This window comes from Solanum dulcamara, chromosome 9 (assembly GCF_947179165.1).
Source record: "Solanum dulcamara chromosome 9, daSolDulc1.2, whole genome shotgun sequence".
NCBI lineage: Eukaryota > Viridiplantae > Streptophyta > Magnoliopsida > Solanales > Solanaceae > Solanum > Solanum dulcamara.
This window is the reverse complement of record NC_077245.1, coordinates 11246836-11369446: the sequence shown is the minus strand read 5'-3', so window position 1 is coordinate 11369446 and position 122611 is coordinate 11246836. Positions and strand designations below refer to the sequence as shown.

The 122611-nt window shown below is 34.4% G+C and overlaps 11 protein-coding genes and 1 pseudogene across 12 annotated transcripts; 5 read left to right on the top strand and 7 right to left on the bottom strand.

The window, feature by feature from the left end:
- Positions 1 to 2874: 2874 nt before the first annotated feature.
- Positions 2875 to 6356, bottom strand: LOC129904504 (embryogenesis-like protein). Its single transcript, XM_055980070.1, has 2 exons — positions 5760 to 6356; positions 2875 to 3361 (listed from the first exon to the last, which is right to left on the bottom strand). Exon 1 carries the CDS (start codon positions 6238 to 6240, stop codon positions 5767 to 5769), a length of 474 nt encoding a protein of 157 aa, XP_055836045.1. The 5' UTR covers positions 6241 to 6356; the 3' UTR covers positions 2875 to 3361; positions 5760 to 5766.
- Positions 6357 to 8196: 1840 nt separating this feature from the next.
- LOC129903532 (uncharacterized) lies at positions 8197 to 8589 on the top strand. The gene has a single exon (XM_055979089.1). The coding sequence runs from the start codon at positions 8197 to 8199 to the stop codon at positions 8587 to 8589; it is 393 nt and encodes a 130-aa protein (XP_055835064.1).
- Positions 8590 to 9114: 525 nt separating this feature from the next.
- Positions 9115 to 11915, bottom strand: LOC129902758 (uncharacterized). Its single transcript, XM_055978143.1, has 3 exons — positions 11495 to 11915; positions 10173 to 10337; positions 9115 to 9526 (listed from the first exon to the last, which is right to left on the bottom strand). Exons 1-3 carry the CDS (start codon positions 11831 to 11833, stop codon positions 9428 to 9430), a joined length of 603 nt encoding a protein of 200 aa, XP_055834118.1. The 5' UTR covers positions 11834 to 11915; the 3' UTR covers positions 9115 to 9427.
- Positions 11916 to 47042: 35127 nt separating this feature from the next.
- On the top strand, positions 47043 to 51616 carry LOC129903445 (polyadenylate-binding protein 3-like). Its single transcript, XM_055979001.1, has 7 exons — positions 47043 to 47370; positions 48620 to 49395; positions 49487 to 49564; positions 49659 to 49748; positions 50111 to 50392; positions 50791 to 50997; positions 51100 to 51616. The coding sequence occupies exons 1-7, from the start codon at positions 47115 to 47117 to the stop codon at positions 51316 to 51318; spliced, it is 1908 nt and encodes a 635-aa protein (XP_055834976.1). The 5' UTR covers positions 47043 to 47114; the 3' UTR covers positions 51319 to 51616.
- A 509-nt stretch (positions 51617 to 52125) lies between these two features.
- LOC129903090 (uncharacterized) lies at positions 52126 to 54176 on the bottom strand. Its single transcript, XM_055978576.1, has 4 exons — positions 54053 to 54176; positions 53693 to 53978; positions 53425 to 53592; positions 52126 to 52841 (listed from the first exon to the last, which is right to left on the bottom strand). The coding sequence occupies exons 1-4, from the start codon at positions 54101 to 54103 to the stop codon at positions 52321 to 52323; spliced, it is 1026 nt and encodes a 341-aa protein (XP_055834551.1). The 5' UTR covers positions 54104 to 54176; the 3' UTR covers positions 52126 to 52320.
- A 3834-nt stretch (positions 54177 to 58010) lies between these two features.
- On the top strand, positions 58011 to 59779 carry LOC129902490 (sugar transport protein 1-like; annotated as a pseudogene).
- Positions 59780 to 60178: 399 nt separating this feature from the next.
- LOC129902491 (probable ATP synthase 24 kDa subunit, mitochondrial) lies at positions 60179 to 64748 on the bottom strand. Its single transcript, XM_055977752.1, has 7 exons — positions 64582 to 64748; positions 63691 to 63787; positions 62414 to 62558; positions 61698 to 61808; positions 61085 to 61231; positions 60665 to 60787; positions 60179 to 60563 (listed from the first exon to the last, which is right to left on the bottom strand). The coding sequence occupies exons 1-7, from the start codon at positions 64621 to 64623 to the stop codon at positions 60500 to 60502; spliced, it is 729 nt and encodes a 242-aa protein (XP_055833727.1). The 5' UTR covers positions 64624 to 64748; the 3' UTR covers positions 60179 to 60499.
- A 7758-nt stretch (positions 64749 to 72506) lies between these two features.
- Positions 72507 to 73625, top strand: LOC129904195 (NAC domain-containing protein 78-like). The gene has a single exon (XM_055979735.1). The coding sequence runs from the start codon at positions 72553 to 72555 to the stop codon at positions 73519 to 73521; it is 969 nt and encodes a 322-aa protein (XP_055835710.1). The 5' UTR covers positions 72507 to 72552; the 3' UTR covers positions 73522 to 73625.
- A 1897-nt stretch (positions 73626 to 75522) lies between these two features.
- Positions 75523 to 77712, top strand: LOC129904661 (uncharacterized). The gene is made up of 2 exons (XM_055980236.1): positions 75523 to 76391; positions 76858 to 77712. Exons 1-2 carry the CDS (start codon positions 75541 to 75543, stop codon positions 77495 to 77497), a joined length of 1491 nt encoding a protein of 496 aa, XP_055836211.1. The 5' UTR covers positions 75523 to 75540; the 3' UTR covers positions 77498 to 77712.
- Positions 77713 to 85951: 8239 nt separating this feature from the next.
- On the bottom strand, positions 85952 to 86986 carry LOC129904089 (NAC domain-containing protein 41-like). Its single transcript, XM_055979618.1, has one exon. It carries the CDS (start codon positions 86955 to 86957, stop codon positions 86076 to 86078), a length of 882 nt encoding a protein of 293 aa, XP_055835593.1. The 5' UTR covers positions 86958 to 86986; the 3' UTR covers positions 85952 to 86075.
- Positions 86987 to 88748: 1762 nt separating this feature from the next.
- On the bottom strand, positions 88749 to 102706 carry LOC129902798 (uncharacterized). Of its 2 annotated transcripts, none has more exons than XM_055978204.1 (9): positions 102495 to 102706; positions 101545 to 101596; positions 100890 to 100963; positions 99405 to 99506; positions 92571 to 92711; positions 91370 to 91421; positions 90863 to 90936; positions 89298 to 89387; positions 88749 to 88949 (listed from the first exon to the last, which is right to left on the bottom strand). In XM_055978204.1, exons 1-9 carry the CDS (start codon positions 102653 to 102655, stop codon positions 88871 to 88873), a joined length of 825 nt encoding a protein of 274 aa, XP_055834179.1. In that variant the 5' UTR covers positions 102656 to 102706; the 3' UTR covers positions 88749 to 88870. The 2 variants fall into 2 exon arrangements, with proteins under 2 accessions (XP_055834179.1, XP_055834180.1); XM_055978205.1 differs by having other exon boundaries at positions 88749 to 88944.
- A 6985-nt stretch (positions 102707 to 109691) lies between these two features.
- On the bottom strand, positions 109692 to 120546 carry LOC129903247 (ras-related protein Rab7). The gene is made up of 7 exons (XM_055978755.1): positions 120316 to 120546; positions 120151 to 120177; positions 119867 to 119966; positions 119593 to 119739; positions 119141 to 119221; positions 118844 to 118986; positions 109692 to 110106 (listed from the first exon to the last, which is right to left on the bottom strand). Exons 1-7 carry the CDS (start codon positions 120366 to 120368, stop codon positions 110043 to 110045), a joined length of 615 nt encoding a protein of 204 aa, XP_055834730.1. The 5' UTR covers positions 120369 to 120546; the 3' UTR covers positions 109692 to 110042.
- Positions 120547 to 122611: the final 2065 nt, after the last annotated feature.

Below are 122611 nucleotides of genomic sequence, written 5' to 3'. Positions count from 1 at the left end.
AAAAGAGAAATATAGAAAGAAGAAATCAAGGGGAGTTTTGGAACAACGATAAATTTGTTTCATAGATTCAAACTGTGTAAGCAGTCACTATTGCATTAGATTAAATTGTCTGCATCATATTCTTTGAAGTGTTGCATTTCTTTGAATTGTGCTAACACATGATGCTTTGCGCACTAGTGGTAAAGAAAACTGATAACTCTGGAAAATCAAATATAATACTCATGTAATGCATTAGTGACTTTTACCACTAGCACCAGACTTTGGTCTAGTGGTAAAAGTGTAGCGCGTAATGCATGGGTTAGTTGTGTCTCATGGGTTTGAATTCAGTCGTAGACAAAAGTCTGGTATTTAGTTGCTGAATGATGGAGAGGAAGGAAAGATAAGCTCATATATTGATATAATTTTGGAGTGGTTTATTCCTCTGCATGATAATTATTCTTTTCTTTTTGGGAAATAGATGAAAAAGATAATGCATGCATAATTATTATTTTTTCAAGTTTTTTCTCTATACAACAAGAAATCTTAAAGATAGAGCCATGTGGTACCTTAGCTCACCCATCTTTTGCTTTTGTTGAAATTTTAAGGCAGGATTTATGGCAGGTATTCAAAGTCAAAGATTCACATTTTCTGAATTTCTGTAAACGGAGGAACACTCCATCATTTGGACACATACTAAACTGTCTGATAGTTGTCAATATAGAGACAAAAAAAGGGGAACAAAAAAGCCATGTTCTGTGAAGGAAAAAGTGGAGGGAGCATTTAGACCACTCCACCATTTGGACCTTGCCATTCTGTGAGTTTTTTCTTTTTGCGTATGACATTGTCACTCCCTTTGGCAGCATTCATTAATAGTTTCAATACAAAACTCAACATAGTTTTCCAATGATTTTTTCCAAGCAAATAGTTTGCTAAGTCCCAAGAAGTGAATCATGCCAAATATAATGTATAGCAATTTTTTCTTTATGGGTGCATGAACATGATACCATCAAAGAAAGAAGCTAAAAATTGGACAAATTTAAGCATGTGAATGTAGCCAAGAAGAGATATTTGATGACTTTTCTTTATTGTTTCCCCCCTCAAGATTCGTCATTTGGAACCAGTATAACTAGTATGTGAATCAAAAAACGTCAATTAATAGAACATAATTGATTTGAGAATTAGTGTAACTAGTATCTGAATCAAATGACGCCTTCTGATATAATTGAGTTTTAAAAACTAAATATAACTAGTATGTGAATCAAATGCCGTCTTCTAATAGAACATAATTGAGTTTTAGAGAAACAATATAACTAGTATGTGAACCAAATAACACCTACTAATAGAACATAATAGTGTTTTAGGAAATCAGTATAACTAAAATGTGAACCAAACGACAACTATTAATAGGACATAATTGAGTTTTAGGAAGTCAGTATAACTAGTATGTGAACCAAATGACGCCTACTAATAGAACATAATTGAATGAATATAACTAGTCTGTGAATCAAATGACATCCAGGAAATAATTAAATTTTAGGGAATTATCATAACTAGTTTGTAAATCAAATGACACCTGCTACAATAGAACATAATTAACACAAATGATTCTTATACCGGACCACAACTAATTTGCATCTGGAGTTTAGTTAGTTATTAATGTGAAATTAAATTAAGTAGGACCAAGTGCAAATAAGGGGGGAACAAACAGATGTAGACCATGCCTTCATCTCCATTATCCACAGGACTTGAAGGATAGGATACGTATATGTGGTAACTTCTCGTGAAAATATTAAAAATTTTGGTCAAAACCAAATCAAAAAAGATCCTGGAATTTAGTTTTAGCTTTTTTTGTCAGCTTCAACCCCCATCACTTCCATCACCTCTTTCATAATGACACTTTCCATATGCAATGTATATACTTTTGGAAACATAAATGTGTGACAATAATTAGAAGAACAAGAAGTAGCTATTCTCACTTTTAAAGAATCCCTAAATTGCAATGAAGGTTCAAAAAATATTAAAGATAATTACAGTCCAATATCTTTAAGTAATCTTGTTTATAAATAATACATATACTCTCTCCGTTCCATTTTAGTTGTCATGTTGTGCTTTTCTAAAGTCAATTTAACTAATTTTCAAAGTTAAATTATAATACTTTAACTCAATATTGTAAAGTAAAAAATAGATATTCAAAAACTATATGAAAAATACTATAAGTTACAATTTTTTCATATCAATATGAAAAAAAAATATATCTTAAAATGTTAGTTAAAGTTCATATAGTTTGACTCTCAAAAAGGAAACTATGACAATTAAAATGGGGCGAAGGGAGTAATACAGGTTCACACAAGTAGCAAGAAACTGAACTTGCGTTCTCATGTTTTATACGAATTCAAGCTAGGAAACTTGCAAGTCATATCATATTATAGGCATACATGAATTTAAATTAATTGAATTAATGAACTTCGAGGTAATCAGACTAAGCTTCCCGTCGTCTCACTTACTTAGCTAATGATGAAGTAAATCTCTCAGGTCAAAGTAGTCCATGAAAGCATCTTTCTTCCTGGTGTAAATATTGCTTAGGTAAAGATAGGTTGAGCCTCATAAAGATATTCTTTTATTCTATCAGTTAGCTTGAATTGAGAAAACTCCGCATAATGACACTTAGCCATAATGAAGCCAGTCAACAACAATTTTCAACAGTGGGAAGATTTTCCCATACCAACATTAACCCTGAGAAAAATGATTATCAATTATCAACTCATCTATATATGACATTGCACAAACACATCTAACAGACTTTTGCAGTTCTATATAATTCATGTCAGGTGGTTTTGCTAGTTTTAAATTCCAGGATACCTAACAAGAATCAGCAAATCTAACAAAGGACTCAAGTTAAAACGATTCCAGCTACCATTTATAATGAATATATATCGATCCCAACAACCTCAGTACAGCAGCGATTATAAGATTGGCGCTGCCTAAATTGAATTTACCAAAATCAGTTCATATGTATACAATAATACAAATAGGTGGCACAACATTGTTCATATAATTTTAGCACTTGGGAAACACGCTTCAGATGTCGATCACAACTTTGAGATATTCTGAAAGGAGAACATCCATTTTCATTGACGGCATCATTCACACAAATTCGCTTGCTCAATTCAGCAAAGAACGGAAGAAGTTCAAACATCTAGATCAATGAACGACATTTCTAGGACTACTTAAAGTATAACAAGCAAGCTGAATGTAATTATTAAGATCTTGACAGACAGAAGACAAGTGCCTTGGCCCAAAGTAGCTTGTAGACTTGAGACAGTTGCAAGCTCATATGGTTATGGTGAAGGTTCTTCCCTTATTTAGCACGCTAACACTAATCCTGCAAAGAAAATAATCGTCATTTATCAACTCATCCAAATTACCTTGCAAAATTTGTAAGACCTTTGCTGCCTCTGATTTTCCCAGAACGAACAAACCAGTCAGGCTTTTGCAGTTCATACTAGAAATAGATAGTTCATGCCAAGTAGCTTTGCTAGTTTCAATGCCAAGATGCCTATCAAGAACTGGTGAATCAGACACTAATAAGGATACCAGTTAAAGCGGCTCAGGTATTCATTTAAAAAGAATATATGTCTCAAGATGCAAGCATAGCTTCTATCAGAAGTAATGAGCGATGGAAGTTCAATTTCAAGAGGAATCAGAATAACAGGGAGATGAGGGAATGTCGCTGAACTTTCACTGATTCTGGAACCCTCCAAGGTTTGACTCAATACCAGGATAAGCCAACTTGGAAAATCAATAGCAAGTTCAAGAACAGAAGTATGCCCCATGTATTCTTAAAGGGCTTCTGACAGATCTATCACTTCTTCAGTATCACCATTGAAATTCTGTTTACCCCCAAAAATAAAACAAAAGTAAACAGTTCATCTTAATCTACTGAATAGTGAATAGAGCTTCCGTTGTCTTCAAAACATCTGACAAGCCTTCTCTCCCGATTATCCACCATGTGTCCTACCATTTCTTTTGCTGCTTATTTCTTCCCATTATGTTCCAGCACCTTAAGTCTCCAGTTTCATTTGGATAGAGTGATGTGTTTACCATGGTTGGTGGCTAAAAGAGCTTTCTTAACACAGGAGAATTTGCAGAGAAGAGAATTTCAATTATGCTCTAGATGTTTTTTATGTGTTGCCAAGCCAGAAAGTGTGAATCATTTGTTTTTGCATTGTTGTATCACTGATCAGTTATGACAATTGTTTCTTAATATGGTGGGACTCAAAAGGTGCATCTTGATGCTAAGTTAATTTAAAAACTTACCTTTTCTGAAAAACCTCAGTAAAGTAGTGAATAACAGTAGCCTACTATAGACTGCCAGAGGCCAAGGAGAAGGAGAATATGGTGAATTTTGCTCCTACTAACTCATAATCACTTACGCCAAGATAGAGAAGAAGAATGTATCACATTCGAGATAAAAACAGCATGCCTGTACAGATTGCTTTAGCATTCATTTTCTAGTTTTTTTATAGTTCTGTATTACATACAACTAATATTAATGTCCAATAAGTGCATGATCAATAAACGGTCAGGTACTGTCTGTCGTGTTGCCTGCCAGGGTGTTGTTCTTTTTTGGATGAAGTGTCAGGATGTTATTCTGTACAACTAATGCTTTCTTTGACAAGTCTGGAGAAATAAATTGAAGCCCTAGCCCTGCAAGAAAGTTTCTGACTAAAGGGACACAACATGACTACTTCCGTCGGACTATCTTGTTCAACTTAGAGCCCGTTTGGATGGGCTTAAAAAAAGTAACTTTTATGTATGAAGTGCTTTTAGAACTTTGAAGTGCTGAAAGTTATTTTTATAAATAAGCAGTTGGGTGTTTGGATAAAAGTGCTTATGATGTGAATTTTAGGGTTAAAAGAATAAAAAAAGGTAGTTTGAGAATTTAGTTAAAATATAAGGGATATAAAAGTAATTTCCATGGTCAAAGAAAATGACTTTAAGCACTTTGGAAAAAAAAGTTAGGAATCTAACTTTTCATTTTTGACTGACTTTAAGAACTTTATGGCTTAAAGTCAGCATTAGGCAAACACGTCCAAAAGCTAAAAAGGGGCTTTAAGTTGATTTTGACCAACTTAAAGCCAATCCAAACGGGCTCTTAAAGAAGCAAGTAGATACCCCAACTTCAACTGGTATAGCAAGACTGTGATATCAATCCAGTACCACATACAATAAACATCTTCTAACCGGTGTTTTCACAAAACATTAACAGAAGTACAATGAATCAGATGATTGTCTTCCTGTGATTCTACATATTTGGTAGGAAAACCCAAAGTTTAAGTTGCAGTCCATATTATTGTCAATTACGTTCATTAATGAAATATTTACACATGCAACTGGGTATGAGCTTCAGCTGAGAGTACATCATACTCTTTTCAAAATTGACAACCAAAGAAAACGTTACATGAATATCAATCCAGACATGTATGGGAACTCATAACAGCATTGCAAAACTACTCTGTCAGATTCATTTTGAATAAAAATAGGGCAGGCAAATTTATCCACTTTGAAAAAGTTCTTCAGAAACACACATCTTACAAGAATTAAAAAAAAAGTTTTATTTCATACTGACAAGTCATAGACAATTATCCAGTTACACCCGATTCCGATTATAAGCATTTGCATCGTTCATTGACAATCATGGAAGTTATTGTATTCATACATTGATCAAATGAATTAACATTAAGAAAAAATAAGCCATAACCAAACTAAACACTGCTCACCTATCATTCATTCATTCAATTGCTCAAGCTCAGCCTTCAATTGCTCAATCTTAAGCCCCATAGACCTTTGAATCACCCCCTTTTCACTCTCTGAAAGCTTCCCCAACAACCCTTGATACAAATCAAGAACTTCCTTAACAGCAGCACGAGCACATTCAGCTTCTTCATTAAAATACACAGTTTCTTTAGATTCCATGGCTGATTCTATCTCCTCTCTTGCCTCTGCAAACTTGAGGTTGATTTTATCAACTTCTCTGTCACTGTCAACACTATATCGCCTTATATTCTGGAAATTTACGAGCTGGTTTGATGAATTTGAACTCGTTGGACCAAGAAAATGTCGGGTCTTCGTGAGGTTTAAGGATGAATTTGAGAGAGATGTAAGAGTTCTTAAGGAAAAATAAGATTTGGGTATTGTTGATTTCTCAAAAGGGTGTCTGAGAAGCGATTTACAGAGAGAGATTGATGAACGTCGATGCATTTTGATTGACCCAAAGAAATGGTGCTGCCAGAAAATGCAAAACCCTTTTGCTGTTCTTGGTGGTTAAACCCCAATCTAGTGATTTTTGATGGGGTGTTCAACTTGTTTGGGCCCAAGGAAAGCCCAATTCACTTGCATAGCTGCAGTTTGGAAAGGGTCATTCACAATAAATAAGGTGTTCCTTAATTTTTGTCCCCCAAAATTATTGATCCCTTCGGAGCTTTATGTAACAAAAAAAAAAAAAAATTAAAAATATCTTTGACAGCAAAAATAAATAAATATCTCAAGGCAAAACAAATTTGGCAAGACATAACTTCAGTTAAAGTTTTATTCTACGCATAAGTTCAATGACATAAGTTATGTCTAGAGCATAAATTTAGTGACAAATTATGTTCAAGGTAGAAGTTATGCTTTAAGGCATAAATACATTGTCACAAGTTATATCTAAAGGCAAAAAAAATTAAATGCAAGGTACAAATTATATCTCAAGAAGAAGTTTAGTTGCCCAAATTGTGCCTCCAAAATCTTTGTTCTATGGCACAAGTTCAATCAGAGAAGTTATGCGCAAGACAGTAGTTCTCTAAAATATTTGTTGTTAATAAGATATTACAAAACTTATACCACAACGCAAACTCTAAAAAAATTATTTTGCAAAATTAGTTGAGTCTAGAAAATTTAAGTTATAATTACGGGTATTTTGACCCACATTTTTTCAATAAATAAGTACTAAAAATATAAATTAAAGACACAAAATTTGAGGGGTAAAAATTAAAAAACCACCCCAAAATAGGGGTAGTCTATGAAAAAACTTTGGTTTGGAAATAATGTTATAATCTAACTGTTTCGACAAATAAAATTTGTCTATTATGAAAAACAAATATTTAATGTTAGAAGTATTTTCTGCAAAAGGACTATTGAGAGGATCCTTTTAAATTTAGTTAATTAATTTGTAAAATACTTTAATTAATATTAGAGCAGCATTTGTGTTTTTCCAAGGTTTCAAAAAGTGTTTTTCGGGTAGAAATTACTTTTTTAGCTTCTAAAAGTTAGCTTTTGTTTATTACTTAAGAACACCCTTTTTTTTTTTAAAAAAAAATAATAAAAATTGCCCAGACATCTAAACTCTATAAAATAAGCACCTTTTTCTTCCTAAAAATTTTGGCCAAACATGCTATTTATTAGATGTTCGAACAATACTTAGTTAAAGTTAAAAAAATTGACATCAAAATTGAAAAAAAAATGTATTTGAAAGAAAAATAGGTCCGAAAATGAATTTAAAATGAAAAAAAAAAGTTTATGAGTGAAATTCATTATTAAATTGAAAGAAACGTTAAATTTTGATAATAAAAACAAAGTATAAATAAATAAGGGCTAAACGGGATAGGACAGGATTTCTAAACAAGCAGACAATTAAATGGGGGTGGGGGCAAAATTTTAGCTGCGTAAAATGTAACTCGTCATGTTCCGTCCGCCAAACTTTATAATACTTGGCTTGTATTGAACATGCGATATGAAGTTATGATTTTAAATTTTAAATTTTAAAAATAAATTAAAAAATCTAAGTTAAAATTCAAATCATGATTTTAATTTCTTTAAACTATAAAACTACCCATGTTTATATTTATATCTATCAACTGTATTTAAACATTTGACTTTTGACATCACTTTAGCGGAAGTTGACGATTGGGACTATCTCTGTTATCTATTATGAGAAATTGGATAAGTTTAACTGAACCCACAACTAAAGTAATCATAACTAATGAGTCACCAAAACCACTACACTTAATCAACTATTGCAACAAATTACTACTTCATATCTTGGACCAAACTACAGATGATGCAATTAATCTCCAAATTACTCAACAAACCCATCTTAACCTGCAATATATATCGCATCCATTTAGAGAATACAACAAAGAAAAATCCCATCAAGATAGACTTAATTATACATTTTCCATGGCTCGTGCATTACTACTCATGCAAAACAAGTTGTCTAGTCTATCTCAAGTAGGTTTTGCCACAGGAACGTTGTTCCTGTGTGTGCTGGCGCTCTTTATGTGCGCCAGCCATTCAAGGAAATGGAAGCGCAAGTGGAGAGCCTGTTATGGCTATGGTGATCAACATGACCCTGTTATTCAACTCAATCATGAAGAGATTGATCAGAATTACCAATTTGGAGGTGTTGATCCAAGCACATGTAGTGGTGAAGTCTCATTATGGAAGAAGAATATAATCATGGGAGGAAAATGCCAACTTCCTGAATTTTCTGGTGTCATAATATATGATACTGCTGGGAATTTAGTTAATCCCCAAACTCCAAGACCTCTTGCTCTTACATGGAAAGAATAGTGTTATTTACTTCTGTTTATTATTCTTCTAATCTTTCGAGAACGAAGTGGGCAGTAAATAATGATACAGTCTATCAATTTTTTTTTAAGTCATCTGGTATTCGAGAATTCACTGGTTCGATTAATTCAAATTCACGACATGCAAACCCACTAAAAGGGGATATCCTTCCTACCAGGAATTTCTTCAATTTTAAGTTTTAAAATACGAGACCTCTAGTTAAGCGGGATCTGACAATCTTACTACAAAATGAATGGGAAGATTTACGTCAAAAAGGTATTTGTGTCTCCATTACCTACTTGACCAAAGTGAACAAGCTTTTATGTTTTATCAGTAAATCAATTGTCTTGTCAATACTATCTAAGAGGTACATCAAATTTCATGTCTTGTTATCTTGCATGTTCATCAAGTGTATGTCAGTTAGAATAGACTTATAGTCCATGTCAGTCAAACACAATTTTAGAAACCTGAGAATCTTTTTAACTCAACCTAAAAGAATGAAATACACATCCCAACCATATAAATCCAAAAAAAAAACATAAAGACAGGAAAAATGATGGACAATGTTTAGGGAAACAGTTCGATTCTTAGGTATTCGAGAGTAGCCACAGGCTGAATATGCAGCTGTAAGTATATCACAATAATAGCTGGTGCATGCCATCGAAGGGTGCGGAAAGGGGAGGAGGAGGAGCAGGGGTTCGGGTAAAGAAAAAAAAAATGCTATCATTTGCCGCTGATTCACGAAATAAGGTAATTGCACCTCTTAATCAGCAAAAGGTTGACTGTATCCAAGAAAATCAAGAGCTTTCCTTGTATGGAATAATTATTTGCGCCAAAGAGATCAACTGTACATCTCAGGTTTCAAGATCCCCACATAGGGCAAGTTCCTATAAACCTCCGCGAAATCTAACCCATAGCCAACCACAAAATAATCTGGACACTGCAGGCAAATTAAAACAAGAATAAATAAAAGGTTACTTATACACACGAAAATTCCCAGCGCAAAATAGAAAATTATAAGTTAAACTTTACAAAGAGAATTTAAGAGTTTCAATAATCTTTTTCTGCTTGAGGAAAAGGGGAGGGGGGGTGCAGGAGCTATCGAAATACAAGGTACAACATTTTTCTTTCTTGACGTGTTGTTATTTATTATAAGATGGCTATGCATCAAAACTAGTAACGGACCATCTCTAATCTATCGTAATGCAGTATCTCAAAATTGGATTTGCCAATAGTATCTTTCCCTGAAGTCGATTAGTGCAAATGTGGAGAAATCTCATATTCTCAATTCATTTATGGGGCAAGAAAGCTAAAATGTTGCGATCAATTTACAAAACCAATGCTTGGTTTGCCTTTATTGCATAAATGATCACTAACCAATGTACTAAAGGGAGCTGACCTCTTTGTCATGAGCAATTAGCTGAAGGGACAAATTTAAAAAGCACAAAATCCGAGAGGCATATATGAGGCAGTGAATTATATAACTACAATGCTTTGAAATCATTAGATGAATGATACTTATCATGATCCCGAATGCAGCCAGAATGAAGGACTTTCCTTAAAGCAAAGAGAATGTTAGAGATTACCTCAAAACCACAGTAGTACTTCCCCTCTCCCACAAGTTCGAAATTAACCTTCCTCTTTGATGGTTTATCAAGGAGAGTACACACTGATATGGAGGATGCTCCTTTAGATTTCAAGTGTTCAAAGAGGCAGGCCAACGTGTTTCCTGTATCCACAACATCCTCAACCTGTGGAAACGTCAGAAGCGCCATGAATATCAGCTCCGATTGAACACATTTCAGAACAATAATTAGTCAAATAAAATGTCAGTATGCTGATACGCAGGTTAATTATAGACATGGTCACTGATATAATTATACAACTTAAACACAGGATTCACGACTTCAACCCATAGGATAAGGTTAAGCTGAAACAATCTGCATTCTCCAAGCACGTAATTAAAATTACACGCACAATACAAATTAATGGTTCACATTATAAATTTGAATATTGGAGAAAGGAAGTAGGAGACTAAGACAACCATTTGGAAGCAGTTATGACGGCAATAGATGGGTTAACAACAATTTAAACCAGTCAAGATATTTAGAGAATGAAAGCCAGATTAGCAGGATCCTATTACACTAGGGCAGGTTCTCCCCTGAATCCTAAAATATTCTACTGGAGAACTTGTCGTTTACGTTGAACCTACCGAAATCATGAGGCATAAATAGAAGATTTACGCATGATCTCTAGTCAAGTCGTATATGTTACATCTCAATTGCTGATGAACTATTAAAATTTAATCACCAAACGAGCAATTCTCTTGCTCTCCCACTAGTTAAAAACAATCTTTCTGTATGTGCACTCATAACTGGACATGCTCATTTTTCTCTCTTTTCTCAAGACAAAATAGTGCACACAAAGAAATGCTGAGTTTTACAAACAGGAGCTTAGCTACAGCTTCTGTCTAAGGGTTCGAGAAAATCCACCCGTTAGTATTGGCTCAAACTTTATATTCGTGATAAAAAAATCCACTTACTACTAGTACGACAACAACAACATACCTAGTGAAATCCACTAGGTGGGGTCTGAACAGATAGGATGTCCATAGATCTTACCACTATCTCATCGAGGTGACAGAGATAGGTGACAGAGATGTTGTTTTCGATAGAACCTTAGCCCCACTGAATACGTATAATAATTAATTAATCAAGAACCCAATAAGTTAAGTTTTAACTCACAACCCTAGCTTAGGTGTACAAAATCTCAGTTGACAGACAGAATACCAACCATTTACTAAATAAAGATTGCATTTTTAATCAACTGAATAGCATATTCTACCTGGAATGTGTAACACGCATCAAAAAGGGAATTCTCCCCAAAACACTAACAAAAATATTCATACCAAAATGACATGCTTTCCAGTAACATCAATTTTCAAGTCGCAAGAAATCTTGGGTTTGCCACTGGATACAGTACCCGACCCGTAAGATTCGACCCGAATAAAATCAACGGAAATGGGAAGGTTGATTTTGCGAACAAGGTCAGCTAGGAATAGAAAAGCACCAGTAGCAACACCGACAATGACCGGAGCAGATGAAGAAGAAGAAGAAAGTAAATGCCCTCCATTGTTGGTAGATGGAGAAAAGTTGAGGGTAATTTGGGAAGCAAGTTCGGAAACTCGTTGAGAAATTTGCTGCTCAGTGAATAGAATCTTTTCGATACGATTCTCCATAGCAGCCATAGATACCTTTTGGGACAGAATCAGTAGCAAGAATATAAATTGTCTGCAACTCTCTTCTGTTGCTTGGGAATAGGGCTTCAAGGATTTTTTAAAGGAACAATTTCAAATATATAACCATGTTTTATTTATATTATTTATATATGAGTTATATACTTAATATATATTATGATACATTCAAAAATTAAATATAGCTTAATTATATATAAGATATACATTAATTATAAATATCTATACATCAACTGATTCTTTTTTTTGATAATTAATAAACATGTGGCATAATTATCCCCTTTTTAAATTGAGAAAATTACATAAAATATTCATGTTTAATGACTGTTTTGTTCAAATTTTTAAAATCAATTTATTTTAAAAATATTTTTTTAAAAGTAATTTTGGTGAAAATTAATTTATTTTGAACTAAATTTCTAAAAATAGTTCTAAAAATATTTTTCAAATTGAGAAAAAATAATTATTTTTTAAGTTTTAAAAAATAACTTTTGTTATTTTTCAAAAATATTTATTTTCTCTCAAAATCTGACAAAACACTTTAATATTTTAAAATAAGCACTTTTAAAAGTAAAAATAAACACTTTTGGGAAGTCTCAAAAGTTTGGCCAAAAATAGTGCTTATTAGTTATTATTTTAGTTCATTTTTATTTATTTACTATTCTAAAAATAATTTCTATTTTTATTTAATAAAAGAGTCATGATACCGCAACCTGTAGCTTCCCTCAGGCAGTGAGTGGTATGAATATGGTAGGTGTCCAACAAAATCTTGATCATATCAACAAAAAATAATTTTAAAATTTTATTCTTAATATTAATTAGTTCTTCTCAAATTATTTTTAAGACTTAATTAATTAAATATGCATATTACTATGTATTATAATAAAATATTCATATCAATTATTCTCTCTGTTTCAAATTATATGATTTACTTTTTTTTAATCAATCTTAAAAAAATGATATATTTCTGTATTTAGTAAGAATTTAACTTTAAAAAATCTATTTTACCTTAATGAAATGATTTATAACCACACAAATATTTATAATTTATTTTAGAACACAATTTTTTTAAAAAAAATTAAACTTTGTGTCAAGTCAAACTAACTTATATAAATTGAAACTAAGGGAAATATTATTTTTTACGGAGCGTGCAAAATTCAAAGCAGACAAATAAAAATGAATCAAGAGAGTAATTTGTTTGTTATGTTTTACTTTTTAAAACTATTTTTAAAAAAAATAAATTAAAAGGGAAAGAAGCTTATTTTCGTTTAAATGGAATTTAATTACCCAAAATATTCATAAAGTCCAAATATTTTAGCCTAAGTTGACAAATTTCTTATTGTATACGAAACCTTTGCTGACATCCTCATGGTGATTAGTGATAACTGATAAGTATCTTTATGGCAAATGAAAGATTCTCTCTTATTTATTTTGAATCTGTCCTTTTCTGCCAGTTGTTATTGTCTTTTGTTCCAATTCTTCTATTTATTTATTTTCTCTTTATGTTCATTTTTTCTTTTAATTTTTTATGTTCTTTTCGGGTAAGTTTAGTACTTTTTGTGGTTAATATTTCTTTCTTTAGTGAGTTAGTCCAATTTTTTTTTTTTTGGGAACAGACCTTACACGAGGCTCCCACCTCTCGTGCACAGTCAGGGGTTGAGCATCACCCCCAAGCCTTAACATAAAATTAAAACAGAAAAATACAAGGAGGGGGACATAAAGCCTTACCTCCGATCCTATGTTGGTACATAAGTCGGCTAACTCATCCCCGATACAAAAAAGGGCTAACTATAACTAGAAAGCAGTAAACCTATGAGAGGACTCCTCCTGATACAAATCGACTAAGAAAGCATAAATGAGGGAGACTCTCCCCTTCCATGAGAATACAAGAAAGTAACTTACACTAGTCCTATTCAATTATGCTACGACTCAGGCATAGCTACATTGAGAAGAACAAGTATACGAACCTTCTATCTCGCATGGGTTGAGGAAATTCTTTTCATCTTTGCCCTTTTTAGTCATATCGTACCAAGTAGGTCCAAGGAGTTATGTAGCAACAACAATAGCAGCTAAGGGGGGGTGAAATGATAGGAAATAAATGGAGCCATAGCAGCCAGCTTTCTTGGGGTTGTAGTTAAGGAAGCTGAGGGACAGAGTATGTGTAACATGCATTTTGTATGTGGTGCAACCCTGACTTGAACAGCTGGTTGTGTGGTTCCAGTGTTGTCGACTGATCAGGGATGTACCTGCACATCTACAATTAAACCAAGAAAGAGTTCCAAGGGTGAATCCCTGGCTTAAATGTATGTCTGAAGGTGCCTTGCACTTTGGAAGGGTCCATTGTTGCTGTTTGATATGCTTGCACATCAGCAAGTAAGCAAGCCAAGAGTTCCAAGTGGAGGTTGTATATTCAGCATTGTGTCTGTTGGTGCTCCATCTTCTTGTCTTCTCAACAATGAAAGCAGTCAAGGAGTTCCAAAATACTTGGATGAGAGGAGGCTGCTGCAGGTGTTGAAGGTATACAACATGTATGCATGGAGAGTTGGTGGGAGTAGGTGAGGCCCTTGCAATTGTGGTTGTTATGTCCCTTTGTCTGTGACTTTGTTTACCTGCACAAACAAGCAAACAAAGAGACAACCAAGTGTGATAGTTGTGGTGTTTGTTGCAAACCTGTAGGCAGCTTCTTGTTGTCTCCAAAGAAGGATTGAGCAGCTCCTTTGAGGGTATCTTATGTGCCTGCACATAACAATTAAAGGAGCCAGGAGGTTCAAGAGTTTTTGGAAGCAGTGGAGCTGCTACAGGTGTTGCAGGGATGGAATGTGTATGGGTGTAGGGATGCTGTGTTGGTGAGGTCCTATCTTTGAAGGATGTTGTCTCTCTGTTGATGCTTTTCATCAGACAGACAGGGGTCTTGGAGTTGATGGTTGTATCTGTGGTGTCTTCTATGTAGTTGTTGTTAGTGCATGTTGATGAATCAATCCAGCAACCTACAACAATACAACAAACAACCAAAGGCAAGAGAGAACTTGCACCAGCTAGCAACAAGGAAAGGACCTCCAAGAGTGCTTTGGAGTCTGTTAGGATTTTCAACGTCGCTCGACTAACGTCTCCAATTATCCGATTGAGTTGAAACTTCTTGAGATATGCACAAACAGTCCTTTCTTTAGTTCTGCAAGATTTGGTGATTTTTTGCACAAGTTGGAAAAAAGGCACCCTCTTTAGGCCTAGGGCAGCTGACTTTTTCAAAGTCACTCGCCTAACGTCTCCAATTGTCCGTTTGTGCTGAAACTTCTTGGGCCTTATCCCTACATTATTTTCTGCCATCCTGCAAAGTTTGGAGACCTTTGGACAGGTCCACATGGTGCAACTCACCCTGCACTTCATTCTCTGCTGTAGCTTAGTTACAGATATTGCAGGGAAGAAGTTGGCTTGAATGGGAGGCTGAAGAGAGGTCCTAGCATGCCCTGCTGTAGACCTTATTCTTGGAGATTTCAATTGTGTATTGTACCTGCACAAGTAAAACAACCAGAGGAAAAGTACCTCCAGGACTTCTGCACAGCTAAAACTGTGTTGTAGTTCTGAATGTCCATTGTAGGCATGTAGTTTCTCCTTGTATGCTGCATGTTGTTGGAGTTGTTGTGTGTTGTGGCTTGTGAATATGTTTCCAAGTGTTCCATGTTTTAGTGTACCTCCAGCTATCTGCAAATGCATAGAACCAAGCCTGCAAGACCAAAAACAAACATGCACAAACCTTAAATCGGCTAACTTTTTCAAGGTCGCTCGACTAACGTCTTTGATTGTTCGTTGGAGTTGAAACTTCTTGGGCTTTGCAATTACTGTATTTTCTGTTGTCCTGCAACTTTTGGAGGCCTTTTCCACAAGTTGGAAGTTCCAAATTGAGACTTGCTCCATCATGAGACTTAAGTCGGCCAACTTTTTCAAGGTCGCTCGACTAACGTCTCTATTTATCCATTTGAGTTGAAACTTCTTGGGCTCTACAAGAGGTGTATTTGCTGTAATCTTGCCCAATTTAGAGTTCTTTTGGTGTTGCATGATGTATTTGTTTAGTGTTGGTGGTTTCCTCTGACTTCTGTTGTTGATGTTAGGTTGCTGCTGCTGATGATTAGTGGCATTCACTTCTGCTGATGTAATGGAGCTTTTGCAATTGATGTTGTTGAGTTGATGCAGGTCTCTGGTGGGTTGTTGGTCCTTAAACATTGTTCCTGCAAAATTAAAACCAACAAGAAGGGAACTCCTAGAGTTGAATGAGCCTCCACCTGCTGTTGATGTACTGTAGTTGCTCCATGTGTTGTTGCTCAGCTGCTGCAACACCACTACATGGCTCAAAGTTGCATGATACCTGAACAATGAGACACCCAACAGTAAACATAATTGGAACTTAAGCTTCCTTTTTGATGGCTGTTGAGTGTGGATCCATGTGTGTGATGTTGTGTTGCTGGTCTGGGTTGTTGTTGCTGTATGCTATTGAGTGTTGTGATAGGTGGAAGTTCTTGTTCTTGGAGGGTGCAGATGTGTAGAGGGCACTCCTACTCTATCTTTTACTTCTAGCATTGTGGTATTATTTCTACTGAAGCAATAAACAAGGGAGACTCTCCCCTTACAATAAGAAATAACTAGGTGGAATATGAAGAAGTAAAACAAAATACAGTTAATTAATCTATTACACATTGGGAATGAGATCAGTCAAGAGGATAGTTTGATTCTTTTCAGAGTTTTCCTTCTGAAACTTGCCATTCCTAGCTTGTCCATCTTGATGTAACCTTTTGTTTCCTGTGGTAGCTGCTGGAGGTTGTAGAAGTGTTGTGTATCATTGAACATGTGGCTGCATTTTGATAAGGTATCTGCAGGATGGTTTGCTTCTCTGAATATATGTTTGCACTGAAAAAATTCCAATTGTTGGACCTGGAATTGTAACTTTGTAACATATCTATGAATGCTCCAAGGTGGCTTAAGGTCTTGTTTCAGCCACTTAGTCAATAATTCAGAGTCAACTTCCAATATCACTCTATTATGTCCATGTTGAAGCCACCAAGTGAGACCAATAGTTGCTGCCTGCACCTCTGCTTGGTTATTAGTACTCATTCCCAGTGGAGTTGCAAAGGCATATATTAAGTTACCATTGTGGTCTCTTAATATTCCCCCTGCTCCAATTTTCCCAGGGTTGTCGAATGCACTCCCATCAGTATTCAATTTTACAATGGAAGTTGGAGGTCTGATCCACATAACTTTGGTCACTCTCATGTCTTGTTGACACTGTTCTAACATAGGAACCAGTTCCTTCCAGCTCTGTGGCCACTTAATGTAGGGGAAAGCAGTGTGCATCAGCATGTAAAGGTCCTTGACTATTGAGAATTTAACTCTCTTAGTACTAGAATTCTTTCCTCCATACTTACTTGCACATCTATTCTTCCATAAATGCCAACATACAAAGATAGGAGTGGCCTGCAACATGAGCTTCTGAGCCTCATTACTGGACTTGGCAGTCCACCACTTCATCAGTATGCTTCTCAGTGAGCAGGTCCCTTGTATTATTCCCCATGAGCTAGAGAATTGTTGCCAAATATGCTTGGCAAAATTTCCAGAAGCAAATATGTGATCTACATTGTCCAATCCTGGTCTGTAACAACAAGAACATACTGCTGGTACTGCTCCAAACTGGACAAGTTTATCATTAGTAGGGAGTTTCTGTCTCACAGCTCTCCATAGTAAGAAAGATACTTTGAAGGGAATGTTAGCGTGCCAAGTGCATCTATCAATCAGGGTCTTGGCTCTTTTCTTCCTAACTATTTCCCAAGCTGATTTAGAAGTGAAGTTACCATGTGAAGTCAACTTCCAGCAAGCTTGATCAGCTGTGTTAGAATGATGGTCTACCTCAGTACTTAGTATCTGCTGCACCAGTTGAGGAGGGGCGTATTTTCTGATTATCTGCACATTCCACTCCCCATTCTCCATGTAATCAGATACTCTACTATTGTTGAGTCTAGGTAGATGGTTGTTATGATAAGCTAGGGGGCCAATACCCAGCCAATCATCCCACTAGAAGCTGCATGTACCAGAGTTGATGTGCCAGTGTATATGCGGCTCAATATCACTTTTATTAGCCATCATGTGCTTCCACATAATAGACTGACCTTTGTTCTATTTTTTTATAACAGGATTAGCTCTTTGGCAGTACTTAGCCTTCAGAAACTCTCCCCATAGTGTCTTTTTGGATCTGAAAGTCCACCATTGTTTGTACTGTAAGGCTAAGCACACATCTTGTATATTTTTCATGCCAATACCCCCTTCTTCCACAGGATAGCTGAGAGTCTCCCATGATGCCCAATGATATTTCTTCTTTTCTTTGTCCCACCCCCAGAAAAAGTTAGCTATGAGGCTTTTAATCTGATTGATAGTTGTAGCAGTAGGTCTGATCGCAGATAACAAGTGGATTGGTAAAGATTGCAGCACTGATTTCACCAAAGTTGCTCTGCCTCCAAAGCTCAGTATTTTATTCTGCCAGCCTTTAATTTTGCTTATAACTTTAGACACCATACCTGTATAGTATATGATTCTCTGTCGTCCAATGTAAAGTGGATAGCCCAGGTAAGTAATGGGACCATGTGTGCACTTGAAGCCTGTGATCCTGCCTATCCTATCAATAATATCAGGATTGGTATTAAGAGGAAGCATGAACTGGCTCTTGTCCTTGTTGATTAGCTGGCCTGAAGTTGTTTCATAAACCTTCAAAGTCTTGGTAATAAGAGTCATGTAAAAGTTGTTTGTAGCAGTGAAGATGATCACATCATCTGCAAAGCTCAAGTGGTTCACTTGTGGACCCTTTCTTTCCATATGGAATCCAGTATATAGGTCCCCAACTGTGGGCCTCTTAATGTTGTGAATAATCTCCTGAGCCAGCATTATATTTTCTGAGATGCTCCTACCTTTAACAAATCCTGACTGATTATCAGAAATGAGCTGAGGTAGAATAGGAGCAAGTCTGAGACAGAAGAGCTTGGATATGATCTTGCTAGTGAAGTTGCTGAGGGAGATGGGCCTGTACTCTGACAGTTTGTTGGGGTGTTCAGTTTTAGGAAGTAGAACCAAACAAGCATGTGATATGTACTTGGGAATACAATGACCATTGAAGAAGTGCTGCACCAGCTTCAGCAGATCATCACAAATGATATCCCAGCATGAGTGAAAGAACTTACCACTCATGCCATCTGGCCCTGCAGCAGAAGTAGGACTCATAGAAAATACTACCTCCTTTAGCTCCTCCTTTGTAGGTATGGAATATAATAATTCATTCTGCTGATCAGTAACTATCCTTGGGATGCATTTAATCACATCTTCATTGATTTGTTTCTCCTCAGCAGTAAAAAGTTTCTCAAAGTGTGCACAGGCTGCACTTGCAATATTGTCATCACCCTGGATAGAGTTTTCTTGTTCATCACTGATTTGATGGATGAACAACCTTCTTCTTCTCCCTCTGATGATGGCATGGAAGTAATTGGTATTGGCATCTCCATCTTTGAACCAATGCAATTGAGTTTTTTGTTTCAAGATGGACTGCTCTATCTTCAAATATCTAATATACTGGGCATTTATCTGATTCAATTTGGCTCTATTTTCTTCAGAATTGTCATTGATGATATTCTCTTCAGCTTGTATAACCTGTTCCTCAAATTGTTTAACTGAAGCAAATATATCACCATATTGCTTTCTAGACCAGTGGCTAAGGGTATTAGAAACTCTTTTCAGTTTTTGATGGAAAGTCCTCATTGGATTTCCATCCACAGGTCTTTCCCAGCAAGATCTTACAGTATCAATGAAGTTTTCATTTTCAGCCCAACAGTGTAAGAACTTGAAATATTTGATAGTAGGACTTTGTCTTTCAGTACATTCCAAAAGGAGAGGACAGTGATCAGAACCTGTGGAGGCCAGGTGATTAAGAGTGCTCACAGGCATGGCCTCCAACCAAGCATCATTGACCATGGCCCTGTCAAGTCTCTTCCATATTCTGGCATCTGCATCTCTCTTGTTGCACCATGTGAATTGTTGTCCATGAAAACCAAGATCAGTGAGTCCACAGGCTTCTATGACACTAATGAACTCAAAGCTCTTGTTCATGTTGTAAGGTTGGCCCCCCAACTTCTCTTCAACATGAGTAATTACATTGAAATCTCCAATGGTGCACCAAGGTTCTTCTCTATCAGAGAATTGCAGCATCTTGTCCCATAGATCTCTTCTCATGTAGTCTTTGCATTTGGCATATACAAAGGTTGTGAGATATTGTTTAGGCCAAGCTGCATGACTGATCTTACAGGTAAGCTGCTGTTCATCCTGATCCACAAGATTGCACACACAGTCTTTATTCTAAAATAACCATATTTTGCTGTTGGTGTTGGACATGGCATTATCCATACCTAGCTGAATTCTGTAGAAGTGGAGTTGTGATATGTTGGAGAAAGGTTCCAGTATTGCAATCATAGAGAGCTTGTGGTAGTCTTTCAACCTTTGTAGTCTGTCTAAGGCACCTTGAGTATCAATACTCCTTGCATTCCAGCAAAGTGTACTAATCATCATAATTTGTGGGATTTAGACCTTGTGTTGATGTTGCTTTTGAAAGCAACATTATCTGAACTGCTGATGAAACTTTGTTTGCTCTTCTTCCTTTCCTGCTTACTTTTGGATGGTGGCTCATTCTTCTCCTTTTCTTGCTGATTTTCCTTCTGTAGTAAGGCTGTCATAGTGGATCTGAATGCCTCCTGTTGGTTTTCCTGTTGTTCATCCTCCCACTGGTCAGGATCTTCCTCATCTTCAGAATGAGTGACCCTATATTCATCAGACAAGTCTTCTGAACTGTCTTCTTTACTAAGCACCTGCCTCTCATTGGATAAATCATGAATTTGGAGAGGTGTGGCCTGAATTTCATTGGATGTATCTTCTGTTTTCAGAGGGGTCTCATGAATGCCTGATTGTTCTGGAACCAGAAAATAGTTCCCACTTGGTTGCCCTGCTTGCATCTCCTTGATAAGCTTCTTTTTAATAGCATCATTTTTCTTCTTGCTAAGAGATAAGGTGGATTTGTTATTGAGGATTTGTGCATCTGTACTGTGATTTGTCATACTGATATTAGGAGTTTGGTCCTCTCCCATATTTTGTTCAGTAACCAGTGCCTCAGTTTGTTGCCTCTGACCCTTGTTGACCTGAATATTAGTCACATTACCCTGAACTGTATCATTGAGATTGTTGCTTCTGAGCTCATCTTCTTCTTAGGAATCAAATTGTTGTTCTTGTATTCTTAAATTGCTAACATTCTGAGGAGTGGTTGCAGGGGATCTATAGTCTTTTCTATGGTCAACCAATAGAGATTCCCTCCCCCTGGTAGCCCCTTCCTGCAGATTAGTAGTTCTCTCCTGTATTCCTCCTTCCTCAACCCCACAGACTTCTTCAGCCAGCACAATAAAATTGTTTAATACATTTAAATTATTGGGGGAGCCATGGGGTTGTGGGAGCATCAAGTCAATACCTGGGACTTTGTCTGCAGTTTTACTTGCTCTATTTTCCTGCATTACCTGCTGCATGGGGTTATGGGGATTGGGATCCAATGTAGTATGGGGAGAGGGGGGTTGCCTCTGGACTCCAGAGTCAACATTACAAGTTGGGATATTACTAGTATTAGATTTAGAATTTAGAAACATACCTGCTTGCTGCTGATTTTTCCTTTGATGGTTGTTGTTAGTGTTATGTTGGAGAGGTACAGAACTTTCCCCAAGTAACATGAAGCCTTGTGTTTTATGCTGTTGTGTATGTTGTTGGTGGTGTTGTTAATGGTTCTGCTGGACATGGTTAGTGGGCTGATCTTGTGGAACAAGATCAGCATAATTGTTAGAAGTAACAATAGAAGTAAGAATCTTACCTGGGCCATTATTGTTCTGATGTACTGGAACATATTTGCCTTTAGCTTGAGCTCCTGTGGTTCTGATACCTTGGTTGTGCTGAATATCTTTCTTGCCTCTTCTCCTTTGAGTTTGCCATTCTGCATGCTCTTGATTTCTTTTTTCAGCTTCAGCCCTGCTAGTGTTTTGTTGTTCCTTAATGTGATGGTCTTCCTGGTGCTGTGTTTGCTTGTGCTGATTAGTAGCATGGTGCAGGGCATTTCTCTTATCAGTGATGGTTTTGTCTGTGTTTCTGGCCTCCTCTTCTTGCTCATTCTTTTTCTTATTGTCATCATCTCTTCTTTTAACAGTACAAGCATGTATGGTGTGACCTTGATGTTTGCAGTAAGTACAGTAGTCTGGCACTCCCTCATATTGAATGGTTTGCCACCTGCCATCTCCATTTTCATCTTCATCAAAGCCCATCCAAATGTGTTGGGGTCTTTGTTTGGTTAGATCAATTTGGATTTTGACTTTGGCTACACTACCCCTTGTTTTCTTGTAAGTGGCCAAGTCCAAGAACAAGACCTTTCTAATTGGAGACAGTAAAGGGGTTACTACTTTAAGTCTATAGCAGTGCCAAGGTAGTTCTGGTAATATAGCCCATATGGGAACTAGAGGGGTTTCTTCTTCTGGCTTGAAAGTGGGAGTCCATAGTTGGAGTCTCATAAGCTGCCCATTTATATACATTTTTCCTTTAGACCATACAGTAGAGTGATCATACTCATTGTCCAAGTCTATGTAAAGGTGTCTAGCATTAAAGTGAGTAAGTTTCACTCCTCCTTTAAGTTCAGTTTGAAGGATGAATTCCTTTCTGATGATTTCCATTTTTGGCATGGTGTTGGTAAATTTACCTACTAGAGTATATTTACAGTCAGAGGCTAGATTCACCATGAAATCTTCTTTTGTAAATACCACAACAGGATATCCTTGTTTTGTTGTGATTTTAGGAAGGGTAATATCAATATCATCAGCTTTCATAGCCTCTTGAGCTCTCAACTTGGTAGCTAAAGTGTGAGGGATGACAGGGTTAGGAGGGGTGTGTAAATTAGTACTAGGAGGCTTATTTTGAGTGATAGTCTGGTTAGGATTGGTTTGGCTAGGCTTGTTTCTAATGTTAGCAGCAGCTGTATTATTGGAGTTATGCCTTTCAAAGTTGTTTGACACTCTCATGGGGTTGTTATTAGGGATATAAGGTCTTTGGACATTTTGCTGGTTCACATTGGGATCCTTAGACACTTGTGCAGGATGTTTGTTTGTATACACATGTCCATTGGATGTGTTCCCCTGCTCATTGTGCTTATCTACAAGATCAACAGGATCAACAAGATGAACTGGAACCTGCATAAGGTTAGTAGCAGCAGTACCATGGTGCTCATTTGCAGTAGGATGCAACTGAGCTCCCATGACTTTCAACATATTGCCTTCACAATTCATAGTATTACCATCTATCCTTTGCACAAAATTATCAACAACAGCGGCAGTACCACTTTGCAGGTTCTTGGACACAGTCAGATGCTTATTTTTCAGAGCATTATCAATTAAACTGGTTTCATTTTGCTCTACAATGACCCTATGCATTTGAGTCACATTGTGACTATGATCAGCATCATCTAATGTTTGTTGATTGACATGGTTAGAAGACTTACCTGGAGTTGCATTTGGTAAGTTACTGTTGCATTGCTGATCAGTGTAATTAACCATTGAACTTTCTTTTGGCACTTGAGTGTACTCCTCAATATTATTCAATACATAAATTCCTTCCATTTCCTGCTGATGTTGTTCATGAGTAAATTCCACAGCCACCACTTGATCAGCCATTTCACTGTGTTGTTCAACTTGTTTGGTGTCATGGCGACTTTTTAAATTTGAACTCGTTGGGGATGATTCGAGGCTTTCCCTATAGCTTGGAAGTTGCATATCAGTCTCTTGAATCTTTTGATATTGGTCTCCAGTCAATTGGTTCGCTGGAGCTCCGGCACCGCCACAGTAGTGTTGACGACTTTTTGAAATTGAGCAATTTGGGGAAGATTCGAAGTTTCCTACCTGGATCGGATGATGCGCACCTACTTTGTGGTTCTTTTGGTGTTGGTGTTGTGCCGGAAAAGTCGTCGAAGCTCCGGCGAGAACTCTACTGTCAGTGTTCCTGGAGGTATTCGAAGCTTTTGGTGAGGAACTGAGATGACGCTCGTGGGTGGGAAGATGCGCGGCATCTTTTAGAACATCTTGGTATTCATCTTGTCCGATTTGAGTCACCGGAGCTCCGGCGCCGCCATCACGTTGTTCGCCGGCGTTGGTTCCTCCGGCGAAACTTATACCCAACGATTCATATTGACATGGAGAGCAATCCCCTGCTACTGCGCCATCACGATCGTTGCTGGAATCTGCTCGAATTTGAAGGCGCAGTTCCTGCGTGTGTGAGGCGCTGCTTGGAGAATTCTTTTGCTGAGTGCTGTCAAAAGGTGCAATGAAATTTTGAGATTTTTGGACCACATCTGGCCCTTGTGTTGCTGAATTCGATTCTGCATTCCTTTGTAATCGAATCAATCCTGAATTGTGCAAAAGAATGATTTTTTGGGCACGCTGCAGTTCTTCCTCAGTAATATGAACATCCATCGCTTTAGGATTTTGTAAATTGGATGAGCTGCAGTTGGAATTTTGGAATGTAGTAACTTGCATTAGATTCGTATCAACAAGATCTTTTATTCTGTCTTCCTTTCGAAATTTTCCGACGTCCGGTGGTGGATCCACCGGCATTTTCGTTTTAGGACTAGATTGCCCTTTCTAGAGAGTGTTTGGCTTAGAAAGATGTTAGAGTGAGAAAGCGATGGACTGATGATGTGAGTTAGTCCAATAGAGTTGATATTCATCAGTTTTAGAAAAAGATATCCAAGTAAATTATCATTCTAATTAAACAGGATTTTTTTTTTCTTATAAATTTGTCTTAAAAGAAAAATAAGCTGGCACTTTTTTCTTGATATTGAATTTAAAGGATGAGAAGAGAATAGGGATGTCAATGGGACGGTTGATGGGTTATTTTAAAAAATTATATCGTTTCATTTTTTTGGATATTTTTATAATGTATAACCAAAATTAGATTTTTTAAAATCATTCTAATCATATCGGTTTTTCTTCGGTATCAGTACGGTTTGTTTAATTTTCAATATTTTTTTATTTTTAAAGTATCGTCTCAAAATATACTATTATTTAAATATTTCTTTCGCAAGTATGTTCGAAACACTTCAATTTTTCATCAAGAAGACAAGAATGTAAAATCATGTTGCCGTATTGTTTGATCTTAAATATTTAATAGGAGTGCTTGCATAGATTTTGCCGTAATGTTCGATGAAGTATCTATTATATTATTTTTTAATTTTAAATCTAATAAATTAAAGAATAATTAAAGAGTAAAGACCCAAAGTTGTCGAGTCACCAGATGCCTAGGACCTATGTTATATTATATTTGAAAAATGTTATAAAATATATTTATATATTAAATTTAACATATTGTTAATATATAAATATATTTACATATATGTAAAGTTATTCAGTTTGGTTTGGGAATTTTTTAATTTTTTTTTTATAAATTAAAAAGGCCATCTCAATTGTTCGGGATAATTATACACTTAAATAAAAATTTACAATTTTATTGAAAAAATGATATAAATCAATTTGATACGGTTAGATTCGATCGATTCAGTCGATTTTTTATATTCTTTTTGACACCCCTAGAAGAGGAGAGAAAAGAAAGAGAAGCGAACTATATCTTCTTCTTTTATAATTATTGTTAATTATATTATTAGATATACCACTAATTAAATATAAAAAAATATATAATAAAATGTTAGTATTCCAACAAATTTTGGTCAAGATATATGTTAACATGACATCACATGGTATGCAATATATTATTGACATATAAGCACGTAACGTACCATTTCTCATCCGAGAAATATCTTCTTCTTCTTTTTAAAATGAATTTACTTTGAACTTTTCATTTCATGAAAAAAATAATCAAGTTATTAAAATTAAGTGGCAGATTTGATGTGGATTTACTGTTAGTATGGGGGAGAGATTAGGTCAAGAGGTACGTAGAATTTGCTTGACTTAGAGACACATTGAGAGGTTTTTTTGAAGATGGTTAGAATTTGATAGTCTGTACACTTTTATTAGTAAACTCTCGATCTGATCTTTTATTAAAGTAAGAACAGGAAAGTAAAGACACAAGTGTTTTATGTGGAAATTCCTTTGCTCAAGGAGGAAAAAACATGACCTTTTTCATATGATTTCGCTCAGATTCCATTATCAAACAAGGAGCAAAGAATGACTACAACCTCTTGCAATCCTAAGGATTAAACTCTTAATCCCTTCCACCTTAATTACTAAGACAACTGGAATCTTTAATCACTAAGTAGCACCTATGCTACCCACTACATCAACTAATTTAACTCTAGCTGATATAGACTTCAACAAAAACTGATCCTAGCTAACTCGAGCTACAGATCTCTGAAATGAGCAAAAAACATATTCAAACAAATACCAGGAACCTTTATCGATTAGGACCTGGTTCACAAGAAATGAGCAAAGAAATAAAACTCAAAAACAACACACACTAACAATCTTGAGCTCCATTGTTGTTCCTTCGTTTCTATTTCTTGAGAGTGAAGTATTCTTGCCTTGTAGGTTGTGTGAGTTGATTTCCTTGAGAAGCTTGCTTGTGCCAATACAAGTGAGACATATATAGAATGATTATGTCCTCTTGTAATGATTCTATTGGCCAGGACGCCTGCCATACCGACATAGCCCGAGCACCCACAAAACGGTTACAACACTGTACTATTTGTCGACTGTCACTTTCATTTGCACACAGCAATTCGATTCTAACATGGGATCATGTCCATACCAGATCTTAGTTTGTCAAATCATTAAAACTACATTCTAACAGAATCTCTCCCATAAGAAAACGGAAGAATAAATAACAATTCTATCTTCAGAATTCAACTAAGCCACACAACAAGTATCATTCAATAACGTTGGAAAATGTAAATATTTAAAATATAATGTTTCTGTTGTTACATTTGAATCTGAACCAAGAATTTAGATTTTATAATTTGGATCAATAATGAACCTCCTTACCAAGAGTCATTCACAACATCATCAGTAATCTGTACGTGTTCATAAGAGTAAGAAGACCTAGCATGAAGTGTACTGGAAGATGGACAGAAATGCTAAAGGAATTGGAGGAATATGGCCCACCTATGACCATTAAGATGGTTAAATGGGAATACCCTCCGACAGGATGGTTAAAGTATAACACTGATGGTGCATCTAGAGGAAACTCAGGACTCAACTCCTATGCTTTCTGTTTGAGAGATGAGAAATGAGATATCATATATGCGGAAGAAGATACTATCTAGAGCATAACAAGCACGGGGGCTGAAGCAACAACAATCCTAGAAGCTAGTAAACATTGCAAGAATACTAATCTCCATCAGGTCATTTTTCAAACAGATTTTATGCTACTATACAAAGTCCTAGAAGGGAAATGAGAGGTCCCCTCATCTATAAAAGACATAGTTGAGGAAATCAAGATATACCTACAACGGATAACTCACAATTTCCAGCATATAATGAGAGAAGGAAACCAATTAGCGGACTATCTAGCACATAGAGCTATAGACAAAGGCAGGTGCACATTCACAGATTTCAATCGCATGGATACTAGAGAGAGGGGAATCATTAACAACGACAGATTAAAAATCCCTTATATTAGAGTATCCCTGACGAGGAGATAAGGGGAAGGGAAGGCTGCATCAATTATTTTTTCACATTTACATCATTTACAAATAGCCATGCACAGCGGCAACAAAAGGTGAAATGCTACCTAGCCTAGGCTACTTTAGCCAGCAAAAGGACTCGGCAAAAAGGAGGATCTAGGATCAGATGAGATCGTTTAAACCTGGAAGCATCCATGAATAGTAGCAATACGATAAATCTGCTATGTATTAAAAATGAATTATGTATGCAATATAAATGTATTATAAGTGTTTTAAAATATATTATACTTGTTTGGTAAGAAACTGAAACAAAGTATTATAAGTGTATTAAAGTGTGCAATAAATATATCATCCATGAATAAAATTTGTATTATATGTGTTTTATAAAATATTCTCGGTAATATACATTAAAACTGTATTATAAATGTAATATAAGTGTCTAGTGAAAAAAAAAGTTATTGCTATGAATACTAAATATTTCTTAATATAGTACATTTAAATAAGTTTCCCTGTTAATAAAGCCTGAAATTTCAAGGAAAAAAAGAATGAAAGACGTGTATGTCTCTATGAGTCTTTGACGTGAAAATATGAACTTGAATGCCCATATCTTCTTCAATACCTTTTCAAGTGATCTTGACAATCTCTTCTTCACAACCCAGCCCTACTTTTTCTTATTCCGCACACAAATTTCCTCTTCAGAATCCAATTTACGTTCCACGTATAGTATTTGAAAATTGATCAAAGAATCAAATAACTAGGCTCAACAAAAAGTAAATAACTCAATATTGAAAATTTTGTATAAGCATATATATGATTATCAAACAACAACCTTCAATGTTTGTGTAACTACTCATGACTTGATTACAGCGTAAAGAATTCATGAATAACGTATGTTCAATTAAATCGAAAACAAATAACTGAAAACCTACGAAACAAAGTTCTTCTCCTTTCTCTGCATTCTTCGCTCGATCATCCTCTCAAAACGAGTTTGGGGTGTATTTATCTAAAAAGTCCCGGGACGAAAATACCCTTAAAAAGATCAGACTAAAAAACAATCGGATATTGCCTTGTGTCGACACCAGAGGCTATTTCGGGGATATATATTCTGCTTTTGTTAATTCATTATATATTGTACAATTATTTTGATGCTTTTTTTGCACATTGTCATTACTGCATCTCATTTGACTGCGCATTCAGTTGAAATTTCTGTGGATTCAATGTCAACTTAGTTATTTTAGTTAATCAAGTGTTTGTGTGTGTTTAGAGAGGTTGTCTATTGAGTAAGGTATATATAGATGTCAAACCCCTAATCCAACGGGTTTAGGATAATATATATTCTACTTCCTAAATTGTGTAGGATTAGGATAATACATATTATAAGTTCCTAAATTGTGTAGGATTAGGGTCTTTCGTAATTGCAATAATACTAAATCGTGTAGGATTGTGTCTTTCTTTTCATTACAACTCCTGTTTTCTCCAATTATTAGGAAACTTATTATGTTATGCCAAATAGTTTCTTTATTATTAGGGATCGATCATGGTTTTATTTTAATTTGTTAGTTAGGTGTTTAATTTGCAGTCTTTTCCCTTTTTAAACAAAAATATAAAAAATAAAAATACAGTGTATTATTATTTATTAGTGATCATGGTTTTAAACTTGATTAATACTAAATTGATGCTTTCCCCATGATTTATGCTTGAAACATCTATGGGCTAGCTAAACAAGCCAATTTTTTTTTTCGGGATGATTTATGGAGTTAAAAGTGCTCAAATGATAATGTTAGTTATTTTGAAAGAATGTTAGTGCCGGGACATAATTTTCACGAGTTGAAATGTTTATTTAGAATCTAAGACATTTCAAACCAGATGAATAACACTATCGTTTATACTTCACATGAATATTAAAATCTTTTATCAGTTTGAGTTTATTTTCAAAATATGGTTTAAGCATTTTGAGATCCCCTTTAGTCTCTAAAAATATCTATTGTTCGTGTCTATTGTAAGATTTTCTTTCATTTAACATAGGTAATATATCATTTTAAAAGATAATCTTATTGTTTCACAAAAAAAAACTCAAAATATGTCATCAAATTTTGAAAAAAGATTCATCTTTACCTTTTGTGAAAAAATTGGATCCACCTATATCACTGTCTTTCAATAAAGTGTGGTGTCATTATTTTTTAACAGAAAACATATCTAATTTGAAATATTACTTTATACACGTGGCCCATAATGATACAACCACGTCATTAATTAAATCAACCAAAATACAAAATTCACTAAGAGTTTTTTAAAAAAAAATCAAAAAAACTCGACCCACATGCCTGTCACGATCCAAAATCTCATTAGGTCGTGAAGGCACCTACATCTCGTAGACAAATCATATTCCTTTATTACTAATTAGCAATTTAACTACCGCAAAAATAATATTGAATTAGACAACTAATTCATATAAGTGTGGAACAAACAAGTTAAAATTAAACTAACTCAAGGACCTGATGGCACGAGTACAAGAGCATCCACGAATACAATAGAAGTCTAAAACTAAAACAACTGTCTAAAAGAAAATAAGACAAAAAATAAAGGAGTCTCTAGAATCCAGTACTACTGAACAAAAAGCAGCTCATCCTGAATTTCAACAATCACCAATCTCAGTCGGAGCAAATCAAGTACCGCAATAGTAACTAGCTTAGTTCCTACACATAAAAATGTATATCAATTATAGAGTGAGTACGAAAAATACGTGTACTCAACAATCTTTGATTTGCTAACCCTTCCTAGAAGTGATAACAAGATATATCCTAAACATTCTTTTCCAAAGTATAATTACTTCATAAAATAAATCACTTCAACTTAACAATTAAAACATATACTTTTTCAAAACTATCAATTACACCACTATTAATATGACAAGATGTCTCAAACGTATCAAGTCAAATCAGAACCACAACCATTTCAACAACTTAATTAATACCAAATTAATATGAAATGCAATGTAGATGAAATGTAATGCAATGCAATGTACTAGCCAAAAACCGATATACACCCGCTTTCTCTATTGAACAGTTGAGATTCAGGAGGACTCTGAGGTCTATATACCTGCCAGAATCATTTCTCATTGGCACAATAATACTCTCCGAAACCATTTTCCATCTACATAATTTCACTCGCCGGAACCATTTCCCATCGACTTTGCATGATGTCACTTGTCGGAACCATTTTCCATCGGCATAATAAGGATACAAAATCTCACAAATAACTCAATGAACAATAGCAACCCATAACTATCATGCAACAATGAGAGTGGTATGAATATGTATGAACATGGATTCATCAATCGACCCTACAACTAAGGATCATCAATCACAATCAAGTTTACATATTTCGCAAGTCTCAACAATTCAATTATATCACAACTACTTATGGGATACTATCAATCAATAATCAATTTCATGTAAATTTTCCCATATTATGATATCGGTACCCGCATAAATGCACATTTTTTCATTTATACGAGAACCCATTATTACCCATTACCCTTATATTCAAAAATTAAAACTAACACCTCAAAGAAGTAAGAAATCTCTACTTTGCCTCAAATCGCACTCAAAGCGTCTATCTATGAACTTGCCCTTTCTTACGCTTTCGAATGATCAAACTTTGTTCAAATTTAAAATCTTCATATTAATACGAATTTAATGACACCCATATTGCTATATTTATTTTCGGCTTAAAAATCGGGCCAAAAAGTCATCCCGCGCCATTGAAGTCAAATTTGAAAATATATGTTCGCCCACAATAAAACAAACTTACACGTCAAATTTCATCTAAAACATGTCATTATTTGACACCTAAATCAAGATTTTATGCTAAAACCCTACGGCTATATTTTCTTATTTCAGTATTATTTCTCCACGAATCTACCCTAAAAATTCTACTCATAACCATATAAAAATTTAATAGCAAGGGCAAGACATTATCTTAACGCTTTGGGATAAAAATCCCAATTTTCTCCAATTTTTCTCCCTTTTTTTTTTCCTCTGCTGCGTTTTTTTTTCTTTTCTCGTTTCTGCTTCTGGCTTCTGCCGGTTTTAGTTTCTCACGTCTGATGGCTGTAATGCCATCAAACTTTATCTTATTATCAACCAAGTAAAATGGTTGTCCACTTAAAATGGTGGATAGTCCATTTACTTTTTAAGTGGGTAAAATGCCCATTAATATTTTTCTCCACTTGTAAATATGGCTATAAATATAGCCTTAAACTTCAATGTAAAATAGACAAACACATAAAAGAAAGAATTACTATTACTCTCTCTATATTACTACTCTCTCTATTAATACTTTCTATATACATATTCTCTTGTTCTTCTTCCTTTATAAAATTGTCAAGTTAGTTAATTCATAACACGTTATCAGCACGAAGCTCTAATTTTTCAGAAAATTAACTTCTATATCAGGTATATCTACTAAAGAAATTTAATTTTTAAGTTATCTTTGTTACTTTCAAATTAATTTTCATCATGTCAAACTTGTCAAAATTGGAATTTGTGGCACTTGATATTTCTGGTAAAAATTATTTGTCATGGGTACTTGATGCTGAAATTCACCTTACCGCTAAGGGTCTTGGTGATGCTATAATTGAAGGAAATACAGCATCAAGTCAGGATAAAGCAAAGGCTATGATTTTCCTTCGTCATCATCTAGATGAAAGCCTAAAAATGGAATACTTGACAGTGAAAGATCCACTTGAATTGTGGAAAGACTTAAAAGGGAGGTATGACCACCTCAGGGCAACGGTATTGCCAAGGGCTCGTTATGAGTGGATGCACTTACGGTTTCAAGATTTTAAAACCGTAATTGAGTATAATTCTGCTGTATTTAGAATAACTTCCCAATTAAAATTATGTGGGGAAAATATAAATGATGAGGACATGTTAGAAAAGACACTAACTACTTTTCATGCCTCTAATGTAATATTACAGCAGCAATACCGTGAAAAGGGTTTTAAAAAATACTCTGAATTGATATCATGCCTTCTGGTGGCTGAACAACATAATGCCCTTTTAATGAAAAATCATGAAGCCCGTCCCACTAGAACTGCTCCGTTACCGGAGGCAAATATGGTAAAAGCACATGGCCAGTCTGAAAGAAGACATAATAAATATCAAGGTCATAATAATGTGCGTGGGCGTGGCAATGGCAGAGGACGATATAATAATCGTCGTGGTGGTGGTCAACATAAAAGGGAGAACAATATCAGTTCTCAAAATGGCCCTTCAAAAAGTAACTGTCATCGTTGTGGCATGAAAGGCCACTGGAAAAATGAATGTCGGACGCCTGAGCATTTTGTAAGACTTTATCAAAATTCTTTTAAAAGAAAGGCAAATAGAGGTGGTGCCTCTTCTTCTAATGCTCGGATAGAGTCACACTTGGCGTTCGAAAATAATGTTGAGGCAAGGCCTTTGAATAATGATAATATTGAAGCAAATATGGCCTTAAGGGATGATGATTTTAATGACCTCAATGATATTACTCATTTGGAGGTTGAAGATTTTTTTAAGGATCTTAATTGATGTTTAATTTCATGTTTTTCAATATGTTATCATGTACTTCGAATTATTGTGTTTTTACGTTTATGTATTTGAAGAAAAAAATAATAATCAAGGTTACATTTTTATGATAATTGTATATTATTTATTACATTGTGCTATTTTACAATGTTGTAATTAATTACTATTAGTGTGCTATTATTTAATCTTAATATCATATTGTTACTAAAAATAATATTCGCCTTATTTAATGTCATTATAATAACTATTTATTCTTGTTAATGTTTTAGACATTAATAATATATAATGATTGTATTATTTTTGTCAATGAACAAATTATCTATACATGATGAATAATATTATATTAATGTTTTATAATATTTTATATTTGTTTTTAATACTTGTGTATAATATTTATTTAAGGTTAATAAGTATATAATTCCATAAACTAAATTATTGTAACATTCATCATAATTGAATCATATAATTTTTTAAATTTTAAATTACCATAATTTAACTTTAAAAAAAAAAGGGACTTATGTTTTTCTAGCAAAATTGTTACTTATTTTATTTCTTACAATGCATTTTTATTTTATGAAGATAAATAAATTTATCAGTCTTCAATTGGATTCAAGATGAATAATGGAGATATGTGCATTTTGGATAGTGCCACAACTCATACGATATTAAAAGAAAAGAAATATTTTTGTCATTTGATTATGAAAAAGGACTATGTCAATACAATATCTGGTAGTACAAAATTAATTGAAGGCTCTGGAAAAGCAATCTTATTACTACCTGGAGGAACGATATTGATAATTGATAATGCATTATATTGTAGTAAGTCTCAAAGAAACTTGTTAAGTTTCAAGGTTATTCGCCAAAATGGCTATCATATTGAGACTGCAAATGAAGGAAAGGTTGAATACCTTTATATTACTACAATAAATATGGAGAAGAAAATTGTGCACGAAAAATTACTTGCACTTTCTTCTGGGTTGTACCATACAAATATTGGTACTGTTGAATCACATGCCATTGTAAACAAAAGGTTTACTGATTCTGATGATTTTATCATTTGGCATGACCGGTTGGGCCATCCCGGTTATAATATGATGCGCAAAATTATTGAGAATTCACATGGGCACACTTTGAAGAATCAGAAAATTCTTCAATCTAAGGAATTCTCTTGTGTTGCTTGTTCCCAAGGAAAACTGATTATCAAACCATCAGCAACTAAGGTTGGGATTGAATCCCCTGCGTTTCTGGAACGTATACAGGGTGATATATGTGGGCCAATTCACCCTTCATGTGGACCATTTAAATATTATATGGTCTTGATAGATGCATCTACAAGATGGTCACATGTGTGCTTATTATCAACTCGCAACATGGCTTTTGCGAGATTGTTAGCTCAAATTATAAGGTTAAGAGCACAATTTCCAGATTATGCAATAAAGACAATTCGTTTTGATAATGCTGGTGAGTTCACATCTCAATCATTTAATGATTATTGTATGTCGATTGGAATAAAAGTTGAGCATCCGGTCGCTCATGTACATACACAAAATGGTCTAGCGGAATCATTGATTAAACGCCTCCAATGGATAGCTAGACCATTGCTAATGAGGACAAAACTTCCTATTTCAGTATGGGGGCATGCTATTTTGCATGCAGCAGCACTTGTGCGCGTAAGGCCAACAAATTATCATGAATTTTCCCCATTACAGTTGGCGTTTAGAAGGGAGCCAAATATATCCCATCTTAGAATATTTGGGTGTGCGGTATATGTCCCAATTGCTCCACCACATCGCACAAAGATGGGTCCCCAAAGAAGGTTGGGAATATATGTTGGGTATGAATCTCCTTCTATTATAAAATATCTGGAACCTATGACTGGAGATTTATTTACGGCAAGATTTGCTGATTGTCATTTTGATGAATCAGTATACCCAACATTAGGGGGAGAACATAAGCAGATGAAAAATGAGATAGATTGGAATTCATTGTCACTATCTCATTTAGATCCTCGAACAAATCAATGTGAGCAAGAAGTTCAAAAGATGATTTATTTGCAGAATATTGCAAATCAACTGCCGGATGCATTTACTAACCTTCCACGGGTTACTAAATCGCATATCCCAGCTGCTAATGCTCAAGTTCGAGTTGATGTCCCGGTAGGACAACTTATTCAGGCAAATGAATCTAGACCACGCTTAAAACGTGGAAGACCATTTGGTTCCAAAGATAAAAATCCTCGAAAAAGGAAAGGAATGAATGATCAAGATGATCATAATTTAGAGGCGAGTGCTCAAGAAGAGCCCAGAGACACAACAAATGGTGATACCACCGAGGAGGTCCAAGTACCTGAAAATAATGAGAATGAAGAAATCTCAATAAGTTATGTGTCGACAGGAAAACGGTGGAACCGAAATAATATTGTGGTCGATAATATTTTTGCTTATAATGTTGCCATTGAAATAATGCAACAAGATAAGGATCTTGAACCAAAATCTGTCGATGAATGCAGACAGAGAAATGATTGGCCAAGATGGAAGGATGCAATTCAAGCAGAGTTAACTTCACTTGAAAAACGTGAAGTTTTCGGATCAATAGTTCGAACACCTGAAGGTGTCAAGCCAGTAGGGCACAAATGGGTTTTTGTGCGTAAACGAAATGAAAAGGGTGAAGTCGTAAGATATAAAGCACGACTTGTAGCCCAAGGTTTTTCGCAAAGACCTGGCATTGACTATATGGAAACATATTCCCCTGTGGTGGATGCAATTACTTTCAGGTATCTAATGAATTTGGCAGTTCATGAAAAGCTTGAAATGCAGTTAATGGACGTGGTCACTGCCTATTTATATGGCTCATTGGACCACGACATTTTTATAAAAATTCCCGAAGGGTTCAAAGTGCCTGAAGCATACAAGGATTATCGAGAAAATTGCTCAATAAAACTTCAAAAATCCTTGTACGGATTGAAACAATCAGGGCGAATGTGGTACAATCGTCTTAGCGAATATTTGCTAAAAGAAGGATATAAAAATGATCCAATTTGCCCTTGTGTCTTTATGAGAAGGTCTGGATCTGAATTTGTCATAATAGCAGTATATGTTGATGATTTAAATATTATTGGAACTCCAGAAGAACTTTCAAAGGCAGTAAAATGCCTGAAAAAGGAGTTTGAAATGAAAGATCTTGGAAAGACAAAATTTTGTCTTGGTCTACAAATTGAACATTTTACAAATGGGATATTTGTCCATCAGTCAACATATACTGAAAATATTTTAAAGAGATTTTATATGGATAAAGCACACCCATTGAGTACTCCAATGGTTGTGAGATCTCTTGATATTAATACAGATCCGTTTCGGCCTTATGAAAATGATGAAGAACTTATTGGTGCTGAAATACCATACCTTAGTGCAATTGGTGCATTAATGTATCTTGCCAACAATTCTAGACCAGATATAGCTTTCTCAGTAAACTTGTTAGCAAGATTTAGTTCTTCACCAACACGCAGACACTGGAATGGAATTAAGCATATATTCAGATACCTTCGAGGTACCATTGATATGGGATTGTTTTACTCAAATGATTTCACGTCACAATTGATTGGTTATGCAGATGCGGGATATTTATCTGATCCCCATAAAGGTCGATCGCAAACAGGCTATTTATTTACATGTGGTGGTACAGCTATATCATGGCGTTCAACAAAGCAAACTATGGTTGCCACTTCCTCAAATCATGCAGAGATAATAGCCATTCATGAAGCAAGTCGAGAATGTGTTTGGTTAAGATCAATAACTGAACACATTCAAGAAACATGTGGTCTTTCTTTGACAAAAGATGCTCCAACAATATTGTATGAAGACAATGCTGCATGTATAGCTCAACTGAAGGGAGGATACATCAAAGGAGACAGAACAAAACATATTTCACCAAAATTCTTTTTCACTCATGATCTTCAAAAGAAGGGTGAAATAGATGTCCAACAAATTCGTTCAAGTGACAATTTGGCGGATATGTTCACCAAAGCATTGCCAACATCAACCTTTGAGAAAATGAGATACAAAATTGGAATGCGTCGTCTTCGAGATATTAAGTGATATTTTCATCAGGGGGAGCAAAATACGCGCTGTACTCTTTTTCCCTTAGTCAAGGTTTTGTCCCACTGGGTTTTCCTGATAAGGTTTTTAATGAGGCAGCACTCAAGGCGTATTATCAGATATGTGTACTCTTTTTCCTTCATTAGGTTTTTTCCCACTGGGTTTTTCCTAATAAGGTTTTAACGAGGCACATTTCTCGTGGACATCCAAGGGGGAGTATTATCAACCAAGTAATATCAACCAAGTAAAATGGTTGTCCACTTAAAATGGTGGATAGTCCATTTACTTTTTAAGTGGGTAAAATGCCCATTAATATTTTCCTCCACTTGTAAATATGGCTATAAATATAGCCTTAAACTTCAATGTAAAATAGACAAACACATAAAAGAAAGAATTACTATTACTCTCTCTATATTACTACTCTCTCTATTAATACTTTCTATATACATATTCTCTTGTTCTTCTTCCTTTATAAAATTGTCAAGTTAGTTAATTCATAACATATCTTATTATTTTATTTTTTTTGCTTTTTCCTTCACCTTTTTCCTTATTCCCTTCTTTATTTTAAAAAAAAAGTAATTTCTTTCCTCTTTTTTCCTTAATTCATTATTATTAGCGATAAAATAATCCTTGTCACTAATTTTCACGAATCATAAATTATTTATAAAAGCTACTAAAAGAGTTAAATAGAAAAATCAATAAAATTCAAAAAAAGACTAGTAGGGTGGTTACAATCCCCTTTTATCCTATCCCAAGATCATCTTGATCTTTCAGTTTCCTTAACACATGCTTTCTCATTCAACAAATAGCTTTGATGCAACTCTTAATTTTGATGTATGGCAAATCTATTGGAGGACCTGGTTTGTAAGTTGTTACAATGCAAAGTCAACCCTCAAGCTCTAAATTGTACTGCTCTGAACTCGCTGGCAGCAGAGCTGCAAAAAGACCTTTTTGTCTTAACCTATAGTAAGAGGTTAAGGTCGTTGCTTCTTTCACCCCATCTCTACAACCGGATGTTGATAAGAAGAAAAATCTAGTTTTTCACCTCCAAGAAAGCTTTCATCTTCAACCACTATTATTCTCTCCAAAACAAAGTTTCAACAACTAAGGACCTGCTCGTGCAAACTAAAAATGTCTATATATAGGTTTTAGTTGTTAAGATTTTGTCTCTTGTTCTTATCATTGTGAGTCTACTCTTCATTAAAGAAGCAAGTGTAGGCGGCTTGTTTTTTGTTTCATTCTTGTTCTGTGAATAGCTGTCAACTAGAGTTACTTGAGCCCTATGGTGGTTGCAGTAGAGGTACTGCAGTAGCCTCTTACAATAGAGTTGTTGTAAGGGGGGAGGACTTAAAAGTAGTCTTACAATAGAGTTGTTGTAAGGGGGGAGGACTTAAAAGTAGTCTTACAATAGAGTTGTTGTAAGAGGAAAGAAATTATGACTAGTTTTTATGAGTATCTTAAATCATTGATGTGATAATATAGTTGCTTGATAACCAAAATGATATTGAGTGTTGTGGCAATAACAATTGTGTAGCTATGGGAAGCGACACAACACGTATGGGGGATTTGTGATCCTTATACAATCCAACCAAAAACCCCTTGATCACTTACACTGTTCCAAACATCTGACTGCATTTTTCAATTGAAATGAAATATTACTATCGAAAGTGAATTGTACATCCAGAATAGTTCTAAGAAGACATAATCCCAGGCCGATTGATCAATTCTGAAAAGGTCTGAACTACATGAATATCAACTTCTACCTTATTATCCAAATGAAAAGATGGACAAACCTCAACAAAAGAAGCAAGATTTGCAGACATCGTCACTATCACTAGTCTACGATGTTGCTTTCGTTTCATCTTTGGCACAAAGATCGTTACCATGTAGAGCTCTTATTACAAAATCAGATTAAATAGGATTGGCAAAAGAATCAGCAAATTATCATGCGTTTTGTCAGTTTTTCATCTAAAAATTCATATTGATTGAATATAATCAAATGCTAACAGAATGTGAAAAAGCATATTATAAATTCACTGAGTTAGCATGTGTGAAATGTTGGGTTTAATTGATAGGTTGAATGGGAAATTGAGGGGAAAAAAAAGAAGTGGAGAGAAAATGATATGTTCTCTCTTATTTTATTAAATAAGCTTTGGTCCCACATAGGTGGTGGAAATGAAAAGTCTCCTATTTAAAAATAGAAGCACTCCTTCATGTTGCTAAAGGGTCAAGAAGAGGGTCTCCCCTCGCGCCGTCGTCGTCGTCGCTCGCTCGGCTTCGGCTTCGGATTTGGTCAATTGATAATCTTTTTGGACCAAATTTTCTTTAAATTTTTTTAATTAATTAATATTATTTATTTAATTAATTAATTAAGACACTGTGTAGTCAGTGGGCTCGATTTTGTTCTTGCATTAAATTTCCAGATTCTGTTTTTTTATTATTTTCAGAAGTTTCTGTTACTGTTTAATATTTTCCAATACAGTTTACTAACAATCTTAAGGAAATTATCGTTATTTTGTTTTCTGATTAAACTGTATTATACTTTTGGAGACTAAAACCTGTGTGGTTTTCTACTCCGTATGAAATAAATATTCTGACTTGAAAAGTATAAAAACTTCGTTGGAATATTAAAGTTCATACTTGTACAACGATTTGAAGAGTATAAAAACTTCATTGTTGTTTTTTGTAAAAGGTCTGATATTCTGAAATATTAAGACAGTTTGTCTATTTTGACAGTGAAAAGAAATGACAAGTGATACTGCTACTACTTCTGCGACTGTTGCTGCAACAAGCCGCACTTCTGTGCCACCGGCAAAAAAACCAGGAAAATTTTCTGGAGCCAATTTCAAAGGATGGTAGCAAAGGGTGTTCTTTTGGCTTACCACTCTTGGTATGCAGAAGTTCACCAATGAAGACCCTCCTGTGCCCGCTGCTGATATGCCAGCCAATGAAAAGTTTATGATTACTGAGGCATGGACACATGCAGATTTTCTATGCAAGGGTTATATCCTAAGTGCTTTGGATGATGATTTGTATAATGTTTACAGTACTGTAAAAACTTCTAAAGAATTGTGGGATGCACTTGAGAAGAAGTACAAGACTGAAGACGCATGCTTGAAAAAATTCCTGGTTGCTAAGTTCCTAGACTATAAAATGATAGATAGCAGAACTGTTGGAACCCAGGTTCAAGAACTGCAACTTATTTTTCATGACCTTATTGCTGAAGGCATGGTAGTTAATGAAGCCTTTCAAGTGGCTACGATGATAGAAAAATTGCCTCCTTCGTGGAGAGATTTCAAAAATTATCTAAAGCACAAGCGCAAGGAAATGAAGTTGGAAGATCTTGTGATTCGTCTCAAGATTGAGGAAGATAACAAAACAGCAGAAAAGAAGTCGCGTGAAAATTCAACAATTATGGGAGCGAACATCGTTGAAGATGCTGCTCCTAAGAATAAGAAAAGGAAGCAACCTTTTGGAAAGAATCAGGAGCAAAACAAGAAAACGTTCAAGGGCAATTGTTATAATTGTGGGAAAGTTGGACACAAAGCTCCAGATTGTCGTCTTCCGAAAAAGGACAAGAGAAAGGGACAAGCCAATATGGTGGAAAATAAAGAAGGTATCGATGATTTGTGTGCAATGCTATCAGAATGCAACCTAGTAGGTAATCCCAAAGAATGGTGGCTTGATTCGGGAGCTACTTCGTATGTGTGTGCAGTCCGAGAAGCCTTCTCTACTTATTCCCCTGCAGCACCTGATGCGACGATCTATATGGGAAATTCTGCAACTGCAAAGATTGAAGGATATGGGAGAGTATTTCTGAAAATGACATTCGACAAGGTGGTGACGCTGAACAAAGTGTATCATGTTCCAGAAATGCGAAAGAATTTGGTGTCTGCCGGCCTTCTTATCAAGAATGGATTCAAGTGTGTTCTAGTTTCAGACAAAGTAGTTGTCAGTAAGAATGAAATGTATCTAGGAAAAGGCTACCTCACTGAGGGTCTTTTCAAACTAAATGTAATGGTTGTTGATGATAATAAAGTTCAAGCTTCTTCTTACTTAATTGAGTCAAATAATTTATGGCATTCACGTTTAGGACATGTCAATCATAAAACCTTGCGAAAACTGATTAATTTAAATATATTGCCTAACTTTGATTGCAATAAATCAAAATGTCAAGTATGTGTTGAATCTAAGTATGCTAAGCATCTTTATAAATCTATTGAAAGGAATTCTAGTCCCTTAGAATTGATTCACACAGACATTTGTGATATGAAGTCTACACCAACTCGTGGTGGAATGAAGTATTTTATAACTTTTATTGACGATTGCACTCGATATTGTTATGTATATTTGCTTAATAGTAAGGATGAAGCAATTGATGCATTTAAGCAATACAAGAACGAAGTCGAAAATCAATTGAATAAAAAGATAAAAATGATTAGAAGTGATAGGGATGGAGAATACGAATCTCCTTTTGAAAATATATGTTTAGAATATGGAGTTATTCATCAAACTACTGCCCCCTACACACCTCAATCAAATGGAATTGCGGAAAGGAAAAACCGAACATTAAAAGAAATGATGAATGCTTTATTAATAAGTTCCGATTTACCGCAGAACTTGTGGGGGGAAGCTATCCTTACAGCTAATCGAATACTCAACAGAGTACCCCACAGCAAAACACAAACTATTCCATATGAACTATGGAAAGGAAGAAAACCCAACTTGAAATATTTCAAAGTGTGGGGGTGTTTAGCAAAGGTCCAAGTTCCTTTGCCCAAAAGGGTAAAAAATGGACCAAAGACCGTGGATTGTGTTTTTATTGGCTATGCTACAAACAGCAAAGCTTGTCGATTTTTGGTTCACAGATCGGACAATCCTGAAATTAATGTTAATACGGTAATTGAATCAGATAATGCTTTTTTGAAAATATTATCCGTATAAAACTAAAAGTGAATCCTCAAGTGAAAGATCTAAACGACCAAGAGAAGTTCAAGAGGGAAGTAAACCAATCGAAGAGGATCCAAGGCGTAGCAAACGTCAAAAGATATCTACTTCCTTTGGACCAGATTTTGTGACATTCTTGCTTGAAAATGAGCCTCAAACATTTAAAGCTGCAATGTCTTCTTCTGATTCAGCATTTTGGAAAGAGGCAATCAATAGTGAGATTCAATCAATTTTGAATAACCATACATGGGAATTGGTTGATCTTCCTCCTGGAAATAAACCTTTAGGATCAAAATGGATATTTAAAAGGAAAATCAAAGTTGATGGCACTATTGATAAATATAAGGCAAGACTTGTGGTCAAAGATTATAGACAAAAAGAAGGTCTTGATTACTTTGACACATACTCGCCGGTAACAAGAATAACATCTATTCGGGTGTTAGTGGCACTTGCAGCTGTATATGGTCTTGAAATTCATCAAATGGATGTTAAGACGGCTTTCTTAAATGGAGAATTGGAGGAAGAAATTTATATGGAACAACCTGAGGGTTTCGTAGTTCCAGGTAAAGAAAGGAAAGTGTGCAAACTTGTTAAGTCACTTTATGGACTTAAACAAGCACCTAAACAATGGCATGCAAAATTTGACCAAACAATGTTGGCAAATGAGTTTAAGATTAATGAGTGTGACAAATGTGTTTACATTAAAAATACTCCAAATCATGAAGTCATTATTTGTTTATATGTTGATGACATGTTGTTAATGAGTAAAGACATTGCCAATGTAAATGCTACGAAGCGTATGCTTGCTAGCAAATTTGACATGAAAGACTTAGGGGTTGCTGACTTAATCTTAGGAATTAGGATCCATAAAACTCCACAAGGTCTAGCATTATCACAGTCACATTATATTGAAAATATACTTGATAAGTTTAAATATTTAAATTTCAATATTGCAAAAACTCCAATTGATGTAAGTTTTGCACTTCAAAAGAATGAAGGTAAAAGTGACTCACAATTGGACTATGCACGAGTTTTGGGAAGTTTGATGTATATTATGAATTGTACACGACCAGATATAGCATGTGCTATTAGAAAGTTGAGTCGATTCACAAATAATCCTAAACTCATTGGATGGCAATGAAACGAGTCTTGGGGTATTTGAAACACAACCAAAACTATGCTTTGCATTATAATAAATATCCCGCAGTAATTGAGGGATATAGTGATGCAAACTGGATCACCGGATCATCTGAAGTTAAATCCACAAGTGGATATGTTTTCATCGTTGGTGGAGGAGCAGTGTCTTGGAAATCATCAAAACAGACATGCATTGCCCGCTCTACAATGGAGTCTGAATTTATAGCTTTAGACAAGGCTGATGAAGAAGCTGAATGGCTTCGAAATTTTTTGGAAGATATTCCATTTTGGCCCAAACCTTTGGCACCCATATGTATACATTGTGATAGCCAAGCGGCAATAGGAAGGGCAGGAAATGTTATGTATAATGGAAAATCGCATCACATTCGACGGCGACACAATACTGTTAGACAACTACTCTCTAGTGGTGTTATCACTATTGACTACGTAAAGTCAAGAGATAATATATCGGATCCACTAACAAAAGGCTTATCTAGAGAGGTTGTGAAAGATCATCGAGGGGAATGGGGTTAAGGCCTAGGACAAGTCAACATGGCGGTAACTCTACCTAGTAGACTGGAGATCCCAAGAACTAGGTTCAAAGAGATCAAACAAAGTTATGATTGACGGTTCAACATTGTCAAATAACTCAACCCATTCTCGTGATAATGACAATGTTCAGAAACAAAGGATAAAACCTTAAGGCTTTTTAATGAGTTAATAAAGCTTTAAAGGTTTTTTAATGATTATCTAAATCTGTCGAAAAATGACTAGATAGTGTGTCTATAGGACTACACGTTTAGAAATCACCTATGTGAATGTGAAGTATAAGCCGCTTCAAGGGGAATGACAGTAAAGGCCCATTCTCTATGCATTCACGAAACCAGGCGGTGTTCATGGCTGAAACGAACACAACCGTGAGAACCATAAATGGTTGATGATTGATTGTGTGACTTATGTTGTCTAGTTATACAACAAAGTTCGACGGTTCAAAGATATCGCATCTACCGATTGATCGAGTATATCCTATATAAGTTCACTATGGAAAGTTCAAAGGAAAACCTACTTATCCAGATGCAATTAATCTTCCCTTGTATATCACACACTTATCCGTGCATTCCTTTATCTTGTAGACATTCCCCATTCATGTGGGGGATTGTTGGGTTTAATTGATAGGTTGAATGGGAAATTGAGGGGAAAAAAAAGAAGTGGAGAGAAAATGATATGTTCTCTCTTATTTTATTAAATAAGCTTTGGTCCCACATAGGTGGTGGAAATGAAAAGTCTCCTATTTAAAAATAGAAGCACTCTTTCATGTTGCTAAAGGGTCAAGAAGAGGGTCTCCCCTCGCGCCGTCGTCGTCGTCGCTCGCTCGGCTCGGCTCGGCTTCGGCTTCGGCTTCGGCTACGGCTACGGCTTAGGCTTAGGCTTAGGCTTCGGCTTCGGATTCGGATTCGGATTCGGATTCGGATTTGGATTTGGATTTGGATTTGGATTTGGATTTGGTCAATTGATATGATTGATTGATAATCTTTTTGGACCAAATTTTCTTTAAATTTTTTTAATTAATTAATATTATTTATTTAATTAATTAATTAAGTGAAAAAAATCCTGATCCGTGACCCGCGACCCATTTCTTTCCCGGATTAATTTAAAATTTCCCTCCGTTTTTTTCCAACGGATTTTTGAAAGGTTGCAACCTTGTCCGAAAAGTTGCAAACCTTCTCAACAGGCAAACCTTTTCCCAACAGGTGCCTTTTCTTAAAAGGTGTAAACAGTCTATATATATTTGTTAATCCTCAGAATGTTCCATACGAAATTCTGAATATACAATCTTGTTCTTCTTTCTGCACTTCCTAAAACTCGTGTGAAATACAGCCATCAAGTGGTTCGAAGTCATCAAAGATTTGCAGTACCTCTACTTTGGTGAGTAAATCGTTCTATCCTGGGAGGAAAGATTCCAAAACCTCGGGTACTTTGAGGGGAATAATTTCCTTAAGGACACACTGTGTAGTCAGTGGGCTCGATTTTGTTCTTGCATTAAATTTCCAGATTCTGTTTTTTTATTATTTTCAGAAGTTTCTGTTACTGTTTAATATTTTCCAATACAGTTTACTAACAATAGCCGGCGTCAATGAATTTTAACAATAAAATCATTTAGATAACTATTATTGGCTTAGAAATCTTATGATTTGTAAGTTTATGTTAGTCACTCAGTGATTAAAAAAATATGGCAGTTAGCACAATAATTAGAAGTAGATGTTGATACAAAAGGTTACTCCCTCCACAATATTTGTCCACTATTGACTTTACATAATTTTTAAGAAACTATAAATAGAAGAATAACTTTATTATATCAGCCTTTGAGTATAATAAATATAATGCCTTTAAAAATGTAATATGGAAATTACTACTAAATAATAATAAGGATAAATTAGTAACTAGGTATAAAATTATCTCTTGATTTCATAATTTGAATAAATATTATTGGACATCTATTTTTAATATAATAGACAAGTAAAAATAGACGAAGAGAGCAGTAACTTTGAGGAAAAGGAGAGGATAAGTTGAAATTATTTTTAATATATTAAAAGTATTATTAACCTTTTTTTGTTTTAAACGAATACATCCAAAGAGTAAGATGAAATTCCGCTATGCTAATTGGGAATTAAATGGTATATAAACATATAAACTTAAAAGAGCTATCAAGAAGTCAAACGGTACATATAAACTTATAATTATTAGCACAAAATTTAAAGAGTTATCGAAGAGTTAAATGGTATAAATATAATTATTAGCATAAAAATTTAAAGAAGACATAATATATAAATATGTTTTTTAACTTGACATAATTTTATATTTATGCCCTTCAACTTTGATTGTACATAAGTATGCACTTAAACTTGTATAAAATTGAACAAGTGGACACACATGTCCTACGTGGCACAATACACGTAGGACATCATGTAGGACACAAAATTGTCATGTAGGACGAATGTGTCTATTTGTTCACGTTTTTGAATAGTTAAAGTGCCTACTTGTGCATTAGTAAAGTTAGAGGTCATAGTTATCAATTCAAACCAATTTAAAGATCATATTTATGTATTATGCCAAAATTATTGCAAAATTAAATTTGTATATAATTATTGGCACAAAAATTAAAGAACTACCAAAAACGGTGCATATAATCCCAAAATGAGTAGCCCATGTTCTTTTTATTTTTACTAGTCACTATTTGACTTGAAACACTTATCAAAAAAATAATAATTGATAAAGATATCACACTATCCCTATTAATTAATATTTAATAGATTATTAAATTTTGAAGAATAATATTTAATGCTAAGCGTAAAAACATAAAAAGATTAATTATTTTTTTAATATATCAAAAAATGATAATTAAAATTGTAAATCTATTTTAAAAATAAGTGACAAATAAAAGTGAGGCCTAAGTTATTACTATTTAATAAAGTATACTCTGAAAAAGTTTTAACCTTACTCAAAAGATGGAGTATAATATAGTTAGGAAAATATTAATTTTTATATTGGGGTATAACGTAACGACGCTTAAGTGTAATAGGAGAGAATTTGAGCACATGTGAGTATTAGGCCGCACGTGCGGCCCCACCCCAAATCGCTGCCTCAGTACCGGTTCATAGTTGGGGCCCACAATCTCTTTCATATATAAGCCTTCGCTACTCCCAAAAATTTTCACTCATTGCCTGACAGCAGCGATCTTTCCTTTTTCATTTAATTCTCAATTCTCAATTCAATTTTTCTAGGCACATTCATCTGGTTGTTCTTCGATTATGGCGGCGGTTTCACAACCGACTCAGGCGGCGTCAGTTGGAGTGACGCCACCACCAACTCCCCATGTGGCAATGGGAAGCGGTGTTGGTCACTATTCGCTATATGTCGGAGATCTGGATACTTCTGTAGATGAAGTACAACTATATAACCTGTTTAATCAGGTTGCAGAAGTGGTGTCCGTTAGGGTTTGCAGGGATCAATCACGACGGGAATCCCTTGGATACGCTTATGTGAATTTCACTTCTCCACAACATGGTTTAACAACTTTTCTCTTCCCTATTTTGCACAAAGAATTATTGTTTATTTGCATGTGCCCTTATCTTGATTATTCCTCTTTGATTTTTTTAATTTGGAATAATGTTTTACTGTAATTTGTGTGACAGGAATATTTTTGAGTTTCTTCTTATTTGGACTTTTCGTTATTTAGGGGTCGTTTAGAACAAATAATTCATGTATTAGTTAAGGAATTATTTTATCTTGTTTGCGATAGGATTTTCAGCCTATGTATAACTCATACTAATACATGTAGCAAACCATGCTATTAGCATTATGAGATTGTTTGGTAGGGTTTATAAGAATACTGATGTTATTACTAATGCTGAAATTAGTTTTGTTTGCATTATAGTGGAAAGGTTGTAGAAAAGGTTTTGAAGGACAATTGTATCTTTAACCATGCTAATGCATACATTAAAATCATTTGCCTTACTAATATATACCATGAATTTCCATGTATTAGTTATACATACCTTAATACCAAATAGAGTTAGTTATACATAGGTTAAAAAAGTGTACCAATTAACAAGGTATTAATAATACACAAAACTACTGCATGCATTGTTTTTTCTAATGCACTCTACCAAACGACTCCTACAAATTAAAGTATCATTAATACATGGATAAGCATGATTAAAGATGGAATTGCCCAAACTAGACAGTGGTCATCCAAACATTACTAGTACACCCTATTCAATACTGTTATTATACACTCTAACAAACAACCCTTAAAGTTCTCATCTTTTATGCTTGCTACTTTAACTGCATCTCATAAATTATACTATTCATTTGACTAGACACAAAGTTTTACTTGGAAGAAAGAAAACTTTCAAAACATTTAGTCTAAAGAAAATCATAAACATTTGTGTGACTATAAATCTATTTTATTTTAAGAGTGATTGAAATAAGAAGTTTAAAGGAAATCGTTTCTAAATATGAAGACGTGCCCTTTCTCGTCCAAACTAAAAGGAAAAGTTTGTCATATAAAATACGAGACAGAGGGAATATGTGTTTCTGGCTACCTTTCAAACTTAAATTGAATTGAATTGCTCAATTTGTTTTTTAATTAGTTCTCCAACACTGATTAAGATTACTCAGAGTTCACAAAAAGTTGTACATGTCTTTTAATAACAATCCAATTTGGGACGTGTAAAGGTTATAGTCTATTTATAGCACTACTTAATACTTTGTGGGTATTGATGACTTTGTTTTTGTAATTTGTTTATTGTAGCTGCTACGGCAAGGGAGTTGTTGAATTTTACTCATGTGAATGGAAAACCTATGAGGATAATGTTTTCTCATAGAGATCCTAGTCTGAGGAAGAGTGGTTATGCAAATGTTTTCATTAAGAACCTGGACTCGTCGATAGATAACAAGGCTTTGCAGGACACTTTTGGTGCCTTTGGAACAGTTCTTTCCTGCAAGGTAGCTGTTGACAGTAATGGTCAATCAAAAGGTTATGGATTTGTTCAATTTGATCAGGATGAAGCTGCACAGAAAGCAATCAATCGACTAAATGGTATGTTAATAAATGATAAACAAGTTTATGTTGGCTACTTCATCCGTGGACAAGAAAGGAGTCGAGGAAATGCTGCCAATAAATTCACAAATGTTTATGTGAAAAATCTTCCTGAAACTACCAGTGATGAGGATCTCAAGAAGCTTTTTGAGAAGTGTGGCACCATCACAAGTGCTGTAGTCATGATGGACACAAATGGGAAATCCAGGTGTTTTGGCTTTGTAAATTTTGAGACCTCGGATGCTGCAGCCTCTGCAGTTGAACAATTGAATGGCAGTTCTTTGAATGAAAAAGTTCTGTATGTTGGCAAGGCACAGAAGAAATCAGAGCGGGAAGCAGATCTTAGAGCCAAATTTGAACAAGAACGAGCTAGTCGATTTGAGAAACTAAAAGGTGCTAACTTGTATTTGAAAAATCTCGATGACAGTGTGAATGATGAAAATCTGAAAGAATTATTCGCAGAGTACGGAACCATAACATCCTGCAAGGTATGTCCCCGATGTATTGATTTTATTAAGTGCATATCATCTTTGGAAAAGTTTGTTTTAGTGTTTCATATCAATTTGAAATTCTTATTAGTTGATGCGCGATGCAAAAGGGGTGAGCAAGGGTTCTGGATTTGTTGCCTTCTCCACCCCGGAGGAAGCTACACGAGCTGTGAGTTGTCCCAAATTGTCTAATCTTACCTTGTGTTGCTTTCTTTTAAGGAGACAATATATGCATCCATAAATTGTTTTTATTATTGTTTCAGTTGAATGAGATGAATGGCAAGTTGATAGGAAAGAAACCTTTATTTGTTGCTGTTGCCCAGAGCAAGGACGAAAGAAGAGTGTGGCTACAGGTGATTGTACATTAGATTTTTTCTCTTAAGATGCAAGTTTTAGTTGCTTCAATGTATTGGACGGCTGTTTTTCTTCTTAGACTTTACTCGAGAGTACTTGTGATCTAAGGTATCTTGCATTTTCACTTTTGGTTTATCTTTGGGACTGAGCACATTTTCCAGTTCACCAATAATATATCGTGCCTTTAATATGATAAATCAATTTTCCAGTAAATAATGCACATCGTCATCTTTCATTTATATTAAATCTATTTCCTGCTGGACGAGTGCTGTACAACTTCTGTTACAATCAGTGACAATTGTCCTTCTATAGACAGGATTATGGATGTTCATTACTTAATTTGATGTTTACTTGTTAGCAGGCACATTTTGCTAGGATGCGACCAGCTGGGGCAATGACTCCTCCTCCTGGAGGCATGCGTGGGTTTCACAATGGGGCACCTCGACTTACTCCTCAGCAGGTCTACTTTGGTCAAGGTGCCCCAGGACTTATATCACCTCAAGCTGCTGGATTTGGCTTCCAGCAACAACTCATGCCTGGACTTCATCCAGGTGTTCGTCCAAATTTCCTCTTGCCCTATCAGCTTCAGCGTCAAGGACAACACGGGCGTGGAAGGAGAGGAGGGCATTCTCAACAGCAGCAGGTGCATATTCTTTCTTTCTATTAAGTTCATGTGTACATCATTTTTATTTAGGACGTATTCACAGTCTTTTCTTGTAAAGAATTATAATTTTTCCAAACTTGTGTGTGGATATTTAGTTTGAATATCAACAATCACTTCTGATGGAAAAGCCAGTTCAAAGTGAAATAAACACAAACTTCATGTGTATATCCCTAGATATCAATTTTGTTGGATAGGTCATAAGATTAAAAAGCCACTATCATAAAACCTTTGGCTTATGTGAATGAGTGACTTCTCTGGTTAGTATAAAATAATGACAAAATTGTACAATCTTCATTCAAAATCCACGTTCAGATTCAATTAGTAATCCAATTCCTTTGGACAAAGTTGAGTTGTTAAAGCTTTATTAATCTATGCAGTGGAACTCTGGTAGATTCAATCCGAATGGACGAAATCATATGCATCCTAGCATCCCTCAAGGTATGATGGGATCAATTACGCCAGCACCATTTGATGCTGCTTCGTCTACAACAACTCCTCCCTTGGACATCCAACGCTCTAACCCAGTGCCACCGTCAACACTTGCTTCTTCTTTGGCCTTTGCTTCTCCAGAAGATCAGCATGTGGTATGTCCTTGATTTTAGTTTCACTGATTTTTTTGTCAAACTTGAACTACTGTGTCTTGTTTCCCAATTCTTTACTAGCTAAACTCTGGTATGGTATTGCAGATGCTTGGAGAGCAGTTATTTCCACTTGTGGAACGCATTGAAAGTGATCATGCTGGTAAAGTTACTGGTATGTTGCTTGAGATGGATCAGACTGAGGTGCTTCATCTTATTGAGTCCCCTGATGCTCTCAAGAAGAAAGTCTGTGAGGCTATGGATGTTCTTCGCTTGGTGCCAAGTAGTGTTGGTGATAAATTAGGATCACTCACCCTGAATGGATGAAACAAATATTGGCACATGGAAATGTCCCTAAATTGGCCCGTATTTTGGAAGGGGTGATGATGGTGACTTATGGAGTCGGGTTTGGTTATGGTTTTAAATTACATTCTTTGTAGGCTTAAAATTTTAGCAAAGAGGGCTTCTTTGAATGATAACCTAGGAGTTTATTTTGCTCTCTTGATGCCGTTTTAATTTTAATATTTTTGGGATTTCACTTTTAATTTTTTGTTTCCTGCGGAAATCCTATACTTTCTAGGCTTATTGCAATTCATGGATTGTTTTGTTTGACTACAATTCTGTTCTTAGCACCTGAATTCGTAACATTTAGCATAATTCAACATTTATGCGGTCTAACGTGCCAAGGACATGGCAAAGGTCCTTTGATCCTAAACATCATCTGTTGGTAAGAGATGTGTTATGTTTGGCCCTTCTTTAGCTGGGTTAATTAGCATTTTAAATGTATTTCACTTTGAAGCCTCAGGCATTTCCTTATTTCCTTTTCATGTCGAGAACTTTCTGTATTGGGCTTCATAGTCATAGTTTAAGCTAATACAAGTATTACAGTCCACTGCATTAAAACAGGTAAATTTTACCTAAATTCCATAATGATTCTTCCCAATTATGCTCTATCCCTACTCTTGTAAAAATTACCCAAAATCCTTTCTTTTTGGTCACTTTCGGATACATCACATACATTCTATTACGTGATGTATCGGACATCCTGACGTGATATATCCGACCGATACATCGCGTTATAGGAGAAAGTAAGAATTTTTGTAATTTTTTCAAATGATAGTGAACTTTAGAAAATATGATAAAATAAGTTGTGTATATAAGTAATTTTTCCTTAAAACAGTGCTACAATAAACATACTCCACTAAATCAAATGAAACTAGTCCCTTGTGCAAAAACTTGTTGTCAGCCCATAATACACTCCTTGGAAATATGTCTAGAGAAATCAGGGTGGATTTCTTCGTCATCTAGTCTTTGATCCTTCAATGAGGTCTAAAAGGTATTTCCACTCCATTTGTTGACATCAGATGTGGATCCTCTCCCACTTGCAAGCCGCGAGTGACAATCATCTTCATCTTCAGTTATGTACTCTGTCCATTTGGAGATTTTGTTGGCTGTCTTTGGTTGACTTCTCTGTTCTGACTTACTATGACTAAGATTTCCTTTTAGATAATTGTCATGGTCATATGGGTTGATACCTTCATTTAATTCAGATGTCAATCCTTTCCCACCTGCAAACTGCGAGTGACAATCATCTTCATCTTGAGTTATATACTCAGTCCATTTGGAGACTTTGTTGTCCGTCTTTGGCTGACTTCTCTGTACTAACTTTCTATAACCAAGATCTCCTTCATTTGTATAATTGTCATTATCATATAGCTTAATGCCTTCATTCAGTTTGCAAACATTGTCTATCACAGGCTGAACAAACCTGTCTACTGGCACTGTTCTATTATCTCCCCACTTGGAGATCACCGATGCCATTGTTGCCTGATGTTTGCTTGGCTCAACACCTGCAAGTCAAAGCACCGCTACTGAGCTCCTAGCTCTACCTCTCTTTTTTTCAAAAGTATATAGAAATGGAGGCACTGGGAGTAAGTGAACTTACTCGGGGAGAAAGGGGCAACCTCTTTACGGTTTTCAACACAACAGGCTTACTGAAATTCCAAAATGCAGTTTCCCAACAGGAAAATTGGATAAAACAGTGAAGGTCTTTGTCAGTTGTAACTATGATCATCTTCATTCTCAAAATAGCAACTCAACGAAGTGCTTTTACACCCGCTAATTGCTATATGCACTCTAAGCTCTTTTTACCTTACTCAGCATGTTCTACAATCATTGGACAGGTACTGGGAAACTACTTGGTAAAATATCCAACTCATCTGATTCCAAAATCACTCATCCCTCCTACCTCGTATTTATGGATAGGAACTAAAATAAGGTGCCATCGGGGGGATCTAGGACAGGTTCTACGAGTTCAATTGAACTAATTGCTTTTGGCTCGAATTATGCAGAAATATATAGAATCACACTCATTTTGTGTATCCACTAATTCTAGATTCAGAATTTGTTTATTTAAGAGGCCATCGAGGTTACCTGTGTTTTGTGCATTCCTGTAACCTTGAGATATGCTTTGTTTTTTGGCATTCCGCTTTGAGAAAACTGGTTTGAAATTACCTGCAACAGCAGAGTAGTTGTTCAACTTAGGCTTTCCAAATAACTCTTTTGGTAACTCCGTCACAATCTTCGGGTCCATAACATCTCCTGCATTTCCAAATCGAACAATTCAAAACCTAAAATATCAAAATGCAAATAAAACTTCATCAGACTCTTAATCTTCAGAACTATAAGAAATTTAACTTACCTGAAATTTCATCAATTGCATCTTCTTCTGGATCAAGGTACTCTGTCCAATCCTTTCTCTTCCAACTTCGATGACTTTGATTCTGCTCTTCAATATCTAGGGTTTCAGTTTCTTCCCTGCCTACCACGGGCAATTGATCCGTAAATTGGCGAGACATATTGAAACTCTGAACAAATAGGCGAATTTCCTTGGCCTTATACCCCTGAGAGAACACTTTCCTAACAGACTGTTTCTGATTGCAAACCACGCAGGTCCATTTGTTGCTACTCTTCTTCTGCTGCTTTACCTGAAAATCCTCAATTTCTCGTTACTGCGTCATTATCTATGTACATACAGAGAGAGAGAGAGAGAGAGAGAGACCTGCATGGTGGAGCATTCACAGCACTGAACGGCGATGAATACTGTCGGCATTCTTCCGTCGCCGGAGATTGTTTTCCCTAAAAAGAGTAATGTATACTGAACTGGCGGGGAAATGAGACGTTGAAATTTGGGTTTCGAAAATAATTAAGAAAAAGCTAAAAATCATAAGTTAATTATGAGCCCGTTTGGATGACCTTAAAAAAGTAACTTTTATGTATGAAATGCTTTTAGAATTTTGAAGTGCTGAAAGTTATTTTTATAAATAAGCAGTTGAGTGTTTGGATAAAAGTGCTTATGATGTGAATTTTAGGGTTAAAAGAATAAAAAAAGGTAGTTTGGAATTTAGTTAAAATATAAGGGATATAAAAGTAATTTCTATGGTCAAAGAAAATGACTTTAAGCACTTTGGAAAAAAAAAGTTAGGAATTCTAACTTTTCATTTTTGACTGACTTTAAGAACTTTATGGCTTAAAGTCAGCATTAGGCAAACACGTCCAAAAGCTATCAACTTTGTCAATCCAAACGGGCTCTATATCAATATTTTATTTTTGAGCTTGTTTACCTTTTTGCCTAAAAGAAGTTACTACTTCAAAATATTCTTTTTATTTTTTCCAAACACCTTCTTAACTTGGCCCGCCCAAATTTTGGGCTCCACATATATTTAATTATTTGAAAAGTGGAGTTTTAGAATAATCTTTAATAACTTAGTACTTATTTGTAACTAGATAAAAGATATATTCTTTTCGTTTTAATTTGATTTTTTGAATTTGACTTGATACGAAATTTAAAAAAATAAAGAAGACTTTTGAATTTTAACCTAAAAATATATAGAATATATCAAAATATTTTATAATCTTGTGATCTTAAACATGTCATGTAGAAAATTATAATTAAAAAGTTGTAAAAAAAAATATGAGACATTTATTTTAAAATGGACTAAAAAAAATAAGACAAATAAATCGAAACATAGAAAATATCAATTTTAATTAATCTTTTACGTGCCGAGTGCAAAATTGGCTAAAATTTGAGGCGAGTAAATGTAGTTACTAAAATTTTGGGATGTCTTAATTGTATTAGAACAAGAATTGTGGAGGAATTATTAGGGCATAGGGTCTGTCAGGAAAGCCTTCTGACAATTGAAATTTCTGCAATTATTAGGGCAGTAAATAGCAATTTAATAACTACACAACTTAATAAATATGATGATTTATTTGTTTCACACAAAGTAACTATGGTATAATTATAAGTATATTGTTCGGTTGTACAAGTTCAATCATAAAATTATATTAAATTTTAAAAATTCTAAAATTAAAAATTTATATTAGTTAAATTGCCTTTATAAATGATATTAAATATTTATATTTTCCAACTAGTATATTTTAATTAAATTAATCATAAAAACTAAAAGTACAAAATTTCTATGAACATTATGAAATGCATGTTTGACAAAAAGATTAACATTATAAATATAATGTCATAAAATTATTAGAACATTTGATAAAATATAATCTATCAAGTCTAACTAAAAAGTAAATGGCTTGCAATGTGAAATATTAAGTCAATACTACTAAACAATTGAAACTAAAAATATAACATAAATTCAAAATAAAAAATAAAAAATTTAACATAATACTCTTATGTCAATTTTCAACATAACGTACATAAATATGATTTAAAAGAAAAGTAAAACATAAGTCTATAATTTTATTCAACAATGAATTCTACTTTAATTTAAAAATTAGAATGGAAGGAAATGAAATATAAATAATAAAAAATGCAAAATAAATTTATAGAAAATATTAGAATAATATAATTAAAAAAGAATTTGAAATAATAGAAATAAAAAATTAATTAAAATGAAAAAATAAAATAAAAATAAAAGGAAAAAAATAAAAAAAAGTAACCAGATTGTAATTACACCATGTAATTACTAGCAATTCACAGCCTCCACTTGAGAATTAAATAGTGTAATTACCTCATGCCAATTGCACTAAATTATTTGCTGACCAAGTAATTACATGACCAACCAAACATATTAGACCATGTAATTATTCTCAATTACATCATATTCCTTTTAGAGAGTTGTTTTAGTTTTAGACTTCTTTTGTATTTGTAGATGTTCTTGTACTCGTGCCATCAGTTCCTTGGGTTAGTTTGATTTTAACTCGTTTGTTCCACACTTATATGAATTAGTTGTTTAATTCAATATTATTTTTGCAGTAGTTAAATTGTTAATTAGTAATAAAGGAATATGGTTCATCTACAGGATGTAGGTGCCTTCACGACCTAATGAGATTTTGGATCATGACAGGTAAGGGTGTACATGGATCGGGTTGGTTCGGATTTTTTACAAATCAAATCAAACCATTTGTGTCGGATTATTAAATCTATAAACCAAACCAATAAAAATTGGATTTTTTGATATAAATTTTTCTCGGATTTTTCGGGTTGGTTCGGATTTTTTACAAACCAAACCATTTGTAGCCGAATAGGGTTTTCTAATTACATAACATGTTTTGGGCTTTTGGTGTTCATTTTTTTCTGGGATTTTTTGTATATTATTTAAATGAGTTTCTCAAGTCCAAATCTAAATATAAGAAAAAAAATAAAAATTATAAAAAAATTTAAGAAAATATTTATAAATTACATTTTAATAAATATTTTTATGTATAACATAATTTAAAAGTAATATATCTATAATCGAGTCGGTTTAGGTTCGATTTGACTTTTTTTAGTAAAAACCAAACCAACATTATAATGGTCGGGTTTTTTTTCAAACACCAAATCAAATCAACCAAACCACTAGTCGGTTTTTTTTCTGGTTTGGTTTGGTTTGTCGGTTTGGTGTGGTTTATCGATTTGCCCTATACAGCCCTAATGACAGGCATGTGGGTCGAGTTTTTTTTTTAAAAAAAAAAAAAACTCTTAGTGAATTTTGTATTTTGGTTGATTTAATTAATGACGTGGTTGTATCATTATGGGCCACATGTATAAAGTAATATTTCAAATTAGATATGTTTTCTGTTAAAAAATAATGACACCACACTTTATTGAAAGACAGTGATATAGGTGGGTCCAATTTTTTCACAAAAGGTATACATGAATCTTTTTTCAAAATTTGATGACATATTTTGAGTTTTTTTTTGTGAAACAATAAGATTATCTTTTAAAATGATATATTACCTATGTTAAATGAAAGAAAATCTTACAATAGACACGAACAATAGATATTTTTAGAGACTAAAGGGGATCTCAAAATGCTTAAACCATATTTTGAAAATAAACTCAAACTGATAAAAGATTTTAATATTCATGTGAAGTATAAACGATAGTGTTATTCATCTGGTTTGAAATGTCTTAGATTCTAAATAAACATTTCAACTCGTGAAAATTATGTCCCGGCACTAACATTCTTTCAAAATAACTAACATTATCATTTGAGCACTTTTAATTCCATAAATCATCCAAAAAAAAAATTGGCTTGTTTAGCTAGCCCATAGATGTTTCAAGCATAAATCATGGGGAAAGCATCAATTTAGTATTAATCAAGTTTAAAACCATGATCACTAATAAATAATAATACACTGTATTTTTATTTTTTATATTTTTGTTTGAAAAGGGAAAAGACTGCAAATTAAACACCTAACTAACAAATTAAAATAAAACCATGATCGATCCCTAATAATAAAGAAACTATTTGGCAAAACATAATAAGTTTCCTAATAATTGGAGAAAACAGGAGTTGTAATGAAAAGAAAGACACAATCCTACACGATTTATATTATTGCAATTACGAAAGACCCTAATCCTACACAATTTAGGAACTTATAATATGTATTATCCTAATCCTACACAATTTAGGAAGTAGAATATATATTATCCTAAACCCGTTGGATTTGGGGTTTGACATCTATATATACCTTACTCAATAGACAACCTCTCTAAACACACACACACAAACACTTGATTAACTAAAACTAATAAATCTTGCTATTGATCTTGATCTTGATCATGGCTGGTGGGAACTTTATCGCTGCTGATGAAGGGGGTGGCGAGTACCCAGGGAAGCTAACACGTTACGTGGCACTTACTTGTATCATGGCAGCCATGGGAGGGTTGATCTTTGGTTACGACATTGGAATTTCTGGGGGAGTTACTTCTATGCATCCTTTTCTCAAACTCTTCTTCCCTTCTGTTTACCGCAATCAGGCCCTCAACACCTCCACCAATCAGTACTGCAAGTTCGACAGCCAGTTGCTCACCCTTTTCACCTCTTCTCTCTACGTGGCTGCCTTCGTTGCCTCCTTTGTCGCTTCCAAAGTTAGTAAGGAACGCGGTAGAAAAGTGACCATGTTCCTTGGAGGTCTCTTCTTCTTGTTTGGCGCTGCAGTCAATGCTGCTGCTGTCCACATTACCATGCTTATCTTGGGTCGTATCCTTCTCGGGTTTGGTGTTGGATTTGCTAATCAGTCGGTCCCTATTTATTTGTCAGAGATTGCTCCCTACAAATACAGGGGTACATTCAATGTCCTCTTTCAATTGGCCATCACCCTCGGCATCTTGATAGCCAATATCGTCAATTTTCTTACTAACAAGATCTCTGCCGGTTGGGGCTGGAGGGTCAGCCTAGGAGGTGCAGCCGTGCCAGCGCTAGTCATCTTAATTTCGTCCGTCTTTCTCCCCGATAGTCCCAGTTCCCTGATCGACAGGGGAAAATCATAGGAGGCAGAGAAACTATTGAAAAATATCAGGGGAGTCGACAACGTGAAGGCTGAATTAAAGGACCTTGTGGAGGCGAGTGAAGCATCAAAGAAAGTAGAAAACCCATGGACAGACCTTTTGAGAGTCCGAAAGTACAAACCCCAATTGATTTTATCAGCTCTGATTCCGACATTCCAGCAGCTCACAGGGATTAACGTGGTCATGTTCTATGCTCCCGTGCTTTTCGAAACGCTAGGCTTTAAGGCGAATGCTTCCCTCATGTCCGCTGTCATCACCGGGGCTGTCAACGTGGGTGCAACTTTTATTTCAGTCTATTGTACAGACAGGTACGGCAGGAGGGTACTTCTCCTCACGGGTGGCGTCCTAATGTGTGTATTTCAGGCATTAGTGGCAGGTCTTATTGGTTGGAAATTCGGAACTACAGGGGTGGTCGCCACCGTTTTGCCCCAGAGCTACGCAATATTAGTGGTTCTGTGCATTTGCGTATTCGTGGCTGCGTTTGCATTCTCATGGGGTCCATTGGGATGGTTGATTCCAAGTGAGATTTCTCCACTGGAAGTTCGATCTGCAGCACAAAGCGTGACAGTGTCGATGAACATGTTATTCACGTTTGGGGTGGCACAAATATTCTTGAAGATGCTGTGTTGGATGAAGTTTGGGTTGTTCATCTTCTTTGCTGCCTTTGTTTTTATAATGACTCTATTTGTCTACTTTTACGTGCCCGAAACAAAGAATATACCCATTGAAGAGATGTCCCGAGTCTGGACAGAGCATTGGTACTGGAAGAATTACGTCGATGATGGTCATGCACAATCCCCTGCGAAGAAATAGAATTAACACACAGTTTATTGTTTTAGTATAGCTTTTCTTTATTTTTTATCTATGTATATATATTCTTTCTGTTTTTTTTGATGTTCTGTGCTCTTAGAATTGAATCATTTTATATACTAGTAGTGCTCTTTCTTTCTTTCTGGGCAATATAAATATATATATTCGAGTTTTTAATTATTTCCCAATTAACTAGGCTAAGGTTATAAAATCAAAGTAATTTGGTTCAAGAAAAACAGACATTGTTTGTGCCTGCTACAGACAAGGGAAAATCACATTTTGTAGAATAGGATTTTCAAATAAAATAACTAAGTTGACATTGAATCCTCCGAAATTTCAATTGCCTGAATGCAGAGACAAATGATATAATGAAGTTCTTAATTTTTTTACCTAGAAGATTTTGATCACCGATATATACATATTTAGTGATTTGAGGATTTCTTTTGTTAGTTTTAATAATAAAAAGAATTTTAGCTGATTTAATATAATAAAAAGAAGTCTATTTTGTACTCTATTAAGAAAACCCCAAACTGTTGCAGCAAAAAAAGCTTCCAAGTAATGACAATGAGCACAAGATCAGTAAAGCCATCACAAAAGCATCGAAAATTGAAACATCTGATACAATCATGCATCTTAGTTCTCATTCATTGAAATAAAGTAGAAAGTGCAAAAAACAACTGACCAAGATCAGTTGCAAATAAGGAGCAGAGATAAAGATGCTCAGGCCCCAAAATCACATGAAAGCTAATTTCCTGGTCAGATCTCTTATTATTCAAAAGGCAGCCTCTTGGATTCTGGTACAACTACACTTTTAGGGATAGTAAAATTTATGTTCAAGGGTAACAGGAGATCAACGAGGTGCAAAAAGAAAATAAGTCTTCAAGCAAATTTCATTTTTTAAATGAAGTTTCTGATGTCCAGAGACTTCACAGTGGGCATCTCCTCATCCTTGAACTCCTCCCTGAAAGTACAGAGGAATCAAATTCAAAATCTGCACAAAGACAAATAATCCAACATCCATGTGGGGGTAAGAAAATGAACAACCAAAGCCCTATATATTACCTCTTCTTCTGAGTTTCCATTGCTTCAAGAGCCTCCTTTTTCAGTTCTTCTAACTGTGCCTTGGCAATCTTCAGCTCTAACTGTTCTTCGTATTTGGGCAGATCTTCTTTACGAATGCCAATCCTAAGGCATTTTTTAAAAAAAAAATAGTGACGATCAATTACCTACATAAACTCTGAATCATATATCATCTGAATCACAATGGCTCATACTACAACATGGGAGTTGGCCACAGTTCTTGGTCAGGGCAAAGTAAAATACCCACAAATAAGTCAACAAATGGCTTGAGTAAAATTTTTAGGATGCTCGTTTTGATCATTTACATAACGAGTGGCCAATTGCTCCTCAAAAGTTTGTAGACAATCAAAAATTGAAGCACTTGCAAATAGAATCAATTAACGTCTGCATAAGGAAGCTTACTTCTGGTTGATCTTATCGAACTCAGCTGTAAGAAGAGCTATTCCCTTTTTGTCGTTCCTCATTAGTGGCTTTTTTATTTCTTTCTCAACTTTATCCAATGCTGCCATCTGCAAATCCTCTATACCTTGAGAATCGATGAGTCCCCTCCTGCCCAAATAATAGATGAAAAAGAAAGGGGAGTGAAGAAGTGCTGATACACCTTGTACCTAAAGGACGAATAAAATGTCTGTCTATGAGGCATGAAACAAGAGGGGAAAACAGAATTATTCAATAAAGCAATAATTACTGGTAAGATGAGAAAGCAGGTTAATGAAATTGAAGCACATAGCCGCTCTCTCTCATCAAGCCATTATTGAAGTAACTAAAATTTCAACATTAGGAATCATGTTCAAATTTCAGAATTCATTGTAGGATACGAAGGGATTCAGTGAAAATCAACCAATAGCGTGAAAGATAACTAAGAGCATACCACCATTATTATTTATTTACTTATTGTTGATAAATAAACATACCATCTTATTTTTATAAATACCAAAAGCATGATGCAGGATAACTCGCATAACTCATGAAATATTATAACTAGCAGGTAAAACATAAGCATTAAAATGCATACTTGACACGCATCTCCTTCAGTTTCAACAAATATGTCCGGGCATCTGGAATTTCATGTGTTTCTACTTCGATGTTGAACTTAGTAATTTCAGACTCTGATAAGAGATTAGCCCTGCAAACATGGGAAATTATAACATTAACAATTGATCATAAAAAATTATGGAAATACATCAAATAATACAGCATGCATGTCGATAAATAAAAGTATGTACTGTTTGGCCATGCAAATAATATAGAGGTTTCTACCTTCAGGTACATGTAAATAACCTGTAATGATTAATGAACTAAAGGTATAAAGTGGTTCAACATAAAAGAATTACCGGGAAGCCAAACAAAATAAACAAGGACAGACCTATTTTCACAGTATTAATATATAGTTAAATTGTACAAACTAAATACGGTCCTTGTCCAGCAAGCATCTTGATGAAATGGCAAAGCATATTTATGGTAACAAGAACTAAATTTAGGATAAGTTGGACCTTCAAATTCACAGCCAAGTAGGATGTTTAATATGCTTGCAGGTGAGGCAGAATCTTCAAGAGTCAGGGTGGTGGGGAAGGAATATATATAGAGGGAACAAGAAGTACTAGTATCCTAAAGGTTTCTGAATTCTGAACCACGTGCTATCAGAGTTTAGGTCAGCCACCAAGTGTTGAACTGTTCTCTAGTATTTACGAACTAAAAATCAACTTCATAAGAAAAAGTTAGATATCCTACTTTTGTCTAACAGACTTCATGACATTTGCATACTCAGATACAGCAGCAGGATCTTCTGGATCTATGGTGATCTTCTCCTTTCGTAGGACACCAATTGCTGTCTCAAGCTTGTTCTTAACCTCATAAAAGATGTCCTTCAATACCTCTTCATAAGCACATAAAAAGTCAGTATCACAGCAATGCAACAGTACACAGATTCAAACCACATTGTAACAGTACAAGCCAATTTGATGGCCAGAAAACATCACACATACTATTACCAAGACAGATAGAATTATTAGATCAGTGACAACACTCTAAGAGGAAGAGTTTTGATCAAGGCCTGACAAGAAAAAAATTATAGTATTTCTTAGACACTAACCCATCTGGGATTTCCTGGCACAAGATTTCCCAAGTTAGTCTAAACAAAGAAGTGCCACTAAGAAATAGTTGTAAATCCCCCTCTGGAATACCAGAACATAAGCATAAATAAAGTTTAAGAAAAGTTATCTGAAAGCATACACCCTATCAGTGGAGAGACAGGTGAACTAGACCCCAAGACCGAACTTAAACTCTATATTGGTCTTGCAAACACCAGTATCAGAGTTTTTGTATGAGTATGTTGTCTCCAGCTTAATTTACCCTAAAATAAATGTTACTATCTTGTGCCTTCCTGTGGAGACATTAAACAGTAAAGTATATGGGCCAGCATTACCTATCTAGAGCATAAAGCATCTTAGTGTTAAACTACTTTATTGAAGTACACCCCAAAGGATGCACCAGATGCAATGGCTTTCATACAACTAATAATGAGGAAAAGCGTGATGCTTATTAGAAAAGTAGATGAGACTTAACTTATGCAGCAAAAAGATGGTGTTGGCTGCAGTACTCACTCAGAAAGCAAAAAATAAAAGCAGAAATATCCATACACAGCACACACATGCATAGGCATTCTTAACAAGTTCCAAGGTAACAGAAATTTAAGAGGCCAGAGCATCATTCAGAAGCATACCATGATGGTGTTCCTTAGTCATACTTCCCTCCTTAAAAACAGAGAATATATTAAAGCTGATTTCTTCAAAGTTAATTGTTCAGATCTTCTGATACACAGACAAGATAAATGAAAAACAAATAGTGGTTTGCGTAGACAAAAAGGCCTTGGATTGTTTCGACGCCCTTAGTAAAACAAAATGAAAAAGAAACTAAGTCAGCATACAGAAACACAGTCATCAAGTTTCAGCAAAGAATTTTTGTTTTAATCAAGCAAGTATCAGTAAAGAATATCCTGAACTACTTACGGTCTCCCTTCAGTGCAGGAGGAGCAGCAGCTTCTTTCGCAAAGGAACGAATTGGAACTGCATGCTCGGGTCGAAGAACAACCTGACCAGCACATAACTGCAAAACTAGATTTATTAATACGAGTAGACATCTGGACGAGGTACATATTACACCAGAAAATCCAATCACCTATACATTTTACCGTAAAATTCTGTTTCAGACCTAGACACATCCTAACAGCTCAAAGATAGTGTAGCCTAAATTACTCAAAAGTTAAATGGCCACATGGAGCAGCAGCGGTTTTTTCTCCTAATAACCACTACCTAATGGGCATACTATTCAATGAAACAACATAAGTAGGCAATGGCAGGAACGTCAAAATCAACTCCATAAGTGCTAATTGACAGACAGAAACTTCCCCGAAGAAAAAACACAACAGGAGGAAAATAAAAAAATATAGAAAATTTCAGGCCAAAGTTATTTCCCAAAATCAAAAAAAGATGGTGATTGGAAACCAACCAGTAATGATAACAACAAATTTTCTTTTAAAAGGGGATCACTCATTTAATCATGCGTCAATCTAAAGCAGGCAATACAATCCGAATGAAACCTAAAATGTACCTAATCTTAAACTCAAAACATCAAATCACTTCTCTCAGGCTTTAGCACACCAACAAGGAACCACAATTGTAAATCCGATTACATTTTAAGTGCCAAATGGATCTCTCTTAAATCAAACTAAAGTCAGTTCAAGTAGCATCAAAAATATCAAATCAATTGGTCAGCAATAAGTAACATTAACCCTTTAATCCGCAATCATATCAAAGAAATCGTGAAACTTGACCATTTGCCGCATTAAAAAAACTGGGAAGATCAAATTAGATCCATTTGTACAGGGATTTAGGAAGAACCTGGCGAGTGGATCTAGAGAGTAAGCGAGAAGCGAGTGCCATTGATGAATTTAGGGTCCAATCGAAGGGGAAAAAGCTCTCTGTTCTTCTTCTTGTTGGGTGTTGGCTTTTGATCTTGACCTAGTACTGCTGCATTTCAGCTTTCGAGGGACGAGGGCAAAAGATATTCTACGACGTCGTATTCCCGACTCCCACTCCCTTCTTTATGGAATTATTGTTTTCCCCCTCTATACTTTTCTCTTTCTTCCACATTTGACCCTCAACCTTTAAAATACTCACACTTTTCTCTTTACTAGTCCTACTATTTTTTGTTCCTACTCTGGATGGTTTTTACGTATTATTATATAATATGTATTATATGATATTGTTTAGTAAATATAATTTTTTGGATAAATTGAATTATTTTTTATCATGGTATAATATCACACATCAATAATTTAAATGATAAACGTACAAGAAAAACAGAATACAGAGTACAATTACTTTTAAAAAAATATGGTAAACAATAAAATAAAATTGTTAAATAATCAGTAAAGACAACATGAGAAGAAAATATTAAATAACGACGGGATCACACTAAATCGATCGTTACATAAAATGAAAATTTTCATCGTTATCTAACGATGAATTTAAACAATACAATATAATAAAATTTAAGTAACAATCAAAACGAACATAATATTTAAACTAACAATACAGTGTAACTTGTAACAACCATTCCAATAAGATTTAGGGTGTGGGGGTAAGATAGAATAACAATTCCAACTAAGACTGTTAAATGGGCCGGTTGGCCCCTAAGACCAGCCCATTAAAGTTCTGCCATGGGGGAGACTGGACCGGATACCAGCCCAACACAAAAAAAAATTGGACCAGCTTGGTGTATTTTTGGCCTCGGATCGGTAAGACCGGCCCAGTAAGGGGACCGGTACGGACCCGGGAGTGGCCCGATTCGATAATTTTTTTTTTGGAAAAATTACTAGAAAAAATACTTTTTAATAAATAATTACTGATTTTAGCAATACTTTTTATTTATTATCATTTATAGCAATATATAGCAATATTATGATATATTTACTATGTATTAAAAGTGAATTATGCATTAAAAATACACCAGCTTGGTGTATTTTTGGCCTCGGATCGGTAAGACCGGCCCGGTAAGGGGACCGGTACGGACCCGGGAGTGGCCCGATTCGATAATTTTTTTTTTGGAAAAATTACTAGAAAAAATACTTTTTAATAAATAATTATTGATTTTAGCAATACTTTTTATTTATTATCATTTATAGCAATATATAGCAATATTATGATATATTTACTATGTATTAAAAGTGAATTATGCATGCAATATAAATGTATTATAAGTATTTAAAAATATATTATACTTGTTTGGTAAGAAATTAACACAATGTATTATAAGTGTATTAAAGTATGTGATAAGTAAATTATCCATGAATAAAACTTATATTATATGATTTTTATAAATTATTCTCGCTAATATGTATTATAATTGTATTATAAGTGTTCAGTGAAAAAAAAATATTATTACTATAAATGGTAAATATTTTCTTAATGTAGTACATTTATGTAAATTTCCCTTTTTTTCCAGAAATTCCAGATGTTGGGCCAAATTCAAAACGAGCCGTTGGGCCCAACTAATGTCGTTTTGTCATCTTTGATGGTGTTTGTCAGACTCATCGATTCTAGGTGTATTTCGACATCTAGTGCTCATAATGAGTAGCCTTCTCCAGATATATCAAGAGTAACAAATTCAAGTTTAGAGATATTCGACATTTTAAGAAAAATAAATTCTTACCCTTTTATTACCTTGTTAAAATTTCTCAAAGTAATGAAGGCTCATGCTGATAACGTGTTATAAAATAAATTAACTTAGCAAAATAAGAAGAAGAGAGTAAGAGAAAATAGAAAGGAGCAGAAGAAGAGAGTAAGAGAAAATAGAAAGGAGCAGATGAGAAAGAGAGATCAGAATTCGTATATCTTTTTTCATTGCCAAAGTATAACATTTTATAGCCAAAAAAAAAGAGAAAAACTAGTAGGCAAATTGGCAATTTTGTCTCAAAAAAGTAGGAAACAAAATATACAATTCCTCACTAATTGTGTTTTTTCATTTAAATTGAATTTTGATCTTAAATGAATTGAAATCGATTATATAAATCATCGATAATTATATTTTTCCACTTAATCTCAAATCATGGTAGTCTATCACAACTCTCTTTCTTCATTCAAGTTTGAGATTGATTATGTGAGGTGTAATTAATCTTAGCCTAATACTGCACTAAATAAAAGCATATGAAATTCTCAATATTGGCTCCTGACATAATTTTTTTAAAAACAAAATTAGGATACTCATAAAAAACATGGGATCTAAAATAATTGTACTAATATACAATTAAAATATAACTGGCTAATTCAGTATCATTTGTATAGTTCTTTTTCTTTAATTGTGTTCTATCAGTAACAAACTCCATGATTAACAACTTTTAGAGATATACCATCTAAGAAATCTTTAAATGCTACGGACAAACATGAAGTGTGATAATAGCTCAAAGCAATACATTTACAACAAGCCATTTCATTAGATTAGTGATTTCTTAATAATAATGCTTCATTGTCCTAATTAATTTACTTTCTTCAGAGTGTTCATAAAAATCTTTACACTAATCATTTTTTTTATTTAAATTTAATCTCAAATCAATATTTACACATAATAGCTATGCCTCGATTCTAAATAAGTTGGGATTAACTATATAAATCATCAATGACTATATTTTACCATTTAAGTTCAAGTCACGTTGGCTGCTGCCTACCACAACTCTCTTCTTTTATTCAGAACACTGGCAAAATTAATCTCAACAAATATTATACTAATTTAAAAGCATATGAAGTTCTAAAAAAAAAGAAACTGGTATAGGAATTACTAACATGGCTAAAATATTCATAGGACCTAAATAATTATACTAATATGATTAAAATATATCCGATTAATTGGTATCGTCTACATAGATCTTTTTCTTTCATTGTGTCCTCTCGATAACCAATTCCACGATTAACAATTTCTAAAACTATATCATTTAAGAAACTTTCAATGCTATGTACGAACATGGAGTGTGATAAAAGTTCAAAACAATATGTTTACAACAAGTCATTTCATAGATTAGTGGTTTTCAGAATAAAAATTGCTTGATTATCCTAATCTACTTTCTACAAAGTAATGATCCATTGTTCATGGTTTAAATTACCTACCTGATATATATCCTGACCTAATCACAAACTTTAGAAACATTAATAGGTACTTAAATTAGGACCGTCATGTTAAATAGTTAAAGTTTAGGTTGTAACAAAAAGCATAATTAAAATCTCCTAGAGGTTGCAACACTAGTTCTATATATCATAAAAGAACAAACTCTTTATCATAAATTTATCAAAACAATAACAAATTTAACAAACTTATTTAACATCAGTTTAATATTTTCAAGTATGACGTGACTGAAACACATCTTAAAATTTATAAAATAAAATCATATATATATGTGTCTTTGTACGCAGATGCAACAGCGGAAAACGCGAAAAACAAGTACGTGTTTGCTGAAAGTTTCTTATATCGAATATCCGTATAAAAGTAAATAAAAACTTATAATGTATATTACTAAAATGGGACTACAAAATACGACACCTCATGTAAAAAAAATTGGTGGTTTAATAGGGTACTGCATCTCGTTGTTATCCTAACAAATTGCTATACAATTTATTCGGAATAACTTAATTTCTATAAAATTTATCACGTACAAAGCAAATACATTCTAACTATGTCGAACAATTAGATAAAAAAATCAATAATTTATCAGAGCGGGAAAGGGGCCACGAGCCTCTTATTTATCATTCAATAGCAGGAGAGTAGAACTGTCAAAATGAGCTTGGTCCGTAAGGCCGATCCAACTCAATCTTTGAATTAAGTGGGGTTGGGCTAAAAATTTTCAACTTATTTAGGAATGAGGGTCCGCCAACCTCATGGGCTCAACCCGCGAGCCTCAGTGGCGGGCTCGTGGGTCATAAATTTTAAAATTATTTATTATATATATTTTAAGTAGTGTTTATCTTCAGTAACTAGGCAATTGAAATTATTATAACTATGAATCTTTGACCTCTTTTACTTTTGTGTAAATGCCTAATTTTCCATTTCTCCTTTCGTGTCTAGTTAATGAAATAATGATCATATAATGTATGTTGTTATGATGAATCTTATGATTGTTGACTATTGTATTTTGCATGTTCTATTTTTTTGTAAGTATTCCATTAAAGTGTGTAGAACTCATGAACATGTGAATTTTTAACGTATTGGTGTTGTGTTGATCAATATTCAATAGTCTTTCTACGAGGCCAATATTGTCCATCTTTTGATTGAAGGGCCAACCCGTCCCAATCCGCAGCCCTCTTAGGGCTAGGTTGGACTGCTAATTTATATGCCCTTTAGTTAAAAGAGTCAACATGTCGTAACTCATTTAACTCGCTAGCCCTTTAGGGTTGAGTTGAGTTGGGTTAGACCAGCCCATTTTGACAGCTCTATAGGAGAGTGGCTCGCCTCACTTGTGAGACTTTATTGGATATGTTGTTGTTGTACAGGAGAGTTGCTCGGGTCACAAGCCCGCGGCGAGTTTTTGGTCAAAATTTTTTTAAACTAAATCTCAAATTTAAACTACATTCTTAAAATATCTTTTCTGGCACAAAACATCTTCTAAATATTTGAAAGTTAACAATTTCCATCCTTTTATTAAATATTATCAAAAAATTAAGGGATCCTACAAAAACATGAGCATTCACGTGATTATCGACAAAAAATTTTCTGCATAATTGCATTACTTGCTATAAAAAGCTAAAAATGATATTTTAAGAAAATAATTTAAATTTAAAATATAATTTAAGAATAATTTTGGCCAAAAACTCGCCCGCGGCAGAGCTGGGTAAATATACAATATTTTCAACATGTTTTATATACTGCAAAAACTTATTGTTTGTCTCCAATGTGGGACCCAAAAGACAAACAAAAAGTGACTTTCTTATTTTTATTTTTATGAAACTATTAAATAAAAGAGGATTTTGCAACATTATTTACGAGGGGAAGGATTTCAACTGTTATTCAATATAGTTGGAATTTTTTTAAAATCCTAAGCTTTCCTTATATGTAGTACATATACTGTGATCAAATAACTATAAAAATCACGCTTTTATTATTCTAATAATACGATTCAGAAACAATGATAGAATCTGAATTTTTAATAGGGGGTTTAAAATCTGAAGAAGTAGACACACGAATTAGCCGAAGAGGTTCGACATCTACTATCTATACATACAAAATTATTTTAATTATGTATAAATAGTATAATTTTCGTTGAAGGGGATTCGTTTTTCTAGAGAATTGAGGGAAGAGAAAGTAGAAAAGTTTGGAAATTTAAAGCAAGATGGTATGACAGTTAAAGAGTATAGTGTGAAGTTCATCGAGCTGTCCAGATATGCTCCGAAGATGATTCCAGATATGAGATCAAAGATGAGGAAGTTTGTCTCCGGCATGGAGAAGCAGGTGAAGAAAGAGTGTAAGACATCATTACTGATTTTTGACATGGATATTTCTAGGTTGATGGTGTATGCCCAGTAGGTTGAGGATGATAAGAAGAAAGACAGAGAAGAGAACTTGAGCAAGAAGGCCAAATCAGTTGGGCATGAAAATGAGCAGAGACAAGGGAAGGGCAATAGATCCTTCTTCCAGAAGAGGTCTTCTAATTATGCTTAGTCGATAGCAAGTGCACCTACTTCCAGCCGCATGTATGACTAGAAGGCAAAAAGCCACAAGAACTTCAGAGCTCAGGGTTCTCAATCCCAAGCTAGTGTGCCTCCAAGTTCGAAGGGGAAGCCACCTTATAGTAAAGGTGGCAAAATCCACTTGGGAGAATGCCAATATGGAAGTAATGGTTGCTACAAATATGGTAAGATAGGCCATTTTTAGTGGCAGTGTCTGATGTGGGGTGACAAAGCCCAATCCTCTGCTGCAGCACCCCCAACTCAAGGTAATTAGAGAGGTACCACTACCGGTACGAGCGAAGGTTCAAACCGCCTATATGCTATGTCTAATCGCTAGGATCAGGAGAATTCACCCGACGTTGTCACTGATATGCTTCAAGTCTTCTCTTTCGATTGTTATACTTTACTTGACGTAGGTGCCACATTATCATTTGTGACCCTTTATGTGGCTAATAAATTTGATAGAATCACTGAGTGTCTTTCTTGAGCCTTTCAATGTGTCTACCCCTGTTGGTAAATCTATCTTAGTTGAGAGGGTCTATGGAGATTGTACTGTGTTAATCTATCATAATGATACTATGGATGACTTAGTTGAGTTGGACATGGTTAATTTTGATGTGATTCTCGACATGAATTGGTGGCTCCGTCCCTGTTTAGAGAGGATGAAATTAATATTGAATGTGCTATTTCACGTTTGATTATAATATTAATTAATTTTGAAATTATTTTATATCAAAATGATGGGAATAATTATCTCATATGAAATAGCCACATTCACCAACTAAACGACCTCTAAATACTTTGTAAACAGTGGCTACTCCTTAAACATCGGTCCTAAACATTATGACCTCTTAATTATATACTTTACTATTTGATTTGATACTAAATATAAAAGGTTTAAATGTAGTGAATTATTTAGCTTTTCAACAAAATGATAAAAAGAAAAAGGTAGAAGAAGTCTACAAATTAAATTCTAATAACTACGAGTACTAAAGTTTCATATGTACAGTTAATAACTTGAGACAAAAAAATGATGAACTAAATAGAGCCAAAGCACATAATAGACCAAAAAAAAAAAGTAAGGGATAAAATTCGCAATTTAGCCGCAGTTTATTTCTATTTAGGTACAGTTAAATCGTGGTTAGATAATGCTATTTTTTACTTTTTATCAGCCATGATTTTTTTTATTTTTTTTATTAATTAGCTACGATTTGATCGTGACTATTTTTTTATTTTTTTAATAACTAATAGTTAAATAGTGTATATGTAATGTATCAATATTGTATATATAGTGTATAAACATGTATGAATATAGTATAAATGGTGTATGAACATATATATATGATGTATAAATAATTATGCAGTGTATATAATATATTGATATTTGTATAAATAGTTAAGTAGTGTATACATAATATATCGATATTGTATAAATAGTTATGTAGTGTATATGTAATATATCGATATTGTATAATTATGTATAAAAATGTATCAATATCGTATAAATTATATATAAACATGTATATATAATGTACAAATAATTGTATAGTGTATATGTAATATATCGATATTGTATAATTGTGTATCAAATTATATAAATAATTATGTAATGTATCAATATTTATATGACTATCATCCATTCTCACCTCAATAAATAAAAAATTAAATGAAAAATAATAAAACGTTATAAATATTCATTTTTCCACAAAAAGTTAAACAATTATAAAAGAAAATTATGATTAAATTATTTTATGTTCATTATAAAGAAAGATAAAGTTGAAAGTGGAGTTCTCTTTATTATTTCCTTAATAAATTTCTGATTGCTCAACATTAAAAAAAAGTTTCCATATCCAAACTTTCTATACGCTTGGTTATAGAGAACGTGTAAAAATATAAAAAGTTAATCCAATTTTCACAATTTTTTCCTTTTTCTTTTTCTTTTTTTTTTTTGGTAAAAAAAAAATTCCATAAAAAGTTTCCATAAAATATATACAAAGTTTCCATATATGTTTTTTTTGGCTATAGAAAACGTGTAAAAAGTTTCCATAAAAAGTTTACATAGAACTGCGCCTCTCTCTATAAATTCCTAATATTGTTTTCTTCTTTTCATTGATTCTTTGTACGTTTGAGAAGAAAAAAAAGCGAAGAGAAATTGAGGACATGGAGAATTTGAAAGAAGGTTTCCGGTTCCGTCCGACTGATGCAGAAGCTATTACTTTCTTGTTGAGATTTATTGCTGGGAAAGCGATGAATGATTCTGGATTCATTACCACTAATGTTGATACTTACAGCAAACAATTAGAGCCATGGGATATTTACAGTCACGGAGTACCCTGCGATAATGATGACGGGGACAACGACTGCAGCCAGTATCGCTTTTTCATCACAAAGCTCAAGAAGAAAAGCGAGTTCAAATATAGTCGCATTGTGGGAAACAAGGGCAGTTGGAAACAGCAAGACAAGAGCAAACCTGTTCGAAACAACGGAGGAATAGTGATTGGATACAAGAAGAGCATGTCTTACGTGAATAAAGGCTATAATCAAGACAATGGACATTGGTTGATGAAGGAGTACGACCTCTCTACGAAAATTCTTGACAAATTTGACAATGATTGCAGAGATTATGTGTTGTGTGCTATTAAGAAGAGAACTCCCACCAAAGATGACACAATGACGTTGATGACTACTGTTTCTGAAGAATGCAGGAATTTGGAGCACCAAACCTCGGCGGCTGTTGAATCGACTAGTTATGATGAGGCATTAGTAGTGGATGCAAGGGAGCTCCAATCAGAGTTGCAGAACAATATGCACAAGGAGGCAGACATGGTCGTTGAGCCATTATCATCCCCTTATACTGGCACAAACATCGTCATTGAGCCATTATCAACCCCTTATACTTTTGAAGGCACAAACATCGTCGCTGAGCCATTACCAGCCCCTTGTACTTTTGAAGGCACAAACATCGTCGTTGAGCCATTACGAGCCCCTTATACTTTTGAAGGCACAAACATCATCGTTGAGCCATTACCAGCCCCTTATACTTTTGAATCCACGTCCATGCTAGATTTTGATTATGACTATTCACCTGCTGACTTTGGTTTTCTACAAAGCATTATAGCTTCATTCTGAAATTATTAGAATTCTTGAGCAAGTTGTATAAATCTTTTTTAATAATGTATGATTGAGCATTTATTAAGCCCTTCCGGCTTCCTTGGAGTTGCTTCTTCATTAAATTTCTCTACTTTTATTATATGTTATTTTATTATATGCTGATATGTGTATCATCCCCTATTTCCTCATATGTATTGCCACATTTGCTATGAGCAGGACTGAATATTGTAACGTAGTCGCTTTTTGAACGCGTAGTAAAAAAGGGCACAAAATGCGTTTTGAACGTTTAGTCAAAAAGGAAATAAAATGTGTTTTGAATGCGTAGTAAAAAAGAGAGGTGCAATACGCGTATTTTACGCGTTTCTAGTTTCCTATAAATAGAGGGTTTCTTGCCCTCATTTATATTATCCCACACAAAAAAGTACAATCCAAAAAAGTAAGAACACAAAGAGAGTTATACACCAAGATAAATATTGTAGTCTTGAGTGTCCTTGAGTTATTCCTTTTACAAGAGAGAGATGTTAATTGTTGTTTTCTCCTTGTATATATTTGAGAGCAGTGTACTCCCATATTATCATAGTAAAATCCTTCTACCCCGTAGTTTTTCCCCTCTATCTGTTTGAGGGGTGTCCACGTAAAATTTTCATGTCCAATTTATTTTCATTATTTATTATCATATCAAACTTTAGTTGTAGTGTTTCTTCCCCCAACAAATATAAGGTATAAAGCTTTTGAAGTACTAAATACGATATTCATATATTTTTAAAAAATAAAATTTGAAGGCTAATCCATAATCCAAAATAAATATCCAAAATTTCCAATTTTATGAGTAAATTGTTATAGAAAGGTTTGACGGTACATGAAACCTCATCATAAGCTTAATTTCGTGCGAAGTAAAACGTTAACGTTAGGCTGTTTGGCAGAGTTTTAATAGGAGTTTGGCACGGAACCACTCACATTCTTGTGGGATGAAAAATTAAACTTTAACATGCATAAGCCTAGATTCTTTACGTTTAATGTTACAAATAAAGAATAAGAATCATCGTCATACGTACAAAAGTAGTTGAAGTAAAGATATGAAATAACAAAAAGAGATTTGAAAGTTTGAACATTATCCTGTCTAAGCAAAAACTTGAGAAAAATGGAGAGGAGCCGGATCCATTAATAGAAATAAGCATTTGGACATGTGATTTCATTTCGTGATTTAAAATTACAAGTATTTGGACATGTGATTTCATCTCATTATTTTAAATCATGAGATAAGAACTCGAATTCTCCAAAAAGCTTGATTTGGGAATTTCATATCACGATTTCACATTTTTTTAAAAATAAAAATTGATCCACAAGTTTATATTTTGTAAAAAAGTAAAATAATCACCATTTTATATCTATATAATCTTTTGCAAGAATATCAAAGGAGTGATTAGAACAAGATGATATAGTTATTAGTGATATTGACCATGTTCAATTTTATTAAAGAGTTACACTACAACTCATGTTCAATTTTACTTTTTTTATTGAATTAAAGTTCGATCAATAAATGTTGTATTTTTTTTAGAATAGATTTGTGATAGTGTATTATACTTTTATTATAAACTTTTGCTTATTTGATAAGATTGTATAAATGAATAGGGACAATTTTGATAGTTTTCACAACTTATGAGATTTTTATGTTTATGAGCAAAAAATATAACTTAAAAATTCATATTAAATGTCCAAATAAAACTTCAATTTCATCTCATATGATTTTACATCATGATTTCAAATCATAACTTCAGGCCAAACGGGTTCAAATATTCTCTTTAGCTGGTCCCAAAGTTAAAAGATTCTATAAATTAAATATACCCATTCAAAGTATTTCCTTGTGCAATTTTTCAACTAGTACCTTTATTCCATTCATGAAAGCAAGTTCAAGTTATAACCTTTTAAGTTATATCTTAGCCTTGAGAATCTTTCTTTTCACAATCTGTCTATAAATATTTACACATAAGTTCCATCATATACAAATTCAAATACATACAAAGTGTGATTAAAACTATGGCTTATAATTATAGTTGCAATTTTCCTGATATATACTCCTGGATTCACAACTTACCACCAATTTCTAAATGGAAAACTGACTCTATTTCAATTTGCATTTCTCCTTCATGTTCATCTCAACCTTCCCTCAAACTTTCCATAGCCAAAAATTACCATTTTTCCATCGTCGCAGATTATAATCTTCCTATTTCACTGTGGACCTCAAAGCCATTAAGAATCAAGCACAACTCAACAACATTATTAGACGACGAATCAATATTCAATCTCTTGATCAATTTCGTTCACGATGTCCTGAATTATGGTCCCAATAAAAATTCTTCCTTCTTCCTCAAGATCCCAAGAATGGATTTTAACAACTCCAGTTTTAAGGAAATTTTCAATTTCTCATTTCTTACTCTGGCTTTCATAATTTGTATCTATGAAGTCCCTGCTGATCTAAGGTCCACATGTATTAGTGCCCTGAAGAATCAATTTTCATGTTCGCAATCTAGACAAGCATCAAAATTACTCGTGAGGATTTTGGGATCGAATACTGAAGAGCAGTGGATGCGTTCAGTAAATCTAGCGATAACTAATTGGATCCTGGAAATTCATTCTTCTTCGAATCCCATGAAAACTCCATGTCCATTGTTTTCATACTCGTTTTCGACACAGGGGCTCTGGAAAGTCCAGTTGTATTGCCCTGTTATTGCAATGGATGTTGAAACATCTACTTCTAGTACTTTGTCTGATGACCATTTGAGGTTTTCACTCAACTTTCACCAGCTTGAAGGAGTGATCCAATTAAATCATAGATTTAATGTTCGAGAAAAGTGGATTGAAGTGATGGTGAACACCGACAACATTAGGTACATTTGTCTTCTTTGAACTAAAAATTTTCGTGTGTAAAATTTATAAGTCGATCAAACTAGCTTATACCCTCTTCTTGATTTATTTACACGTTTGGTTTACATAGAAATACTTATAAACACAAATCAATAAAACACTCACTTGTAATTTTTCAGCTTATAAGCACTTTTGTTTGACCAAGATTTCTATTATGTTATTTTCAAATATTTTTCTATTGTGTTTTTCAAACTAATAAGTGATAGTTTAAGTATGAAACTCACACTCCTGATACTTTAGGAATGAAACTTAAAAAAAGGTGATAATTTAGGTGTTTTTGACATTTATCTCATTTTAATTTGATGTGAAATATGTTTATCGACTACTTTTAAGCTGCTAATTCAAATCGACTATAATATGACGGAAAAAAAAGAAGAAGAGAAGTAAGAGTGAATTTTTAACTTGATTTATAAATGTATGTTCATGTAGGTGTGATGTTGTTAGGCTAGTGAATGAATCACTAATGGCAGAGAGAGGATCAGGGGTATCAGAGAAGCATTTCCCTTCAAGAATCTCATTGCAACTAACTCCAACACTTCAATCCAATGTGTTGAGCATATCAGTAAACAAGTCCTCTGACAATCCGTCAAGAGAAATTGGCACCGAAAAGACCATTGAAGCAGGATTCGATCCACCAAACACTTACATGGGCTTAAAAGTCTCCGCGGGAGAGACAGTTGTTACGACCATGAAGCCGTGGAAATTTGAACAATCTGTTAATGGAGACGGAGTAAATTTGAATTGGTTTCTTCATGATAGTGGAAATGGAAGAGAGGTATTTTCATCGAAGCCTTCTGTGTTTTCATTAATTCAGCCAAAGGCTTGGTTCAAGAACAGATATTCAAGTGTTTATAGGCCTTTTACTAAGCAAGGAGGGGTAATTTTTGCTGGAGACGAGTATGGGGAAAGTGTGTGTTGGAAAGTGGACAAAAGGGCTATAGGGAAAACAATGGAATGGGAATTGAAAGGGAGACTTTGGTTAACTTATTGGCCAAATAAACATCTAACTTCTTATGCTGAGACTAGAAGATTGGAATTTAGAGAAGTGCTTCATCTCAACCTTGCATAGTTACATTGATTATCAAAATAATGCTTACGTCTGGATAGACTATCTATGTTACATCTTCTTTTAAGTGTGTGAAGGTTGTAAATGTATTTGTGTGTTGTAGAGTTATATTTGTTGTATTGATTATCAAAATGAAGGTTGCGTCTAGGGTATGTAGATTATCTATATCACAACCCTTAAGGTACGGCTTTTTATATTACTAATTAATATTATTGGTATTGTTTTTTTTTTCTCAATAACCCTTGCTCTCATACATTGATTTATTCACTTGTGAGTTAAGGCTAATCAGTTAAACTAATACTGTAATAAAAGTAGATAAATTTAATGTAGAAGCAACTCAAAGGAAGAGAAGACAAGGACTTAATAAATGCTTAATCATATAGTATTAGAAAATATTTATAAAGCTTATTGAACAATCAAATACTCTAATAATAACATAATGAAGCTGAAATGCTTCGTAGTCAATCAAAATTAACTGGTTATCGTGTGCAGAAATGCTTCGTAGTCCCCTGCATCAGAATTCTTGAGTCATCTTCCTTCATGAGCAGGAGACTTTCTCAAGAGAAACTAGTTTTCTTTAAGTGAATTGAGACAAAGATTAATTTATTTTTGAATTAATTTAAGTTAAAAGAGTTAAAATAACAAACTTATGTTATTTTAAACAAATTTAAAGGTATTTCAATCAATTAAGCAGAAAAAGAGCTTTTCAGCACTTTTTTATCAAACACATAATTTGCTTATTTTCTGCCCTAATTAGAACAGTTTTAAAAAAAAGCAGCATTGTAATGTGTACAAAATTGTTAAGAAGCAATGAAAGCTTAAAATAAGATTGAACAAATATATAGTAAAATTCCAAGGACAAAGGAAAAAGGATTCAATCACTTGCACTAAAAAGTGCGGCCCGGTGCACTTAAGCTCTCGCTATGAACAGGGTTTGGGGAAGGACCCGACCACAAGGGTCTATTGTACGCAGCCTTACCTTGCATTTCTGTCAAAAACTATTTCCAAGGCTTGAACTCTTGACCTCCTGGTCACATAGCAACAACTTTACCAGTTATTCTAAGACTCCTCTTCACTAATGAAAGGAAATTCCAAATATGGATTGCTATAACATATGGAGTCAGTTATAATTAGCGTCAAAGCCAGCATTTTCAAAAAGGAAAAAGGCCGATATACCTTCCAACTTTGCTATTTAGAGCTAATACATCCTATAAAAGTAGTGCATATATATCTCTATCATGATAAAAGTGGCTCACATTATAGTCGATTTGAATTAGCAGATTAAAAGTAGTAGCTAGATGAGCATTTTTTGCATCAAGATTCAATCTTTAGGTTTTTTTTTCAATAAAAAAATGATGTGGTTATGGCTGTTCACTCAAATTAGATTAGATTCTGCTTATTAAAAGTACTCCATAAGCATCAAGTATTGACAATCACTTTTAAGTGTTCAACAATTATATGTTTGGATAGAAGTACGCTGAAATTGATAATAAGGGATAATGCATAAGTACCCTCTGAATTATGATCGAAATTCCACCGACATATCTTAACTTAATTAGGGTCCTATTATCTACCTCAATTATTTTAAAATGGAATAAATATACTCTAAAAGCTGATATGGCATAGAGAGTGTCTTGAAGGCAAGTGATGAGTGAAAAAATTGGACACATGACTTTTTTTAATTGGTAATTTTATAATTAGTTAGTACACATAATTATTGATATTAAAACTGTCAAAAAAACTTATATATTATTATTTTCATTTCTTTCTATGTAAAATATTATTTTAATATCTTACTCACTTTAAACTTTTATTTTTCTTTCTTTCATTAATTTCTTATCTTTTCACTTTTAATTATTTTTTAAATATTATGTGTATTTAATAAAAAATAATTAAAAAGTGTCCTTTAATTTTAACGTTTTAATTTTCTAATATTTTTTTTGCGCTTATTTTGATATCCATTCGAAATTAACTTATTTTAAATACAAGACATTTGAAATTAAATTTGAAATCAAATCAAAAGCAAAGAGAAAGAAAATTAAAAGAGCAGATAAAATCAATAGAAAAATAAAAGAGAAAAGACAATGAATGAAGGTAAAACAAAAATTAGAAAAAGTTTAAATACAAGAATTTTTTTTTATTTTTTTTACGTATAATAACTAATTTAATTACAAGATAAAGAAAATAAGAAGATTTAAAAACTTTTAAAAAATTATTTTTTTTAACTTTTTTTTTAAAAAATATATATATTTATTATAACACCCCGTACTATTCTAGCCTAGATCAAGTCAAGAACTAAGAGAAAAAACTGAGGAAAGTAAACTATCAGGGGTTCACAGGCACACTCTACGACCTGTGGAGTGCTTCAAGAGCCGTAGAGAGGCTTGTAGAACCCCCCCCCCCCACATTTTGAATAAATTTTGAGTTGAAGTTCCTTTTACGATGTCTATGGATCGTAGATATCATCCGTAGAAGGGCCCTAACGCCCAGTCTTCAAGGTCCTTTCTACGAGTGCATGTCACGACTCGTAGGGTCAATCGTAGAGTCGAGTGACATATTCCAGTAGCTACTAGAATGTGCACTTAGGTTCCACGAATGGGTCTATGATCCTTGGACCTTTGTACGACCCATCAAGGGGTCCGGAGACCCCAAGTCAAGAAACTTTAGTGGACTTCTACGATCCACGTTCACGAGCCGTAAATGGGTCTACGACCCGTAAAGGGTGTCCATAGACCCAGCCTTGCACAAAATAGTGGAGTACAATTATGGACCCCCTTCTTCACGATCGGTCTTCTACAATCCGTAGAAAGACCCGTAACGACCCAAATCAGTTTTAAGTAAGGGGTATTTGGGTCTTTTCCCACCCTTTTCCAAACTAAATCCAAGACGTTTTGGGACTAAAATTAGACCTTTTATCAGTACCCAACGTGCCTTTTCTTTCATTAACACTTAGAATATTTTAAGAGCAATGATTAGGGAAAAGAGGAGAAGCTAGGGTCCAAGCGTTTCAACTAAATTCTTCGAGTTTCACTTAGATCTTTGCCCTTCCAGGTATGTAAGGCTAATTACAACATTGGACTGAGTTCGTAATCGTTGCCTACATATTCATTTAGTCGAGTTGAGTTTTGAGTTTGAGTTTCAATCCCGAAAAATTGAATTCTTGAGTTTTATATGTAATTTCTTATTGAGTTCTTGTATATATTTAAATATACTTTGATGATTTTCATGAGTTGAGTTCTTGAAATGTTTGTTCATGTTTGCAATCACATGAGTTGAGTTTTGCATTAATTATTTTATGCATTTTTTGAGCTTAAAGAATGATTTACTTCATCTTTTAATTGAGAAAGAGTTTGGGAAGAGTTGAGTTTTGAGGTAAGTCCAATGAGACTAAATGAGTTAATTGAGTACATACGCTCACTTGAGATATGAGCATTACTTAATATATTTTGAGAGTAGTATTAAACACCGATTTGGGTAAGAATATTGAACAACTTGAACCCCATAAACTATATAGCTAGCGTGGGATAAGATCGTGTCATTTATTCAGGAGAATCCTCATAGTCCCAGAAGAGGAATTTTATTGGATCCATGAGATGAGTTGCGTCCCTTACCCTGACAAGGTATTGAACGACTGTGACAATGACAATAGTTCGTTGTATCATCACGTAACTTATAAGTGATGGTTGTCAGTTAGAGAAACTCCCCAAGAGTAAAATATTATATTGTTATATATTGAGTTGCATTTTCTTATTTATATATTTTAAAGCATTGTCTTACATATTTATTGTATGCTCTATTGAGTTGAGCTATTTTTAAAGTTGAGTCTTTTGAGTTGAGTATCTTTGAGTAATTTTTCCTTTCAGCTATTTTACATATCATACATTCCATATACTGACGTCATTTGGCGCTGCAATATTTTATGATGCAGACACATGTGATAGAGATCATCAATAGGCGTATCGTTGAAGATCAGACGTCCATCCAACGTTATGGTGAGATCTCTTTGCATTCAGAGGCGCTATTAAGTCTTTACTTTTCAGTTTTTATTTATCAGTTTGAGGTAGCCGTGGGCCTGTCCATATACCTATTTTAGAGGCTTCATAGACTAGTCAGACAAAGTTTGAGGTCATATTTTAGAGTTATGTTTTGAACTATTCATCTATCATATTTTAGTATTTGAAATTATTTCTTGAGTTAAAATTGCTTATAAATTACATACCTATCATGAGTTATATTTTTATGAGTTAAATCTTTCGCTTAGTGAGTCAGTCAGGTCAAGGGTTCGCTTGGGAACCAACAATGGTTTTTGAGTGACGCCATACCTAGGAAGTAGACTCAGGGCATGGTATTTACTGACGTGACAGGCGCGTGTGTACAAACACAAATAACTTACTTGGTTCAAGGTGCCACATTGACACAACAGGTGAACAAAAATAAGAAAAATGAGTTTGGGAGAAGAAGGGAGGGGGTAATAAAACTCTAGTTAAGTTAAGCTGTGTCACTAGATTTCGGTCATTGTTCAAGGGATACTCATTATCCCTATAATAAATAGTTACTATTTACTAAAAGAATGTAATAAGCATGTACTTATTCAGTTAAAATAACTTAAATGCACTTAATGAGATGGGGGCATTATTGGGCCAATTTACTAACTGCAGGACATTTTTGCCCTATTTCTAATAGTTCAGTGGTATTTTTGGCCAAAATCCAAAGGCATAATACATAAACATGTCATTTAATTTGGCATCAGCTAACATCTATGTCGTCTAACTTTGGATGTGTACAAGTAGACGCTTAAATTTGTATAAAATTAAATAAGTAGACACACGAGTCCTATGTGACATAATACACAGAGAACACAAATTAGTCACGTAGGATTCCACATAGGACACATATATTTACTTGTTCAACTTTATACAAGTTTACATGTCTACTTGTTGTAACACCCCAATGATTTTTAAAGTTAAGATCCGAACTATTCTTCATGTGCATATAGGTGACCTCGATGAATTCTAATTGATATATGTGTTAGGATCAATTCCTAAGTATTTAAAGTGTATTAGATGTGGTGTAGAGTCATAAGGAATCTCTAACACTAAGTCAAGTCCAAAGAATTTTTATCGGTTAAGTTTTCGCATGAGTCCGTATAAGGGTCAAGTAGTTAGGTGGATCATGACATATCAAATTAAAGGTCTATGAGTCATTTTTCCAATGCCACCAAGATTATATCAATCCGAGTTTGGATTATAAAGTTAAAGCTATTTTACCAAAGATGCTCCAACCTGGCAGATTTCTATAATGGCTAAGTTGAATGACGTCTCTTTTATTTTTTAGGTTATTTTTTTCCTATAAATCTTTGAAGAGTTTTTTTAATGTCCCTAAACATGTAGAAAATCAGTTTTCATAATTAAAAACTCTCTCATTCATTCCTAAACTTGAACGCTCAAGAATTTTCAAGAACATATCAAGTTAGAGTTCTCTTTCAAGGTTTTTCATCAAGGTACGTTCTTCTCTATAGATTTCAAGATTTCCAATCAAAATTTCTACGTCTATTCATGAATCTCTAAGAAAAATCTTAAATCTTAATCATAGGGTTTCCAATAAAACGAATTGAAGAATTTCAAGAAAGGGCCTCTTGATTATTCTTCTTCAAGTTAGGTTCTTCATTAAGATTTGTGGAGCTTTTAAGGTATGTAAGAATTTCATAGTGTCGGACTAGCTCGTCCACATGTTCTACATATATCAGAATTTCGAAAAGAGTAATCTAGGGGTTTATTCCGTTATTTTGAGTAAATTCGAGTTAAGCCTATTGTTGAATGAATTTTAATCCAATTCTTGAGTTATTGTATTCATGTAGTTGAGTATTGTTGTGATATTGTTCATGTCTATATTTCAGCATGAACCCTACTTCTTGAGTTGATTTTTGGAATAATTGACAAGAGATCCTTTTAACCATATAATTACTTGAATTGATTTCTGAAAAAAGTTTTAAAACAGTTTTGGAGAAGAGTTTTAAAAGAAGAGCTTTGAGAAGAGTATAGGGAACTACGTATTTTCCCAAAGATAACATTTTAAAGAGAAACCTTGAATTCTAAATAAGTTTAAAGCAATTTCCTTTTTTAAGAGACTAGTTTGAGTAATTACCTCAAACCCAAAAAAGACAATATTTTTAAACATTGAGTTGAGCATGAGCATATAATTAATGGGAGTAGTAATGAGCATCGATATGGGAAAGAGTTCAGACAACTCATAGTCCTCATAAACCATGTAGCTAACATGGGTAAATGATTCATACTTTGTAAATGATTTCCTTATATTACTTAGTGGATCCACTTAGTTGAGAGGTCTTATACCCTGGCAAGGGATAGGACGATTCTGGCAGCGTGGGCGAGACATTGTATCATCACGTAGCTCATAGTGATGGTTGTCGGATAGAGAATCTCCCAAATAGAGTTAAAAAATATTTTTACCATATTACTTTATATTGTTGAGTTTACAAATAGTAAGAATTTTGTAAAGATAAATGATTTTATTTCTTTACATCCAGTTGAGTATATTCTATCAGTTGCAGTGTTTTTTTTAGTTATTTGTTTCATTTAGCTTTATTATATACTATACATTTCATGTACTGATTCAAGTAGTTTCGATCGCAGACACTTCAGTAAGATCTCTTTCCTTGAACAGTTGGTGAAACCTCGTTGCTTTCGGAGGGCTCCAGTATAGTTAGTTCAATTTTATTTAATTTATACTCAGATAACCGTGGATATTGTCTTGGCACCTATCTTCAGGTAGTAAAGGCTTCATAGATAGTCAAAGTTAGTGAGTCAATTTAGTTTATTTATTTTGATGTTTTAAACATTACCATTTTTATATTAAGAGCTATTTTTAGACGTTACATAAATTGAGATTGAGATGTTTTGAGTTTTGACTTAAATGTTTTTATCAAAAGTTCACTTATTAAAGCTTCCGCATGTATGTTGAATCTTCAGTTTAGTAGTAAGTTAGGCCAAGTGTTCGCTTGGGACCAACAATGGTTTCCGAGTGCCCGTCACGTCTAGGGTGTAGGCTCGGAGCGTGACACTTGTGCATACCCAAAGTTGAAGCGCATAAATGCAAGCTGAAACGAAATTACATGGCACATTTATCTATTATGCCAAAACCAAACTTAAGACATTTTTATCCTATTTACAAGTGAGCATTCCGTTGTTTTGTGTTTATAAGACAAAACGTGCAAATAAATCAAGAAGAGTGTATAAGCTAGTTTGACCGACTTATAAGTTTTATGTCCAAAAAACTAGTTCAAGAAGACAAATGTACCTAATGTTGTTGGTGTTCAGCATTACTTTAATCCACGTTTCTCGAACTATAACTTTATGATTTAATTGGATCACTCCTTCAAGCTGGTGAAAGTTGAGTGAAAACCTCAAATGGTCATCAGATAGAGTACTAGAGATACATGTTTCAACATCCATTGCAAGAACATGGCAATACAACTGGACTTTCCAGAATCCCTGTGTAGAAAAATGAGTATGAAAACAATGGACATGGAGTTTTAGTTTTACCCTACTTGAATATCTCAATATCCCTTCGAAAGCAGCATTTCCCATTTGATTCTCGTTATTTTGTTTAACCTTTCATGGCAATGGCTTTGGGATTCACAAGTTAGTTTTCTTGAATGGTTATTATTGCAACATCTTGAGTAGTTATAGTAGTGTTTCCATAGTCCAAGTTTGTTTTAGAAGAAATTCCAAACATGTCAAGATACCTGATAATTGTAGCTTTTGGGAAACAGATATTTGAGCATTACTCTTGTCAGGAGGCATATCTATCACAAGAATATCTAGGATCCACGATTTAGACAACTGAATTCTACCTCTTCAAAATGTCTATCAAGCATTAAAATCTTTAGATCGATTGTTTCCTAGAAAGGATTCCGATATTTGAAATGTTGATCAGTAGAGTAAGGAGTGAAGCAGAATGGTATAGTTATTATCTGCTATAAAACCTCTATCTATCTTGTCATTATAAAATTCAATAGCACCAACTTTGCATAAGTAGCTAAGGAAGGAGTTACATGCAACTATAACAGGTTGAATCTCAAAACCAGTTATGAGCATAGGTAACTGAATGAATTGCTTAGATAGAGTCAAACCTCTCTATAACAACCTAGTAATAAAATTGGTTTGGAGTATGGATTGGACTTCAAATTTTATTTTTTCAAAATATATGATTGGATCGGAATTAGTTCTTCAAAATATTTATACCTTAGGTTCAGTCTTACTCATAGCAAATGGGCTCAATACAAGTTCTTGCTATTCTCTGAAGCATCAGGATTAAGAGATCAATTGTACTCATGTATATTTAGGAATTAACCGTGACATAATGGTGGAAAAGATTAATGTTAGAATCACAACATATGAGGAAACAGAGGATCATACACAAGGGGAAATTCATATATCAATAAGAAGCTAATTAAGAGGTCTATATTTTTGTATGCCAAAGAGCCTAATCCGAACACTTGCTTGAATTTAATAAATGCTCAATCATACCTTAAAAAAGATTTATACAGCTTGTTCGAATTCTAATAACTACATAATGAATCCGTAATGCTTCTTAGACAATCAAAGTCAGCAGGTAAATATTGATAATCAAAATCTAGCATGTACGTAGGTTCAAAAGTATAAGGGGCTGGTAATGGTTCAACGACGATGTTTGTGCCTTCAAAAGTATTAGGGACTGATAATGGCTCAACGACGATGTTTGTGCCAGTATAAGGGGATGATAATGGCTCAACGACCATGTCTGCCTCCTTGTGCATATTGTTCTGCAACTCTGATTGGAGCTCCCTTGCATCCACTACTAATGCCTCATCATAACTAGTCGATTCAACAGCCGCCGAGGTTTGGTGCTCCAAATTCCTGCATTCTTCAGAAACAGTATTCATCAACGTCATTGTGTCATCTTTGGTGGGAGTTCTCTTCTTAATAGCACACAACACATAATCTCTGCAATCATTGTCAAATTTGTCAAGAATTTTCGTAGAGAGGTCGTACTCCTTCATCAACCAATGTCCATTGTCTCGATTATATCCCTTATTCACGTAAGACATGCTCTTCTTGTATCCAATCACTATTCCTCCGTTCTTTCGAACAGGTTTGCTCTTGTCTTGCTGTTTCCAACTGCCCTTGTTTCCCACACTGCGACTATATCTGAACTCGCTTTTCTTACTGAGCTTTGTGATGAAGAAGCGATACTGAGTGGAGTCGTTGTCCCCGTCGTCATTACCGCAGGGTATTCCGTGACTGTAAATATCCCATGGCTCTAATTGTTTGCTGTAAGTATCAACATTAGTGGTAATGAATCCAGAATCATTCATCGCTTTCCCAGCAATGAATCTCAACAAGAAAGTAATAGCTTCTGCGTCAGTCGGACTGAATCGGAAACCTTCTTTCAAATTCTCCATGCCTTCAATTTCTCTTCTTTTCTTTCTTCTCAAATGTTCAAAGAATCAATGAAAAACAAGAAAACAGTGTTAGCAATTTATAGAGAGAGGCGCAGTTCCATATAAACTTTTTATGGAAACTTTTTACACGTTTTCTATAGCCAAAAGAACATATATGGAAACTTTGTATTTTTTATGGATTTTTTTTAACAAAAAAAAAAGAAAGTGAAGAAGTAAAAGGAAAGAATTGTGACAATTGGATATTTGGATAAACTTCTTATATTTTTACACGTTCTCTATAACCAAGAGTATAGAAAGTTTGGATAAGGAAAACTTATTTTGAATGATGAGAACTACACTTTCAACTTTATCTTTCTTTATAATATAAAATAATTTTAAGTATATGGTGTTTGTGACCAAAAAAAAAAAGAAATATCATTCAGAAAATAAAAACATATTTAATCATAATTTTCTTCAATTCTTTCAAACTCTCACTTTTCAAATTTAAAATTGTACAATTCTCATATATTTATTGTGTACTTTTTTCCCAATTATTGATATTTCTATCTAAGCTATCCGTCAGTTTTTTTTTCTTTTCAGATTTTGAGTAATTAAATTGTGGTAGAATAACATATCAAATGTAATTCACACCTTGTGAGGGTGATATACGCAGTCTTATCCGTATCTTGTGAAGGAATATATATTGTTTCTGATATACCTTCGGCTCAAGTAAAGCATATCAAAATTGGTGATCAGTAAAAGGAAATACCGTAGTGAAAGAAACCTTTAGGACAATGGAGAAAATAACAGTTGCAACAACAAATAATATGATAACCGAAGCAATGAAAACAACAAGTAACAATAGAATCAACTAATAAGAGAGTGGGAGAGTACTAATGATAACTGTTATCGAAAGCTAGACCACGATCAACTATTTACTAACCTTCTACCTTAATCCACAATTTTTATATCCTCATATCTAGGGTCATGTTCTCAGTAAGCTGCATGTCATGAAATGTCTCTTTAGTACTTTTTCGGCCTACCTCTACCTCTCCTAAGACCCACTACAGCCAACCTTTATCACCTCATAACCTCCTCACTAGATAAGGAGATATCTGTGCATTTTCTCTTCACATATTCAAACTATCTCAGTCTCATTCTTCCTCATTTTGTCCTCCACAGACACTCTCACCTTGTCTCCATTATCAATGTTCCTAATATTCTCTTCTGGTATACCCACACATCTATCTCAATATTCTCATCTATGTTACTTGCATCTTTTGAATGTGTGAGTTCTTGACCATCAACACTCCGTTCCATACAACATATCTAGTCTAACAACCACTTTATAAACTAATTTTTAAGTCTTGGTGGCACATTTTTATCACACAAGACATAGAATGCGAGCATTCATTTTATACACTCTGCTCCAACACAACGTATAATATCATCATTATTAATGACCCAAGATACTTGAAACTCTCTCTCTTGGAGATGGATGACGGTAATACCACTAACTCTTCTTGTCTCCGAATCCTCTTCTAATGGTCACTAAAGCTTATTTTGTTATTTGCATGTATTGCTATAGTCTGTAGAGTTCTATTTTCGTAGTTCATAATCTTTAGAAATCTATCATAAATTTCTCCTTCTATTTAACCTCTGTTTTGATAGTATTATCTTTTTCAAAACTCTGAACCCTCGATTCATTCCGTGGCGCGAAATTATCTCTGTTGTTGAGAGGTGTTGTACATATTCTTCATACATGCTACCATATGATCAATAATAACAACGCATTATTTTCCCACAAAATAATTATCAGAGAAAAGATTTTGGTTCTTTTACACAAACACATGTACATTAGAAGTTGATTATTTAACGTATTTGTTACAAAGATAAAAACGATGAAAGAGTCTAATTATGAAATCAAAACCAAATCAACCACAAAGCTTCTTCCTTAGCTGACCCTCTCCAATGTTCTCTGTTTGAGACGTTCCTTCATACCCTTTTTCTGCCCTAATAAGAACAGTTACCAAAGAAAAGCATTGTAATGAGTACAGAATTGTTAAGAAGCAATGAAAGCTTAAAATTAGAAAGCAATGAACAAATATATAGAAAAATTCCAAGGACAAAAGAAAAAGGATTCAATCACTTGCACTAATGAAAGGAAATTCCAAATATGGTTCAACTTTGACTAGAACAAGGATGAATTTTTGCTCAAAAAACCGTACTACAAATTGTTGTTGTCGTTGCACAGCTAACAGGAAGTAATATCTTCTTCATTTGATTGTTCACAAGGATGAACAAACAAAATCTATGTCATAACGAGGAGCACACGCTTAAACAGATGGTGCACACACTTGCCTGTTGTGGCTGCTGAAAAGAACATGGTAGACGGGATCTTGAGATGAGAGACTGAAAAGCTGAAGAGCAATATAGACACATGTGCTGGCGCTGAGGAAATCAACATAAAGCATGAATTAGATATAATTATGGTCCAAAAACAAACTGTTGCAAAATATCAGATAAATGTTGCCGAAAAAGTGACATCAGTTTTAGAGGGACCAGAAAATTGCCTGAATGAGAAAAAGAAACACAATTTTTCTATCTTCTTTTCTTAGTTCCGTTACCCCTAAGTATCTATTTAACATATGGAGTCTATTCTAATCATTGGCGAAGACAGAATTTTCGTTAAGGGGGTTCATCCTTTTAGTTGCTTTGATAGGTTCAATTGTTCTAAAACATGCTCAGAACCTGACCACATGTAACCGTGAAGCTAAAGGACGAAAACGTGAAAAAAGAAAAAGAAAGAGATAAGTATTGAAAACACCCCTGAACTCAGACAAATTATTAGTTTCATCCCCAAATTATTGACAGCTTTAAAAACACCCCTCTACTTGACTAACTGAACTTAGATACACCCCCGATCTGCCACAAGACATAGCAAGTGGTTTCAAACTCTTGTAGGAGCATGGGATTCTTAATAAAAATTCGAGAGAAGTATTGAAAGCACCCCTAAAGTTGGCGAGAATTGACGGGTGTATTTAACTCATGTTGCAAGATCGGAGGTGTATTTAAGTTCAGTTAGTCAAGTAAAGGAATGTTTTTAAGGCTATCAATAGTTCGGAGATAAAGCTAATAATTCACGCCGAGTTTAGGGGTGTTTTCAATACTTATATCAAAAAGAAAAGATGATTTTCTCACAATGGAAAAAATGAAGCCATCCTTTACAGTGATACAGTTGAAGGAATATAAATTCATGTTTAGGAAATACTAACTAGATTGAACTATGGTTATTCTTGATGGAATATAAATTCATGTTTAGGAGAACTATAGAAACTTAAAGCTTGATGCTACAAAGAGGGCAATAATGCACACTAGTTGTTGATGCAGTTGTCATAGGCAAAGCCTGGAATATTAATTGACTTCTTGGCAAACAAGCAAGATCTTTTAAGTTATTTCGACAATATCACAGAACCCCTTCTCATTCAGAATCATATTAAGGCATGCAAACACATATACGTGAACTCCTCATTCCATGAATGAGAGTTCATGTTTTGCTCTCACATATATAGAGCAACAAATAAGATGACGTACCGATGAAGCTAACTTCAAACTGATACTCCCTCTACTCCAATTTATGTGACACACTTTCCTTTCTAGTCAATCCCAAAAAGAATGACACATTTACTTATTTGGTAAATATTTAATGACACTATCAACATTAAATCCATGCTGGAACGCACTTATTTGGCAAGAAGTCCAAAAGGTGTACTGTTATATTTTTAAAAAAATTATTTTAAAGGATAGTTATGAAACATTGCGAAGTGTTTCCATATTTCTAAGACTCCGTGTCTTGTTAGACTACATCACATAAAATGGGATGGAGGGAGTACATTTTATGCATTATCCAACAAAAAAAAACGTACCTGCCAAAACAAATTATAAGTATTATCCAAAAAGCTGCACTCAACCAACTTGATTCCTTATATGCAACCCAAACCTGAAAAACAGTGTAACTCATCTAAGATAAAAAAATCCCGTGAAAAATCCTAACTGATGATTTTGACACATAATGCAGCAACTGGTCCAAGTTAAGATAAGACACCTAATTAGTACTAGTCAACTATTACTGTATTAACTAAGTGTATATGTTGCTGCATGCTCTAGCCATACATAGTATCGTACTTTACAAACTTTGGACTTCCTTATCAAGCTATAGACAGAAAAATCTTCAAATACCAGTGAGATTAAGAGCAAAGGTAGCTAAGTAGAGGGAAATCGTAGTAGCTCAGTTGGTTGGCTACCTGAATTTTCTCTTTTTTGGTGAGGGTTTGATTTCCCACCATGCAATCTCCTCCCCCATTTCCCCTTCCCCTACCCCCAATTTTTTAAATTTTTTTTAAAAAAAGGCAGCTAAACAGTGAAAAGCTTACCGAGAGAGCCACAACGTTGACATAGAAATCAATTACTGTTGTTGTCAGCCACCTGCACATTTATTGACTTCTTAATTTGCATGTCAAAGTAAGATTTATACCAAACAGAAGTTTATACTCAGGCTGATGTATGAGGATGCATATGTATCACTTCAGCACAAACTCATGAAGTTTGTTTTCCAGAAGAAACTTCCAAATAAATTTGCAAATGATAGAACATCATACCCTCCCCAGACCCCACACTTGTGGGATTTCACTGGGTATGTTGTTGTAGACCACAGCCCTTTGGACAAAGAAGAAAACAATTTTCTAGGGTTGCACGTCATCAACCAGAATAGAGATAGGAAATGCTGATACTTTTCCTCAATCTAGGCCCTAAGAATGCCCTGTACATAGTGAATCCATGTAGTGGAAGAAAGAGCTCATTTCAAATTTCAAAATTATTCCATTGGTTAGACTTTACAAACCAAAGAAGAGGATAATTACTACAAAAATTCTGATTAAAATTTTGCATCAGAGAAGCACGTCTCTTCCTATTATAGAGTTTGAAATACCATACTTACCATATTATCTATCATATGTCACACTGAAGGTAGTATCATGTAACGCAGGGAAAAGTTATAAAGCTCACCATAGATCAGTCTAGTCATATGTTTTAATATATTAAGTTTACACGGTAAAAAACAAATAAGGATTAAATGATTAGAATGAGGTAAGAAATCATCAATAGTCCTGGGTCATGCAAAATGATTTAAGGCAATATTATTAGATAAAACATTATACATTTTGAGAGCACAAGTCATTTTCAGTAACCTTATCCCAACCTCGGAATCACTGTAATACAGTTATACAGATATTCTCTCATTTAGGAACTCATTCCAGGAAAGACTTCCTTAAGCAAATAAAATGCTGATATGACATTGAATAAATGAAAAGGAAGTTTTCCTCCAGAATAGCACAAAAACTTTCAGTTAAGAGAGGTTTGTGCCACTTCCCATAAAGTGCATCAATTTAGAAAGCAGCAGAAAGGAGATCTACGTATAGTTCAAACAAGAAAACAAACAAACTTTTAAGTACTGACGAAGTCCTCCATCAATGCTAATATCCTCTAAATTGGTGGCAGAGTCTCCATTTGACCAGAAAAAACAAGGTTAATGGTATCTGTTTAAAATAGGAATAAATAAATAAACAAATAACTTACGGAGTAAAAACATCTCTGCGAAATGGAGAACCATCAGTTACAATGGTGTAAATCAATGTCCCTAGCATTAGACAGCCCAAAGCAGGAGATAGAATTCTTGCAGTTAAAAGAGAACATTTCCTCTGTTGTTCCGTTTCAGTCCTAAATCACAATATCATTATAAATTAAGATCATTTTCACAAAGAAAACTAACAAATATAGCTGCCAGTAATATACCATTGATGAGGAAAGCTTCAAACTCCATGAACACTTATATATTTTATTTTTTAAAGGAACACTTATCTATATCAGTTACAGTTTTAGTACAATTATTTTCTGCAAAAAGTAGGTTATTAATACAGTTCATAACTACATGACATGATAATGTAATACACTGCATGGTCTTGTACAAGAGAAACAACCACAATAAGGGTAACTAGAAAACACAACGTATGATATGAATGATCCAACTTGCAGTTAGAAGCACCATTGTTATTCCACTAAAGATCTTGGATGACTGATATATTTATAAGAAGCCAATATACTTAAGAAGTGATATACGTAATAGTGCTTTAATTTGGGAAGCTGCATATTTACTTAATAGGTACAGAGAAAGCCGATGCTCGTGACTAAATAACAAAAACATTCACCAAGAATTTATCTCTTTAGTATATTGCTGATAAAAATACTTGTATATTTTTATTGTTAAGAATACTTGATTTTAGTTGCTTTTCCCAATGAAATCCAAACGTACCATACAATATGAGGATAATTAAATGTCTTAGAGAGCATCAAAGTCACACTTACCTTTTATCTAACTCTTCTAACAAAATGGAAGATATATCTACCATATAAACTAGGCACATATTTAAAGTATTCAACTGGTAATTTCTCGGCAAAAATGGAGGATGCAACATTTTGTTGATTTATCTGGGTTTTTTTTTCCTATAATCGAAAACTTCATTTTCCAAAATGGGGATGAGGCATTTGAACTGTTAGCGGAAACGTGAAAATATGAAGAACAACAATATTTAATGTGGTTCGGATCAGAATGATCCTACGTCCACCAGAGAACAACTGCATTTATGTTAACAAAGAAAGGGGAGAGATCCCAAATACAACTAAGAGAATTGTTCTATCAATTCTCTACTCTTCTAATGTATTTTGCAAATGCCTTAAAATATGAGAAGACAAGAGAGAAATGTTTTTGAGGTGTATTTCAAATGAATCAAGAACTACCTATTTATAGAAATAAATTCTTGCTCTTGATGTCATCAATAACATCACATTTTGTCAAGATGTCAAAGTTTACCAAACTTTCACCTACCAAGTTGCTACATTAAGACTATCTAGAATCTTGTCAATTTTAACACATCTCCACCTTGTCAAGATTCTCCATTTTCAACTTTCTTTCAGCAACTTTTGATTGTGTCTTCAACCTCAACTCTTTCAATCTCCACCATGGTTTGCGTTTCGAGCATGCGTATGAAGAACTCCGGCCAAAACTTCTAAGCTTACTAGGCAATCCCGTGGTAAGAAACAAGAAGAATCAAATCTTTGTTGAACACACTAGCTCCACCTAGCAGTTGTTCTCCCAGAGTTTGCATCAGTTGATGCATACTCCCGCCAAGTCCTTGCAATGTGCAAAATTGGCAAGCGGGACTATCTTGGTCAACATGTCTGCAGCGTTATTATCTATGATAACCTTCTCGACCTTGAGAGCTCCCTCTTCAACGACATCTCGAATGAAATGAAATCTGACATCAATATTTTTGGTGCGCTCAGGAAATCTTTGTTTTTTAATCAAATGAATAGCACTTTGACTATCACATCTTAGAGTTGATTCCAGGTGAACCAAACTCAATTCTGCCACCAAACCTTTCAACCAGATAGCTTCTTTCACTGCCTCTGTTGCTGCCATATATTTTGCCTCTATTGTTGACAAAGCGACAATCGATTGTAAAGTCGATTTCCAACTAACGGCACTGCCAATGAGAGTAAAGATGTATCCAGTTGTGGACCTTCTTCTATCAAGATCCCCTGCATAGTCAGAATCCACATAACCGAGAACTGAAATACCTTCACTTTTTCGAAAGGTTAGGCCAACATCAGAAGCTCATTTGAGATATCTCAATATCCACTTGACAGCTTCCCAATGCCTTTTTCTTGGATTGTCCATGTACCTACTTATCACACTTACAGATTGAGCAATATCTGGACATGTGCACACCATAGCATACATAATGCTACCAACTGCGCTAACATAAGGAACTTTTGACATATGCTCCACCTCATCCCCAGACTGAAGCGTTTGTAACTCTGAAAGCTTAAAATGAGAAGCTAACGGTATACTTACAGGATTGCTCATCTGCATATTGAATCTCTCAAAAATCTTTTCGATGTACCTCTTCTGAGAAAGATGTACAACACTATCTTCTCTTGAAATCTCTATTCCAAGAATTTTCTTTACAACTCCCAAATCCTTCATGTCAAATTCCTTGCTCAACAGTTTCTTCAAAATATTTATCTCTGTGATGTTGTTAGCAGCAATAAGCATATCATCAACATACAACAGTAAATAAATCATAGAGCTACTAGACATTTTCTTGTGATACACACAGCTATCAAATGCACTCCTCGAGAATCCATGTGTAGTCATGAATGCTTCAAACCATACAAAGACTTCTTCAGTTGGCATACATGATCTTCTTTTCCCTCAGCTAGGAAACCTTCAGGTTGTTCCATATAGATTGTCTCTTCTAGATCACCATGTAAGAAAGCAGTTTTGACATCAAGATGTTGAAGCTCCAAATCAAATTGTGCAACCAATGCTAGTAGCACAAGAATTGAGTTATGTTTCACGACTGGAGAGAAGATCTCATTATAGTCAATTCCCTCCTTCTGACTGAAACCCTTTGCAACCAATCTCGCCTTGAACCTAGCATCTTCCACTTCTGGAATACCTTCTTTCTTTCTGTAGATTCACTTGCATCCAACTGTCTTCTTCCCCTTTGGCCTTTCAACTAAGACCCATATCTCATTTTTGTGAAGAGACTCCATCTCTTCCATCATGGCTAACCGCCATTATGCAGCATCTTTGCAAGAAGTTGCTTCAACATACGAAGAGGGCTCGAGATCTTTAATCTCTTCTTCTGCAGCTACGAAGGCGTATGCAATCAGATTTGCTTGCTCTATAAGACGTTCTGATTTCCGTATCTGCCTTTTGTCCCTTCCCTTCGCAATTGTGTATGGTTCATTGACAAAATGTTCTTCAAGATCTACATCTTTTGACTCATCAACTTGAGTCTCTTGATCCTTTTCCTTGGTATGCTCCACCGGTAGCTCCATCTGCTCGTTCTTGCTTATTGATAACTCCACAAAAACTTTATGAGGATCAAATATAGAGGATTCATCAAAGGTAACATCTCTACTAACAACAAATTTGAATAAAGATAAACACCAAAGTTTGTACCCTTTTACTCCATCTACATACCCTACGAATATAGCCTTTTTAGCTCTTGGTTCAAGCTTTCCTTCATTAACATGATAATAAGCCGGACACCCAAATATTTGCAGGTATGAATAGTTAGAGGGTTCACCTGACCATACCTCATTCGGAGTCTTAAAGTCAATCGTTGATGCTGGAGATCGATTGAAAATATGAGAAGCAGTGAGAACTGCTTCAGCCCAAAACACTTTGGACATTTTGGCTTGTAAGAGCATACAACGAGCCTTCTCAAGAAGAGTTCTGTTCATTCTCTCAACAACTCCATTCTGCTGTGGTGTGTGCCTGACCGTCTTATGTCTTGCGATCCCATGAAACTTGCAGAAATTATTGAACTCTTCACTGCAAAACTCCAAGCCATTATCTGTGCGAAGATACTTGATTTTTCTCTTCATTTGATTCTCAACCAAAATCTTTCATTCTCTAAATGCTTCAAAAGCATCACTTTTTGCCTTCAAAAAATGCACCCAAACCTTTCGTGAAAAATCGTCAATGAATGTGAGAAGATACCTCTTTCCTCCCCTCGATGGAAGCTGAGAGGGACCCCATAAATCTGAATGGATATAGTCTAGCACTCTTCCCGTCTTGTGCTTGCCAGTGCTGAAACTGACCTTTTTCTGCTTCCCTAGGACGCAATGCTCAAAAAATTCAAGTGTGTTGATCTTCTCACTGTTCAAAAGGTTGCGTTTGCTTAACATCTCCAGTCCTCGTGCGCTCATATGGACCAGTCTCATGTGCCATATTCTTGCCTTGTCATCATCAGATAACTGCTACACTGTAGATGTATTAACATAGCCAACAATGATGCCTCCTGCTAGTGTGTAGAGGCCATCCTCCCTCTTGGCCTTCAGCATGACTAAAGAACCTTTAGACACCTTTATTGTACCTCTCTCGCTCATGTACTTGTAGCCTTGATTATCTAGAGTACCCAGGAATATCAAATTCTTCTTCAAATCAGGAACATGACGGACTTCTCTAATAGTCCTCACGATTCCATCATGGCAGCAAACCCGAATTGAACTAATGCCAACTATTTTACAAATTGCATTATTGCACATTACTACAGTTCCTCCACTTTTCTCATAGCTGCTGAACCAATCTCTTCGGAATGCTATATGCAGAGTACAACTAGAGTCTAACACCCATTTGTTGTCATATACTCACTCCACTATTGCATCATGTTGTTAGTACATATTCATCATCAGAAGTATGTACCTGCTCAACAATGGATGCACTCGCCTTTTCTTTGGACTTTGACATAGGACAATCTCGTTCAAAGTATCCCTTCTTGTGACGGCCCCAACACTCTGCATTCTTCTTGTTCACACGAGATTTTGATTTGTGCTTTGATTTGCTCCTTCCCTGTTGGCTAGTACGATCTCTTATAAAGAGCCCACTAGCTTCATTATCTTTGTCTCCTTCAAAATGCCTCCGCACATCACAGGAGTTAAGTGCTTGCCGCACTTGCTCAAGAATGATAGGCGCCTTGCTATACATCATTGAATTCTCAATATCATGATATTTTGAAGTCAATGAAAATAGCAAAGCATATGCAAGCGTCTCCTCATCCTTCTTAATTCTGGCAATCTATAAGTCCATCACAAGTTTATTGAATGCATCTAGATGGTCTTACAACAAAGTACCTGACTCCATCTTAAATGTGTGAAGACGCCGTTGTAACAACATCCTTGTTGTAACCGACCAGTTCTGGTAAAGCCCTTCCAGCCTATTCCCATAACTGTTTGGCCGTCTCCTCGGTACTTGTACTTACTTCACAAAGCACGTTAGGTGCAAGGGATAGTTGGATTACACTCAATGCATCTCCTTCAATTCTTTGCCTTATAGGAAATCGATGTGTTATCGGGGTACTTTGCGTCAATAGCGTGGATTGAACCTTTCCTCCGCAGTAATGCCATCATCTGGATTTTCTAGATATTGAAGTTGTTGCACCCACTAAATTAATCAATTTCAAACTTCATGAAACTCATTTTTACTTGTTCTTCCTCTTCTACTACAAAGTATTTGGAAATATAGAAAACCAAATTAATTCTTTTCTGATCTGAAAGTTCAGACTGTATTACAATCACAGAGCATACTCAGACAGAATCTTGGCTCTGATACCAATTGTTAGCGGAAACGTGAAAATATAAAGAACAAGGAAGAACAACAATATTTAACATGGTTCGAATCAGAATGATCCTACGTCTACCAGAGAACAACTGCCTTTAGATTAACAAAGAAAGGGGAGAGATTCCAAATACAACTAAGAAAATTGTTCTATCAATTCTCTACTCTTCTAATGTATTTTGCAAATGCCTTAGAATATGAGAAGACAAGAGAGAAATGATATTGAGGTGTGTTTCAAATGAATCAAGAGCTACATATTTATAAGATGCCTTAAAATATGAGAAGACAAGAGAGAAATGTTTTTGAGGTGTGTTTCAAATGAATCAAGAGCTACCTATTTATAAGAATAAATTTTTGCTCTTGATGTCATTCATGACATTTCGTCAAGATGTCAAAGTTTATCAAACTTTCACCTATCAAGTTGCTACATTAAGACTATCTAGAATCTTGTCAATTTTAACATGAACCCTAGTCTTGTCCAAGACAAATGCCAAAGTTCGATGAGCCAAAGTGGCACATATTTAAAGTATTCAACTGGTAATTTCTCATGCAAAAATGGAGGATGCGACATTTCGTTGTCTAGTCTGTTTTTGTCCTATAATCGAAAACTTTATTTTCCAAAATGGGGATGAGGCATTTGAACCCTAGTTTTGTCCAAGACAAATGCCAAAGTTCGATAATCCAAAGTGTGACATTTTACCTTCTTTGACTTTACCACTATAATTATATGATCAATGAAGAGTAAAACAATGAACAATGAACAACAATTCATATAATGAAGAGTAAAACAATGAATAATGAACAACAAAATGTCAGAACCAGTACAGGCTAGGTTTCCACAATTGTCTTGACCTGTGAAGAGTATGTAATCCATTTCTTTAATTCTGAGAACCACACTTTTCTACATATTTTCACTTCACCCTACTCTGAACAAAGCAATAGACATGATACGAACTGAGCTAAAACAACAAGAGTCAGCTCTTGTTAACAACAATTATTTATTACACTTGCAAATATATTCTCCAACTAAACACCAAACTTGTGCACGATATTTCAGTTTCACGAGTATCCTCAAACAGTTGGACATGCATACATGAAAAATATATGAACTAAACATCATTTCCAATTGAAATTCTCTCTTTTCCTTTTTCTGGTTTCCAAAGAGAGAAATAAAAAACAGAAACTATGAAGGAAAAAAGAACTTTGTGCAAATATCTACTCACTTTTTCTGACGTCGTAATAGGACAAAGTAAATTGGATCCTGTAAAGATTCCTGAGTTGAAAGCTTACACAATTGCAAAACGATGTATCCACATGTAGTAATGCTGTAAAGGGAGTAAAGAGAATGTTATAGTCACAAACTGACAAACATTTATGCGTGATATTGATTGAAAATTGACAAACATTTATGTGTGATATTGATTGAACTTTGTGAAGGGCAATGACAACATGGCCTTCTGATGCCAAGCAAGGATATTACAAACTGAAAAAGAAGACAGTCATTGCCACTAGAATGCAAGAAAACTTTTATCTTATGCAATACTAGATGAAAAAAGATATCAAGGTAAATGTGAAGTCATACAAAATTGAATATACGTAGAAACAAAAATGCAGTTGCACACATAGAGGATATAGTAAGAGAAAGTCATCTTTGATAGACCTAAAATACATCAAATATACACCAGTCAATTGGTGTAACATGGTGGTGATTGAAGGTGTTGAAAGGGATGAGATAGACCTAAAATCACATGGAGGAGATTGTCTGAAAAGACCTAAAAAATCTAGGAATCATTGCAAATCTGAAAAAGGAACAATGTGGAAGTACAGATCCAAACCAATAATACCAACTAGTGTGCATTGAGGCATAATTTATGCTGTTACATAAATATTAGGTTCATAAGTGTGACATTTAGAGATTTTCTGAAACTTTGCCTTACAAGACAAACTTCTAGCTAGTGTTGGAATGACGTGGGCCCAAATAGAGAGAAATATGTAGAGGATTTGAATCACCGACCTAGTTCAGTTTGAGGTATAGTTGATCAATTGATTGATTGAATGGGTGTTTCATCAAGGAAGTTATCTATATGCAAAGGGAATTCATGGAAGCAAACACAAAGATATAAATACTTGGGAACATCAACCCTATGACTGTAATGCCCATGGGAAAAGACAAAAAACAGAAAATGGGAACTTAACAAATAGCATGCAGGTAGAAAGTGAGTATAAAAGCAAATAAAACGTCAAACTCTATGACATAATAAGGTTTAAATATTTGTCACAGGTCTCCTGCATTGACTAAATTCATGGAACCAAAAATGATAGCTAGACAGAAAAAGCGACCTTTGAACCCCACATTTGATCACCAAAAGTGTCCATGAACTAAAAATTGCACTTCAAAATCTCCATATCACATGATTGGTTCATATTATAGATATATAAAAACAAAACCAAGAGTGTGTATGTCAACAGATAGTAACCTATAACCCCAAAAAAAAAATATAACAAGCCATCAGAGGATTCTTCACGAGATAATACTACAGTACTAGCCAAGAGAATAATAAATTGGGTCACACTGTTCAAATATGTGAAAATTTTCAACCCGAGAATTCAGTCATATAAGAGATGCTAAGAGAAAGCTTGAAGAACAGTCATAATCTGAACTAAAAGTATATCAAAGTTGTTCTTATACATGAATAAGGGTGGCATACCTTCCTAAACATACTAGCAAGACCACCCAAAGTATTGCAGTAATCCAGTTTGATTCCTTGTAGACAACCCAGGACTGATAACACAACACCAAAACAGAGAGCATTGTTTTTGCCTTTAGATGATAAAAGCAGAGAAACATAGTAACGTGTGATGCATTCTGGCCAATGTCTTGGAATAAAAAAATTGTTTACAAAGCAGTTGAAAACTAAAGGACCTCAAAGATGCAAACCAGCAAAAAATAAAGAGCCAAGAAGGGTAACTACAGGGTTAGATATTTTCCTAATCAATGTTTTGCTTAAACTGCAGGATGACATTCTACAGTAGCATTTGCACAACCCCTTGGGCTCCTGTGAAGTGCAATGGGAAACTTCAAATCTCAGCAAGACTAAAAATAGCAAACTATATGGTGTTGGCACAAATTTCCGAGACTCTTAATGAACTGTTTTGACAAATCGTGCAAACCTGCACTCTTGTGATGCTCTTTTAACTTTTATACCATTTATATGTCTAACTTCTAACATAGTGGGTGTATCAAATTCAACATGTTCTCCTTAATATCCAATGCTAGTGAAACTGTAGCAAATAAAATGCACCACTTCAGAATAAAGGTTCGCATATGAAACATTTTAAAGCAGTAAATTGATCATGTCATACCCCTATAACAAACACGTGGATGTAGAAATCTATCAGGGTTGCTGCCATCCACCTGCAAGATTCATCCCACTCATTTCAGATTGTCTGAAAATCAGATGGAACTAAACTATTTTTCAAGTCAAAATCCCAATTTCATGTTAGTTCCGTTTTCCTAACAGCTTTCACAAAAAATGTTACTCCCTCTGTTGGAGACTTGGAGTACAAGGGTCAAAAATCCTATTTTGAGTATGCATTCTGGTATAGATTCTTCAATTTTATTAAAATAAAACTTATATATTTGTAAACTACACGAAAAGTAATACAAGTCAATATAGCTAATGATTCAAAATATTTAAAAGAAGTTTGAGAAAATTGACGTAATAAAAATCGTTGGACTCTCCAAACAGTTACAACTTCTCATAAAATGAGAACGAGGGACTACTATAAGATAATTAACACATAATTAACTAAAAAATGTTATTCCAGTTTCAATTTCTTTCTCCTATTTTAACTTGTACGTGAGTTTAAGAAAGTACTGAAACTTTTGAACTAAAGATATGACAAATATATCAAACTGTAGTTTAATCTTGGGGCTCAAACAAAGTTAGAATTAAAGAATACGTTAAAAGGCAAAGGGGTATCTTTTATATCCAACTAAAAAGGAACAAATTAAAATTGATTATCTTGTTTCTAGCAGCTTGAACTTTTAGTAAAGGTGAGAATACAGAAATCCTGCTTTTGGGGTTCAAAATATAAGAATGTAATTAAAAGTGATCCTTTTTCCGAAAAATTTAATCTTTTAGATACGGTTTTTGTTTCCATAATTCAACAATTTTTGGTACTGATAAACATTCAACCCCAATTCATCCAAACAGAAGCATTAATGATCCAAAAAAATGAAATCCAAAGTAGAATTAGTAGGACACACACACACACAAAGAGAGAGAGAGAGAGAGAGAAAAGGGAAATACGAGGTGAGGAGTTGTATGCGGAAAGGGAGGCCATCAGTGGCGACGGTGTAGATAATAATGGCTGTAATCAAACATCCCAATACGGCGAAGAGACTCTTTAACGCAATTGCTAACGTTGCTGCCATTTTTGAGTACTCTGTCTTCGTCTTCGAGTTTTGCATAAGGGAGAAAGGAAGCGTGCTGAAAAAGGGGTAAAATGTGAGAAGGCCATTGCTCCACGTCCATTGAGTTTGTGAGTCACTGTCTCAAATGTCAAAAATTTTCTTGTATTTGTAATCTTAATGAAATGGAAACAACTTTGAACTTGGTGTATTTAGCAAAATAACGGTAAAAAAATATATAAAATAGCAAAATAAAAAAATAAAGTTTAACCCATCAAATAAAGTATTTATTCAAATTGGATTCAACTTAAACTATTTAGATTTGAATCCACGGCTCAAATTATTTACCCGCTTGCCCCTTGTTATATTCACTGAACCACTGCTTCTTCATCCTTAATATCATCATAGTGTATATATATACACATTATGATAGTATTTATATATTCTGATGGTATTTATATACTTTGATGGTATCAATCAGTAATTGAATAGACTTTTCACTGAAACATTGTTTGTAATATATATACTCTAATGGTATCAAGCAATAAACGTGAATTAGTAGTTAAAAACAGGAGGATAGATGCTTGTAAATAATTTTCTTTTTGGGGTACAAGTATTCTTTTCCCAAAATGAAAAGCATGTGTCTCAAAAACATATTATGCGGGGCAGGGTGGGGCTGGACTAAATGAAATTTTTGCAGGCTAAGTTTCATCCTGTAGCACTCGACTCGGTTCCATTGTCAACCTATGTGTGCCGAAACTTAAAATGTCGGATCTACCGTATTATCAAAGAATCGATTGTTAGATGTCTTTAAATTATTGTTGATGTTATTTTTGTTAAAAACTCATATTTGAAGATGTCAATTCCATATCAAATTGAGGAGTAAGAGGTGGTGTATATATTGTTGTGATTATTGTATTCTTGTGATTATATGTTGTTGATGTTATTCTTGTTAAAAACTCATATTCGGTGATGTCAATTTCATATCAAATTGAGGAGTAGGAGGTGGTGTATATATTGTTGTGATTATTATATTCTTGTGATGGTGGATATGAAAATAAGTATGTGAGATGGATATGGACATATTAGGAGAAATATGATTAGAAATGATGATACTGAGTGAAAGATGCGCATGAATTTATAGCAAACAAGATAAGGGACATGAGGTTGAAATGGCCCGACCATATGAAAAGAAGATCTCGAGAAGATGTGAAAAGCTTACGAGGATATAATTATATATAAGAGAGGGTATGGAAGTCAAGATTAGGATAGTAGGTTAGTGGATCAAAATTAAAATAAAAGGTTAGTAGGCAATCGAGCAGTGACGAATTTTCTTTACTAATTGTATTATCTCTTACATTTTATTACCCTTTGTTGTTTTCGGTTATCGTATTATTTGTTATTGTCATTTTTTTTTTCTTTCAAATAAGTTTTGAACTATTTTACTTGAGTCGATGGTAGTTTGAAAATAACATCTCTAATTTCATAAGGTAAAGATAAGGTATGTACACATAACCTTACCTAGATCTCCCTTGTAAAATTACATAAAATATGTTATTGTTGTTGTCCTAAATACTCCTAATAATAGCAAAATAAAAAAATTACGGATGTCCTATTTTGATCGTCTCATTTAACTTATACCTATTATATATGTTCTTTTACACGAATATCCAGTATTAGATATCTTTGAAACAAAAATACATATTATTATTTTTTTTGCATTTTTGTTTCTACTTCTATATTTAGACGCACACACCTTTAATTTTAGTACTAGAGGAAAGAAAGAAAAAAAAAACTAATCTTCGAAAAAGGAATGTAAAATGCAACATACTAGCCTATTTTTTTTTTAGCTCTCTCACACACACAACAAAGAGACTGAGACCACTCTCCATGCCACTTAACAAAGCAACCAATTTTTCGATAGAAAATGTTATAGTTCAAGGATAGCAAATACATTTTTTTAATTAAAGTATTAAATTAATAAAACGTGAATAATTTAAAGAGGTTTGAAGTATCAACTCTTTTAATTATATGTTCAAGATGTTTTATGCGTAGGAAATATGCGAGATGACATAAATTTAATGCATGGGGAAATATTTTGCTTAAAATATAACAAAATTTAAGTCCAGTATAGACAGTAACATAATTATCACAGGAAACATTTTGATTATTTTACTCAAACATATGTAGATTGGAACTTTATATTGTTGACATATTTATTAGGGGAAAAGGATGAAAGAGTCCAATGATCAAATGAAAACGATAAAGCTTCTTGCTCAGTTGACCCTCTCCTATGTTCTCTGTTTGAGAGGTTCCTTCATACCCTCTATTTCTTCCCTAATAAGAACAATTACAATACAAGGTGATTCTAAAATAAAATACTATTGGAAATTATAAAATAAAAATAAAAAGCATTATAATGGGTATAGAATTGTTAATTAGAAGCAGTGAAAAATTAATATTAGATCGAACAAATATAGTAAAATGCAGGGACAAAAGAAAAGGGCGCAGTCTATAATTTTGACCTTCTAAGTACATTGTTATGTTAATTTAGCTACAGGTTTAATAAAGGTCTCCTTCATGCAAATAACAACAACATATCTGGTGTAATTCCACAAATGGGAGGTATTGAGAGGGTAGGATATAGGCAGACCTTACCCATACCTTAGTGGAGCAAGTAGATAGTTTCTTCTAGTTATTTCTAATAGACCCTCTACTCAAAACAAATATAACAGAAGCATGAGTGAAAGAAAAATTGTCAGAAAAATAGTAAGATGAACCATAGCTAACAGTATTAGGAGAATAAGATACTACAGGTATACTAACAAATACTATAGCATTCGGCTACCTATCTTTAACCTCCAAATCTTCCTATCTAGTGTTATATGCTAAGTAAGCTGAAAACGTCTCATGTCTTGTCTAATCACCTTACTCAATTCTTCTTTGACCTAACTCTACCTCTCCTAAAACCTACTAAGTTAAACTCGCACAACTCCTCATTGGTGTATGTGCACTACTCTTCACATGCCCAAACCATCTCAGTCTTGCTTCCCTCATCTTATCCACCATCAAGGTCACTCCAACCATGTCTCGTATAACCTCGTTCCTAATCATATCTCTCCTAGTATGGTCACACATCCATCTGACCATCCTCATCTCTACTACCTTCATCTTCTGAACGTGTGTGTTCTTGACTAACCAACACTATGCCTCATACAACGAAGTATTCTAGACTTCCATTCTATTACCAGTCTTGAGATTGTTCAGTCACTTCTACTAATAAAAGAAACTTCTTAAAAAACAGTATAACAAGCATTATTGTAGCAACTGCAGAATCAACGGGATATAATATCTTCTCAATTTGCGTTTTCACAGGTATGCACACACATAATCTTGGTCATAACAAGGAGAACACGCTTAAACAGATGGTGCACAAACTTGCCTGTTGCTGCTGCTGAAAAGAACAAGGTAGACGAGATCTTGAGATGAGAGACCGAAAAGCTGAAGAGCAATATAGGCACATGTGATGGTGCTGAGGAAATCAACACAAAGCATGAATTAGATATAATTATAGTCCAAAAACAAGCTGTTGTAACATATCAAATGAATAGCCAAAAAGTGCCATTAGTTTTAGAGGGACCAGAAAATTGTTTCTCATTCAGAATCATTTATAAAGGCATGTAAACACATATATGTAAACTCCTCCTCATTCCACTAAATATGAGTGAGACTTCATATTTTGCTCTCATCCATATAAAGAAACGAATAAGATGATATATCGATGAAGCTAACTGCAAACTGATACCATTTATGCATCATATTAGAATAAATACAACATCAAAAATGTACCTGCCAAACAAAGTTATTAGTATTATCAAAAAAGCTGCACTTATCCAACTTGACTCCTTATATGCAACCCATACCTGAAAATTATCACATGAAAAATCCTTACTAATGATTTTGACACAGTATTATATAAGTGTATGGCATGTTACTGCATGCCCTAGCCATACATAGTATCGTATTTCACAAACTTTGGACTTCTTTATCAAGCTACAGAGAGAAGAAATCTTCAAATACAACTGAGATTAAGAACAAAGGTAAGCAAAAAATGAAAAACCTTATCGAGAGAGCCACACAATGGCCAAAGAAATCAATTACTGCTGCTACCATCCACCTACACAGATATTGACTTCTTAAATTGCATGACAAAGAAAGATTTATACCAAGCGCAAATTTATACTCAGCTGATGTATGGGGATGCACACGTATCACTTCATCACAAACTCATGAAGTTTGCTTAACAGGAAAACTTTAAAACAAATTTGCAAACGGTAGATTGCAGCTCTTTGGACAAAGAAGAAATCAATCAGCACGGAGATAGGAAATGCTGTACATAGTGAATCCATGTAGTGGAAGAAAGAGCTCATTTCACAAGTATTTCGTTGGTTAGAATTTAGAAAGCACGAAGAGGATAATTAAAACAAAAATTCTGATTGAAATTTAGTATCAAAGACGCACATATTTTCCTATTATAGAGTCTGAAATTCCATAAACCATATTATCTGACATATGCCACACAGAAGGTAGTATCATGTTTCGCTGGAAAAAGTTATAAAGCTCACAACAGATCAGTCTAGTCAAATGTTTTAATATTCAAGTTCATAAGGTAAGAAACAATTAAGGAATTAAGGATTAAATGATTAGCATGAGGTAATAAATCACCAATAGTCCTTGGTCATGAAAAATAAGCAAGGCAATATTTTTAGCCAAAAATCACTTACATTTTGAGAGCACAAGTCATTTTCAGCGATCTTATCCCAACCTCCCAATCACTGTAATACAGATATTCCCTCATTTAGGAACTCGTTCTTTGAAAGACATGTTATACTTAAGTAAATAAAATGCGATATGACTTTTTGCCTCCAATTTAATATTATTTGTAAATACTCTCATTTGTCTAATATAAATTTTTAATTTTAGATAATTAACTTTTATTTTTAAAATCTAATATAATCTTATAATTATAATTGTGCAACCAAACAGCACACTTGTAATTACATTATGACAAACAAACAGGTCATAGTAATTACTAGATTGTATAATTATTAACCTGGTAATTATTACCCTAGTAATTACACCAATTTCAATTACCAAGTGGCTTTCCAAACATACCCTAATTACTTCTTTAGTTTTCCTAGTTGGTCAAATATATATTTTCAAAGCTAACTAACTATCAAGGGTATAATAGGAAGAATAAAGTAATTTATGTATTGATTTTATAAAATGACATATATTAAGGACCATGAGCCGAGAGTATTTCGGAAACAGTCGTCCTACATTGGTAGGAGTCAGGTCTGCATACACTTTACCCTCTCCAGACCCCACGATGTGGGATTTCACTGGGTGGTTGTTGTTGTTGTTGTACATATATTAAGGACCATCTATTTATAGTAAGGACGACATATAAATGGGAACGGGGAGACTATATGTCAAGTGGACAAAGATTTTATGGGCAAATACGCCTAAAAACATTTCTACACAAACATTTGATCTAGCCAACAATCTAGGTGTGTTTTGCTAACCATAAAGTGATAGTTTAGTTAGGAAACTCACGCTCTCAATTGTTCAAATATGAAACTCAAAAAAGTGACATAGATTAAACGGAGACGGATCAAATATACCCCTATACTATTGGAAATAGTTTAAATATACCTCTCGTTATACTTTCGGGCAAAATATATCCCTCCTATTATACTTTCGGTTCAAATATACCCCTCTCATTATACTTTGGTGCAGATTCGCCCTTAATTTTAACGGAATAACACTTTAAAAATCCAAAATTAAATAATTTATTCCCAATTTTAAATATCTAATTTTTTAAAAATAACTAAAATTTTCAAGTACTAATTTGAGTTTTTTTTCTTAAAAATGACAAAATACATTGCATAATTTTAAGTACTAATACATGAAATTTCTAAATACTAATTTGATTTTTTTTTCTTAAAAATTATAAGACAGAAAATGTTGTTAACATTTGAATACAAAAATATTTAAAGTATTTTGATACTTATATTTAAATACAGAAAGTATGAGTGCTGCAAAGCCAAATAGCCACATCACTGGAGACAAATATATGATTAACCACCAAATAAATGGATGATCATGTGGATACCTCAAACAAAGAAGTGACTGATGAGAAACAATTTTTGTCATTTTCTTGAAGAAACTGAAGAAAGAATCATAAAAAGTTACTGTTATCAATAGTGATGAATACCAAAAATTAAACACACAATTAGATGAGTTAACTATCCTTTTTACTTGATGAAAATATCCTCTCCTTGCTTAGCATCTTATCAGTTCGCAAGAATAAAAAACTCAAATTAATATTTAGAAATTTTATGTATTAGTACTTAAAATTATGCAATGCATTTTGTATTGTCATTTCTAAGGGAAAAAAAACTCAAATTAGTATTTGAAAAATTTATTTATTCCTAAAAAAATTAGATATTTAAAATTAGGAATGATTTATTTAGTTTTGATTTTTTCAAATGTTATTCCATTAAAATTAAAGGTAAATTTGTACCAAAGTATAATGAGAGGGGTATATTTGAACCGAAAGTATAATAGGAATATAATTTTTAGCCTGAAAATATAACGAAAGATATATTTAAACTATTTTCAATAATACAAGAATATATTTGACCCTTCTTTGTAGTTTAAATATGTTTTTGATCCCTAACTCTTTTCTTTAAAATATGATTTTTTTACTGACATCTTTCAAAAATAATCTTACTGTCTTCACAATGATTGAGATAAAATTGGCATATAATCTTTCGGACCCATCATGGTGTACCTTACAACAACAAACTCAGTAAAATTTCATGTTTATCTTACAACAGATATTTTATTATTATTGTTGCAATGAAAACAACTTTCCTTCAATTAGTTTACCATAGTTACCCCTTACATGTTTTTTATAATCCTCAAAATATCACACACTACACCCAAAAAAAACAAAAAGTAGCTCCTCCTCAAAGTACCATATTGCCCCTTACATGTTTTTATAGTGCTATGAATGAAGAAAGCAAAATAGTTACCAATCCAACACATTATTATACGTAGACGTAGAAAAATACAGCTTTCAGATTATACAATAAAATCCAACCACCCAAAGGAGAAAAAAAAAAGATGCACAGTTACAATCTTTCTCAAAGCCAATTGCAATACTAAGAGACGAATCCTCCTGACTCCCGAGTTCCTCTACCTCCAGTATCTGAAATGTAACAAAAGATGTTTCTCTTTCCAAACAACACTGAAGAAATCAAATAGTATATATAGTGGGTACAAAAGAATGGCTATGGCCGGAGAGTTATGATACTTTTGCAGGAATAATAAGCAACAACGTCGATAAAATATGACACTCGATGGAATTGTTAAATCCGCCTTAGCATGCACAGCCACCTCTTTGCTCTGTCTCTGAAACTGCCTCCGGAATGCCTTGGAAGTATCTATAAAACAGAACAAAGATGATTTCAGTACATACCGGTCTTCTAGCTGTCAAAATGTAGTATCTGAATGCAGAGGGAACAGGAACTTAAGAGTAGGTTCACTATCTCGCCACCGAAATGCAATTTCACTTCCACCGTTCCACGGTCATTATATCATTTGTAGTCAATACTCGATCAAGTTATCCTTATTCAACTATTCTATGAACCAGTACAGAGAACTAGGAAAAACCATTTGATGTACTGCTGTCATTATTTCAGAGGTATTAATCAGTTTTTAAACACCTTTTCAGGTTCAACGGAAAATTTGATAGTCTTACTGATTAGGAGATGTACCTCTAACAATATCAACTGAAGTTTATCCTAATAATCAAACATTGCTTGAGATGTCTAGCACAAAAGAAGCAGTCACCATAGCAGAACATCCTATGATGAAAGGAAGTTCCAACAAATCTAAGACCTCACTTCTTACTAATCCTAAATTCTGTAGTGAATAGACAGTTTCTCCGTTAAGCCTGCATAATCAACTCTAAGATATCACATTATCCACTCTATTAGACAAAGACAGATTTTTAGGCAGGTAAATTAGTGACACCAAACAAAGTCGCCACTAAGTTAAATCTCCCAAACCAACATAAGGTTAGACACAGAATCCATTGAACACATCTTGTTGACGACCCTACTTATCTAGTCAATCATCAAAAGCCTGTCACCCCAAGATCAATCTAGACAACAAGTTCTCAAAATTTACCAAAATGCATGATATAATTGGATTCACCCGTGCTAACAAACTTCAAATTGAATGGGGCTAAAAAGTGTATCACTTCATCTTGTAGAATAAGCTTCATATACCCATCTAAGATCAAGAAAACAAAGACAGAAATAAAGTAAGATCACTATGGAAAGGGACAGATAAATGAATTTATGAAACCATTGATTTCATCGGCATTAACTCAAGGAATGTAGGATTCAACTAGAAATAAAGCTTGAAAAACATCAAAGAATATTTATGAGTTCATTGTTTTACAAACATCGCCTCCTTTGCAAAAGCATTCTATCCTAAACTAGTAGGTCCTAAAATATACCACTCAATCAATCAACAAAGCCCTTATCCCAAATTAGTTGGCCTTGCTGATATGAATCTTCTATATTCATTCCACTCTCTTTAGCCCTATTTCATTCATGGGAAAAGGGTCAAAAATACCCCTCTACTTTCGCTTATTAGTTAAGTTTGTCACTAGTTATACTATAGGGCCAAATATGTATCTGCTGTTACCATAAGTATGCAAAATACCCCTCTTTTTAATGGTTATCCACATGGCCTAACATTTGGGTGAGGTGGACGCCACGTGGCATGCCACCTCACCGCCAGATTTTTATTCTTTTTCCTTTTCTTCTTTTTCTTTTTCCTTTTCTCTTTCTTATTTTTCTTCATCACAAACTTTTTTCTTCTTCTTCTCTTTTTCCAATGGCATCCATCACTTTCCCATAGCTATACCTCAATGGCATCTTCCCCAGTGACCCATGAAACTCACCATTTTCTCGGTGCTCTATTTCTTCTCCCTCGAGCTCTGATTTTATCTTTGTTCCCTTAAACACCACCAATCCTTCTTCAATCTCTCACCAAATTTCCATATCCAACAACAGTAAAAGCACCATTATCATTTCCCCTCAAATAGCCGTCGAAGATTCTCAATCATTACTCTCATATTTATTCCAATGTCAGCTTTCTAATGAAAGGAAAATTTCTGTCTGTAGCGTCTATAAGCATAACCATCTGTGTGTTCATTTTTATTTTATTTTTATATCTATTTTCAGATAATCGAACTTCAGACTTCTATCGCCATATACACGGAAGAAATCTGGAGTTTTAGTGGGGTTGCATCAAGGATCAGCCCTTAGTCCGTTTTTATTTGCCTTGGTGATGGATGGATTGATGCGACAAATCCAAGGTGATGTCTCATGGTGTATGCTTTTCGCGGACATAGTCCTGATCGATGAGACTCGTAGCGGAGTTAACGCTAAGCTGGAGGATTGGCGACATACCTTGGAGTCTAGAGGGTTTAAGTTGAGTAGGACCAAGACAGAGTACTTAGAGTGCAAGTTCAGTGAGGCACCTCAAGAGGTTGGCGCGGAAGTTAGGCTTTGTGACCAGGCCATTCAAAAGAAAAGTAGTTTCAAGTACCTTGGGTCTATCATGCAAGGCAGCGGGGAGATTGACGAGGATGTCACACATCGTATTGGGGCAGGGTGGATGAAATGGACGTTCGCTTCCGGTGTGCTATGTGACAAGAAGGTGTCACCACAACTTAAGGGCAAGTTTTACAAAGTGGTGGTTAGACTGGATATGTTATATGGGGCAGAGTGTTGATCAGTTAAGGTCTCTCACGTTCAAAAGATGAAAGTAGCCGAGATGAAAATGTTGAGATGGATGTGTGGGCATACCAGGAGTGACAAGATTAGGAATGAGGCTATTCGGGACAAGGTGGGAGTGACCTCGGTGGAAGACAAGATGCGGGAAATGCGACTGAGATGGTTTGGGCATGTGAAAAGGAGAGACACAGATGCCCCAGTGCGGAGGTGTGAGAGGTTGGCTATGGATGGTTTTAGAAGAGGTAGGGGTAGGCCGAAAAAATATTGGGGAGAGGTGATTAGACAGGACATGGCGCAGTTACAGATTAATGAGGACATGACCTTAGATAGGAGGGTGTGGAGGACTCATATTAGGATAGAAGGCTAGTACATAGTCTCGTTATTCTTCCGTATTAGTAGGCGCATTAGCTCACTATAATTTCTTGTGCTCTGACTTCTGACTTCTGTTATTATCTTTCTATTACTTTCGGCACTTTGATTACTCTACTTTATCTATGTGGCTTCCATTATCTGCGTTACTGGTTATTTGTTTTCTCATATCGCTTTGAACTTTTTAGCCGTATCTGACTTCCTTTTTATGCTTTTTTGAGTCAGGGGTCTCTCGGAAACAGCCGTCCTACCTTGGTAGGAGTAAGGTCTGCGTACACTTTACCCTCCCCAGACCCCACGTTGTGGGATTTCACTGGGTTGTTGTTGTTGTTGTTATTGTTATGTTTGATGCATATGTATCTATCAATGGACCTTCCTTTTTTGTTTTTTCCCTGATTTTTTAATTTTTTTAGTTTCTGGATTTTAATATACAAAAAGAAAGAGGCTGTTATGAATGGAGGAAAAAGGGAATTGGTGAGTTTCATGGGTTATTGGGTAAGATGCCATTGAGGCATAGCTATGGGAAAGTGATGGATGACATTGGAAAAAAGAGGAAAAGAAAAAGAAGTTTGTGAAGAAAAGTAAGAAAGAGAAAAGGAAAAAGAAAAAGAAGAAAAGGAAAAATATATATAAATATGGCGGTGAGGTGGCATGCCACGTGGCGTTCTCCTCACCCAAATGTCAGGTCATGTGTACAATAGTTAAAAAAAGAGGTATTTTGCATACTTTGGTAACGGCGGGGGAATATTTGGTCCTATAGTATAACCAAGGACAAACTTAGCTAATATAGATGAAAGTAGCGGGGCAAAATTGTCTTTTAGGTAAATTAGGAACTTCCTAAAACTAGAGGTTCATCGAATTCTCACACTTATCTCTATCCAAGCCTAATGTAACAATAATATTAGAGAATACACTTGACCTTCAATCTCATCGATTGTGTAAGGGTTCCCAAAGAGGTTTATAATATCTTGAACTCATTGTTTTTAAAAGAAAAAAGTGCAACCATATGACAAGATTCATTGAACTTGAACCGAAAAGTGAGAAGTGAAGCGCATAACCAAAATGTAATCAAAATAACTAATTTTAGCATCTCATATACAGTAATGTGGATATAATCCAACTCTCCAAAATTGAGACTCAAGGAGCAGGTCACTTCTCATTTGGATCACTTTGCGCGTAACAAAATTTAAACGCACAATTCTCTGAAGTGCATTGTTTTACTCGTGAAACAATAACCCCTCACTTAGCATCGTCTCATTGCTTTAAGTGACAAAGTGGTGGCTTTAATAACACTGCCTAAGTACTGAATTCATCAACTTAAGCTTTTGGTTTGGATGCTCAGATCCATTCGCATGGCATCAAAGCCAAACTTTCGTCTGCCCCTTTGCACAATTATCTTCTCTCTACTTAATGCTTTGAGCTTCTCTCTTTACTCATCCCATTGAGCCGCTTTGAGCCTTTTTCTCTTAACCCAACCCATGGAGTTGCTCTATGCTTCTCTCTTTCACAAATTCAACCCATAGAATCACTAACATTGCTCCAACACAATGTTATCTTGTTGAGTTTGTTAGAGTGAGTGAGAGTCCAACATTGGTCGAGAAATGGGCAAGTGGTCTTCTTATATAGGCTTGGACAATTCTCCTAACAAGAGCTAAATTTTGAGGTTGAGTTAGGCCCGAGGATCATATCTTCACATGGTACTAGAGCCAAGTTCATCTCTATTTGGGCCTGGCAAATTAGATTGTCCATGCTCCAATTGGCAGTTTGGGCGTGCAAGGGGGTATTAAAGTGGGTTGGAGTCTCACGTTGATTGGGAAATGGGCTAGTGATCTCCTCATATAGACTTAGTCAATCCTCACCTCAACAGCTAGCCTCTGGATTAAGTTAGGCCCAAGGTCATAGCTTCACACTAATTTACCTCACCCTACTCGACCTACTCGTGTAGAGTCTCCTCTCTCTCTCCCTAAACACAACAATATACCTACTATAGTTCTATAAGTGACGTCTAGGGAGGGTAGGATGTAAGCAGACGTTATTCCTAAAGAGTACACAAATTGAAAGAAACAAAAAAAGAATTTTCAGTCCATGTGTGTAAACCGTAGAACCGGGTTACACATCTGAGACGGTGTTAGAGAACACACTTGTTCCACATTGATTGTACAAGTGTATCCAAGGGGTTCAAATTTTCCAACCGGTGCCTTAAGGTTTTGGCTTGGGTGCTCAAAATTCTTCCACACACATATAACCTTAATTCTAACTACCTAGTACCTGTATGGATCTTTTGCTTATCTAACTTAAAAAGTCAACTCTTATAAATATTACACAAACATTCTACCAACACCACTTACTTTTTTGTTCTTCAACTACAGAAAAAAACTTGTTATTCCTTCAAAGATCTACTAAGTACTATACATAAAATCGCCATTTGACATATGACTGGTTCCTGTAAGCATATTGGAGGACTCCTTGCTCTCATATCCAACAACTTGCTATCATAACATTTACCTCAGATACAAGAACCAATAGAAAGTACCTTCTAAACAATTAATACTTGAATATTCCTTGAACCATAATATCAACTAAGTTTATCTACATCTTAAATCATTTTTGTGAAGATCTCAACCAGGAATTAATCCAGTATGTTGTTTCTGCTGAATAATCAGAAATATTTCTTCTATCTTTTTTCGATAACCGTGATGTCCGGGTCAATTTGCCCACACTTTGACTAATTCCACGGGGTACCTACTACCTCCCACCAGCACGGATACCAGCTAACTCTATTCACCAAGGCTTGGACATATCTGCTGCGATTTGAGCTTGCATGGTTCTAACCCACTTCATTGACCACTAGGCCACACCTTTTAATGCATAATTAGGAATATGTCTTCTTTCACACCCATCATACATTCAGTAGACCGTTAAAGGAACTCATTTTCTATAAAGTGTCCATTCTATTACAGTTCACCAAATTTTTGTGCCAGATGCACCGAATGAGCCATGGAGTAAACAGCAGGCAGTGCTGTACCTACTCAAGAAGGGCTCTTTCACTCTGTAACAGCTGTTTCGTAAAGCAGGCCGCGGATGTAAGGAAGACCCTAATATGCTGGCGAGAGCAGAAGGTCAACAATAGATAAATAGAGGCTTGGAAGACTATCCCTATGTGCATCATTTGGACAATTAGACTCTGGCTTAAAAAAAAAGGTAGACGCTTTGAAGGAAGAATAAACATATTTCCTTTGTAAAGTTTAACTGTCTACAAAATATATATTTTTGATGTAAAAGCAACATTCTAGAGAAGATGTAGCAATTTTTGGATTTTTGGGAGGAAATCATAAATTCTGATCTCTTGTACTTCCCCTGGAACCCTAGGGGTACTGTTTAAATAATATTTCCTTTACCTTATCAAAATACAAAAAGGGTCACAGAGACAAGGACGCATAGAAGCAGTGTCCTGAGCTATTTCAGATTCACCACCTAAGAAATTTATTCATCTGCCTAGCATGATAGATGTTGGAACCTTCAGAAGAACTATAGCACAGTCTTGCTCTTCGTCTATATGTGCAATAGATCAAAATTAGTTTCTGCCAAACATATCTCTTACAAAAGGCCAGCAAACACAACTTTCAGATAAGTTTTATCCTGCCCGCTTATCCATCCCCGAGGCAATGTTTATGCTATAAACCAATTTAATGTTTTTCCATGATTTAAAGTCCTAACCATCAATTGGGGTCTACTGGAAAAGACTTTCTTGCAGAACATTATCATTGCTATGCAGTGGTGAAGATCCATTTCATATTTATACCTCATTTTATGTCTTCACAAAAAGAACAACTGAGACAGACCACAAAGTGGTTCTGAAAACAAACCACCTGATATTGGCATATTTTTTTATACGTAAATATTTGTTTCTATATCACCAGCACCAAGAAGGTCGTAAGGGGTAGCTATAAAATACTATACTGCTTATCTAATGGACTAAGACGTTTCATGACAACTTACATATATTATACAGCAATGCAGCATCCCAAAAGACTCCTCCTAACTATGCTAAAATACTATGCTACTATCTTTCTTTTTGATAAGCCAAACAAAATATACTAAAATACACCAAGATAGTGTTGGTTTACAGATAATATATGTATAGTTGTATACACCATGCCTCCCAAAAATTGAATCAACAGTCTAGAACAAATAGAATTTTCTTATTACACTAAAAGAAATGAAACAGAAGAGGGTTTACTCTGCTACTTATCAAAACTAAACTAGAAGGGAAAAGAATTCCTTGCTAAGCAAGAATATCCTTGTATGCAGTCATCTTGTTAGATAATTTTCAACATCTTATCACTGATTTCAGTCTTTTAATCACATTTTCTGCCACTAATGGATTTTACACTTCAAATAACCCAGCCTTAAAAGAGATAACTCTAATGTCTACTTGTCTAGTCTTCAATATAACTCTCTCCTGCATAATTTTCCATGTGATTGCTATCATAAACTTGACATGAAAGTATGGAGAATCTCTATGATTAAAGAGATATCTTTTGCATGCAACAAGAAGAGAGTTTCTTAGATGGACCTTGGACAGTTTTTCTTGGAAATGATTTTTTGAGAACCTTTCTGGAAATACAACTACATACCCAGTGAAATCCCACTAAGTGGGTCTAAGGAGGGTAGAGTGTACGCAGACCTTACCACTACATCGAGGAGGTAAAGAGGTTGTTTTCAAAAGACCCTCGGCTCAAGTGCATCAAACCCAAGTAAAAGAAGAGGAAACAATGAAAAAACATAATCCATAATAAGAAAGGCAGTGTAAAGTCTACAAGAAAGAAACAATAAAAGCAGCTAAAAAGTGTGATAATCGAAACACAATACACATCATATGGCAGGAACTATAGGAATATGACAAGTACTACGACAGGCATTAACAAGCCTCAACCTACGCACAAGAAGACACCCCTTCACCCTTACTACCGTCTACCCTAATGCGCGACCTCCACTCCTTCCTATCTAAAGTTATGTCCTCGGTAATATGAAGTTGTGTCATGTCCTGTCTAATCACATCTCTCCAATACTTTTTCGGCCTACCTCTACCCCTCCGGATACCCCCTGCAACCAGCCTTTCACACCTTCTCACTGGGGCGTCAGTGCAACTTTTTTGTAAAAATAGTTGTTTCAAAGTTACAATGGTTAGTTTGAACAAAACAACTCTTAGCCTGTAGTTTGGCTTTTGATTATTAATATGTTTTGCCTTGTTTCTTCTAAAAAAAATTTGAGAAAACAAAACCAAACAAACATCTAGTCCAAAATCAACAAACACTTCAAGTGTGTTTAGTATGACACAAGTCATTTACCAAGGAAAATCCTTTATTGGAAAATAAATTCTAGTGTTTGATTGATGAATGAAAAGTATATCTTGAAAAAAAATTAAAGATAAATAATAATCCTAGTAAATCTGGAAGTGTTTTGATGAGATTTTGAGTATTAAGATTAATAACAATATCTAAGTGTTAGTTGAAGCAAGTGATATAAACTTAAAGTCTAGATAGTTGTAGGGTAAATGACTTCCGCCCATAAATTAGGGAGGTCACTTCCTGGTCCTATCGAACCAGACACTGAATACCTGGGGATGGCTAGGGCTTTCGAATCAAAGCATGGGAACTTTTCCCCCATTATGTTTCCGACAACCGAATATCAGAAAATGACTTTCTCATGAAAAACATTATCCTGAAAAGGGACTTCCGTTACACACCCTTCCAGAAACTTTTTAACTCCTGAGAACCCCCTTAATGTTAGTTTCATCGAACTACGCTAGAAAACATTCTTGTACGTTTGACGGGTCACATGTTAGAGTAAATTCACTTAACACCTTCGGGCACATCCCTTGAGTTAGATCATCTTATTACTACCGCAAAGTTACAAGGTATGTAAGCATCATATCTCATACAAGCAACAAACAACAGCGATTTGTTTATATTCATGAAAATTCACAAAAACTCACATATCCTGCTCGTGCTCATTTGCCAAGGCAGTTTTTGCAATAGACAAGAATGCAGCATCAACATTTATATCCTCCTTTGCTGATGTCTCAAAGTAAGGTATCCCTTTTGAAGCACACCACTCCTTTGCTTTCTTCTCAGAAACCTGTTCAGCATGAAAAAGACAAATCAATCAAAATTATTGCAGATAGAGAACAATACTGAAAAAAGGAAACTTCCATAGAGGATCAATCAAAAGCAAGTGTTACACACAATCCAGAGACCATAATTTGAAAATTCTAGCACTAACATTGCCTTACCACTCGGCTATTTCCACCATCTATATCAATCTTGTTCCCCAGTAATATGAAAGGAAATGTTTTAGGGTCTGGTGGATTAGCCTGCATATCAATAAATTATGTTGGTTAACATGGATCACGCAACTTATCTTAATTCAACAATCAGCAAGACAATATTTGCATGAGGAAATGATGATACATTCCAAAGTCACAACAGAAATAATCCAATTGAGATTTGAATGTATCAACTTATACGTGAAACTCTATAGCAGCACAACATAATCTCAAATCCTTTACCTATCCGGATCTTAAGCAGGAAAAAACTTGCAGGAATTAATTAGTCTCACAGGTGTTTGCCGACTTGTTGATAACGACTTGTTGATAACATGACTCTTAGCAGTCAGGATACCTTAAGCCACTAAACAAGAAAAAATCACTGAACCAAATGAATCCACGGAGAACAATCACCCAACCTGTTTGAGAAATTCTTCATGCCAATTGTCAAGGTTATCAAAGGATCGCATTACATTGACATCATAGACCAAAACACAGCAATCTGCACCTCTATAGAATGCAACTCCAAGACTCTGGAATCTCTCTTGACCAGCCGTATCCCATATCTACGAAACCAGAACACAAACATATCAAGCAAATGCATAATCCCCGAAACTGTTCAGCTACTCGTATGCATTTTAAGCACATAAACATCAGAACATTTTTCACAATATCAATAACCAAGAAACCCACTTGAAGTGTAACAAGCCTGTCATCAATTTGAAGCTCCTTTGTCACGAAATCAGCTCCAATTGTAGCTTTATATTGCTGACTGAACTTCTTGTGTACATATCTTTGCTAACCGTCAAAGACCCACATTCAAAACTACTTTAAAAATACATAATGCGCCAATAAACAGTAATCAGAACAAATACACAGTAAATCAAAACAACCCAAATACTAGAAAACTGAAATACTCGTAAAACCCAATTCATTTATTTAACAAAAAATAATTGCAATGTCGTAGAAAAGGATACTGATTCATTAATGACGTTTTACCAACCCTGAAAAGAGAAAACAAAAAAAAAACGAAAGAAAAATTATATTAGCACCATATACTCCAATTTATTTACAAATGACTAGCCAGAGATCAGAAATTTCTCAAATTTGTAAAAAGCTAAAGAGGGAAAAAAGGATCGTACCCACTATCGCCGAGGACGATAACTTTAAGCAAGGTTCTTCTACGAATAGACATGGCGAAAGAGAAATCAATTAAGAAAAAAAGTGAACCCTTTTTTCCCTTTTGGATATTGGGATTTCAAATCTGGGTTGACAATTTTCAGAAGAAAGAAAGGGGATTGTAGAGAGAGAGGAACTTAGAGAGAGAAAGCAGAGAAAAGCGGCGCCAATTTCGATATTTTTCATACACCGATTTGTTGGACAGATAAGCAAATATTAGGGGTGTGTTTGGACATCATTATGTAAATTAGTGTAATTATTATCTTTGTGATTAGGGAGTAAATTGGGAAACTTACTTATATCTCACTAGTTCAGAAGCTAGTTATTTAGATACACTTTATTGTACAATATTCTGAATTTTATCAGATTTTGATGCATTCAAATATATTCAAATACATGTATTTCGAGATACACTATATCCAGGTGGATTCGAATGTATCTGAAATATATAGATGAATCTCGCTCGTCTCCCTTGCCTTCCCCTCATCTCACTCGCTACTCTCCTATATATTTGGAATACATGACTCCCCCTCATCTCGCTTGTCTCCCTTGCCTCCCCCTAATCTCGCTCGCTACTCTCCTATATATTTGGAATACATAACTATCTCGCTCGCCTCTCTATTTATTTTAATTTATTTATTTACAATAATGTAGGTGTATCTTTCTCAATATATGATAGAAAACTCTTAATTAATGTAAGATATGTAATTATTTGAAACTATAAATAGAATTAGTATATATAATATGGATGTATATCTAATAACATAGTTTTTTCTAAAATTTGAAATCACACAAAGTGATTAAAATTAAATTTGAGTTACAAGTGATTACTATATTTTCCTACACTTTTTATTTATGCGGATTAGAATATAAAATAAAAACATGTGTATTAGAAGTCATAGAAGTCTATTTAAAGATTACAAAAGTCCTTAAAGTAAGAAGCTATTGTGTATAATAACTTCATTATTAATCATCGCAAATCAATTATTTTAGGTAAAACTATACAAAATGGACCTTTAAATAAATTATTTATCATTCCATACTTCGTCTCTAAATAATTTCTTTATGTACCCTTTCGCTCAAATTAATTGCCCCATGTACCCCCTTTATTCTAGGCCCAAATCGCGTTTATGATACCATCACAGTATATACATATTATGATGGTATCATTCAGTATTTGTACCCTCTTTAGTTCTGGGCTCAATTTCCGTCTATGATAACATCACGGTATATATATATATATCATAATAGTATCATTCAGTATTTGTGCAATTTTTCCTAAATGTTTTATTCCTTAATGATACCATAACATATGCAATATATTGTTACAGTATCATTGAGGATTTTAAAAGCGCCTCATTAAGAAATTTCAATATCATGATAATATACAAATATATTGTGGTAGTATCTTATGTAATATCGAATGACTTAGGAAACCTTTATGATACCATCACGGTATATATATGCTATGATGGTATTATTTAACATTTGTGATGGTATCATGTCAGTATATGATATATTCTAGAAGGACTGCTCATTGGTGAATGATATCATGCTAGTAAATGAATATATTGTCATGGTATCATTAATGCGTGAGTAGTTTTGTGAATGAATGAATAAAGGAAACCTTAGTGCTACCACAATAGTATATTCACATACTTCGATGGTATCATATGAGGAGTGTTACTGATTATATGAAACAATTATTAATGATACTATGTCAGTATATGATGGTATCATGAAAATGTCGCTGAAGGATTGAAGTAGACATCAATGATACCATGACAGTATATAGATATATTGTGGTGGTATCAATACAGACTGAAGCAACCCCAATGATACCATGTATTGATACCGCGATGGTATCATGGTCGCGAGTCACATGCTTTGGGGGTTATGAATTGTAAAGGGGTATTTGCTTGTAATTATTTTGCTTTTATGGAGTATAGGCTTAGTTTTTCCAATATTTTTATTATTAATCATTGTAAATTAATCCTTATATTATATAATTATTATGGAGTATATATATGTTTTTTTATTTTATAATCTTTATATACCCCTTCATTGTGTTTACTATGGACTGACATTAGAAACATTTAGTCAGTTTTCTTTGAATGCCAAGTGACAAAAGCTATTCAAGATTGGGAGACAAAACTGAAATGAATATGTCTAATGGCAAAGCAGAAGGCTAGACTAGTTGAGATTGCAAGCAACGTTTTTGATATGTTAGTGCATGCCATCTAAAAAGAAATAAACATG

Excerpts from the sequence above, each read along its gene's own strand:
- LOC129903445 (XM_055979001.1), top strand. The coding sequence starts at position 47,115 with ATGGCGGCGGTTTCACAACCGACTCAGGCGGCGTCAGTTGGAGTGACG. Across the intron at positions 49,396-49,486 it reads GAACCATAACATCCTGCAAG|TTGATGCGCGATGCAAAAGG; the intron begins GTATGTCCCCGA and ends AATTCTTATTAG. Across the intron at positions 50,393-50,790 it reads GGCATTCTCAACAGCAGCAG|TGGAACTCTGGTAGATTCAA; the intron begins GTGCATATTCTT and ends TAATCTATGCAG.
- LOC129902491 (XM_055977752.1), bottom strand. The coding sequence starts at position 64,623 with ATGGCACTCGCTTCTCGCTTACTCTCTAGATCCACTCGCCAG. Across the intron at positions 63,788-64,581 it reads TCTCTAGATCCACTCGCCAG|TTATGTGCTGGTCAGGTTGT; the intron begins GTTCTTCCTAAA and ends CTAGTTTTGCAG. Across the intron at positions 60,564-60,664 it reads ATGGAAACTCAGAAGAAGAG|GGAGGAGTTCAAGGATGAGG; the intron begins GTAATATATAGG and ends CTGTACTTTCAG.
- LOC129904661 (XM_055980236.1), top strand. The coding sequence starts at position 75,541 with ATGGCTTATAATTATAGTTGCAATTTTCCTGATATATACTCCTGGATT. Across the intron at positions 76,392-76,857 it reads GTGAACACCGACAACATTAG|GTGTGATGTTGTTAGGCTAG; the intron begins GTACATTTGTCT and ends ATGTTCATGTAG.
- LOC129904504 (XM_055980070.1), bottom strand. The coding sequence starts at position 6,240 with ATGCATCGACGTTCATCAATCTCTCTCTGTAAATCGCTTCTCAGACAC.
- LOC129903090 (XM_055978576.1), bottom strand. The coding sequence starts at position 54,103 with ATGCCGACAGTATTCATCGCCGTTCAGTGCTGTGAATGCTCCACCATG. Across the intron at positions 53,979-54,052 it reads GTGAATGCTCCACCATGCAG|GTAAAGCAGCAGAAGAAGAG; the intron begins GTCTCTCTCTCT and ends GAGGATTTTCAG. Across the intron at positions 52,842-53,424 it reads CAGGAATGCACAAAACACAG|GTGTTGAGCCAAGCAAACAT; the intron begins GTAACCTCGATG and ends TTTGACTTGCAG.
- LOC129902758 (XM_055978143.1), bottom strand. The coding sequence starts at position 11,833 with ATGGCTGCTATGGAGAATCGTATCGAAAAGATTCTATTCACTGAGCAG. Across the intron at positions 10,338-11,494 it reads CTGGAAAGCATGTCATTTTG|GTTGAGGATGTTGTGGATAC; the intron begins GTATGAATATTT and ends ACGTTTCCACAG. Across the intron at positions 9,527-10,172 it reads AGTACTACTGTGGTTTTGAG|TGTCCAGATTATTTTGTGGT; the intron begins GTAATCTCTAAC and ends ATTTGCCTGCAG.
- LOC129904195 (XM_055979735.1), top strand. The coding sequence starts at position 72,553 with ATGGAGAATTTGAAAGAAGGTTTCCGGTTCCGTCCGACTGATGCAGAA.
- LOC129903532 (XM_055979089.1), top strand. The coding sequence starts at position 8,197 with ATGGCTCGTGCATTACTACTCATGCAAAACAAGTTGTCTAGTCTATCT.
- LOC129904089 (XM_055979618.1), bottom strand. The coding sequence starts at position 86,957 with ATGGAGAATTTGAAAGAAGGTTTCCGATTCAGTCCGACTGACGCAGAA.
- LOC129903247 (XM_055978755.1), bottom strand. The coding sequence starts at position 120,368 with ATGTCTATTCGTAGAAGAACCTTGCTTAAAGTTATCGTCCTCGGCGAT. Across the intron at positions 120,178-120,315 it reads ATCGTCCTCGGCGATAGTGG|GGTTGGTAAAACGTCATTAA; the intron begins GTACGATCCTTT and ends TTCTCTTTTCAG. Across the intron at positions 118,987-119,140 it reads ATGGTGGAAATAGCCGAGTG|GTTTCTGAGAAGAAAGCAAA; the intron begins GTAAGGCAATGT and ends CATGCTGAACAG.
- LOC129902798 (XM_055978204.1), bottom strand. The coding sequence starts at position 102,655 with ATGCAAAACTCGAAGACGAAGACAGAGTACTCAAAAATGGCAGCAACG. Across the intron at positions 100,964-101,544 it reads TCCACGTGTTTGTTATAGGG|TCCTGGGTTGTCTACAAGGA; the intron begins GTATGACATGAT and ends TTGTGTTATCAG. Across the intron at positions 91,422-92,570 it reads CGCAGAGATGTTTTTACTCC|GTGGCTGACAACAACAGTAA; the intron begins GTAAGTTATTTG and ends ATAAATGTGCAG.